The sequence below is a fragment of the Ranitomeya variabilis genome, chromosome 3 (genome assembly GCF_051348905.1).
Source record: "Ranitomeya variabilis isolate aRanVar5 chromosome 3, aRanVar5.hap1, whole genome shotgun sequence".
Taxonomy (NCBI): domain Eukaryota; kingdom Metazoa; phylum Chordata; class Amphibia; order Anura; family Dendrobatidae; genus Ranitomeya; species Ranitomeya variabilis.
The window spans coordinates 457,278,883-457,423,061 of record NC_135234.1 but is presented as its reverse complement, the minus strand read 5'-3'; positions in this window follow the sequence as shown (position 1 = coordinate 457,423,061).

Genomic DNA, 144,179 nt, shown 5'->3' with positions numbered 1-144,179 from the left:
CTGATTTTCAGCCAAAATTTGTTTTTCCACAAATCAAACACGCACTATACCCCCTTTGGGAACTCTTTTGGGATTCTTTACAACATAGTTTTAACCCTCTAGATGTAGAAGTAGGAGAATTATGTGATTTTTCGCAAAACCTGAAAACGTCAAAAAATCTAATACCCGGCCAAGCCAAAAATGGCTGATTTTCAGCCAAAATTTTTTTTTTCCACAAATCAAACACGCACTATACCCCCTCTTTGGGAACTCTTTTGGGGTGCTTTACAACATAGTTTTAACCCTCTAGATGTAGAAGTAGGAGAATTAAGTGATTTTTCGCAAAACCTAAAAAAAACGTCAAAAAATCTAATACCCGGCCAAGCCAAAAATGGCTGATTTTCAGCTAAAAATTTTTTTTCCACAAATCAAACACGCACTATACCCCCTCTTTGGGAACTCTTTTGGGATGCTTTCCAACATAGTTTTAACCCTGTAGATGTAGAAGTAGTTGAATTAAGTGATTTTTCGCAAAACCTGAAAACGACAAAAAATCTAATAACCGGCCAAGCCAAAAATGGCTGATTTTCAGCCAAAATTTTTTTTTCCACAAATCAAACACGCACTATACCCCCTCTTTGGGAACTCTTTTGGGATGTTTTACAACATAGTTTTAACCCTGTAGATGTAGAAGTAGGAGAATTAAGTGATTTTTTGCAAAACCTGAAAACGTCAAAAAATCTAATAACCGGCCAAGCCAAAAATGGCTGATTTTCAGCCAAAATTTTTTTTCCACAAATCAAACACGCACTATACCCCCTCTTTGGGAACTCTTTTGGGATGCTTTACAACATAGTTTTAACCCTGTAGATGTAGAAGTAGGAGAATTAAGTGATTTTTCGCAAAACCTGAAAACGTCAAAAAATCTAATACCCGGCCAAGCCAAAAATGGCTGATTTTCAGCCAAAATTTGTTTTTCCACAAATCAAACACGCACTATACCCCCTTTGGGAACTCTTTTGGGATTCTTTACAACATAGTTTTAACCCTCTAGATGTAGAAGTAGGAGAATTAAGTGATTTTTCGCAAAACCTGAAAACGTCAAAAAATCTAATACCCGGCCAAGCCAAAAATGGCTGATTTTCAGCCAAAATTTTTTTTTCCACAAATCAAACACGCACTATACCCCCTCTTTGGGAACTCTTTTGGGATGCTTTCCAACATAGTTTTAACCCTCTAGATGTAGAAGTAGGAGAATTAAGTGATTTTTCGCAAAACCTGAAAACGTCAAAAAATCTAATACCCGGCCAAGCCAAAAATGGCTGATTTTCAGCCCAAATTTTTTTTTCCACAAATCAAACACGCACTATACCCCCTCTTTGGGAACTCTTTTGGGATTCTTTACAACATAGTTTTAACCCTCTAGATGTAGAAGTAGGAGAATTAAGTGATTTTTCGCAAAACCTGAAAACGTCAAAAAATCTAATACCCGGCCAAGCCAAAAAAGGCTGATTTTCAGCCAAATTTTTTTTTCCATAAATCAAACATGCACTATACCCCCTCTTTGGGAACTGTTTTGGGATGCTTTACAACATAGTTTTAACCCTGTAGATGTAGAAGTAGGAGAATTAAGTGATTTTTCGCAAAACCTGAAAACGTCAAAAAATCTAATACCCGGCCAAGCCAAAAATGGCGGATTTTCAGCCAAAATTTTTTTTTCCACAAATCAAACACGCACTATACCCCCTCTTTGGGAACTCTTTTGGGATGTTTTACAACATAGTTTTAACCCTGTAGATGTAGAAGTAGGAGAATTAAGTGATTTTTTGCAAAACCTGAAAACGTCAAAAAATCTAATAACCGGCCAAGCCAAAAATGGCTGATTTTCAGCCAAAATTTTTTTTCCACAAATCAAACACGCACTATACCCCCTCTTTGGGAACTCTTTTGGGATGCTTTACAACATAGTTTTAACCCTGTAGATGTAGAAGTAGGAGAATTAAGTGATTTTTTGCAAAACCTGAAAACGTCAAAAAATCTAATACCCGGCCAAGCCAAAAATGGCTGATTTTCAGCCAAAATTTGTTTTTCCACAAATCAAACACGCACTATACCCCCTTTGGGAACTCTTTTGGGATTCTTTACAACATAGTTTTAACCCTCTAGATGTAGAAGTAGGAGAATTAAGTGATTTTTCGCAAAACCTGAAAACGTCAAAAAATCTACCCGGCCAAGCCAAAAAAGGCTGATTTTCAGCCAAATTTTTTTTTCCACAAATCAAACACGCACTATACCCCCTCTTTGGGAACTCTTTTGGGATGCTTTACAACATAGTTTTAACCCTGTAGATGTAGAAGTAGGAGAATTAAGTGATTTTTCGCAAAACCTGAAAACGTCAAAAAATCTAATACCCGGCCAAGCCAAAAATGGCTGATTTTCAGCCCAAATTTTTTTTTCCACAAATCAAACACGCACTATACCCCCTCTTTGGGAACTCTTTTGGGATTCTTTACAACATAGTTTTAACCCTCTAGATGTAGAAGTAGGAGAATTAAGTGATTTTTCGCAAAACCTGAAAACGTCAAAAAATCTAATACCCGGCCAAGCCAAAAAAGGCTGATTTTCAGCCAAATTTTTTTTTCCATAAATCAAACATGCACTATACCCCCTCTTTGGGAACTGTTTTGGGATGCTTTACAACATAGTTTTAACCCTGTAGATGTAGAAGTAGGAGAATTAAGTGATTTTTCGCAAAACCTGAAAACGTCAAAAAATCTAATACCCGGCCAAGCCAAAAATGGCGGATTTTCAGCCAAAATTTTTTTTTCCACAAATCAAACACGCACTATACCCCCTCTTTGGGAACTCTTTTGGGATGTTTTACAACATAGTTTTAACCCTGTAGATGTAGAAGTAGGAGAATTAAGTGATTTTTTGCAAAACCTGAAAACGTCAAAAAATCTAATAACCGGCCAAGCCAAAAATGGCTGATTTTCAGCCAAAATTTTTTTTCCACAAATCAAACACGCACTATACCCCCTCTTTGGGAACTCTTTTGGGATGCTTTACAACATAGTTTTAACCCTGTAGATGTAGAAGTAGGAGAATTAAGTGATTTTTCGCAAAACCTGAAAACGTCAAAAAATCTAATACCCGGCCAAGCCAAAAATGGCTGATTTTCAGCCAAAATTTGTTTTTCCACAAATCAAACACGCACTATACCCCCTTTGGGAACTCTTTTGGGATTCTTTACAACATAGTTTTAACCCTCTAGATGTAGAAGTAGGAGAATTAAGTGATTTTTCGCAAAACCTGAAAACGTCAAAAAATCTAATACCCGGCCAAGCCAAAAATGGCTGATTTTCAGCCAAATTTTTTTTTTTCCACAAATCAAACACGCACTATACCCCCTCTTTGGGAACTCTTTTGGGATGCTTTACAACATAGTTTTAACCCTCTAGATGTAGAAGTAGGAGAATTAAGTGATTTTTCGCAAAACCTGAAAACGTCAAAAAATCTAATACCCGGCCAAGCCAAAAATGGCTGATTTTCAGCTAAAAAATTTTTTTCCACAAATCAAACACGCACTATACCCCCTCTTTGGGAACTCTTTTGGGATGCTTTCCAACATAGTTTTAACCCTCTAGATGTAGAAGTAGGAGAATTAAGTGATTTTTCGCAAAACCTGAAAACGTCAAAAAATCTAATACCCGGCCAAGCCAAAAATGGCTGATTTTCAGCCAAATTTTTTTTTCCCATAAATCAAACATGCACTATACCCCCTCTTTGGGAACTCTTTTGGGATGCTTTCCAACATAGTTTTAACCCTCTAGATGTAGAAGTAGGAGAATTAAGTGATTTTTTGCAAAACCTGAAAACTTCAAAAAATCTAATACCCGGCCAAGCCAAAAATGGCGGATTTTCAGCCAAAATTTTTTTTTCCACAAATCAAACACGCACTATACCCCCTCTTTGGGAACTCTTGGATGTTTTACAACATAGTTTTAACCCTGTAGATGTAGAAGTAGGAGAATTAAGTGATTTTTTGCAAAACCTGAAAACGTCAAAAAATCTAATAACCGGCCAAGCCAAAAATGGCTGATTTTCAGCCAAAATTTTTTTTCCACAAATCAAACACGCACTATACCCCCTCTTTGGGAACTCTTTTGGGATGCTTTACAGCATAGTTTTAACCCTGTAGATGTAGAAGTAGGAGAATTAAGTGATTTTTCGCAAAACCTGAAAACGTCAAAAAATCTAATACCCGGCCAAGCCAAAAATGGCTGATTTTCAGCCAAAATTTGTTTTTCCACAAATCAAACACGCACTATACCCCCTTTGGGAACTCTTTTGGGATTCTTTACAACATAGTTTTAACCCTGTAGATGTAGAAGTAGGAGAATTAAGTGATTTTTCGCAAAACCTGAAAACGTCAAAAAATCTAATACCCGGCCAAGCCAAAATTGGCTGATTTTCAGCCAAAATTTTTTTTTCCACAAATCAAACACGCACTATACCCCCTCTTTGGGAACTCTTTTGGGATGCTTTCCAACATAGTTTTAACCCTCTAGATGTAGAAGTAGGAGAATTAAGTGATTTTTCGCAAAACCTGAAAACGTCAAAAAATCTAATAACCGGCCAAGCCAAAAATGGCTGATTTTCAGCCAAAATTTTTTTTCCACAAATCAAACACGCACTATACCCCCTCTTTGGGAACTCTTTTGGGATGCTTTCCAACATAGTTTTAACCCTCTAGATGTAGAAGTAGGAGAATTAAGTGATTTTTCGCAAAACCTGAAAACGTCAAAAAATCTAATACCCGGCCAAGCCAAAAATGGCTGATTTTCAGCCCAAATTTTTTTTTCCACAAATCAAACACACACTATACCCCCTCTTTGGGAACTCTTTTGGGATTCTTTACAACATAGTTTTAACCCTCTAGATGTAGAAGTAGGAGAATTAAGTGATTTTTCGCAAAACCTGAAAACGTCAAAAAATCTAATACCCGGCCAAGCCAAAAAAGGCTGATTTTCAGCCAAATTTTTTTTTCCATAAATCAAACATGCACTATACCCCCTCTTTGGGAACTGTTTTGGGATGCTTTACAACATAGTTTTAACCCTGTAGATGTAGAAGTAGGAGAATTAAGTAATTTTTCGCAAAACCTGAAAACGTCAAAAAATCTAATACCCGGCCAAGCCAAAAATGGCGGATTTTCAGCCAAAATTTTTTTTTCCACAAATCAAACACGCACTATACCCCCTCTTTGGGAACTCTTTTGGGATGTTTTACAACATAGTTTTAACCCTGTAGATGTAGAAGTAGGAGAATTAAGTGATTTTTTGCAAAACCTGAAAACGTCAAAAAATCTAATAACCGGCCAAGCCAAAAATGGCTGATTTTCAGCCAAAATTTTTTTTCCACAAATCAAACACGCACTATACCCCCTCTTTGGGAACTCTTTTGGGATGCTTTACAACATAGTTTTAACCCTGTAGATGTAGAGGTAGGAGAATTAAGTGATTTTTCGCAAAACCTGAAAACGTCAAAAAATCTAATACCAGGCCAAGCCAAAAATGGCTGATTTTCAGCCAAAATTTGTTTTTCCACAAATCAAACACGCACTATACCCCCTTTGGGAACTCTTTTGGGATTCTTTACAACATAGTTTTAACCCTCTAGATGTAGAAGTAGGAGAATTAAGTGATTTTTCGCAAAACCTGAAAACGTCAAAAAATCTAATACCCGGCCAAGCCAAAAATGGCTGATTTTCAGCCAAATTTTTTTTTTTCCACAAATCAAACACGCACTATACCCCCTCTTTGGGAACTCTTTTGGGATGCTTTACAACATAGTTTTAACCCTCTAGATGTAGAAGTAGGAGAATTAAGTGATTTTTCGCAAAACCTGAAAACGTCAAAAAATCTAATACCCGGCCAAGCCAAAAATGGCTGATTTTCAGGTAAAAAATTTTTTTCCACAAATCAAACACGCACTATACCCCCTCTTTGGGAACTCTTTTGGGATGCTTTCCAACATAGTTTTAACCCTCTAGATGTAGAAGTAGGAGAATTAAGTGATTTTTCGCAAAACCTGAAAACGTCAAAAAATCTAATACCCGGCCAAGCCAAAAATGGCTGATTTTCAGCCAAATTTTTTTTTCCCATAAATCAAACATGCACTATACCCCCTCTTTGGGAACTCTTTTGGGATGCTTTCCAACATAGTTTTAACCCTCTAGATGTAGAAGTAGGAGAATTAAGTGATTTTTTGCAAAACCTGAAAACTTCAAAAAATCTAATACCCGGCCAAGCCAAAAATGGCGGATTTTCAGCCAAAATTTTTTTTTCCACAAATCAAACACGCACTATACCCCCTCTTTGGGAACTCTTGGATGTTTTACAACATAGTTTTAACCCTGTAGATGTAGAAGTAGGAGAATTAAGTGATTTTTTGCAAAACCTGAAAACGTCAAAAAATCTAATAACCGGCCAAGCCAAAAATGGCTGATTTTCAGCCAAAATTTTTTTTCCACAAATCAAACACGCACTATACCCCCTCTTTGGGAACTCTTTTGGGATGCTTTACAGCATAGTTTTAACCCTGTAGATGTAGAAGTAGGAGAATTAAGTGATTTTTCGCAAAACCTGAAAACGTCAAAAAATCTAATACCCGGCCAAGCCAAAAATGGCTGATTTTCAGCCAAAATTTGTTTTTCCACAAATCAAACACGCACTATACCCCCTTTGGGAACTCTTTTGGGATTCTTTACAACATAGTTTTAACCCTGTAGATGTAGAAGTAGGAGAATTAAGTGATTTTTCGCAAAACCTGAAAACGTCAAAAAATCTAATACCCGGCCAAGCCAAAAATGGCTGATTTTCAGCCAAAATTTTTTTTTCCACAAATCAAACACGCACTATACCCCCTCTTTGGGAACTCTTTTGGGATGCTTTCCAACATAGTTTTAACCCTCTAGATGTAGAAGTAGGAGAATTAAGTGATTTTTCGCAAAACCTGAAAACGTCAAAAAATCTAATAACCGGCCAAGCCAAAAATGGCTGATTTTCAGCCAAAATTTTTTTTCCACAAATCAAACACGCACTATACCCCCTCTTTGGGAACTCTTTTGGGATGCTTTCCAACATAGTTTTAACCCTCTAGATGTAGAAGTAGGAGAATTAAGTGATTTTTCGCAAAACCTGAAAACGTCAAAAAATCTAATACCCGGCCAAGCCAAAAATGGCTGATTTTCAGCCCAAATTTTTTTTTCCACAAATCAAACACACACTATACCCCCTCTTTGGGAACTCTTTTGGGATTCTTTACAACATAGTTTTAACCCTCTAGATGTAGAAGTAGGAGAATTAAGTGATTTTTCGCAAAACCTGAAAACGTCAAAAAATCTAATACCCGGCCAAGCCAAAAATGGCTGATTTTGAGCTAAAAAATTTTTTTCCACAAATCAAACACGCACTATACCCCCTCTTTGGGAACTCTTTTGGGATGCTTTCCAACATAGTTTTAACCCTCTAGATGTAGAAGTAGGAGAATTAAGTGATTTTTCGCAAAACCTGAAAACGTCAAAAAATCTAATACCCGGCCAAGCCAAAAATGGCTGATTTTCAGCCAAATTTTTTTTTCCCATAAATCAAACATGCACTATACCCCCTCTTTGGGAACTCTTTTGGGATGCTTTACAACATAGTTTTAACCCTGTAGATGTAGAAGTAGGAGAATTAAGTGATTTTTCGCAAAACCTGAAAACGTCAAAAAATCTAATAACGGGCCAAGCCAAAAATGGCTGATTTTCAGCCAAAAATTTTTTTTCCACAAATCAAACACGCACTATACCCCCTCTTTGGGAACTCTTTTGGGATGCTTTCCAACATAGTTTTAACCCTCTAGATGTAGAAGTAGGAGAATTAAGTGATTTTTTGCAAAACCTGAAAACTTCAAAAAATCTAATACCCGGCCAAGCCAAAAATGGCGGATTTTCAGCCAAATTTTTTTTTTCCACAAATCAAACACGCACTATACCCCCTCTTTGGGAACTCTTGGATGTTTTACAACATAGTTTTAACCCTGTAGATGTAGAAGTAGGAGAATTAAGTGATTTTTTGCAAAACCTGAAAACGTCAAAAAATCTAATAACCGGCCAAGCCAAAAATGGCTGATTTTCAGCCAAAATTTTTTTTCCACAAATCAAACACGCACTATACCCCCTCTTTGGGAACTCTTTTGGGATGCTTTACAGCATAGTTTTAACCCTGTAGATGTAGAAGTAGGAGAATTAAGTGATTTTTCGCAAAACCTGAAAACGTCAAAAAATCTAATACCCGGCCAAGCCAAAAATGGCTGATTTTCAGCCAAAATTTGTTTTTCCACAAATCAAACACGCACTATACCCCCTTTGGGAACTCTTTTGGGATTCTTTACAACATAGTTTTAACCCTCTAGATGTAGAAGTAGGAGAATTAAGTGATTTTTCGCAAAACCTGAAAACGTCAAAAAATCTAATACCCGGCCAAGCCAAAAATGGCTGATTTTCAGCCAAAATTTTTTTTCCACAAATCAAACACGCACTATACCCCCTCTTTGGGAACTCTTTTGGGATGCTTTCCAACATAGTTTTAACCCTCTAGATGTAGAAGTAGGAGAATTAAGTGATTTTTCGCAAAACCTGAAAACGTCAAAAAATCTAATACCCGGCCAAGCCAAAAATGGCTGATTTTCAGCCCAAATTTTTTTTTCCACAAATCAAACACGCACTATACCCCCTCTTTGGGAACTCTTTTGGGATTCTTTACAACATAGTTTTAACCCTCTAGATGTAGAAGTAGGAGAATTAAGTGATTTTTCGCAAAACCTGAAAACGTCAAAAAATCTAATACCCGGCCAAGCCAAAAAAGGCTGATTTTCAGCCAAATTTATTTTTCCATAAATCAAACATGCACTATACCCCCTCTTTGGGAAATGTTTTGGGATGCTTTACAACATAGTTTTAACCCTGTAGATGTAGAAGTAGGAGAATTAAGTGATTTTTCGCAAAACCTGAAAACGTCAAAAAATCTAATACCCGGCCAAGCCAAAAATGGCGGATTTTCAGCCAAAATTTTTTTTTCCACAAATCAAACACGCACTATACCCCCTCTTTGGGAACTCTTTTGGGATGTTTTACAACATAGTTTTAACCCTGTAGATGTAGAAGTAGGAGAATTAAGTGATTTTTTGCAAAACCTGAAAACGTCAAAAAATCTAATAACCGGCCAAGCCAAAAATGGCTGATTTTCAGCCAAAATTTTTTTTCCACAAATCAAACACGCACTGTACCCCCTCTTTGGGAACTCTTTTGGGATGCTTTACAACATAGTTTTAACCCTGTAGATGTAGAAGTAGGAGAATTAAGTGATTTTTCGCAAAACCTGAAAACGTCAAAAAATCTAATACCCGGCCAAGCCAAAAATGGCTGATTTTCAGCCAAAATTTTTTTTCCACAAATCAAACACGCACTATACCCCCTCTTTGGGAACTCTTTTGGGATGCTTTACAACATAGTTTTAACCCTGTAGATGTAGAAGTAGGAGAATTAAGTGATTTTTCGCAAAACCTGAAAACGTCAAAAAATCTAATACCCGGCCAAGCCAAAAATGGCTGATTTTCAGCCAAAATTTGTTTTTCCACAAATCAAACACGCACTATACCCCCTTTGGGAACTCTTTTGGGATTCTTTACAACATAGTTTTAACCCTCTAGATGTAGAAGTAGGAGAATTATGTGATTTTTCGCAAAACCTGAAAACGTCAAAAAATCTAATACCCGGCCAAGCCAAAAATGGCTGATTTTCAGCCAAAATTTTTTTTTTCCACAAATCAAACACGCACTATACCCCCTCTTTTGGAACTCTTTTGGGATGCTTTACAACATAGTTTTAACCCTCTAGATGTAGAAGTAGGAGAATTAAGTGATTTTTCGCAAAACCTGAAAACGTCAAAAAATCTAATACCCGGCCAAGCCAAAAATGGCTGATTTTCAGCTAAAAATTTTTTTTCCACAAATCAAACACGCACTATACCCCCTCTTTGGGAACTCTTTTGGGATGCTTTCCAACATAGTTTTAACCCTCTAGATGTAGAAGTAGGAGAATTAAGTGATTTTTCGCAAAACCTGAAAACGTCAAAAAATCTAATACCCGGACAAGCCAAAAATGGCTGATTTTCAGCCAAATTTTTTTTTCCCATAAATCAAACATGCACTGTACCCCCTCTTTGGGAACTCTTTTGGGATGCTTTACAACATAGTTTTAACCCTGTAGATGTAGAAGTAGGAGAATTAAGTGATTTTTCGCAAAACCTGAAAACGTCAAAAAATCTAATACCCGGCCAAGCCAAAAAAGGCTGATTTTCAGCCAAATTTATTTTTCCATAAATCAAACATGCACTATACCCCCTCTTTGGGAAATGTTTTGGGATGCTTTACAACATAGTTTTAACCCTGTAGATGTAGAAGTAGGAGAATTAAGTGATTTTTCGCAAAACCTGAAAACGTCAAAAAATCTAATACCCGGCCAAGCCAAAAATGGCGGATTTTCAGCCAAAATTTTTTTTTCCACAAATCAAACACGCACTATACCCCCTCTTTGGGAACTCTTTTGGGATGTTTTACAACATAGTTTTAACCCTGTAGATGTATAAGTAGGAGAATTAAGTGATTTTTTGCAAAACCTGAAAACGTCAAAAAATCTAATAACCGGCCAAGCCAAAAATGGCTGATTTTCAGCCAAAATTTTTTTTCCACAAATCAAACACGCACTATACCCCCTCTTTGGGAACTCTTTTGGGATGCTTTACAACATAGTTTTAACCCTGTAGATGTAGAAGTAGGAGAATTAAGTGATTTTTCGCAAAACCTGAAAACGTCAAAAAATCTAATACCCGGCCAAGCCAAAAATGGCTGATTTTCAGCCAAAATTTGTTTTTCCACAAATCAAACACGCACTATACCCCCTTTGGGAACTCTTTTGGGATTCTTTACAACATAGTTTTAACCCTCTAGATGTAGAAGTAGGAGAATTATGTGATTTTTCGCAAAACCTGAAAACGTCAAAAAATCTAATACCCGGCCAAGCCAAAAATGGCTGATTTTCAGCCAAAATTTTTTTTTCCACAAATCAAACACGCACTATACCCCCTCTTTGGGAACTCTTTTGGGATGTTTTACAACATAGTTTTAACCCTGTAGATGTAGAAGTAGGAGAATTAAGTGATTTTTTGCAAAACCTGAAAACGTCAAAAAATCTAATAACCGGCCAAGCCAAAAATGGCTGATTTTCAGCCAAAATTTTTTTTCCACAAATCAAACACGCACTATACCCCCTCTTTGGGAACTCTTTTGGGATGCTTTACAACATAGTTTTAACCCTGTAGATGTAGAAGTAGGAGAATTAAGTGATTTTTCGCAAAACCTGAAAACGTCAAAAAATCTAATACCCGGCCAAGCCAAAAATGGCTGATTTTCAGCCAAAATTTGTTTTTCCACAAATCAAACACGCACTATACCCCCTTTGGGAACTCTTTTGGGATTCTTTACAACATAGTTTTAACCCTCGAGATGTAGAAGTAGGAGAATTATGTGATTTTTCGCAAAACCTGAAAACGTCAAAAAATCTAATACCCGGCCAAGCCAAAAATGGCTGATTTTCAGCCAAAATTTTTTTTTTCCACAAATCAAACACGCACTATACCCCCTCTTTGGGAACTCTTTTGGGATGCTTTACAACATAGTTTTAACCCTCTAGATGTAGAAGTAGGAGAATTAAGTGATTTTTCGCAAAACCTAAAAAAAACGTCAAAAAATCTAATACCCGGCCAAGCCAAAAATGGCTGATTTTCAGCTAAAAATTTTTTTTCCACAAATCAAACACGCACTATACCCCCTCTTTGGGAACTCTTTTGGGATGCTTTCCAACATAGTTTTAACCCTCTAGATGTAGAAGTAGGAGAATTAAGTGATTTTTCGCAAAACCTGAAAACGTCAAAAAATCTAATACCCGGCCAAGCCAAAAATGGCTGATTTTCAGCCAAATTTTTTTCCCATAAATCAAACATGCACTGTACCCCCTCTTTGGGAACTCTTTTGGGATGCTTTACAACATAGTTTTAACCCTGTAGATGTAGAAGTAGGAGAATTAAGTGATTTTTCGCAAAACCTGAAAGCGTCAAAAAATCTAATACCCGGCCAAGCCAAAAATGGCTGATTTTCAGCCAAAATTTGTTTTTCCACAAATCAAACACGCACTATACCCCCTTTGGGAACTCTTTTGGGATTCTTTACAACATAGTTTTAACCCTCTAGATGTAGAAGTAGGAGAATTATGTGATTTTTCGCAAAACCTGAAAACGTCAAAAAATCTAATACCCGGCCAAGCCAAAAATGGCTGATTTTCAGCCAAAATTTTTTTTTTCCACAAATCAAACACGCACTGTACCCCCTCTTTGGGAACTCTTTTGGGATGCTTTACAACATAGTTTTAACCCTCTAGATGTAGAAGTAGGAGAATTAAGTGATTTTTCGCAAAACCTAAAAAAAAACGTCAAAAAATCTAATACCCGGCCAAGCCAAAAATGGCTGATTTTCAGCTAAAAAATTTTTTTCCACAAATCAAACACGCACTATACCCCCTCTTTGGGAACTCTTTTGGGATGCTTTCCAACATAGTTTTAACCCTCTAGATGTAGAAGTAGGAGAATTAAGTGATTTTTCGCAAAACCTGAAAACGTCAAAAAATCTAATACCCGGCCAAGCCAAAAATGGCTGATTTTCAGCCAAATTTTTTTTTCCCATAAATCAAACATGCACTGTACCCCCTCTTTGGGAACTCTTTTGGGATGCTTTACAACATAGTTTTAACCCTGTAGATGTAGAAGTAGGAGAATTAAGTGATTTTTCGCAAAACCTGAAAACGTCAAAAAATCTAATAACCGGCCAAGCCAAAAATGGCTGATTTTCAGCCAAATTTTTTTTTTCCACAAATCAAACACGCACTATACCCCCTCTTTGGGAACTCTTTTGGGATGCTTTCCAACATAGTTTTAACCCTCTAGATGTAGAAGTAGGAGAATTAAGTGATTTTTTGCAAAACCTGAAAACTTCAAAAAATCTAATACCCGGCCAAGACAAAAATGGCGGATTTTCAGCCAAAATTTGTTTTTTCCACAAATCAAACACGCACTATACCCCCTCTTTGGGAACTCTTTTGGGATGTTTTACAACATAGTTTTAACCCTGTAGATGTAAAAGTAGGAGAATTAAGTGATTTTTTGCAAAACCTGAAAACGTCAAAAAATCTAATAACCGGCCAAGCCAAAAATGGCTGATTTTCAGCCAAAATTTTTTTTCCATAAATCAAACACGCACTATACCCCCTCTTTGGGAACTCTTTTGGGATGCTTTACAACATAGTTTTAACCCTGTAGATGTAGAAGTAGGAGAATTAAGTGATTTTTCGCAAAACCTGAAAACGTCAAAAAATCTAATACCCGGCCAAGCCAAAAATGGCTGATTTTCAGCCAAAATTTGTTTTTCCACAAATCAAACACGCACTATACCCCCTTTGGGAACTCTTTTGGGATTCTTTACAACATAGTTTTAACCCTCTAGATGTAGAAGTAGGAGAATTAAGTGATTTTTCGCAAAACCTGAAAACGTCAAAAAATCTAATACCTGGCCAAGCCAAAAATGGCTGATTTTCAGCCAAAATTTTTTTTTCCACAAATCAAACACGCACTATACCCCCTCTTTGGGAACTCTTTTGGGATGCTTTCCAACATAGTTTTAACCCTCTAGATGTAGAAGTAGGAGAATTAAGTGATTTTTCGCAAAACCTGAAAACGTCAAAAAATCTAATACCCGGCCAAGCCAAAAATGGCTGATTTTCAGCCAAAATTTTTTTTTCCACAAATCAAACACGCACTATACCCCCTCTTTGGGAACTCTTTTGGGATTCTTTACAACATAGTTTTAACCCTCTAGATGTAGAAGTAGGAGAATTAAGTGATTTTTCGCAAAACCTGAAAACGTCAAAAAATCTAATACCCGGCCATGCCAAAAATGGCCGATTTTCAGCCAAAATTTTTTTTTTCACAAATCATATACGCACTATACCCCCTCTTTGGGAACTCTTTTGGGATGCTTTCCAACATAGTTTTAACCCTCTAGATGTAGAAGTAGGAGAATTAAGTGATTTTTCGCAAAACCTGAAAACGTCAAAAAATCTAATACCCGGCCAAGCCAAAAAAGGCTGATTTTCAGCCAAATTTTTTTTTTCCATAAATCAAACATGCACTATAACCCCTCTTTGGGAACTCTTTTGGGATGTTTTACAACATAGTTTTAACCCTGTAGATGTAGAAGTAGGAGAATTAAGTGATTTTTTGCAAAACCTGAAAACGTCAAAAAATCTAATAACCGGCCAAGCCAAAAATGGCTGATTGTCAGCCAAATTTTTTTTTCCACGAATCAAACACGCACTATACCCCCTCTTTGGGAACTCTTTTGGGATGCTTTACAACATAGTTTTAACCCTCTAGTTGTAGAAGTAGGAGAATTAAGTGATTTTTTGCAAAACCTGAAAACGTCAAAAAATCTAATACCCGGCCAAGCCAAAAATGGCCGATTTTCAGCCAAAATTTTTTTTCACAAATCAACCACGCACTATACCCCCTCTTTGGGAACTCTTTCGGGATGCTTTCCAACATAGTTTTAACCCTCTAGATGTAGAAGTAGGAGAATTAAGTGATTTTTTGCAAAACCTGAAAACGTCAAAAAATCTAATACCCGGCCAAGCCAAAAATAGCTGATTTTCAGCCAAATTTTTTTTTACACAAATCAAACACGCACTATACCTCCTCTTTGGAAACTCTTTTGGGATGCTTTACAACATAGTTTTAACCCTCTAGATGTAGAAGTAGGAGAATTAAGTGATTTTTCGCAAAACCTGAAAACGTCAAAAAATCTAATACCCGGCCAAGCCAAAAATGGCTGATTTTCAGCCAAAATTTGTTTTTCCACAAATCAAACACGCACTATACCCCCTTTGGGAACTCTTTTGGGATTCTTTACAACATAGTTTTAACCCTCTAGATGTAGAAGTAGGAGAATTAAGTGATTTTTCGCAAAACCTGAAAACGTCAAAAAATCTAATACCCGGCCAAGCCAAAAATGGCCGATTTTCAGCCAAAATTTTTTTTTTCACAAATCAAACACGCAATATACCCCCTCTTTGGGAACTCTTTTGGGATGCTTTCCAACATAGTTTTAACCCTCTAGATGTGGAAGTAGGAGAATTAAGTGATTTTTTGCAAAACCTGAAAACGTCAAAAAATCTAATACCCGGCCAAGCCAAAAATAGCTGATTTTCAGCCAAAATTTTTTTTACACAAATCAAACACGCACTATACCTCCTCTTTGGAAACTCTTTTGGGATGCTTTACAACATAGTTTTAACCCTCTAGATGTAGAAGTAGGAGAATTAAGTGATTTTTCGCAAAACCTAAAAAAAACGTCAAAAAATCTAATACCCGGCCAAGCCAAAAATGGCTGATTTTCAGCTAAAAAATTTTTTTCCACAAATCAAACACGCACTATACCCCCTCTTTGGGAACTCTTTTGGGATGCTTTCCAACATAGTTTTAACCCTCTAGATGTAGAAGTAGGAGAATTAAGTGATTTTTCGCAAAACCTGAAAACGTCAAAAAATCTAATACCCGGCCAAGCCAAAAATGGCTGATTTTCAGCCAAATTTTTTTTTCCCATAAATCAAACATGCACTGTACCCCCTCTTTGGGAACTCTTTTGGGATGCTTTACAACATAGTTTTAACCCTGTAGATGTAGAAGTAGGAGAATTAAGTGATTTTTCGCAAAACCTGAAAACGTCAAAAAATCTAATAACCGGCCAAGCCAAAAATGGCTGATTTTCAGCCAAATTTTTTTTTTCCACAAATCAAACACGCACTATACCCCCTCTTTGGGAACTCTTTTGGGATGCTTTCCAACATAGTTTTAACCCTCTAGATGTAGAAGTAGGAGAATTAAGTGATTTTTCGCAAAACCTGAAAACGTCAAAAAATCTAATACCCGGCCAAGCCAAAAATGGCCGATTTTCAGCCAAAATTTTTTTTTTCACAAATCAAACACGCAATATACCCCCTCTTTGGGAACTCTTTTGGGATGCTTTCCAACATAGTTTTAACCCTCTAGATGTGGAAGTAGGAGAATTAAGTGATTTTTTGCAAAACCTGAAAACGTCAAAAAATCTAATACCCGGCCAAGCCAAAAATAGCTGATTTTCAGCCAAAATTTTTTTTACACAAATCAAACACGCACTATACCTCCTCTTTGGAAACTCTTTTGGGATGCTTTACAACATAGTTTTAACCCTCTAGATGTAGAAGTAGGAGAATTAAGTGATTTTTCGCAAAACCTAAAAAAAACGTCAAAAAATCTAATACCCGGCCAAGCCAAAAATGGCTGATTTTCAGCTAAAAAATTTTTTTCCACAAATCAAACACGCACTATACCCCCTCTTTGGGAACTCTTTTGGGATGCTTTCCAACATAGTTTTAACCCTCTAGATGTAGAAGTAGGAGAATTAAGTGATTTTTCGCAAAACCTGAAAACGTCAAAAAATCTAATACCCGGCCAAGCCAAAAATGGCTGATTTTCAGCCAAATTTTTTTTTCCCATAAATCAAACATGCACTGTACCCCCTCTTTGGGAACTCTTTTGGGATGCTTTACAACATAGTTTTAACCCTGTAGATGTAGAAGTAGGAGAATTAAGTGATTTTTCGCAAAACCTGAAAACGTCAAAAAATCTAATAACCGGCCAAGCCAAAAATGGCTGATTTTCAGCCAAATTTTTTTTTTCCACAAATCAAACACGCACTATACCCCCTCTTTGGGAACTCTTTTGGGATGCTTTCCAACATAGTTTTAACCCTCTAGATGTAGAAGTAGGAGAATTAAGTGATTTTTTGCAAAACCTGAAAACTTCAAAAAATCTAATACCCGGCCAAGACAAAAATGGCGGATTTTCAGCCAAAATTTGTTTTTTCCACAAATCAAACACGCACTATACCCCCTCTTTGGGAACTCTTTTGGGATGTTTTACAACATAGTTTTAACCCTGTAGATGTAGAAGTAGGAGAATTAAGTGATTTTTTGCAAAACCTGAAAACGTCAAAAAATCTAATACCGGCCAAGCCAAAAATGGCTGATTTTCAGCCAAAATTTTTTTTCCATAAATCAAACACGCACTATACCCCCTCATTGGGAACTCTTTTGGGATGCTTTACAACATAGTTTTAACCCTGTAGATGTAGAAGTAGGAGAATTAAGTGATTTTTCGCAAAACCTGAAAACGTCAAAAAATCTAATACCCGGCCAAGCCAAAAATGGCTGATTTTCAGCCAAAATTTGTTTTTCCACAAATCAAACACGCACTATACCCCCTTTGGGAACTCTTTTGGGATTCTTTACAACATAGTTTTAACCCTCTAGATGTAGAAGTAGGAGAATTAAGTGATTTTTCGCAAAACCTGAAAACGTCAAAAAATCTAATACCTGGCCAAGCCAAAAATGGCTGATTTTCAGCCAAAATTTTTTTTTCCACAAATCAAACACGCACTATACCCCCTCTTTGGGAACTCTTTTGGGATGCTTTCCAACATAGTTTTAACCCTCTAGATGTAGAAGTAGGAGAATTAAGTGATTTTTCGCAAAACCTGAAAACGTCAAAAAATCTAATACCCGGCCAAGCCAAAAATGGCTGATTTTCAGCCAAAATTTTTTTTTCCACAAATCAAACACGCACTATACCCCCTCTTTGGGAACTCTTTTGGGATTCTTTACAACATAGTTTTAACCCTCTAGATGTAGAAGTAGGAGAATTAAGTGATTTTTCGCAAAACCTGAAAACGTCAAAAAATCTAATACCCGGCCATGCCAAAAATGGCCGATTTTCAGCCAAAATTTTTTTTTTCACAAATCATATACGCACTATACCCCCTCTTTGGGAACTCTTTTGGGATGCTTTCCAACATAGTTTTAACCCTCTAGATGTAGAAGTAGGAGAATTAAGTGATTTTTCGCAAAACCTGAAAACGTCAAAAAATCTAATACCCGGCCAAGCCAAAAAAAGCTGATTTTCAGCCAAATTTTTTTTTTCCATAAATCAAACATGCACTATAACCCCTCTTTGGGAACTCTTTTGGGATGTTTTACAACATAGTTTTAACCCTGTAGATGTAGAAGTAGGAGAATTAAGTGATTTTTTGCAAAACCTGAAAACGTCAAAAAATCTAATAACCGGCCAAGCCAAAAATGGCTGATTGTCAGCCAAAATTTTTTTTCCACGAATCAAACACGCACTATACCCCCTCTTTGGGAACTCTTTTGGGATGCTTTACAACATAGTTTTAACCCTCTAGTTGTAGAAGTAGGAGAATTAAGTGATTTTTTGCAAAACCTGAAAACGTCAAAAAATCTAATACCCGGCCAAGCCAAAAATGGCCGATTTTCAGCCAAAATTTTTTTTCACAAATCAACCACGCACTATACCCCCTCTTTGGGAACTCTTTCGGGATGCTTTCCAACATAGTTTTAACCCTCTAGATGTAGAAGTAGGAGAATTAAGTGATTTTTTGCAAAACCTGAAAACGTCAAAAAATCTAATACCCGGCCAAGCCAAAAATAGCTGATTTTCAGCCAAATTTTTTTTTACACAAATCAAACACGCACTATACCTCCTCTTTGGAAACTCTTTTGGGATGCTTTACAACATAGTTTTAACCCTCTAGATGTAGAAGTAGGAGAATTAAGTGATTTTTCGCAAAACCTGAAAACTTCAAAAAATCTAATACCCGGCCAAGCCAAAAATGGCTGATTTTCAGCCAAAATTTGTTTTTCCACAAATCAAACACGCACTATACCCCCTTTGGGAACTCTTTTGGGATTCTTTACAACATAGTTTTAACCCTCTAGATGTAGAAGTAGGAGAATTAAGTGATTTTTCGCAAAACCTGAAAACGTCAAAAAACTAATACCCGGCCAAGCCAAAAATGGCCGATTTTCAGCCAAAATTTTTTTTTTCACAAATCAAACACGCAATATACCCCCTCTTTGGGAACTCTTTTGGGATGCTTTCCAACATAGTTTTAACCCTCTAGATGTGGAAGTAGGAGAATTAAGTGATTTTTTGCAAAACCTGAAAACGTCAAAAAATCTAATACCCGGCCAAGCCAAAAATAGCTGATTTTCAGCCAAAATTTTTTTTACACAAATCAAACACGCACTATACCTCCTCTTTGGAAACTCTTTTGGGATGCTTTACAACATAGTTTTAACCCTCTAGATGTAGAAGTAGGAGAATTAAGTGATTTTTCGCAAAACCTGAAAACGTCAAAAAATCTAATACCCGGCCAAGCCAAAAATGGCTGATTTTCAGCCAAAATTTGTTTTTCCACAAATCAAACACGCACTATACCCCCTTTGGGAACTCTTTTGGGATTCTTTACAACATAGAACCCTCTAGATGTAGAAGTAGGAGAATTAAGTGATTTTTCGCAAAACCTGAAAACGTCAAAAAATCTAATACCCGGCCAAGCCAAAAATGGCTGATTTTCAGCCAAAATTTTTTTTTCCACAAATCAAACACGCACTATACCTCCTCTTTGGAAACTCTTTTGGGATGCTTTACAACATAGTTTTAACCCTCTAGATGTAGAAGTAGGAGAATTAAGTGATTTTTCGCAAAACCTGAAAACGTCAAAAAATCTAATACCCGGCCAAGCCAAAAATGGCTGATTTTCAGCCAAAATTTGTTTTTCCACAAATCAAACACGCACTATACCCCCTTTGGGAACTCTTTTGGGATTCTTTACAACATAGTTTTAACCCTCTAGATGTAGAAGTAGGAGAATTAAGTGATTTTTCGCAAAACCTGAAAACGTCAAAAAATCTAATACCCGGCCAAGCCAAAAATGGCTGATTTTCAGCCAAAATTTTTTTTTTCCACAAATCAAACACGCTCTATACCCCCTCTTTGGGAACTCTTTTGGGATGCTTTACAACATAGTTTTAACCCTCTAGATGTAGAAGTAGGAGAATTAAGTGATTTTTCGCAAAACCTGAAAACGTCAAAAAATCTAATACCCGGCCAAGCCAAAAATGGCTGATTTTCAGCTAAAAATTTTTTTTCCACAAATCAAACACGCACTATACCCCCTCTTTGGGAACTCTTTTGGGATGCTTTCCAACATAGTTTTAACCCTCTAGATGTAGAAGTAGGAGAATTAAGTGATTTTTCGCAAAACCTGAAAACGTCAAAATATCTAATACCCGGCCAAGCCAAAAATGGAAGATTTTCAGCCAAAATTTTTTTTTTCACAAATCAAACACGCACTATACCCCCTCTTTGGGAACTCTTTTGGGATGCTTTCCAACATAGTTTTAACCCTCTAGATGTGGAAGTAGGAGAATTAAGTGATTTTTTGCAAAACCTGAAAACGTCAAAAAATCTAATACCCGGCCAAGCCAAAAATAGCTGATTTTCAGCCAAAATTTTTTTTACACAAATCAAACACGCACTATACCTCCTCTTTGGAAACTCTTTTGGGATGCTTTACAACATAGTTTTAACCCTCTAGATGTAGAAGTAGGAGAATTAAGTGATTTTTCGCAAAACCTGAAAACGTCAAAAAATCTAATACCCGGCCAAGCCAAAAATGGCTGATTTTCAGCCAAAATTTTTTTTTTCCACAAATCAAACACGCACTATACCCCCTCTTTGGGAACTCTTTTGGGATGCTTTACAACATAGTTTTAACCCTCTAGATGTAGAAGTATGAGAATTAAGTGATTTTTCGCAAAACCTGAAAACGTCAAAAAATCTAATACCCGGCCAAGCCAAAAATGGCTGATTTTCAGCTAAAATTTTTTTTTCCACAAATCAAACACGCACTATACCCCCTCTTTGGGAACTCTTTTGGGATGCTTTCCAACATAGTTTTAACCCTCTAGATGTAGAAGTAGGAGAATTAAGTGATTTTTCGCAAAACCTGAAAACGTCAAAAAATCTAATACCCGGCCAAGCCAAAATTGGCTGATTTTCAGCCAAATTTTTTTTTCCCATAAATCAAACATGCACTATACCCCCTCTTTGGGAAATCTTTTGGGATGCTTTACAACATAGTTTTAACCCTGTAGATGTAGAAGTAGGAGAATTAAGTGATTTTTTGCAAAACCTGAAAACGTCAAAAAATCTAATAACCGGCCAAGCCAAAAATGGCTGATTTTCAGCCAAAATTTTTTTTTCCACAAATCAAACACGCACTATACCCCCTCTTTGGGAACTCTTTTGGGATGCTTTCCAACATAGTTTTAACCCTCTAGATGTAGAAGTAGGAGAATTAAGTGATTTTTTGCAAAACCTGAAAACTTCAAAAAATCTAATACCCGGCCAAGCCAAAAATGGCGGATTTTCAGCCAAAATTTGTTTTTTCCACAAATCAAACACGCACTATACCCCCTCTTTGGGAACTCTTTTGGGATGTTTTACAACATAGTTTTAACCCTGTAGATGTAGAAGTAGGAGAATTAAGTGATTTTTTGCAAAACCTGAAAACGTCAAAAAATCTAATAACCGGCCAAGCCAAAAATGGCTGATTTTCAGCCAAAATTTTTTTTCCACAAATCAAACACGCACTATACCCCCTCTTTGGGAACTCTTTTGGGATGCTTTACAACATAGTTTTAACCCTGTAGATGTAGAAGTAGGAGAATTAAGTGATTTTTCGCAAAACCTGAAAACGTCAAAAAATCTAATACCCGGCCAAGCCAAAAATGGCTGATTTTCAGCCAAAATTTGTTTTTCCACAAATCAAACACGCACTATACCCCCTTTGGGAACTCTTTTGGGATTCTTTACAACATAGTTTTAACCCTCTAGATGTAGAAGTAGGAGAATTAAGTGATTTTTCGCAAAACCTGAAAACGTCAAAAAATCTAATACCCGGCCAAGCCAAAAAAGGCTGATTTTCAGCCAAATTTTTTTTTCCACAAATCAAACACGCACTATACCCCCTCTTTGGGAACTCTTTTGGGATGCTTTACAACATAGTTTTAACCCTGTAGATGTAGAAGTAGGAGAATTAAGTGATTTTTCGCAAAACCTGAAAACGTCAAAAAATCTAATACCCGGCCAAGCCAAAAATGGCTGATTTTCAGCCCAAATTTTTTTTCCACAAATCAAACACGCACTATACCCCCTCTTTGGGAACTCTTTTGGGATTCTTTACAACATAGTTTTAACCCTCTAGATGTAGAAGTAGGAGAATTAAGTGATTTTTCGCAAAACCTGAAAACGTCAAAAAATCTAATACCCGGCCAAGCCAAAAAAGGCTGATTTTCAGCCAAATTTTATTTTCCATAAATCAAACATGCACTATACCCCCTCTTTGGGAACTGTTTTGGGATGCTTTACAACATAGTTTTAACCCTGTAGATGTAGAAGTAGGAGAATTAAGTGATTTTTCGCAAAACCTGAAAACGTCAAAAAATCTAATACCCGGCCAAGCCAAAAATGGCGGATTTTCAGCCAAAATTTTTTTTTCCACAAATCAAACACGCACTATACCCCCTCTTTGGGAACTCTTTTGGGATGTTTTACAACATAGTTTTAACCCTGTAGATGTAGAAGTAGGAGAATTAAGTGATTTTTTGCAAAACCTGAAAACGTCAAAAAATCTAATAACCGGCCAAGCCAAAAATGGCTGATTTTCAGCCAAAATTTTTTTTCCACAAATCAAACACGCACTATACCCCCTCTTTGGGAACTCTTTTGGGATGCTTTACAACATAGTTTTAACCCTGTAGATGTAGAAGTAGGAGAATTAAGTGATTTTTCGCAAAACCTGAAAACGTCAAAAAATCTAATACCCGGCCAAGCCAAAAATGGCTGATTTTCAGCCAAAATTTGTTTTTCCACAAATCAAACACGCACTATACCCCCTTTGGGAACTCTTTTGGGATTCTTTACAACATAGTTTTAACCCTCTAGATGTAGAAGTAGGAGAATTAAGTGATTTTTCGCAAAACCTGAAAACGTCAAAAAATCTAATACCCGGCCAAGCCAAAAATGGCTGATTTTCAGCCAAATTTTTTTTTTTCCACAAATCAAACACGCACTATACCCCCTCTTTGGGAACTCTTTTGGGATGCTTTACAACATAGTTTTAACCCTCTAGATGTAGAAGTAGGAGAATTAAGTGATTTTTCGCAAAACCTGAAAACGTCAAAAAATCTAATACCCGGCCAAGCCAAAAATGGCTGATTTTCAGCTAAAAATTTTTTTTCCACAAATCAAACACGCACTATACCCCCTCTTTGGGAACTCTTTTGGGATGCTTTCCAACATAGTTTTAACCCTCTAGATGTAGAAGTAGGAGAATTAAGTGATTTTTCGCAAAACCTGAAAACGTCAAAAAATCTAATACCCGGCCAAGCCAAAAATGGCTGATTTTCAGCCAAAATTTTTTTTTCCACAAATCAAACACGCACTATACCCCCTCTTTGGGAACTCTTTTGGGATGCTTTCCAACATAGTTTTAACCCTCTAGATGTAGAAGTAGGAGAATTAAGTGATTTTTTGCAAAACCTGAAAACGTCAAAAAATCTAATACCCGGCCAAGCCAAAAATGGCGGATTTTCAGCCAAAAATTTTTTTTCCACAAATCAAACACGCACTATACCCCCTCTTTGGGAACTCTTGGATGTTTTACAACATAGTTTTAACCCTGTAGATGTAGAAGTAGGAGAATTAAGTGATTTTTTGCAAAACCTGAAAACGTCAAAAAATCTAATAACCGGCCAAGCCAAAAATGGCTGATTTTCAGCCAAAATTTTTTTTCCACAAATCAAACACGCACTATACCCCCTCTTTGGGAACTCTTTTGGGATGCTTTACAGCATAGTTTTAACCCTGTAGATGTAGAAGTAGGAGAATTAAGTGATTTTTCGCAAAACCTGAAAACGTCAAAAAATCTAATACCCGGCCAAGCCAAAAATGGCTGATTTTCAGCCAAAATTTGTTTTTCCACAAATCAAACACGCACTATACCCCCTTTGGGAACTCTTTTGGGATTCTTTACAACATAGTTTTAACCCTGTAGATGTAGAAGTAGGAGAATTAAGTGATTTTTCGCAAAACCTGAAAACGTCAAAAAATCTAATAACCGGCCAAGCCAAAAATGGCTGATTTTCAGCCAAATTTTTTTTTCCACAAATCAAACACGCACTATACCCCCTCTTTGGGAACTCTTTTGGGATGCTTTCCAACATAGTTTTAACCCTCTAGATGTAGAAGTAGGAGAATTAAGTGATTTTTCGCAAAACCTGAAAACGTCAAAAAATCTAATACCCGGCCAAGCCAAAAATGGCTGATTTTCAGCCAAAATTTGTTTTTCCACAAATCAAACACGCACTATACCCCCTTTGGGAACTCTTTTGGGATTCTTTACAACATAGTTTTAACCCTGTAGATGTAGAAGTAGGAGAATTAAGTGATTTTTCGCAAAACCTGAAAACGTCAAAAAATCTAATAACCGGCCAAGCCAAAAATGGCTGATTTTCAGCCAAAATTTTTTTTCCACAAATCAAACACGCACTATACCCCCTCTTTGGGAACTCTTTTGGGATGCTTTCCAACATAGTTTTAACCCTCTAGATGTAGAAGTAGGAGAATTAAGTGATTTTTCGCAAAACCTGAAAACGTCAAAAAATCTAATACCCGGCCAAGCCAAAAATGGCTGATTTTCAGCCCAAATTTTTTTTCCACAAATCAAACACGCACTATACCCCCTCTTTGGGAACTCTTTTGGGATTCTTTACAACATAGTTTTAACCCTCTAGATGTAGAAGTAGGAGAATTAAGTGATTTTTCGCAAAACCTGAAAACGTCAAAAAATCTAATACCCGGCCAAGCCAAAAAAGGCTGATTTTCAGCCAAATTTTTTTTTCCATAAATCAAACATGCACTATACCCCCTCTTTGGGAACTGTTTTGGGATGCTTTACAACATAGTTTTAACCCTGTAGATGTAGAAGTAGGAGAATTAAGTGATTTTTCGCAAAACCTGAAAACGTCAAAAAATCTAATACCCGGCCAAGCCAAAAATGGCGGATTTTCAGCCAAAAATTTTTTTTCCACAAATCAAACACGCACTATACCCCCTCTTTGGGAACTCTTTTGGGATGTTTTACAACATAGTTTTAACCCTGTAGATGTAGAAGTAGGAGAATTAAGTGATTTTTTGCAAAACCTGAAAACGTCAAAAAATCTAATAACCGGCCAAGCCAGAAATGGCTGATTTTCAGCCAAATTTTTTTTTCCCATAAATCAAACATGCACTATACCCCCTCTTTGGGAACTCTTTTGGGATGCTTTACAACATAGTTTTAACCCTGTAGATGTAGAAGTAGGAGAATTAAGTGATTTTTCGCAAAACCTGAAAACGTCAAAAAATCTAATACCCGGCCAAGCCAAAAATGGCTGATTTTCAGCCAAAAAATTTTTTTCCACAAATCAAACACGCACTATACCCCCTCTTTGGGAACTCTTTTGGGATGCTTTCCAACATAGTTTTAACCCTCTAGATGTAGAAGTAGGAGAATTAAGTGATTTTTTGCAAAACCTGAAAACTTCAAAAAATCTAATACCCGGCCAAGCCAAAAATGGCGGATTTTCAGCCAAAATTTTTTTTTCCACAAATCAAACACGCACTATACCCCCTCTTTGGGAACTCTTGGATGTTTTACAACATAGTTTTAACCCTGTAGATGTAGAAGTAGGAGAATTAAGTGATTTTTTGCAAAACCTGAAAACGTCAAAAAATCTAATAACCGGCCAAGCCAAAAATGGCTGATTTTCAGCCAAAATTTTTTTTCCACAAATCAAACACGCACTATACCCCCTCTTTGGGAACTCTTTTGGGATGCTTTACAGCATAGTTTTAACCCTGTAGATGTAGAAGTAGGAGAATTAAGTGATTTTTCGCAAAACCTGAAAACGTCAAAAAATCTAATACCCGGCCAAGCCAAAAATGGCTGATTTTCAGCCAAAATTTGTTTTTCCACAAATCAAACACGCACTATACCCCCTTTGGGAACTCTTTTGGGATTCTTTACAACATAGTTTTAACCCTCTAGATGTAGAAGTAGGAGAATTAAGTGATTTTTCGCAAAACCTGAAAACGTCAAAAAATCTAATACCCGGCCAAGCCAAAAATGGCTGATTTTCAGCCAAAATTTGTTTTTCCACAAATCAAACACGCACTATACCCCCTTTGGGAACTCTTTTGGGATTCTTTACAACATAGTTTTAACCCTCTAGATGTAGAAGTAGGAGAATTAAGTGATTTTTCGCAAAACCTGAAAACGTCAAAAAATCTAATACCCGGCCAAGCCAAAAATGGCTGATTTTCAGCCAAAATTTTTTTTTCCACAAATCAAACACGCACTATACCCCCTCTTTGGGAACTCTTTTGGGATGCTTTCCAACATAGTTTTAACCCTCTAGATGTAGAAGTAGGAGAATTAAGTGATTTTTCGCAAAACCTGAAAACGTCAAAAAATCTAATACCCGGCCAAGCCAAAAATGGCTGATTTTCAGCCCAAATTTTTTTTTCCACAAATCAAACACGCACTATACCCCCTCTTTGGGAACTCTTTTGGGATTCTTTACAACATAGTTTTAACCCTCTAGATGTAGAAGTAGGAGAATTAAGTGATTTTTCGCAAAACCTGAAAACGTCAAAAAATCTAATACCCGGCCAAGCCAAAAAAGGCTGATTTTCAGCCAAATTTATTTTTCCATAAATCAAACATGCACTATACCCCCTCTTTGGGAAATGTTTTGGGATGCTTTACAACATAGTTTTAACCCTGTAGATGTAGAAGTAGGAGAATTAAGTGATTTTTCGCAAAACCTGAAAACGTCAAAAAATCTAATACCCGGCCAAGCCAAAAATGGCGGATTTTCAGCCAAAATTTTTTTTTCCACAAATCAAACACGCACTATACCCCCTCTTTGGGAACTCTTTTGGGATGTTTTACAACATAGTTTTAACCCTGTAGATGTAGAAGTAGGAGAATTAAGTGATTTTTTGCAAAACCTGAAAACGTCAAAAAATCTAATAACCGGCCAAGCCAAAAATGGCTGATTTTCAGCCAAAATTTTTTTTCCACAAATCAAACACGCACTATACCCCCTCTTTGGGAACTCTTTTGGGATGCTTTACAACATAGTTTTAACCCTGTAGATGTAGAAGTAGGAGAATTAAGTGATTTTTTGCAAAACCTGAAAACGTCAAAAAATCTAATAACCGGCCAAGCCAAAAATGGCTGATTTTCAGCCAAAATTTTTTTTCCACAAATCAAACACGCACTATACCCCCTCTTTGGGAACTCTTTTGGGATGCTTTCCAACATAGTTTTAACCCTCTAGATGTAGAAGTAGGAGAATTAAGTGATTTTTTGCAAAACCTGAAAACGTCAAAAAATCTAATACCCGGCCAAGCCAAAAATGGCTGATTTTCAGCCCAAATTTTTTTTTCCACAAATCAAACACGCACTATACCCCCTCTTTGGGAACTCTTTTGGGATTCTTTACAACATAGTTTTAACCCTCTAGATGTAGAAGTAGGAGAATTAAGTGATTTTTCGCAAAACCTGAAAACGTCAAAAAATCTAATACCCGGCCAAGCCAAAAATGGCTGATTTTCAGCCAAATTTTTTTTTCCATAAATCAAACATGCACTATACCCCCTCTTTGGGAACTGCTTTGGGATGCTTTACAACATAGTTTTAACCCTGTAGATGTAGAAGTAGGAGAATTAAGTGATTTTTCGCAAAACCTGAAAACGTCAAAAAATCTAATACCCGGCCAAGCCAAAAATGGCTGATTTTCAGCTAAAAAATTTTTTTCCACAAATCAAACACGCACTATACCCCCTCTTTGGGAACTCTTTTGGGATGCTTTCCAACATAGTTTTAACCCTCTAGATGTAGAAGTAGGAGAATTAAGTGATTTTTCGCAAAACCTGAAAACGTCAAAAAATCTAATACCCGGCCAAGCCAAAAATGGCTGATTTTCAGCCAAATTTTTTTTTCCCATAAATCAAACATGCACTATACCCCCTCTTTGGGAACTCTTTTGGGATGCTTTACAACATAGTTTTAACCCTGTAGATGTAGAAGTAGGAGAATTAAGTGATTTTTCGCAAAACCTGAAAACGTCAAAAAATCTAATAACGGGCCAAGCCAAAAATGGCTGATTTTCAGCCAAAAATTTTTTTTTTCCACAAATCAAACACGCACTATACCCCCTCTTTGGGAACTCTTTTGGGATGCTTTCCAACATAGTTTTAACCCTCTAGATGTAGAAGTAGGAGAATTAAGTGATTTTTTGCAAAACCTGAAAACTTCAAAAAATCTAATACCCGGCCAAGCCAAAAATGGCGGATTTTCAGCCAAAATTTTTTTTTCCACAAATCAAACACGCACTATACCCCCTCTTTGGGAACTCTTGGATGTTTTACAACATAGTTTTAACCCTGTAGATGTAGAAGTAGGAGAATTAAGTGATTTTTTGCAAAACCTGAAAACGTCAAAAAATCTAATAACCGGCCAAGCCAAAAATGGCTGATTTTCAGCCAAAAAATTTTTTCCACAAATCAAACACGCACTATACCCCCTCTTTGGGAACTCTTTTGGGATGCTTAACAGCATAGTTTTAACCCTGTAGATGTAGAAGTAGGAGAATTAAGTGATTTTTCGCAAAACCTGAAAACGTCAAAAAATCTAATACCCGGCCAAGCCAAAAATGGCTGATTTTCAGCCAAAATTTGTTTTTCCACAAATCAAACACGCACTATACCCCCTTTGGGAACTCTTTTGGGATTCTTTACAACATAGTTTTAACCCTCTAGATGTAGAAGTAGGAGAATTAAGTGATTTTTCGCAAAACCTGAAAACGTCAAAAAATCTAATACCCGGCCAAGCCAAAAATGGCTGATTTTCAGCCAAATTTTTTTTTTCCACAAATCAAACACGCACTATACCCCCTCTTTGGGAACTCTTTTGGGATGCTTTCCAACATAGTTTTAACCCTCTAGATGTAGAAGTAGGAGAATTAAGTGATTTTTCGCAAAACCTGAAAACGTCAAAAAATCTAATACCCGGCCAAGCCAAAAATGGCTGATTTTCAGCCCAAATTTTTTTTTCCACAAATCAAACACGCACTATACCCCCTCTTTGGGAACTCTTTTGGGATTCTTTACAACATAGTTTTAACCCTCTAGATGTAGAAGTAGGAGAATTAAGTGATTTTTCGCAAAACCTGAAAACGTCAAAAAATCTAATACCCGGCCAAGCCAAAAAAGGCTGATTTTCAGCCAAATTTATTTTTCCATAAATCAAACATGCACTATACCCCCTCTTTGGGAAATGTTTTGGGATGCTTTACAACATAGTTTTAACCCTGTAGATGTAGAAGTAGGAGAATTAAGTGATTTTTCGCAAAACCTGAAAACGTCAAAAAATCTAATACCCGGCCAAGCCAAAAATGGCGGATTTTCAGCCAAAATTTTTTTTCCACAAATCAAACACGCACTATACCCCCTCTTTGGGAACTCTTTTGGGATGTTTTACAACATAGTTTTAACCCTGTAGATGTAGAAGTAGGAGAATTAAGTGATTTTTTGCAAAACCTGAAAACGTCAAAAAATCTAATAACCGGCCAAGCCAAAAATGGCTGATTTTCAGCCAAAATTTTTTTTCCACAAATCAAACACGCACTATACCCCCTCTTTGGGAACTCTTTTGGGATGCTTTACAACATAGTTTTAACCCTGTAGATGTAGAAGTAGGAGAATTAAGTGATTTTTTGCAAAACCTGAAAACGTCAAAAAATCTAATAACCGGCCAAGCCAAAAATGGCTGATTTTCAGCCAAAATTTTTTTTCCACAAATCAAACACGCACTATACCCCCTCTTTGGGAACTCTTTTGGGATGCTTTACAACATAGTTTTAACCCTGTAGATGTAGAAGTAGGAGAATTAAGTGATTTTTCGCAAAACCTGAAAACGTCAAAAAATCTAATACCCGGCCAAGCCAAAAATGGCGGATTTTCAGCCAAAATTTTTTTTTCCACAAATCAAACACGCACTATACCCCCTCTTTGGGAACTCTTTTGGGATGTTTTACAACATAGTTTTAACCCTGTAGATGTAGAAGTAGGAGAATTAAGTGATTTTTTGCAAAACCTGAAAACGTCAAAAAATCTAATAACCGGCCAAGCCAAAAATGGCTGATTTTCAGCCAAAATTTTTTTTCCACAAATCAAACACGCACTATACCCCCTCTTTGAGAACTCTTTTGGGATGCTTTACAACATAGTTTTAACCCTGTAGATGTAGAAGTAGGAGAATTAAGTGATTTTTCGCAAAACCTGAAAACGTCAAAAAATCTAATACCCGGCCAAGCCAAAAATGGCTGATTTTCAGCCAAAATTTGTTTTTCCACAAATCAAACACGCACTATACCCCCTTTGGGAACTCTTTTGGGATTCTTTACAACATAGTTTTAACCCTCTAGATGTAGAAGTAGGAGAATTATGTGATTTTTCGCAAAACCTGAAAACGTCAAAAAATCTAATACCCGGCCAAGCCAAAAATGGCTGATTTTCAGCCAAAAATTTTTTTTTCCACAAATCAAACACGCACTATACCCCCTCTTTGGGAACTCTTTTGGGATGCTTTACAACATAGTTTTAACCCTCTAGATGTAGAAGTAGGAGAATTAAGTGATTTTTCGCAAAACCTGAAAACGTCAAAAAATCTAATACCCGGCCAAGCCAAAAATGGCTGATTTTCAGCTAAAAATTTTTTTTCCACAAATCAAACACGCACTATACCCCCTCTTTGGGAACTCTTTTGGGATGCTTTCCAACATAGTTTTAACCCTCTAGATGTAGAAGTAGGAGAATTAAGTGATTTTTCGCAAAACCTGAAAACGTCAAAAAATCTAATACCCGGCCAAGCCAAAAATGGCTGATTTTCAGCCAAATTTTTTTTTCCCATAAATCAAACATGCACTGTACCCCCTCTTTGGGAACTCTTTTGGGATGCTTTACAACATAGTTTTAACCCTGTAGATGTAGAAGTAGGAGAATTAAGTGATTTTTCGCAAAACCTGAAAACGTCAAAAAATCTAATACCCGGCCAAGCCAAAAATGGCTGATTTTCAGCCCAAATTTTTTTTCCACAAATCAAACACGCACTATACCCCCTCTTTGGGAACTCTTTTGGGATTCTTTACAACATAGTTTTAACCCTCTAGATGTAGAAGTAGGAGAATTAAGTGATTTTTCGCAAAACCTGAAAACGTCAAAAAATCTAATACCCGGCCAAGCCAAAAAAGGCTGATTTTCAGCCAAATTTATTTTTCCATAAATCAAACATGCACTATACCCCCTCTTTGGGAAATGTTTTGGGATGCTTTACAACATAGTTTTAACCCTGTAGATGTAGAAGTAGGAGAATTAAGTGATTTTTCGCAAAACCTGAAAACGTCAAAAAATCTAATACCCGGCCAAGCCAAAAATGGCGGATTTTCAGCCAAATTTTTTTTTTCCACAAATCAAACACGCACTATACCCCCTCTTTGGGAACTCTTTTGGGATGCTTTCCAACATAGTTTTAACCCTCTAGATGTAGAAGTAGGAGAATTAAGTGATTTTTCGCAAAACCTGAAAACGTCAAAAAATCTAATACCCGGCCAAGCCAAAAATGGCTGATTTTCAGCCCAAATTTTTTTTTCCACAAATCAAACACGCACTATACCCCCTCTTTGGGAACTCTTTTGGGATTCTTTACAACATAGTTTTAACCCTCTAGATGTAGAAGTAGGAGAATTAAGTGATTTTTCGCAAAACCTGAAAACGTCAAAAAATCTAATACCCGGCCAAGCCAAAAAAGGCTGATTTTCAGCCAAATTTATTTTTCCATAAATCAAACATGCACTATACCCCCTCTTTGGGAAATGTTTTGGGATGCTTTACAACATAGTTTTAACCCTGTAGATGTAGAAGTAGGAGAATTAAGTGATTTTTCGCAAAACCTGAAAACGTCAAAAAATCTAATACCCGGCCAAGCCAAAAATGGCGGATTTTCAGCCAAAATTTTTTTTCCACAAATCAAACACGCACTATACCCCCTCTTTGGGAACTCTTTTGGGATGTTTTACAACATAGTTTTAACCCTGTAGATGTAGAAGTAGGAGAATTAAGTGATTTTTTGCAAAACCTGAAAACGTCAAAAAATCTAATAACCGGCCAAGCCAAAAATGGCTGATTTTCAGCCAAAATTTTTTTTCCACAAATCAAACACGCACTATACCCCCTCTTTGGGAACTCTTTTGGGATGCTTTACAACATAGTTTTAACCCTGTAGATGTAGAAGTAGGAGAATTAAGTGATTTTTTGCAAAACCTGAAAACGTCAAAAAATCTAATAACCGGCCAAGCCAAAAATGGCTGATTTTCAGCCAAAATTTTTTTTCCACAAATCAAACACGCACTATACCCCCTCTTTGGGAACTCTTTTGGGATGCTTTACAACATAGTTTTAACCCTGTAGATGTAGAAGTAGGAGAATTAAGTGATTTTTCGCAAAACCTGAAAACGTCAAAAAATCTAATACCCGGCCAAGCCAAAAATGGCGGATTTTCAGCCAAAATTTTTTTTTCCACAAATCAAACACGCACTATACCCCCTCTTTGGGAACTCTTTTGGGATGTTTTACAACATAGTTTTAACCCTGTAGATGTAGAAGTAGGAGAATTAAGTGATTTTTTGCAAAACCTGAAAACGTCAAAAAATCTAATAACCGGCCAAGCCAAAAATGGCTGATTTTCAGCCAAAATTTTTTTTCCACAAATCAAACACGCACTATACCCCCTCTTTGAGAACTCTTTTGGGATGCTTTACAACATAGTTTTAACCCTGTAGATGTAGAAGTAGGAGAATTAAGTGATTTTTCGCAAAACCTGAAAACGTCAAAAAATCTAATACCCGGCCAAGCCAAAAATGGCTGATTTTCAGCCAAAATTTGTTTTTCCACAAATCAAACACGCACTATACCCCCTTTGGGAACTCTTTTGGGATTCTTTACAACATAGTTTTAACCCTCTAGATGTAGAAGTAGGAGAATTATGTGATTTTTCGCAAAACCTGAAAACGTCAAAAAATCTAATACCCGGCCAAGCCAAAAATGGCTGATTTTCAGCCAAAAATTTTTTTTTCCACAAATCAAACACGCACTATACCCCCTCTTTGGGAACTCTTTTGGGATGCTTTACAACATAGTTTTAACCCTCTAGATGTAGAAGTAGGAGAATTAAGTGATTTTTCGCAAAACCTGAAAACGTCAAAAAATCTAATACCCGGCCAAGCCAAAAATGGCTGATTTTCAGCTAAAAATTTTTTTTCCACAAATCAAACACGCACTATACCCCCTCTTTGGGAACTCTTTTGGGATGCTTTCCAACATAGTTTTAACCCTCTAGATGTAGAAGTAGGAGAATTAAGTGATTTTTCGCAAAACCTGAAAACGTCAAAAAATCTAATACCCGGCCAAGCCAAAAATGGCTGATTTTCAGCCAAATTTTTTTTTCCCATAAATCAAACATGCACTGTACCCCCTCTTTGGGAACTCTTTTGGGATGCTTTACAACATAGTTTTAACCCTGTAGATGTAGAAGTAGGAGAATTAAGTGATTTTTCGCAAAACCTGAAAACGTCAAAAAATCTAATACCCGGCCAAGCCAAAAATGGCTGATTTTCAGCCCAAATTTTTTTTCCACAAATCAAACACGCACTATACCCCCTCTTTGGGAACTCTTTTGGGATTCTTTACAACATAGTTTTAACCCTCTAGATGTAGAAGTAGGAGAATTAAGTGATTTTTCGCAAAACCTGAAAACGTCAAAAAATCTAATACCCGGCCAAGCCAAAAAAGGCTGATTTTCAGCCAAATTTATTTTTCCATAAATCAAACATGCACTATACCCCCTCTTTGGGAAATGTTTTGGGATGCTTTACAACATAGTTTTAACCCTGTAGATGTAGAAGTAGGAGAATTAAGTGATTTTTCGCAAAACCTGAAAACGTCAAAAAATCTAATACCCGGCCAAGCCAAAAATGGCGGATTTTCAGCCAAAATTTTTTTTTCCACAAATCAAACACGCACTATACCCCCTCTTTGGGAACTCTTTTGGGATGTTTTACAACACAGTTTTAACCCTGTAGATGTAGAAGTAGGAGAATTAAGTGATTTTTTGCAAAACCTGAAAACGTCAAAAAATCTAATAACCGGCCAAGCCAAAAATGGCTGCTTTTCAGCCAAAATTTTTTCTCCACAAATCAAACACGCACTATACCCCCTCTTTGGGAACTCTTTTGGGATGCTTTACAACATAGTTTTAACCCTGTAGATGTAGAAGTAGGAGAATTAAGTGATTTTTCGCAAAACCTGAAAACGTCAAAAAATCTAATACCCGGCCAAGCCAAAAATGGCTGATTTTTAGCCAAAATTTGTTTTTCCACAAATCAAACACGCACTATACCCCCTTTGGGAACTCTTTTGGGATTCTTTACAACATAGTTTTAACCCTCTAGATGTAGAAGTAGGAGAATTATGTGATTTTTCGCAAAACCTGAAAACGTCAAAAAATCTAATACCCGGCCAAGCCAAAAATGGCTGATTTTCAGCCAAAATTTTTTTTTTCCACAAATCAAACACGCACTATACCCCCTCTTTGGGAACTCTTTTGGGATGCTTTACAACATAGTTTTAACCCTCTAGATGTAGAAGTAGGAGAATTAAGTGATTTTTCGCAAAACCTGAAAACGTCAAAAAATCTAATACCCGGCCAAGCCAAAAATGGCTGATTTTCAGCTAAAAAATTTTTTTCCACAAATCAAACACGCACTATACCCCCTCTTTGGGAACTCTTTTGGGATGCTTTCCAACATAGTTTTAACCCTCTAGATGTAGAAGTAGGAGAATTAAGTGATTTTTCGCAAAACCTGAAAACGTCAAAAAATCTAATACCCGGCCAAGCCAAAAATGGCTGATTTTCAGCCAAATTTTTTTTTCCCATAAATCAAACATGCACTGTACCCCCTCTTTGGGAACTCTTTTGGGATGCTTTACAACATAGTTTTAACCCTGTAGATGTAGAAGTAGGAGAATTAAGTGATTTTTCGCAAAACCTGAAAACGTCAAAAAATCTAATAACCGGCGAAGCCAAAAATGGCTGATTTTCAGCCAAAATTTTTTTTTCCACAAATCAAACACGCACTATACCCCCTCTTTGGGAACTCTTTTGGGATGCTTTCCAACATAGTTTTAACCCTCTAGATGTAGAAGTAGGAGAATTAAGTGATTTTTTGCAAAACCTGAAAACTTCAAAAAATCTAATACCCGGCCAAGACAAAAATGGCGGATTTTCAGCCAAAATTTGTTTTTTCCACAAATCAAACACGCACTATACCCCCTCTTTGGGAACTCTTTTGGGATGTTTTACAACATAGTTTTAACCCTGTAGATGTAGAAGTAGGAGAATTAAGTGATTTTTTGCAAAACCTGAAAACGTCAAAAAATCTAATAACCGGCCAAGCCAAAAATGGCTGATTTTCAGCCAAAATTTTTTTTCCATAAATCAAACATGCACTATACCCCCTCTTTGGGAACTCTTTTGGGATGCTTTACAACATAGTTTTAACCCTGTAGATGTAGAAGTAGGAGAATTAAGTGATTTTTCGCAAAACCTGAAAACGTCAAAAAATCTAATACCCGGCCAAGCCAAAAATGGCTGATTTTCAGCCAAAATTTGTTTTTCCACAAATCAAACACGCACTATACCCCCTTTGGGAACTCTTTTGGGATTCTTTACAACATAGTTTTAACCCTCTAGATGTAGAAGTAGGAGAATTAAGTGATTTTTCGCAAAACCTGAAAACGTCAAAAAATCTAATACCTGGCCAAGCCAAAAATGGCTGATTTTCAGCCAAAATTTTTTTTTCCACAAATCAAACACGCACTATACCCCCTCTTTGGGAACTCTTTTGGGATGCTTTCCAACATAGTTTTAACCCTCTAGATGTAGAAGTAGGAGAATTAAGTGATTTTTCGCAAAACCTGAAAACGTCAAAAAATCTAATACCCGGCCAAGCCAAAAATGGCTGATTTTCAGCCAAAATTTTTTTTTCCACAAATCAAACACGCACTATACCCCCTCTTTGGGAACTCTTTTGGGATTCTTTACAACATAGTTTTAACCCTCTAGATGTAGAAGTAGGAGAATTAAGTGATTTTTCGCAAAACCTGAAAACGTCAAAAAATCTAATAACCGGCCAAGCCAAAAAAGGCTGATTTTCAGCCAAATTTTTTTTTTCCATAAATCAAACATGCACTATAACCCCTCTTTGGGAACTCTTTTGGGATGTTTTACAACATAGTTTTAACCCTGTAGATGTAGAAGTAGGAGAATTAAGTGATTTTTTGCAAAACCTGAAAACGTCAAAAAATCTAATAACCGGCCAAGCCAAAAATGGCTGATTGTCAGCCAAAATTTTTTTTCCACGAATCAAACACGCACTATACCCCCTCTTTGGGAACTCTTTTGGGATGCTTTACAACATAGTTTTAACCCTGTAGATGTAGAAGTAGGAGAATTAAGTGATTTTTCGCAAAACCTGAAAATGTCAAAAAATCTAATACCCGGCCAAGCCAAAAATGGCTTATTTTCAGCCAAAATTTTTTTTTTCACAAATCAAACACGCACTATACCCCCTCTTTGGGAACTCTTTTGGGATGCTTTCCAACATAGTTTTAACCCTCTAGATGTGGAAGTAGGAGAATTAAGTGATTTTTTGCAAAACCTGAAAACGTCAAAAAATCTAATACCCGGCCAAGCCAAAAATAGCTGATTTTCAGCCAAATTTTTTTTTACACAAATCAAACACGCACTATACCTCCTCTTTGGAAACTCTTTTGGGATGCTTTACAACATAGTTTTAACCCTCTAGATGTAGAAGTAGGAGAATTAAGTGATTTTTCGCAAAACCTGAAAACGTCAAAAAATCTAATACCCGGCCAAGCCAAAAATGGCTGATTTTCAGCCAAAATTTGTTTTTCCACAAATCAAACACGCACTATACCCCCTTTGGGAACTCTTTTGGGATTCTTTACAACATAGTTTTAACCCTCTAGATGTAGAAGTAGGAGAATTAAGTGATTTTTCGCAAAACCTGAAAACGTCAAAAAATCTAATACACGGCCAAGCCAAAAATGGCCGATTTTCAGCCAAAATTTTTTTTTTCACAAATCAAACACGCAATATACCCCCTCTTTGGGAACTCTTTTGGGATGCTTTCCAACATAGTTTTAACCCTCTAGATGTGGAAGTAGGAGAATTAAGTGATTTTTTGCAAAACCTGAAAACGTCAAAAAATCTAATACCCGGCCAAGCCAAAAATAGCTGATTTTCAGCCAAAATTTTTTTTACACAAATCAAACACGCACTATACCTCCTCTTTGGAAACTCTTTTGGGATGCTTTACAACATAGTTTTAACCCTCTAGATGTAGAAGTAGGAGAATTAAGTGATTTTTCGCAAAACCTGAAAACGTCAAAAAATCTAATACCCGGCCAAGCCAAAAATGGCTGATTTTCAGCCAAAATTTGTTTTTCCACAAATCAAACACGCACTATACCCCCTTTGGGAACTCTTTTGGGATTCTTTACAACATAGAACCCTCTAGATGTAGAAGTAGGAGAATTAAGTGATTTTTCGCAAAACCTGAAAACGTCAAAAAATCTAATACCCGGCCAAGCCAAAAATGGCTGATTTTCAGCCAAAAATTTTTTTTCCACAAATCAAACACGCACTATACCTCCTCTTTGGAAACTCTTTTGGGATGCTTTACAACATAGTTTTAACCCTCTAGATGTAGAAGTAGGAGAATTAAGTGATTTTTCGCAAAACCTGAAAACGTCAAAAAATCTAATACCCGGCCAAGCCAAAAATGGCTGATTTTCAGCCAAAATTTTTTTTTTCCACAAATCAAACACGCTCTATACCCCCTCTTTGGGAACTCTTTTGGGATGCTTTACAACATAGTTTTAACCCTCTAGATGTAGAAGTAGGAGAATTAAGTGATTTTTCGCAAAACCTGAAAACGTCAAAAAATCTAATACCCGGCCAAGCCAAAAATGGCTGATTTTCAGCTAAAATTTTTTTTCCACAAATCAAACACGCACTATACCCCCTCTTTGGGAACTCTTTTGGGATGCTTTCCAACATAGTTTTAACCCTCTAGATGTGGAAGTAGGAGAATTAAGTGATTTTTTGCAAAACCTGAAAACGTCAAAAAATCTAATACCCGGCCAAGCCAAAAATAGCTGATTTTCAGCCAAAATTTTTTTTACACAAATCAAACACGCACTATACCTCCTCTTTGGAAACTCTTTTGGGATGCTTTACAACATAGTTTTAACCCTCTAGATGTAGAAGTAGGAGAATTAAGTGATTTTTCGCAAAACCTGAAAAGGTCAAAAAATCTAATACCCGGCCAAGCCAAAAATGGCTGATTTTCAGCCAAAATTTTTTTTTTCCACAAATCAAACACGCACTATACCCCCTCTTTGGGAACTCTTTTGGGATGCTTTACAACATAGTTTTAACCCTCTAGATGTAGAAGTAGGAGAATTAAGTGATTTTTCGCAAAACCTGAAAACGTCAAAAAATCTAATACCCGGCCAAGCCAAAAATGGCTGATTTTCAGCTAAAAATTTTTTTTCCACAAATCAAACACGCACTATACCCCCTCTTTGGGAACTCTTTTGGGATGCTTTCCAACATAGTTTTAACCCTCTAGATGTAGAAGTAGGAGAATTAAGTGATTTTTCGCAAAACCTGAAAACGTCAAAAAATCTAATACCCGGCCAAGCCAAAAATGGCTGATTTTCAGCCAAATTTTTTTTTCCCATAAATCAAACATGCACTATACCCCCTCTTTGGGAACTCTTTTGGGATGCTTTACAACATAGTTTTAACCCTGTAGATGTAGAAGTAGGAGAATTAAGTGATTTTTCGCAAAACCTGAAAATGTCAAAAAATCTAATAACCGGCCAAGCCAAAAATGGCTGATTTTCAGCCAAAATTTTTTTTTCCACAAATCAAACACGCACTATACCCCCTCTTTGGGAACTCTTTTGGGATGCTTTCCAACATAGTTTTAACCCTCTAGATGTAGAAGTAGGAGAATTAAGTGATTTTTTGCAAAACCTGAAAACTTCAAAAAATCTAATACCCGGCCAAGCCAAAAATGGCGGATTTTCAGCCAAAATTTGTTTTTTCCACAAATCAAACACGCACTATACCCCCTCTTTGGGAACTCTTTTGGGATGTTTTACAACATAGTTTTAACCCTGTAGATGTAGAAGTAGGAGAATTAAGTGATTTTTTGCAAAACCTGAAAACGTCAAAAAATCTAATAACCGGCCAAGCCAAAAATGGCTGATTTTCAGCCAAAATTTTTTTTCCACAAATCAAACACGCACTATACCCCCTCTTTGGGAACTCTTTTGGGATGCTTTACAACATAGTTTTAACCCTGTAGATGTAGAAGTAGGAGAATTAAGTGATTTTTCGCAAAACCTGAAAACGTCAAAAAATCTAATACCCAGCCAAGCCAAAAATGGCTGATTTTCAGCCAAAATTTGTTTTTCCACAAATCAAACACGCACTATACCCCCTTTGGGAACTCTTTTGGGATTCTTTACAACATAGTTTTAACCCTCTAGATGTAGAAGTAGGAGAATTAAGTGATTTTTCGCAAAACCTGAAAACGTCAAAAAATCTAATACCCGGCCAAGCCAAAAATGGCTGATTTTCAGCCAAAAATTTTTTTTCCACAAATCAAACACGCACTATACCCCCTCTTTGGGAACTCTTTTGGGATGCTTTCCAACATAGTTTTAACCCTCTAGATGTAGAAGGAGGAGAATTAAGTGATTTTTCGCAAAACCTGAAAACGTCAAAAAATCTAATACCCGGCCAAGCCAAAAATGGCTGATTTTCAGCCAAAATTTTTTTTTCCACAAATCAAACACGCACTATACCCCCTCTTTGGGAACTCTTTTGGGATGCTTTACAACATAGTTTTAACCCTCTAGATGTAGAAGTAGGAGAATTAAGTGATTTTTCGCAAAACCTGAAAACGTCAAAAAATCTAATACCCGGCCAAGCCAAAAATGGCTGATTTTCAGCCAAAATTTGTTTTTCCACAAATCAAACACGCACTATACCCCCTTTGGGAACTCTTTTGGGATTCTTTACAACATAGAACCCTCTAGATGTAGAAGTAGGAGAATTAAGTGATTTTTCGCAAAACCTGAAAACGTCAAAAAATCTAATACCCGGCCAAGCCAAAAATGGCTGATTTTCAGCCAAAAATTTTTTTTCCACAAATCAAACACGCACTATACCTCCTCTTTGGAAACTCTTTTGGGATGCTTTACAACATAGTTTTAACCCTCTAGATGTAGAAGTAGGAGAATTAAGTGATTTTTCGCAAAACCTGAAAACGTCAAAAAATCTAATACCCGGCCAAGCCAAAAATGGCTGATTTTCAGCCAAAATTTTTTTTTTCCACAAATCAAACACGCTCTATACCCCCTCTTTGGGAACTCTTTTGGGATGCTTTACAACATAGTTTTAACCCTCTAGATGTAGAAGTAGGAGAATTAAGTGATTTTTCGCAAAACCTGAAAACGTCAAAAAATCTAATACCCGGCCAAGCCAAAAATGGCTGATTTTCAGCTAAAATTTTTTTTTCCACAAATCAAACACGCACTATACCCCCTCTTTGGGAACTCTTTTGGGATGCTTTCCAACATAGTTTTAACCCTCTAGATGTGGAAGTAGGAGAATTAAGTGATTTTTTGCAAAACCTGAAAACGTCAAAAAATCTAATACCCGGCCAAGCCAAAAATAGCTGATTTTCAGCCAAAATTTTTTTTACACAAATCAAACACGCACTATACCTCCTCTTTGGAAACTCTTTTGGGATGCTTTACAACATAGTTTTAACCCTCTAGATGTAGAAGTAGGAGAATTAAGTGATTTTTCGCAAAACCTGAAAAGGTCAAAAAATCTAATACCCGGCCAAGCCAAAAATGGCTGATTTTCAGCCAAAATTTTTTTTTTTCCACAAATCAAACACGCACTATACCCCCTCTTTGGGAACTCTTTTGGGATGCTTTACAACATAGTTTTAACCCTCTAGATGTAGAAGTAGGAGAATTAAGTGATTTTTCGCAAAACCTGAAAACGTCAAAAAATCTAATACCCGGCCAAGCCAAAAATGGCTGATTTTCAGCTAAAAATTTTTTTTCCACAAATCAAACACGCACTATACCCCCTCTTTGGGAACTCTTTTGGGATGCTTTCCAACATAGTTTTAACCCTCTAGATGTAGAAGTAGGAGAATTAAGTGATTTTTCGCAAAACCTGAAAACGTCAAAAAATCTAATACCCGGCCAAGCCAAAAATGGCTGATTTTCAGCCAAATTTTTTTTTCCCATAAATCAAACATGCACTATACCCCCTCTTTGGGAACTCTTTTGGGATGCTTTACAACATAGTTTTAACCCTGTAGATGTAGAAGTAGGAGAATTAAGTGATTTTTCGCAAAACCTGAAAATGTCAAAAAATCTAATAACCGGCCAAGCCAAAAATGGCTGATTTTCAGCCAAAATTTTTTTTTCCACAAATCAAACACGCACTATACCCCCTCTTTGGGAACTCTTTTGGGATGCTTTCCAACATAGTTTTAACCCTCTAGATGTAGAAGTAGGAGAATTAAGTGATTTTTTGCAAAACCTGAAAACTTCAAAAAATCTAATACCCGGCCAAGCCAAAAATGGCGGATTTTCAGCCAAAATTTGTTTTTTCCACAAATCAAACACGCACTATACCCCCTCTTTGGGAACTCTTTTGGGATGTTTTACAACATAGTTTTAACCCTGTAGATGTAGAAGTAGGAGAATTAAGTGATTTTTTGCAAAACCTGAAAACGTCAAAAAATCTAATAACCGGCCAAGCCAAAAAATGGCTGATTTTCAGCCAAAATTTTTTTTCCACAAATCAAACACGCACTATACCCCCTCTTTGGGAACTCTTTTGGGATGCTTTACAACATAGTTTTAACCCTGTAGATGTAGAAGTAGGAGAATTAAGTGATTTTTCGCAAAACCTGAAAACGTCAAAAAATCTAATACCCGGCCAAGCCAAAAATGGCTGATTTTCAGCCAAAATTTGTTTTTCCACAAATCAAACACGCACTATACCCCCTTTGGGAACTCTTTTGGGATTCTTTACAACATAGTTTTAACCCTCTAGATGTAGAAGTAGGAGAATTAAGTGATTTTTCGCAAAACCTGAAAACGTCAAAAAATCTAATACCCGGCCAAGCCAAAAATGGCTGATTTTCAGCCAAAAATTTTTTTTCCACAAATCAAACACGCACTATACCCCCTCTTTGGGAACTCTTTTGGGATGCTTTCCAACATAGTTTTAACACTCTAGATGTAGAAGGAGGAGAATTAAGTGATTTTTCGCAAAACCTGAAAACGTCAAAAAATCTAATACCCGGCCAAGCCAAAAATGGCTGATTTTCAGCCAAAATTTTTTTTTCCACAAATCAAACACGCACTATACCCCCTCTTTGGGAACTCTTTTGGGATTCTTTACAACATAGTTTTAACCCTCTAGATGTAGAAGTAGGAGAATTAAGTGATTTTTCGCAAAACCTGAAAACGTCAAAAAATCTAATACCCGGCCAAGCCAAAAATGGCTGATTTTCAGCCAAAAATTTTTTTTCCACAAATCAAACACGCACTATACCCCCTCTTTGGGAACTCTTTTGGGATTCTTTACAACATAGTTTTAACCCTCTAGATGTAGAAGTAGGAGAATTAAGTGATTTTTCGCAAAACCTGAAAACGTCAAAAAATCTAATACACGGCCAAGCCAAAAATGGCCGATTTTCAGCCAAAATTTTTTTTTTCACAAATCAAACACGCAATATACCCCCTCTTTGGGAACTCTTTTGGGATGCTTTCCAACATAGTTTTAACCCTCTAGATGTGGAAGTAGGAGAATTAAGTGATTTTTTGCAAAACCTGAAAACGTCAAAAAATCTAATACCCGGCCAAGCCAAAAATAGCTGATTTTCAGCCAAAATTTTTTTTACACAAATCAAACACGCACTATACCTCCTCTTTGGAAACTCTTTTGGGATGCTTTACAACATAGTTTTAACCCTCTAGATGTAGAAGTAGGAGAATTAAGTGATTTTTCGCAAAACCTGAAAACGTCAAAAAATCTAATACCCGGCCAAGCCAAAAATGGCTGATTTTCAGCCAAAATTTGTTTTTCCACAAATCAAACACGCACTATACCCCCTTTGGGAACTCTTTTGGGATTCTTTACAACATAGAACCCTCTAGATGTAGAAGTAGGAGAATTAAGTGATTTTTCGCAAAACCTGAAAACGTCAAAAAATCTAATACCCGGCCAAGCCAAAAATGGCTGATTTTCAGCCAAAAATTTTTTTTCCACAAATCAAACACGCACTATACCTCCTCTTTGGAAACTCTTTTGGGATGCTTTACAACATAGTTTTAACCCTCTAGATGTAGAAGTAGGAGAATTAAGTGATTTTTCGCAAAACCTGAAAACGTCAAAAAATCTAATACCCGGCCAAGCCAAAAATGGCTGATTTTCAGCCAAAATTTTTTTTTTCCACAAATCAAACACGCTCTATACCCCCTCTTTGGGAACTCTTTTGGGATGCTTTACAACATAGTTTTAACCCTCTAGATGTAGAAGTAGGAGAATTAAGTGATTTTTCGCAAAACCTGAAAACGTCAAAAAATCTAATACCCGGCCAAGCCAAAAATGGCTGATTTTCAGCTAAAATTTTTTTTTCCACAAATCAAACACGCACTATACCCCCTCTTTGGGAACTCTTTTGGGATGCTTTCCAACATAGTTTTAACCCTCTAGATGTGGAAGTAGGAGAATTAAGTGATTTTTTGCAAAACCTGAAAACGTCAAAAAATCTAATACCCGGCCAAGCCAAAAATAGCTGATTTTCAGCCAAAATTTTTTTTACACAAATCAAACACGCACTATACCTCCTCTTTGGAAACTCTTTTGGGATGCTTTACAACATAGTTTTAACCCTCTAGATGTAGAAGTAGGAGAATTAAGTGATTTTTCGCAAAACCTGAAAAGGTCAAAAAATCTAATACCCGGCCAAGCCAAAAATGGCTGATTTTCAGCCAAAATTTTTTTTTTCCACAAATCAAACACGCACTATACCCCCTCTTTGGGAACTCTTTTGGGATGCTTTACAACATAGTTTTAACCCTCTAGATGTAGAAGTAGGAGAATTAAGTGATTTTTCGCAAAACCTGAAAACGTCAAAAAATCTAATACCCGGCCAAGCCAAAAATGGCTGATTTTCAGCTAAAAAAATTTTTTCCACAAATCAAACACGCACTATACCCCCTCTTTGGGAACTCTTTTGGGATGCTTTCCAACATAGTTTTAACCCTCTAGATGTAGAAGTAGGAGAATTAAGTGATTTTTCGCAAAACCTGAAAACGTCAAAAAATCTAATACCCGGCCAAGCCAAAAATGGCTGATTTTCAGCCAAATTTTTTTTTCCCATAAATCAAACATGCACTATACCCCCTCTTTGGGAACTCTTTTGGGATGCTTTACAACATAGTTTTAACCCTGTAGATGTAGAAGTAGGAGAATTAAGTGATTTTTCGCAAAACCTGAAAATGTCAAAAAATCTAATAACCGGCCAAGCCAAAAATGGCTGATTTTCAGCCAAAATTTTTTTTTCCACAAATCAAACACGCACTATACCCCCTCTTTGGGAACTCTTTTGGGATGCTTTCCAACATAGTTTTAACCCTCTAGATGTAGAAGTAGGAGAATTAAGTGATTTTTTGCAAAACCTGAAAACTTCAAAAAATCTAATACCCGGCCAAGCCAAAAATGGCGGATTTTCAGCCAAAATTTGTTTTTTCCACAAATCAAACACGCACTATACCCCCTCTTTGGGAACTCTTTTGGGATGTTTTACAACATAGTTTTAACCCTGTAGATGTAGAAGTAGGAGAATTAAGTGATTTTTTGCAAAACCTGAAAACGTCAAAAAATCTAATAACCGGCCAAGCCAAAAATGGCTGATTTTCAGCCAAAATTTTTTTTCCACAAATCAAACACGCACTATACCCCCTCTTTGGGAACTCTTTTGGGATGCTTTACAACATAGTTTTAACCCTGTAGATGTAGAAGTAGGAGAATTAAGTGATTTTTCGCAAAACCTGAAAACGTCAAAAAATCTAATACCCGGCCAAGCCAAAAATGGCTGATTTTCAGCCAAAATTTGTTTTTCCACAAATCAAACACGCACTATACCCCCTTTGGGAACTCTTTTGGGATTCTTTACAACATAGTTTTAACCCTCTAGATGTAGAAGTAGGAGAATTAAGTGATTTTTCGCAAAACCTGAAAACGTCAAAAAATCTAATACCCGGCCAAGCCAAAAATGGCTGATTTTCAGCCAAAAATTTTTTTTCCACAAATCAAACACGCACTATACCCCCTCTTTGGGAACTCTTTTGGGATGCTTTCCAACATAGTTTTAACCCTCTAGATGTAGAAGGAGGAGAATTAAGTGATTTTTCGCAAAACCTGAAAACGTCAAAAAATCTAATACCCGGCCAAGCCAAAAATGGCTGATTTTCAGCCAAAATTTTTTTTTCCACAAATCAAACACGCACTATACCCCCTCTTTGGGAACTCTTTTGGGATTCTTTACAACATAGTTTTAACCCTCTAGATGTAGAAGTAGGAGAATTAAGTGATTTTTCGCAAAACCTGAAAACGTCAAAAAATCTAATACCCGGCCAAGCCAAAAAAGGCTGATTTTCAGCCAAATTTTTTTTTTCCATAAATCAAACATGCACTATAACCCCTCTTTGGGAACTCTTTTGGGATGTTTTACAACATAGTTTTAACCCTGTAGATGTAGAAGTAGGAGAATTAAGTGATTTTTTGCAAAACCTGAAAACGTCAAAAAATCTAATAACCGGCCAAGCCAAAAATGGCTGATTGTCAGCCAAAATTTTTTTGCCACGAATCAAACACGCACTATACCCCCTCTTTGGGAACTCTTTTGGGATGCTTTACAACATAGTTTTAACCCTCTAGTTGTAGAAGTAGGAGAATTAAGTGATTTTTTGCAAAACCTGAAAACGTCAAAAAATCTAATACCCGGCCAAGCCAAAAATGGCCGATTTTCAGCCAAAATTTTTTTTCACAAATCAACCACGCACTATACCCCCTCTTTGGGAACTCTTTCGGGATGCTTTACAACATAGTTTTAACCCTGTAGATGTAGAAGTAGGAGAATTAAGTGATTTTTCGCAAAACCTGAAAATGTCAAAAAATCTAATACCCGGCCAAGCCAAAAATGGCCGATTTTCAGCCAAAATTTTTTTTTTCACAAATCAAACACGCACTATACCCCCTCTTTGGGAACTCTTTTGGGATGCTTTCCAACATAGTTTTAACCCTCTAGATGTGGAAGTAGGAGAATTAAGTGATTTTTTGCAAAACCTGAAAACGTCAAAAAATCTAATACCCGGCCAAGCCAAAAATAGCTGATTTTCAGCCAAATTTTTTTTTACACAAATCAAACACGCACTATACCTCCTCTTTGGAAACTCTTTTGGGATGCTTTACAACATAGTTTTAACCCTCTAGATGTAGAAGTAGGAGAATTAAGTGATTTTTCGCAAAACCTGAAAACGTCAAAAAATCTAATACCCGGCCAAGCCAAAAATGGCTGATTTTCAGCCAAAATTTGTTTTTCCACAAATCAAACACGCACTATACCCCCTTTGGGAACTCTTTTGGGATTCTTTACAACATAGTTTTAACCCTCTAGATGTAGAAGTAGGAGAATTAAGTGATTTTTCGCAAAACCTGAAAACGTCAAAAAATCTAATACCCGGCCAAGCCAAAAATGGCCGATTTTCAGCCAAAAATTTTTTTTTCACAAATCAAACACGCAATATACCCCCTCTTTGGGAACTCTTTTGGGATGCTTTCCAACATAGTTTTAACCCTCTAGATGTGGAAGTAGGAGAATTAAGTGATTTTTTGCAAAACCTGAAAACGTCAAAAAATCTAATACCCGGCCAAGCCAAAAATAGCTGATTTTCAGCCAAAATTTTTTTTACACAAATCAAACACGCACTATACCTCCTCTTTGGAAACTCTTTTGGGATGCTTTACAACATAGTTTTAACCCTCTAGATGTAGAAGTAGGAGAATTAAGTGATTTTTCGCAAAACCTGAAAACGTCAAAAAATCTAATACCCGGCCAAGCCAAAAATGGCTGATTTTCAGCCAAAATTTGTTTTTCCACAAATCAAACACGCACTATACCCCCTTTGGGAACTCTTTTGGGATTCTTTACAACATAGAACCCTCTAGATGTAGAAGTAGGAGAATTAAGTGATTTTTCGCAAAACCTGAAAACGTCAAAAAATCTAATACCCGGCCAAGCCAAAAATGGCTGATTTTCAGCCAAAAATTTTTTTTCCACAAATCAAACACGCACTATACCTCCTCTTTGGAAACTCTTTTGGGATGCTTTACAACATAGTTTTAACCCTCTAGATGTAGAAGTAGGAGAATTAAGTGATTTTTCGCAAAACCTGAAAACGTCAAAAAATCTAATACCCGGCCAAGCCAAAAATGGCTGATTTTCAGCCAAAATTTGTTTTTCCACAAATCAAACACGCACTATACCCCCTTTGGGAACTCTTTTGGGATTCTTTACAACATAGTTTTAACCCTCTAGATGTAGAAGTAGGAGAATTAAGTGATTTTTCGCAAAACCTGAAAACGTCAAAAAATCTAATACCCGGCCAAGCCAAAAATGGCTGATTTTCAGCCAAAATTTTTTTTTTCCACAAATCAAACACGCTCTATACCCCCTCTTTGGGAACTCTTTTGGGATGCTTTACAACATAGTTTTAACCCTCTAGATGTAGAAGTAGGAGAATTAAGTGATTTTTCGCAAAACCTGAAAACGTCAAAAAATCTAATACCCGGCCAAGCCAAAAATGGCTGATTTTCAGCTAAAACATTTTTTTCCACAAATCAAACACGCACTATACCCCCTCTTTCGGAACTCTTTTGGGATGCTTTCCAACATAGTTTTAACCCTCTAGATGTAGAAGTAGGAGAATTAAGTGATTTTTCGCAAAACCTGAAAACGTCAAAATATCTAATACCCGGCCAAGCCAAAAATGGAAGATTTTCAGCCAAAAATTTTTTTTTCACAAATCAAACACGCACTATACCCCCTCTTTGGGAACTCTTTTGGGATGCTTTCCAACATAGTTTTAACCCTCTAGATGTGGAAGTAGGAGAATTAAGTGATTTTTTGCAAAACCTGAAAACGTCAAAAAATCTAATACCCGGCCAAGCCAAAAATAGCTGATTTTCAGCCAAAATTTTTTTTACACAAATCAAACACGCACTATACCTCCTCTTTGGAAACTCTTTTGGGATGCTTTACAACATAGTTTTAACCCTCTAGATGTAGAAGTAGGAGAATTAAGTGATTTTTCGCAAAACCTGAAAACGTCAAAAAATCTAATACCCGGCCAAGCCAAAAATGGCTGATTTTCAGCCAAAATTTTTTTTTTTCACAAATCAAACACGCACTATACCCCCTCTTTGGGAACTCTTTTGGGATGCTTTACAACATAGTTTTAACCCTCTAGATGTAGAAGTAGGAGAATTAAGTGATTTTTCGCAATACCTGAAAACGTCAAAAAATCTAATAACCGGCCAAGCCAAAAATGGCTGATTTTCAGCTAAAAAATTTTTTTCCACAAATCAAACACGCACTATACCCCCTCTTTGGGAACTCTTTTGGGATGCTTTACAACATAGTTTTAACCCTGTAGATGTAGAAGTAGGAGAATTAAGTGATTTTTCGCAAAACCTGAAAACGTCAAAAAATCTAATAACCGGCCAAGCCAAAAATGGCTGATTTTCAGCCAAAATTTTTTTTTCCACAAATCAAACACGCACTATACCCCCTCTTTGGGAACTCTTTTGGGATGCTTTCCAACATAGTTTTAACCCTCTAGATGTAGAAGTAGGAGAATTAAGTGATTTTTTGCAAAACCTGAAAACTTCAAAAAATCTAATACCCGGCCAAGCCAAAAATGGCGGATTTTCAGCCAAAATTTGTTTTTTCCACAAATCAAACACGCACTATACCCCCTCTTTGGGAACTCTTTTGGGATGTTTTACAACATAGTTTTAACCCTGTAGATGTAGAAGTAGGAGAATTAAGTGATTTTTTGCAAAACCTGAAAACGTCAAAAAATCTAATAACCGGCCAAGCCAAAAATGGCTGATTTTCAGCCAAAATTTTTTTTCCACAAATCAAACACGCACTATACCCCCTCTTTGGGAACTCTTTTGGGATGCTTTACAACATAGTTTTAACCCTGTAGATGTAGAAGTAGGAGAATTAAGTGATTTTTCGCAAAACCTGAAAACGTCAAAAAATCTAATACCCGGCCAAGCCAAAAATGGCTGATTTTCAGCCAAAATTTGTTTTTCCACAAATCAAACACGCACTATACCCCCTTTGGGAACTCTTTTGGGATTCTTTACAACATAGAACCCTCTAGATGTAGAAGTAGGAGAATTAAGTGATTTTTCGCAAAACCTGAAAACGTCAAAAAATCTAATACCCGGCCAAGCCAAAAATGGCTGATTTTCAGCCAAAATTTTTTTTTCCACAAATCAAACACGCACTATACCTCCTCTTTGGAAACTCTTTTGGGATGCTTTACAACATAGTTTTAACCCTCTAGATGTAGAAGTAGGAGAATTAAGTGATTTTTCGCAAAACCTGAAAACGTCAAAAAATCTAATACCCGGCCAAGCCAAAAATGGCTGATTTTCAGCCAAAATTTGTTTTTCCACAAATCAAACACGCACTATACCCCCTTTGGGAACTCTTTTGGGATTCTTTACAACATAGTTTTAACCCTCTAGATGTAGAAGTAGGAGAATTAAGTGATTTTTCGCAAAACCTGAAAACGTCAAAAAATCTAATACCCGGCCAAGCCAAAAATGGCTGATTTTCAGCCAAAATTTTTTTTTTCCACAAATCAAACACGCTCTATACCCCCTCTTTGGGAACTCTTTTGGGATGCTTTACAACATAGTTTTAACCCTCTAGATGTAGAAGTAGGAGAATTAAGTGATTTTTCGCAAAACCTGAAAACGTCAAAAAATCTAATACCCGGCCAAGCCAAAAATGGCTGATTTTCAGCTAAAAATTTTTTTTCCACAAATCAAACACGCACTATACCCCCTCTTTGGGAACTCTTTTGGGATGCTTTCCAACATAGTTTTAACCCTCTAGATGTAGAAGTAGGAGAATTAAGTGATTTTTCGCAAAACCTGAAAACGTCAAAATATCTAATACCCGGCCAAGCCAAAAATGGAAGATTTTCAGCCAAAAATTTTTTTTTCACAAATCAAACACGCACTATACCCCCTCTTTGGGAACTCTTTTGGGATGCTTTCCAACATAGTTTTAACCCTCTAGATGTGGAAGTAGGAGAATTAAGTGATTTTTTGCAAAACCTGAAAACGTCAAAAAATCTAATACCCGGCCAAGCCAAAAATAGCTGATTTTCAGCCAAAAATTTTTTTACACAAATCAAACACGCACTATACCTCCTCTTTGGAAACTCTTTTGGGATGCTTTACAACATAGTTTTAACCCTCTAGATGTAGAAGTAGGAGAATTAAGTGATTTTTCGCAAAACCTGAAAACGTCAAAAAATCTAATACCCGGCCAAGCCAAAAATGGCTGATTTTCAGCCAAAATTTTTTTTTTCCACAAATCAAACACGCACTATACCCCCTCTTTGGGAACTCTTTTGGGATGCTTTACAACATAGTTTTAACCCTCTAGATGTAGAAGTAGGAGAATTAAGTGATTTTTCGCAAAACCTGAAAACGTCAAAAAATCTAATACCCGGCCAAGCCAAAAATGGCTGATTTTCAGCTAAAAAATTTTTTTCCACAAATCAAACACGCACTATACCCCCTCTTTGGGAACTCTTTTGGGATGCTTTCCAACATAGTTTTAACCCTCTAGATGTAGAAGTAGGAGAATTAAGTGATTTTTCGCAAAACCTGAAAACGTCAAAAAATCTAATACCCGGCCAAGCCAAAAATGGCTGATTTTCAGCCAAATTTTTTTTTCCCATAAATCAAACATGCACTATACCCCCTCTTTGGGAACTCTTTTGGGATGCTTTACAACATAGTTTTAACCCTGTAGATGTAGAAGTAGGAGAATTAAGTGATTTTTCGCAAAACCTGAAAACGTCAAAAAATCTAATAACCGGCCAAGCCAAAAATGGCTGATTTTCAGCCAAAATTTTTTTTTCCACAAATCAAACACGCACTATACCCCCTCTTTGGGAACTCTTTTGGGATGCTTTCCAACATAGTTTTAACCCTCTAGATGTAGAAGTAGGAGAATTAAGTGATTTTTTGCAAAACCTGAAAACTTCAAAAAATCTAATACCCGGCCAAGCCAAAAATGGCGGATTTTCAGCCAAAATTTGTTTTTTCCACAAATCAAACACGCACTATACCCCCTCTTTGGGAACTCTTTTGGGATGTTTTACAACATAGTTTTAACCCTGTAGATGTAGAAGTAGGAGAATTAAGTGATTTTTTGCAAAACCTGAAAACGTCAAAAAATCTAATAACCGGCCAAGCCAAAAATGGCTGATTTTCAGCCAAATTTTTTTTTCCACAAATCAAACACGCACTATACCCCCTCTTTGGGAACTCTTTTGGGATGCTTTACAACATAGTTTTAACCCTGTAGATGTAGAAGTAGGAGAATTAAGTGATTTTTCGCAAAACCTGAAAACGTCAAAAAATCTAATACCCGGCCAAGCCAAAAATGGCTGATTTTCAGCCAAAATTTGTTTTTCCACAAATCAAACACGCACTATACCCCCTTTGGGAACTCTTTTGGGATTCTTTACAACATAGTTTTAACCCTCTAGATGTAGAAGTAGGAGAATTAAGTGATTTTTCGCAAAACCTGAAAACGTAAAAAAATCTAATACCCGGCCAAGCCAAAAATGGCTGATTTTCAGCCAAAATTTTTTTTTCCACAAATCAAACACGCACTATACCCCCTCTTTGGGAACTCTTTTGGGATGCTTTCCAACATAGTTTTAACCCTCTAGATGTAGAAGGAGGAGAATTAAGTGATTTTTCGCAAAACCTGAAAACGTCAAAAAATCTAATACCCGGCCAAGCCAAAAATGGCTGATTTTCAGCCAAAATTTTTTTTTCCACAAATCAAACACGCACTATACCCCCTCTTTGGGAACTCTTTTGGGATTCTTTACAACATAGTTTTAACCCTCTAGATGTAGAAGTAGGAGAATTAAGTGATTTTTCGCAAAACCTGAAAACGTCAAAAAATCTAATACCCGGCCAAGCCAAAAAAGGCTGATTTTCAGCCAAAAATTTTTTTTCACAAATCAACCACGCACTATACCCCCTCTTTGGGAACTCTTTCGGGATGCTATACAACATAGTTTTAACCCTGTAGATGTAGAAGTAGGAGAATTAAGTGATTTTTCGCAAAACCTGAAAATGTCAAAAAATCTAATACCCGGCCAAGCCAAAAATGGCCGATTTTCAGCCAAAATTTTTTTTTTCACAAATCAAACATGCACTATACCCCCTCTTTGGGAACTCTTTTGGGATGCTTTCCAACATAGTTTTAACCCTCTAGATGTGGAAGTAGGAGAATTAAGTGATTTTTTGCAAAACCTGAAAACGTCAAAAAATCTAATACCCGGCCAAGCCAAAAATAGTTGATTTTCAGTCAAAATTTTTTTTACACAAATCAAACACGCACTATACCTCCTCTTTGGAAACCCTTTTGGGATGCTTTCCAACATAGTTTTAACCCTCTAGATGTAGAAGTAGGAGAATTAAGTGATTTTTCGCAAAACCTGAAAACGTAAAAAATCTAATACCCGGCCAAGCCAAAAATGGCTGATTTTCAGCCAAAATTTTTTTTTCCACAAATCAAACACGCACTATACCCCCTCTTTGGGAACTCTTTTGGGATGCTTTCCAACATTGTTTTAACCCTCTAGATGTAGAAGTAGGAGAATTAAGTGATTTTTCGCAAAAATGAAAACGTCAAAAAATCTAATACGCGGCCAAGCCAAAAATGGCTGATTTTCAGCCAAAATTTTTTTTTTCCACAAATCAAACACGCACTATACCCCCTCTTTGGGAACTCTTTTGGGATGCTTTACAACATAGTTTTAACCCTCTAGATGTAGAAGTAGGAGAATTAAGTGATTTTTCGCAAAACCTGAAAACGTCAAAAAATCTAATACCCGGCCAAGCCAAAAATGGCTGATTTTCAGCTAAAAATTTTTTTTCCACAAATCAAACACGCACTATACCCCCTCTTTGGGAACTCTTTTGGGATGCTTTCCAACATAGTTTTAACCCTCTAGATGTAGAAGTAGGAGAATTAAGTGATTTTTCGCAAAACCTGAAAACGTCAAAAAATCTAATACCCGGCCAAGCCAAAAATGGCTGATTTTCAGCCAAATTTTTTTTTCCCATAAATCAAACATGCACTATACCCCCTCTTTGGGAACTCTTTTGGGATGCTTTACAACATAGTTTTAACCCTGTAGATGTAGAAGTAGGAGAATTAAGTGATTTTTTGCAAAACCTGAAAACGTCAAAAAATCTAATACCCGGCCAAGCCAAAAATGGCGGATTTTCAGCCAAAATTTTTTTTTCCACAAATCAAACACGCACTATACCCCCTCTTTGGGAACTCTTTTGGGATGTTTTACAACATAGTTTTAACCCTGTAGATGTAGAAGTAGGAGAATTAAGTGATTTTTTGCAAAACCTGAAAACGTCAAAAAATCTAATACCCGGCCAAGCCAAAAATGGCTGATTTTCAGCCAAAATTTTTTTTTTCCACAAATCAAACACGCACTATACCCCCTCTTTGGGAACTCTTTTCGGATGCTTTACAACATAGTTTTAACCCTCTAGATGTAGAAGTAGGAGAATTAAGTGATTTTTCGCAAAACCTGAAAACGTCAAAAAATCTAATACCCGGCCAAGCCAAAAATGGCTGATTTTAAGCTAAAAATTTTTTTTCCACAAATCAAACATGCACTATACCCCCTCTTTGGGAACTCTTTTGGGATGCTTTACAACATAGTTTTAACCCTGTAGATGTAGAAGTAGGAGAATTAAGTGATTTTTCGCAAAACCTGAAAACGTCAAAAAATCTAATAACCGGCCAAGCCAAAAATGGCTGATTTTCAGCCAAAAATTTTTTTTCCACAAATCAAACACGCACTATACCCCCTCTTTGGGAACTCTTTTGGGATGCTTTCCAACATAGTTTTAACCCTCTAGATGTAGAAGTAGGAGAATTAAGTGATTTTTTGCAAAACCTGAAAACTTCAAAAAATCTAATACCCGGCCAAGCCAAAAATGGCGGATTTTCAGCCAAAATTTGTTTTTTCCACAAATCAAACACGCACTATACCCCCTCTTTGGGAACTCTTTTGGGATGTTTTACAACATAGTTTTAACCCTGTAGATGTAGAAGTAGGAGAATTAAGTGATTTTTTGCAAAACCTGAAAACGTCAAAAAATCTAATAACCGGCCAAGCCAAAAATGGCTGATTTTCAGCCAAAATTTTTTTTCCACAAATCAAACACGCACTATACCCCCTCTTTGGGAACTCTTTTGGGATGCTTTACAACATAGTTTTAACCCTGTAGATGTAGAAGTAGGAGAATTAAGTGATTTTTCGCAAAACCTGAAAACGTCAAAAAATCTAATACCCGGCCAAGCCAAAAATGGCTGATTTTCAGCCAAAATTTGTTTTTCCACAAATCAAACACGCACTATACCCCCTTTGGGAACTCTTTTGGGATTCTTTACAACATAGTTTTAACCCTCTAGATGTAGAAGTAGGAGAATTAAGTGATTTTTCGCAAAACCTGAAAACGTCAAAAAATCTAATACCCGGCCAAGCCAAAAATGGCTGATTTTCAGCCAAAAATTTTTTTTTCCACAAATCAAACACGCACTATACCCCCTCTTTGGGAACTCTTTTGGGATGCTTTCCAACATAGTTTTAACCCTCTAGATGTAGAAGGAGGAGAATTAAGTGATTTTTCGCAAAACCTGAAAACGTCAAAAAATCTAATACCCGGCCAAGCCAAAAATGGCTGATTTTCAGCCAAAATTTTTTTTTCCACAAATCAAACACGCACTATACCCCCTCTTTGGGAACTCTTTTGGGATTCTTTACAACATAGTTTTAACCCTCTAGATGTAGAAGTAGGAGAATTAAGTGATTTTTCGCAAAACCTGAAAACGTCAAAAAATCTAATACCCGGCCATGCCAAAAATGGCCGATTTTCAGCCAAAATTTTTTTTTTCACAAATCAAATACGCACTATACCCCCTCTTTGGGAACTCTTTTGGGATGCTTTCCAACATAGTTTTAACCCTCTAGATGTAGAAGTAGGAGAATTAAGTGATTTTTCGCAAAACCTGAAAACGTCAAAAAATCTAATACCCGGCCAAGCCAAAAAAGGCTGATTTTCAGCCAAAAATTTTTTTTCACAAATCAACCACGCACTATACCCCCTCTTTGGGAACTCTTTCGGGATGCTATACAACATAGTTTTAACCCTGTAGATGTAGAAGTAGGAGAATTAAGTGATTTTTCGCAAAACCTGAAAATGTCAAAAAATCTAATACCCGGCCAAGCCAAAAATGGCCGATTTTCAGCCAAAAATTTTTTTTTCACAAATCAAACATGCACTATACCCCCTCTTTGGGAACTCTTTTGGGATGCTTTCCAACATAGTTTTAACCCTCTAGATGTGGAAGTAGGAGAATTAAGTGATTTTTTGCAAAACCTGAAAACGTCAAAAAATCTAATACCCGGCCAAGCCAAAAATAGTTGATTTTCAGTCAAAATTTTTTTTACACAAATCAAACACGCACTATACCTCCTCTTTGGAAACCCTTTTGGGATGCTTTCCAACATAGTTTTAACCCTCTAGATGTAGAAGTAGGAGAATTAAGTGATTTTTCGCAAAACCTGAAAACGTAAAAAATCTAATACCCGGCCAAGCCAAAAATGGCTGATTTTCAGCCAAAAATTTTTTTTCTACAAATCAAACACGCACTATACCCCCTCTTTGGGAACTTTTTTGGGATGCTTTCCAACATAGTTTTAACCCTCTAGATGTAGCAGTAGGAGAATTAAGTGATTTTTCGCAAAACCTGAAAACGTCAAAAAATCTAATAACCGGCCAAGCCAAAAATAGCTGATTTTCAGCCAAAATTTTTTTTTCCACAAATCAACCACGCACTATACCCCCTCTTTGGGAACTCTTTCGGGATGCTATACAACATAGTTTTAACCCTGTAGATGTAGAAGTAGGAGAATTAAGTGATTTTTCGCAAAACCTGAAAATGTCAAAAAATCTAATACCCGGCCAAGCCAAAAATGGCCGATTTTCAGCCAAAATTTTTTTTTTCACAAATCAAACATGCACTATACCCCCTCTTTGGGAACTCTTTTGGGATGCTTTCAAACATAGTTTTAACCCTCTAGATGTGGAAGTAGGAGAATTAAGTGATTTTTTGCAAAACCTGAAAACGTCAAAAAATCTAATACCCGGCCAAGCCAAAAATAGTTGATTTTCAGTCAAAAATTTTTTTACACAAATCAAACACGCACTATACCTCCTCTTTGGAAACCCTTTTGGGATGCTTTCCAACATAGTTTTAACCCTCTAGATGTAGAAGTAGGAGAATTAAGTGATTTTTCGCAAAACCTGAAAACGTCAAAAAATCTAATACCCGGCCAAGCCAAAAATGGCTGATTTTCAGCTAAAAATTTTTTTTCCACAAATCAAACACGCACTATACCCCCTCTTTGGGAACTCTTTTGGGATGCTTTCCAACATAGTTTTAACCCTCTAGATGTAGAAGTAGGAGAATTAAGTGATTTTTCGCAAAACCTGAAAACGTCAAAAAATCTAATAACCGGCCAAGCCAAAAATGGCTGTTTTTTAGCCAAAATTTTTTTTTCCACAAATCAACCACGCACTATACCCCCTCTTTGGGAACTCTTTCGGGATGCTATACAACATAGTTTTAACCCTGTAGATGTAGAAGTAGGAGAATTAAGTGATTTTTCGCAAAACCTGAAAATGTCAAAAAATCTAATACCCGGCCAAGCCAAAAATGGCCGATTTTCAGCCAAAATTTTTTTTTTCACAAATCAAACATGCACTATACCCCCTCTTTGGGAACTCTTTTGGGATGCTTTCCAACATAGTTTTAACCCTCTAGATGTGGAAGTAGGAGAATTAAGTGATTTTTTGCAAAACCTGAAAACGTCAAAAAATCTAATACCCGGCCAAGCCAAAAATAGTTGATTTTCAGTCAAAAATTTTTTTACACAAATCAAACACGCACTATACCTCCTCTTTGGAAACCCTTTTGGGATGCTTTCCAACATAGTTTTAACCCTCTAGATGTAGAAGTAGGAGAATTAAGTGATTTTTCGCAAAACCTGAAAACGTCAAAAAATCTAATACCCGGCCAAGCCAAAAATGGCTGATTTTAAGCTAAAATTTTTTTTTCCACAAATCAAACATGCACTATACCCCCTCTTTGGGAACTCTTTTGGGATGCTTTACAACATAGTTTTAACCCTGTAGATGTAGAAGTAGGAGAATTAAGTGATTTTTCGCAAAACCTGAAAACGTCAAAAAATCTAATAACCGGCCAAGCCAAAAATGGCTGATTTTCAGCCAAAATTTTTTTTTCCACAAATCAAACACGCACTATACCCCCTCTTTGGGAACTCTTTTGGGATGTTTTACAACATAGTTTTAACCCTGTAGATGTAGAAGTAGGAGAATTAAGTGATTTTTTGCAAAACCTGAAAACGTCAAAAAATCTAATAACGGGCCAAGCCAAAAATGGCTGATTTTCAGCCAAAATTTGTTTTTCCACAAATCAAACACGCACTATACCCCCTTTGGGAACTCTTTTGGGATTCTTTACAACATAGTTTTAACCCTCTAGATGTAGAAGTAGGAGAATTAAGTGATTTTTCGCAAAACCTGAAAACGTCAAAAAATCTAATACCCGGCCAAGCCAAAAATGGCTGATTTTCAGTCAAAATTTTTTTTTCCACAAATCAAACACGCACTATACCCCCTCTTTGGGAACTCTTTTGGGATGCTTTCCAACATAGTTTTAACCCTCTAGATGTAGAAGTAGGAGAATTAAGTGATTTTTCGCAAAACCTGAAAACATCAAAAAATCTAATACCCGGCCAAGCCAAAAATGGCTGATTTTCAGCCAAAATTTTTTTTTCCACAAATCAAACACGCACTATACCCCCTCTTTGGGAACTCTTTTGGGATGCTTTCCAACATAGTTTTAACCCTCTAGATGTAGAAGTAGGAGAATTAAGTGATTTTTCGCAAAACCTGAAAACGTCAAAAAATCTAATACCCGGCCAAGCCAAAAATGGCTGATTTTCAGCCAAAAAATTTTTTTCCACAAATCAAACACGCACTATACCCCCTCTTTGGGAACTCTTTTGGGATGCTTTACAACATAGTTTTAACCCTCTAGATGTAGAAGTAGGAGAATTAAGTGATTTTTCGCAAAACCTGAAAACGTCAAAAAATCTAATACCCGGCCAAGCCAAAAATGGCTGATTTTTAGCTAAAAATTTTTTTTCCACAAATCAAACACGCACTATACCCCCTCTTTGGGAACTCTTTTGGGATGCTTTCCAACATAGTTTTAACCCTCTAGATGTAGAAGTAGGAGAATTAAGTGATTTTTCGCAAAACCTGAAAACGTCAAAAAATCTAATAACCGGCCAAGCCAAAAATGGCTGATTTTCAGCCAAAATTTTTTTTCCCATAAATCAAACATGCACTATACCCCCTCTTTGGGAACTCTTTTGGGATGCTTTACAACATAGTTTTAACCCTGTAGATGTAGAAGTAGGAGAATTAAGTGATTTTTCGCAAAAACTGAAAACGTCAAAAAATCTAATAACCGGCCAAGCCAAAAATGGCTGATTTTCAGCCAAATTTTTTTTTTCCACAAAACAAACACGCACTATACCCCCTCTTTGGGAACTCTTTTGGGATGCTTTACAACATAGTTTTAACCCTCTAGTTGTAGAAGTAGGAGAATTAAGTGATTTTTTGCAAAACCTGAAAACGTCAAAAAATCTAATACCCGGCCAAGGCAAAAATGGCCGATTTTCAGCCAAAATTTTTTTTTCACAAATCAACCACGCACTATACCCCCTCTTTGGGAACTCTTTCGGGATGCTTTACAACATAGTTTTAACCCTGTAGATGTAGAAGTAGGAGAATTAAGTGATTTTTCGCAAAACCTGATAACGTCAAAAAATCTAATAACCGGCCAAGCCAAAAATGGCTGATTTTCAGCCAAATTTTTTTTTCCCATAAATCAAACATGCACTATACCCCCTCTTTGGGAACTCTTTTGGGATGCTTTACAACATAGTTTTAACCCTGTAGATGTAGAAGTAGGAGAATTAAGTGATTTTTCGCAAAACCTGAAAACGTCAAAAAATCTAATAACCGGCCAAGCCAAAAATGGCTGATTTTCAGCCAAATTTTTTTTTTCCACAAATCAAACACGCACTATACCCCCTCTTTGGGAACTCTTTTGGGATGCTTTCCAACATAGTTTTAACCCTCTAGATGTAGAAGTAGGAGAATTAAGTGATTTTTTGCAAAACCTGAAAACGTCAAAAAATCTAATACCCGGCCAAGCCAAAAATGGCGGATTTTCAGCCAAAATTTTTTTTTCCACAAATCAAACACGCACTATACCCCCTCTTTGGGAACTCTTTTGGGATGTTTTACAACATAGTTTTAACCCTGTAGATGTAGAAGTAGGAGAATTAAGTGATTTTTCGCAAAACCTGAAAACGTCAAAAAATCTAATACCCGGCCAAGCCAAAAATGGCTGATTTTAAGCTAAAATTTTTTTTTCCACAAATCAAACATGCACTATACCCCCTCTTTGGGAACTCTTTTGGGATGCTTTACAACATAGTTTTAACCCTGTTGATGTAGAAGTAGGAGAATTAAGTGATTTTTCGCAAAACCTGAAAACGTCAAAAAATCTAATAACCGGCCAAGCCAAAAATGGCTGATTTTCAGCCAAAATTTTTTTTTCCACAAATCAAACACGCACTATACCCCCTCTTTGGGAACTCTTTTGGGATGTTTTACAACATAGTTTTAACCCTGTAGATGTAGAAGTAGGAGAATTAAGTGATTTTTTGCAAAACCTGAAAACGTCAAAAAATCTAATAACGGGCCAAGCCAAAAATGGCTGATTTTCAGCCAAAATTTGTTTTTCCACAAATCAAACACGCACTATACCCCCTTTGGGAACTCTTTTGGGATTCTTTACAACATAGTTTTAACCCTCTAGATGTAGAAGTAGGAGAATTAAGTGATTTTTCGCAAAACCTGAAAACGTCAAAAAATCTAATACCCGGCCAAGCCAAAAATGGCTGATTTTCAGCCAAAATTTTTTTTTCCACAAATCAAACACGCACTATACCCCCTCTTTGGGAACTCTTTTGGGATGCTTTCCAACATAGTTTTAACCCTCTAGATGTAGAAGTAGGAGAATTAAGTGATTTTTCGCAAAACCTGAAAACGTCAAAAAATCTAATACCCGGCCAAGCCAAAAATGGCTGATTTTCAGCCAAAATTTTTTTTCCACAAATCAAACACGCACTATACCCCCTCTTTGGGAACTCTTTTGGGATGCTTTCCAACATAGTTTTAACCCTCTAGATGTAGAAGTAGGAGAATTAAGTGATTTTTCGCAAAACCTGAAAACGTCAAAAAATCTAATACCCGGCCAAGCCAAAAAAGGCTGATTTTCAGCCACATTTTTTTTTCCACAAATCAAACACGCACTATACCCCCTCTTTGGGAACTGTTTTGGGATGCTTTACAACATAGTTTTAACCCTGTAGATGTAGAAGTAGGAGAATTAAGTGATTTTTCGCAAAACCTGAAAACGTCAAAAAATCTAATACCCGGCCAAGCCAAAAATGGCGGATTTTCAGCCAAAATTTTTTTTTCCACAAATCAAACACGCACTATACCCCCTCTTTGGGAACCCTTTTGGGATGTTTTACAACATAGTTTTAACCCTGTAGATGTAGAAGTAGGAGAATTAAGTGATTTTTTGCAAAACCTGAAAACGTCAAAAAATCTAATAACCGGCCAAGCCAAAAATGGCTGATTTTCAGCCAAAATTTTTTTTCCACAAATCAAACACGCACTATACCCCCTCTTTGGGAACTCTTTTGGGATGCTTTACAACATAGTTTTAACCCTGTAGATGTAGAAGTAGGAGAATTAAGTGATTTTTCGCAAAACCTGAAAACGTCAAAAAATCTAATACCCGGCCAAGCCAAAAATGGCTGATTTTCAGCCAAAATTTGTTTTTCCACAAATCAAACACGCACTATACCCCCTTTGGGAACTCTTTTGGGATTCTTTACAACATAGTTTTAACCCTCTAGATGTAGAAGTAGGAGAATTAAGTGATTTTTTGCAAAACCTGAAAACGTCAAAAAATCTAATACCCGGCCAAGCCAAAAATGGCTGATTTTCAGCCAAAATTTTTTTTTCCACAAATCAAACACGCACTATACCCCCTCTTTGGGAACTCTTTTGGGATGCTTTACAACATAGTTTTAACCCTCTAGTTGTAGAAGTAGGAGAATTAAGTGATTTTTTTGCAAAACCTGAAAACGTCAAAAAATCTAATACCCGGCCAAGCCAAAAATGGCCGATTTTCAGCCAAAATTTTTTTTTCACAAATCAACCACGCACTATACCCCCTCTTTGGGAACTCTTTCGGGATGCTTTACAACATAGTTTTAACCCTGTAGATGTAGAAGTAGGAGAATTAAGTGATTTTTCGCAAAACCTGAAAATGTCAAAAAATCTAATACCCGGCCAAGCCAAAAATGGCCGATTTTCAGCCAAAATTTTTTTTACACAAATCAAACACGCACTATACCTCCTCTTTGGAAACCCTTTTGGGATGCTTTCCAACATAGTTTTAACCCTCTCGATGTGGAAGTAGGAGAATTAAGTGATTTTTTGCAAAACCTGAAAACGTCAAAAAATCTAATACCCGGCCAAGCCAAAAATAGCTGATTTTCAGCCAAAATTTTTTTTACACAAATCAAACACGCACTATACCTCCTCTTTGGAAACCCTTTTGGGATGCTTTCCAACATAGTTTTAACCCTCTCGATGTAGAAGTAGGAGAATTAAGTGATTTTTCGCAAAACCTGAAAACGTAAAAAATCTAATACCCGGCCAAGCCAAAAATGGCTGATTTTCAGCCAAAAAATTTTTTTCTACAAATCAAACACGCACTATACCCCCTCTTTGGGAACTTTTTTGGGATGCTTTCCAACATAGTTTTAACCCTCTAGATGTAGCAGTAGGAGAATTAAGTGATTTTTCGCAAAACCTGAAAACGTCAAAAAATCTAATAACCGGCCAAGCCAAAAATGGCTGATTTTCAGCCAAAATTTTTTTTTCCACAAATCAAACATGCACTATACCCCCTCTTTGGGAACTCTTTTGGGATGCTTTCCAACATTGTTTTAACCCTCTAGATGTAGAAGTAGGAGAATTAAGTGATTTTTCGCAAAACCTGAAAACGTCAAAAAATCTAATACGCGGCCAAGCCAAAAATGGCTGATTTTCAGTCAAAATTTTTTTTCCACAAATCAAACACGCACTATACCCCCTCTTTGGGAACTCTTTTGGGATGCTTTCCAACATAGTTTTAACCCTCTAGATGTAGAAGTAGGAGAATTAAGTGATTTTTCGCAAAACCTGAAAACGTCAAAAAATCTAATACCCGGCCAAGCCAAAAATGGCTGATTTTCAGCCAAATTTTTTTTCCCCATAAATCAAACATGCACTATACCCCCTCTTTGGGAACTCTTTTGGGATGCTTTACAACATAGTTTTAACCCTGTAGATGTAGAAGTAGGAGAAAAAAGTGATTTTTCGCAAAACCTGAAAACGTCAAAAAATCTAATAACCGGCCAAGCCAAAAATGGCTGATTTTCAGCCAAAATTTTTTTTTCCACAAATCAAACACGCACTATACCCCCTCTTTGGGAACTCTTTTGGGATGCTTTCCAACATAGTTTTAACCCTCTAGATGTAGAAGTAGGAGAATTAAGTGATTTTTTGCAAAACCTGAAAACGTCAAAAAATCTAATACCCGGCCAAGCCAAAAATGGCGGATTTTCAGCCAAAATTTTTTTTTCCACAAATCAAACACGCACTATACCCCCTCTTTGGGAACTCTTTTGGGATGTTTTACAACATAGTTTTAACCCTGTAGATGTAGAAGTAGGAGAATTAAGTGATTTTTTGCAAAACCTGAAAACGTCAAAAAATCTAATACCCGGCCAAGCCAAAAATGGCTGATTTTCAGCCAAAAATTTTTTTTTCCACAAATCAAACACGCACTATACCCCCTCTTTGGGAACTCTTTTGGGATGCTTTACAACATAGTTTTAACCCTCTAGATGTAGAAGTAGGAGAATTAGGTGATTTTTCGCAAAACCTGAAAACGTCAAAAAATCTAATACCCGGCCAAGCCAAAAATAGCTGATTTTCAGCCAAAATTTTTTTTACACAAATCAAACACGCACTATACCTCCTCTTTGGAAACCCTTTTGGGATGCTTTCCAACATAGTTTTAACCCTCTCGATGTAGAAGTAGGAGAATTAAGTGATTTTTCGCAAAACCTGAAAACGTAAAAAATCTAATACCCGGCCAAGCCAAAAATGGCTGATTTTCAGCCAAAAATTTTTTTTCTACAAATCAAACACGCACTATACCCCCTCTTTGGGAACTTTTTTGGGATGCTTTCCAACATAGTTTTAACCCTCTAGATGTAGCAGTAGGAGAATTAAGTGATTTTTCGCAAAACCTGAAAACGTCAAAAAATCTAATAACCGGCCAAGCCAAAAATGGCTGATTTTCAGCCAAAATTTTTTTTTCCACAAATCAAACATGCACTATACCCCCTCTTTGGGAACTCTTTTGGGATGCTTTCCAACATTGTTTTAACCCTCTAGATGTAGAAGTAGGAGAATTAAGTGATTTTTCGCAAAACCTGAAAACGTCAAAAAATCTAATACGCGGCCAAGCCAAAAATGGCTGATTTTCAGTCAAAATTTTTTTTCCACAAATCAAACACGCACTATACCCCCTCTTTGGGAACTCTTTTGGGATGCTTTCCAACATAGTTTTAACCCTCTAGATGTAGAAGTAGGAGAATTAAGTGATTTTTCGCAAAACCTGAAAACGTCAAAAAATCTAATACCCGGCCAAGCCAAAAATGGCTGATTTTCAGCCAAATTTTTTTTCCCCATAAATCAAACATGCACTATACCCCCTCTTTGGGAACTCTTTTGGGATGCTTTACAACATAGTTTTAACCCTGTAGATGTAGAAGTAGGAGAAAAAAGTGATTTTTCGCAAAACCTGAAAACGTCAAAAAATCTAATAACCGGCCAAGCCAAAAATGGCTGATTTTCAGCCAAAATTTTTTTTTCCACAAATCAAACACGCACTATACCCCCTCTTTGGGAACTCTTTTGGGATGCTTTCCAACATAGTTTTAACCCTCTAGATGTAGAAGTAGGAGAATTAAGTGATTTTTTGCAAAACCTGAAAACGTCAAAAAATCTAATACCCGGCCAAGCCAAAAATGGCGGATTTTCAGCCAAAATTTTTTTTTCCACAAATCAAACACGCACTATACCCCCTCTTTGGGAACTCTTTTGGGATGTTTTACAACATAGTTTTAACCCTGTAGATGTAGAAGTAGGAGAATTAAGTGATTTTTTGCAAAACCTGAAAACGTCAAAAAATCTAATACCCGGCCAAGCCAAAAATGGCTGATTTTCAGCCAAAAATTTTTTTTTCCACAAATCAAACACGCACTATACCCCCTCTTTGGGAACTCTTTTGGGATGCTTTACAACATAGTTTTAACCCTCTAGATGTAGAAGTAGGAGAATTAGGTGATTTTTCGCAAAACCTGAAAACGTCAAAAAATCTAATACCCGGCCAAGCCAAAAATGGCTGATTTTAAGCTAAAAAATTTTTTTCCACAAATCAAACATGCACTATACCCCCTCTTTGGGAACTCTTTTGGGATGCTTTACAACATAGTTTTAACCCTGTTGATGTAGAAGTAGGAGAATTAAGTGATTTTTCGCAAAGCCTGAAAACGTCAAAAAATCTAATAAGCGGCCAAGCCAAAAATGGCTGATTTTCAGCCAAATTTTTTTTTTCCACAAATCAAACACGCACTATACCCCCTCTTTGGGAACTCTTTTGGGATGCTTTCCAACATAGTTTTAACCCTCTAGATGTAGAAGTAGGAGAATTAAGTGATTTTTTGCAAAACCTGAAAACTTCAAAAATCTAATACCCGGCCAAGCCAAAAATGGCGGATTTTCAGCCAAAATTTTTTTTTCCACAAATCAAACACGCACTATACCCCCTCTTTGGGAACTCTTTTGGGATGTTTTACAACATAGTTTTAACCCTGTAGATGTAGAAGTAGGAGAATTAAGTGATTTTTTGCAAAACCTGAAAACGTCAAAAAATCTAATAACCGGCCAAGCCAAAAATGGCTGATTTTCAGCCAAAATTTTTTTTCCACAAATCAAACACGCACTATACCCCCTCTTTGGGAACTCTTTTGGGATGCTTTACAACATAGTTTTAACCCTGTAGATGTAGAAGTAGGAGAATTAAGTGATTTTTCGCAAAACCTGAAAACGTCAAAAAATCTAATACCCGGCCAAGCCAAAAATGGCTGATTTTCAGCCAAAATTTTTTTTTCCACAAATCAAACACGCACTATACCCCCTCTTTGGGAACTCTTTTGGGATGCTTTCCAACATAGTTTTAACCCTCTAGATGTAGAAGTAGGAGAATTAAGTGATTTTTCGCAAAACCTGAAAACGTCAAAAAATCTAATACCCGGCCAAGCCAAAAATGGCTGATTTTCAGCCAAAATTTTTTTTTCCACAAATCAAACACGCACTATACCCCCTCTTTGGGAACTCTTTTGGGATGCTTTCCAACATAGTTTTAACCCTCTAGATGTAGAAGTAGGAGAATTAAGTGATTTTTCGCAAAACCTGAAAACGTCAAAAAATCTAATACCCGGCCAAGCCAAAAAAGGCTGATTTTCAGCCAAATTTTTTTTTTTCCACAAATCAAACATGCACTATACCCCCTCTTTGGGAACTGTTTTGGGATGCTTTACAACATAGTTTTAACCCTGTAGATGTAGAAGTAGGAGAATTAAGTGATTTTTCGCAAAACCTGAAAACGTCAAAAAATCTAATACCCGGCCAAGCCAAAAATGGCCGATTTTCAGCCAAAATTTTTTTTTCCACAAATCAAACACGCACTATACCCCCTCTTTGGGAACTCTTTTGGGATGTTTTACAACATAGTTTTAACCCTGTAGATGTAGAAGTAGGAGAATTAAGTGATTTTTTGCAAAACCTGAAAACGTCAAAAAATCTAATAACCGGCCAAGCCAAAAATGGCTGATTTTCAGCCCAAAAATTTTTTCCACAAATCAAACACGCACTATACCCCCTCTTTGGGAACTCTTTTGGGATGCTTTACAACATAGTTTTAACCCTGTAGATGTAGAAGTAGGAGAATTAAGTGATTTTTCGCAAAACCTGAAAACGTCAAAAAATCTAATACCCGGCCAAGCCAAAAATGGCTGATTTTCAGCCAAAATTTGTTTTTCCACAAATCAAACACGCACTATACCCCCTTTGGGAACTCTTTTGGGATTCTTTACAACATAGTTTTAACCCTCTAGATGTAGAAGTAGGAGAATTAAGTGATTTTTCGCAAAACCTGAAAACGTCAAAAAATCTAATACCCGGCCAAGCCAAAAATGGCTGATTTTCAGCCAAAAAATTTTTTTTCCACAAATCAAACACGCACTATACCCCCTCTTTGGGAACTCTTTTGGGATGCTTTACAACATAGTTTTAACCCTCTAGTTGTAGAAGTAGGAGAATTAAGTGATTTTTTGCAAAACCTGAAAACGTCAAAAAATCTAATACCCGGCCAAGCCAAAAATGGCCGATTTTCAGCCAAAATTTTTTTTTCACAAATCAACTACGCACTATACCCCCTCTTTGGGAACTCTTTCGGGATGCTTTACAACATAGTTTTAACCCTGTAGATGTAGAAGTAGGAGAATTAAGTGATTTTTCGCAAAACCTGAAAATGTCAAAAAATCTAATACCCGGCCAAGCCAAAAATGGCCGATTTTCAGCCAAAATTTTTTTTTTCACAAATCAAACATGCACTATACCCCCTCTTTGGGAACTCTTTTGGGATGCTTTCCAACATAGTTTTAACCCTCTAGATGTGGAAGTAGGAGAATTAAGTGATTTTTTGCAAAACCTGAAAACGTCAAAAAATCTAATACCCGGCCAAGCCAAAAATAGCTGTTTTTCAGCCAAAATTTTTTTTACACAAATCAAACACGCACTATACCTCCTCTTTGGAAACCCTTTTGGGATGCTTTCCAACATAGTTTTAACCCTCTCGATGTAGAAGTAGGAGAATTAAGTGATTTTTCGCAAAACCTGAAAACGTAAAAAATCTAATACCCGGCCAAGCCAAAAATGGCTGATTTTCAGCCAAAAATTTTTTTTCTACAAATCAAACACGCACTATACCCCCTCTTTGGGAACTTTTTTGGGATGCTTTCCAACATAGTTTTAACCCTCTAGATGTAGCAGTAGGAGAATTAAGTGATTTTTCGCAAAACCTGAAAACGTCAAAAAATCTAATAACCGGCCAAGCCAAAAATGGCTGATTTTCAGCCAAAAATTTTTTTTCCACAAATCAAACATGCACTATACCCCCTCTTTGGGAACTCTTTTGGGATGCTTTCCAACATTGTTTTAACCCTCTAGATGTAGAAGTAGGAGAATTAAGTGATTTTTCGCAAAACCTGAAAACGTCAAAAAATCTAATACGCGGCCAAGCCAAAAATGGCTGATTTTCAGTCAAAATTTTTTTTCCACAAATCAAACACGCACTATACCCCCTCTTTGGGAACTCTTTTGGGATGCTTTCCAACATAGTTTTAACCCTCTAGATGTAGAAGTAGGAGAATTAAGTGATTTTTCGCAAAACCTGAAAACGTCAAAAAATCTAATACCCGGCCAAGCCAAAAATGGCTGATTTTCAGCCAAATTTTTTTTCCCCATAAATCAAACATGCACTATACCCCCTCTTTGGGAACTCTTTTGGGATGCTTTACAACATAGTTTTAACCCTGTAGATGTAGAAGTAGGAGAAAAAAGTGATTTTTCGCAAAACCTGAAAACGTCAAAAAATCTAATAACCGGCCAAGCCAAAAATGGCTGATTTTCAGCCAAAATTTTTTTTTCCACAAATCAAACACGCACTATACCCCCTCTTTGGGAACTCTTTTGGGATGCTTTCCAACATAGTTTTAACCCTCTAGATGTAGAAGTAGGAGAATTAAGTGATTTTTTGCAAAACCTGAAAACGTCAAAAAATCTAATACCCGGCCAAGCCAAAAATGGCGGATTTTCAGCCAAAATTTTTTTTTCCACAAATCAAACACGCACTATACCCCCTCTTTGGGAACTCTTTTGGGATGTTTTACAACATAGTTTTAACCCTGTAGATGTAGAAGTAGGAGAATTAAGTGATTTTTTGCAAAACCTGAAAACGTCAAAAAATCTAATACCCGGCCAAGCCAAAAATGGCTGATTTTCAGCCAAAAATTTTTTTTTCCACAAATCAAACACGCACTATACCCCCTCTTTGGGAACTCTTTTGGGATGCTTTACAACATAGTTTTAACCCTCTAGATGTAGAAGTAGGAGAATTAGGTGATTTTTCGCAAAACCTGAAAACGTCAAAAAATCTAATACCCGGCCAAGCCAAAAATGGCTGATTTTAAGCTAAAAAATTTTTTTCCACAAATCAAACATGCACTATACCCCCTCTTTGGGAACTCTTTTGGGATGCTTTACAACATAGTTTTAACCCTGTTGATGTAGAAGTAGGAGAATTAAGTGATTTTTCGCAAAGCCTGAAAACGTCAAAAAATCTAATAAGCGGCCAAGCCAAAAATGGCTGATTTTCAGCCAAATTTTTTTTTTCCACAAATCAAACACGCACTATACCCCCTCTTTGGGAACTCTTTTGGGATGCTTTCCAACATAGTTTTAACCCTCTAGATGTAGAAGTAGGAGAATTAAGTGATTTTTTGCAAAACCTGAAAACTTCAAAAAATCTAATACCCGGCCAAGCCAAAAATGGCGGATTTTCAGCCAAAATTTTTTTTTCCACAAATCAAACACGCACTATACCCCCTCTTTGGGAACTCTTTTGGGATGTTTTACAACATAGTTTTAACCCTGTAGATGTAGAAGTAGGAGAATTAAGTGATTTTTTGCAAAACCTGAAAACGTCAAAAAATCTAATAACCGGCCAAGCCAAAAATGGCTGATTTTCAGCCAAAATTTTTTTTCCACAAATCAAACACGCACTATACCCCCTCTTTGGGAACTCTTTTGGGATGCTTTACAACATAGTTTTAACCCTGTAGATGTAGAAGTAGGAGAATTAAGTGATTTTTCGCAAAACCTGAAAACGTCAAAAAATCTAATACCCGGCCAAGCCAAAAATGGCTGATTTTCAGCCAAAATTTTTTTTTCCACAAATCAAACACGCACTATACCCCCTCTTTGGGAACTCTTTTGGGATGCTTTCCAACATAGTTTTAACCCTCTAGATGTAGAAGTAGGAGAATTAAGTGATTTTTCGCAAAACCTGAAAACGTCAAAAAATCTAATACCCGGCCAAGCCAAAAATGGCTGATTTTCAGCCAAAATTTTTTTTTCCACAAATCAAACACGCACTATACCCCCTCTTTGGGAACTCTTTTGGGATGCTTTCCAACATAGTTTTAACCCTCTAGATGTAGAAGTAGGAGAATTAAGTGATTTTTCGCAAAACCTGAAAACGTCAAAAAATCTAATACCCGGCCAAGCCAAAAAAGGCTGATTTTCAGCCAAATTTTTTTTTTTCCACAAATCAAACATGCACTATACCCCCTCTTTGGGAACTGTTTTGGGATGCTTTACAACATAGTTTTAACCCTGTAGATGTAGAAGTAGGAGAATTAAGTGATTTTTCGCAAAACCTGAAAACGTCAAAAAATCTAATACCCGGCCAAGCCAAAAATGGCTGATTTTCAGCCAAAATTTTTTTTTCCACAAATCAAACACGCACTATACCCCCTCTTTGGGAACTCTTTTGGGATGTTTTACAACATAGTTTTAACCCTGTAGATGTAGAAGTAGGAGAATTAAGTGATTTTTTGCAAAACCTGAAAACGTCAAAAAATCTAATAACCGGCCAAGCCAAAAATGGCTGATTTTCAGCCAAAAATTTTTTTCCACAAATCAAACACGCACTATACCCCCTCTTTGGGAACTCTTTTGGGATGCTTTACAACATAGTTTTAACCCTGTAGATGTAGAAGTAGGAGAATTAAGTGATTTTTCGCAAAACCTGAAAACGTCAAAAAATCTAATACCCGGCCAAGCCAAAAATGGCTGATTTTCAGCCAAAATTTGTTTTTCCACAAATCAAACACGCACTATACCCCCTTTGGGAACTCTTTTGGGATTCTTTACAACATAGTTTTAACCCTCTAGATGTAGAAGTAGGAGAATTAAGTGATTTTTCGCAAAACCTGAAAACGTCAAAAAATCTAATACCCGGCCAAGCCAAAAATGGCTGATTTTCAGCCAAAAAATTTTTTTTCCACAAATCAAACACGCACTATACCCCCTCTTTGGGAACTCTTTTGGGATGCTTTACAACATAGTTTTAACCCTCTAGTTGTAGAAGTAGGAGAATTAAGTGATTTTTTGCAAAACCTGAAAACGTCAAAAAATCTAATACCCGGCCAAGCCAAAAATGGCCGATTTTCAGCCAAAATTTTTTTTTCACAAATCAACCACGCACTATACCCCCTCTTTGGGAACTCTTTCGGGATGCTTTACAACATAGTTTTAACCCTGTAGATGTAGAAGTAGGAGAATTAAGTGATTTTTCGCAAAACCTGAAAATGTCAAAAAATCTAATACCCGGCCAAGCCAAAAATGGCTGATTTTCAGCCAAAATTTTTTTTTTCACAAATCAAACATGCACTATACCCCCTCTTTGGGAACTCTTTTGGGATGCTTTCCAACATAGTTTTAACCCTCTAGATGTGGAAGTAGGAGAATTAAGTGATTTTTTGCAAAACCTGAAAACGTCAAAAAATCTAATACCCGGCCAAGCCAAAAATAGCTGATTTTCAGCCAAAATTTTTTTTACACAAATCAAACACGCACTATACCTCCTCTTTGGAAACCCTTTTGGGATGCTTTCCAACATAGTTTTAACCCTCTAGATGTAGAAGTAGGAGAATTAAGTGATTTTTCGCAAAACCTGAAAACGTAAAAAATCTAATACCCGGCCAAGCCAAAAATGGCTGATTTTCAGCCAAATTTTTTTTTTCTACAAATCAAACACGCACTATACCCCCTCTTTGGGAACTTTTTTGGGATGCTTTCCAACATAGTTTTAACCCTCTAGATGTAGCAGTAGGAGAATTAAGTGATTTTTCGCAAAACCTGAAAACGTCAAAAAATCTTATAACCGGCCAAGCCAAAAATGGCTGATTTTCAGCCAAAATTTTTTTTTCCACAAATCAAACACGCACTATACCCCCTCTTTGGGAACTCTTTTGGGATGCTTTCCAACATTGTTTTAACCCTCTAGATGTAGAAGTAGGAGAATTAAGTGATTTTTCGCAAAACCTGAAAACGTCAAAAAATCTAATACGCGGCCAAGCCAAAAATGGCTGATTTTCAGCCAAAATTTTTTTTTCCACAAATCAAACACGCACTATACCCCCTCTTTGGGAACTCTTTTGGGATGCTTTACAACATAGTTTTAACCCTCTAGATGAAGAAGTAGGAGAATTAAGTGATTTTTCGCAAAACCTGAAAACGTCAAAAAATCTAATACCCGGCCAAGCCAAAAATGGCTGATTTTCAGCTAAAATTTTTTTTTCCACAAAACAAACACGCACTATACCCCCTCTTTGGGAACTCTTTTGGGATGCTTTCCAACATAGTTTTAACCCTCTAGATGTAGAAGTAGGAGAATTAAGTGATTTTTCGCAAAACCTGAAAACGTCAAAAAATCTAATACCCGGCCAAGCCAAAAATGGCTGATTTTCAGCCAAATTTTTTTTTCCCATAAATCAAACATGCACTATACCCCCTCTTTGGGAACTCTTTTGGGATGCTTTACAACATAGTTTTAACCCTGTAGATGTAGAAGTAGGAGAATTAAATGATTTTTCGCAAAACCTGAAAACGTCAAAAAATCTAATACCCGGCCAAGCCAAAAATGGCTGATTTTAAGCTAAAAATTTTTTTTCCACAAATCAAACATGCACTATACCCCCTCTTTGGGAACTCTTTTGGGATGCTTTACAACATAGTTTTAACCCTGTTGATGTAGAAGTAGGAGAATTAAGTGATTTTTCGCAAAACCTGAAAACGTCAAAAAATCTAATAACCGGCCAAGCCAAAAATGGCGGATTTTCAGCCAAAAATTTTTTTTCCACAAATCAAACACGCACTATACCCCCTCTTTGGGAACTCTTTTGGGATGTTTTACAACATAGTTTTAACCCTGTAGATGTAGAAGTAGGAGAATTAAGTGATTTTTTGCAAAACCTGAAAACGTCAAAAAATCTAATAACCGGCCAAGCCAAAAATGGCTGATTTTCAGCCAAAATTTTTTTTCCACAAATCAAACACGCACTATACCCCCTCTTTGGGAACTCTTTTGGGATGCTTTACAACATAGTTTTAACCCTGTAGATGTAGAAGTAGGAGAATTAAGTGATTTTTCGCAAAACCTGAAAACGTCAAAAAATCTAATACCCGGCCAAGCCAAAAATGGCTGATTTTCAGCCAAAATTTGTTTTTCCACAAATCAAACACGCACTATACCCCCTTTGGGAACTCTTTTGGGATTCTTTACAACATAGTTTTAACCCTCTAGATGTAGAAGTAGGAGAATTAAGTGATTTTTCGCAAAACCTGAAAACGTCAAAAAATCTAATACCCGGCCAAGCCAAAAATGGCTGATTTTCAGCCAAAATTTGTTTTTCCACAAATCAAACACGCACTATACCCCCTTTGGGAACTCTTTTGGGATTCTTTACAACATAGTTTTAACCCTCTAGATGTAGAAGTAGGAGAATTAAGTGATTTTTCGCAAAACCTGAAAACGTCAAAAAATCTAATACCCGGCCAAGCCAAAAATGGCTGATTTTCAGCCAAAATTTTTTTTTTCCACAAATCAAACACGCACTATACCCCCTCTTTGGGAACTCTTTTGGGATGCTTTACAACATAGTTTTAACCCTCTAGATGTAGAAGTAGGAGAATTAAGTGATTTTTCGCAAAACCTGAAAACGTCAAAAAATCTAATACCCGGCCAAGCCAAAAATGGCTGATTTTCAGCCAAATTTTTTTTCCCCATAAATCAAACATGCACTATACCCCCTCTTTGGGAACTCTTTTGGGATGCTTTACAACATAGTTTTAACCCTGTAGATGTAGAAGTAGGAGAAAAAAGTGATTTTTCGCAAAACCTGAAAACGTCAAAAAATCTAATAACCGGCCAAGCCAAAAATGGCTGATTTTCAGCCAAAATTTTTTTTTCCACAAATCAAACACGCACTATACCCCCTCTTTGGGAACTCTTTTGGGATGCTTTCCAACATAGTTTTAACCCTCTAGATGTAGAAGTAGGAGAATTAAGTGATTTTTTGCAAAACCTGAAAACGTCAAAAAATCTAATACCCGGCCAAGCCAAAAATGGCGGATTTTCAGCCAAAATTTTTTTTTCCACAAATCAAACACGCACTATACCCCCTCTTTGGGAACTCTTTTGGGATGTTTTACAACATAGTTTTAACCCTGTAGATGTAGAAGTAGGAGAATTAAGTGATTTTTTGCAAAACCTGAAAACGTCAAAAAATCTAATACCCGGCCAAGCCAAAAATGGCTGATTTTCAGCCAAAAATTTTTTTTTCCACAAATCAAACACGCACTATACCCCCTCTTTGGGAACTCTTTTGGGATGCTTTACAACATAGTTTTAACCCTCTAGATGTAGAAGTAGGAGAATTAGGTGATTTTTCGCAAAACCTGAAAACGTCAAAAAATCTAATACCCGGCCAAGCCAAAAATGGCTGATTTTAAGCTAAAAAATTTTTTTCCACAAATCAAACATGCACTATACCCCCTCTTTGGGAACTCTTTTGGGATGCTTTACAACATAGTTTTAACCCTGTTGATGTAGAAGTAGGAGAATTAAGTGATTTTTCGCAAAGCCTGAAAACGTCAAAAAATCTAATAAGCGGCCAAGCCAAAAATGGCTGATTTTCAGCCAAATTTTTTTTTTCCACAAATCAAACACGCACTATACCCCCTCTTTGGGAACTCTTTTGGGATGCTTTCCAACATAGTTTTAACCCTCTAGATGTAGAAGTAGGAGAATTAAGTGATTTTTTGCAAAACCTGAAAACTTCAAAAAATCTAATACCCGGCCAAGCCAAAAATGGCGGATTTTCAGCCAAAATTTTTTTTTCCACAAATCAAACACGCACTATACCCCCTCTTTGGGAACTCTTTTGGGATGTTTTACAACATAGTTTTAACCCTGTAGATGTAGAAGTAGGAGAATTAAGTGATTTTTTGCAAAACCTGAAAACGTCAAAAAATCTAATAACCGGCCAAGCCAAAAATGGCTGATTTTCAGCCAAAATTTTTTTTCCACAAATCAAACACGCACTATACCCCCTCTTTGGGAACTCTTTTGGGATGCTTTACAACATAGTTTTAACCCTGTAGATGTAGAAGTAGGAGAATTAAGTGATTTTTCGCAAAACCTGAAAACGTCAAAAAATCTAATACCCGGCCAAGCCAAAAATGGCTGATTTTCAGCCAAAATTTTTTTTTCCACAAATCAAACACGCACTATACCCCCTCTTTGGGAACTCTTTTGGGATGCTTTCCAACATAGTTTTAACCCTCTAGATGTAGAAGTAGGAGAATTAAGTGATTTTTCGCAAAACCTGAAAACGTCAAAAAATCTAATACCCGGCCAAGCCAAAAATGGCTGATTTTCAGCCAAAATTTTTTTTTCCACAAATCAAACACGCACTATACCCCCTCTTTGGGAACTCTTTTGGGATGCTTTCCAACATAGTTTTAACCCTCTAGATGTAGAAGTAGGAGAATTAAGTGATTTTTCGCAAAACCTGAAAACGTCAAAAAATCTAATACCCGGCCAAGCCAAAAAAGGCTGATTTTCAGCCAAATTTTTTTTTTTCCACAAATCAAACATGCACTATACCCCCTCTTTGGGAACTGTTTTGGGATGCTTTACAACATAGTTTTAACCCTGTAGATGTAGAAGTAGGAGAATTAAGTGATTTTTCGCAAAACCTGAAAACGTCAAAAAATCTAATACCCGGCCAAGCCAAAAATGGCTGATTTTCAGCCAAAATTTTTTTTTCCACAAATCAAACACGCACTATACCCCCTCTTTGGGAACTCTTTTGGGATGTTTTACAACATAGTTTTAACCCTGTAGATGTAGAAGTAGGAGAATTAAGTGATTTTTTGCAAAACCTGAAAACGTCAAAAAATCTAATAACCGGCCAAGCCAAAAATGGCTGATTTTCAGCCAAAAATTTTTTTCCACAAATCAAACACGCACTATACCCCCTCTTTGGGAACTCTTTTGGGATGCTTTACAACATAGTTTTAACCCTGTAGATGTAGAAGTAGGAGAATTAAGTGATTTTTCGCAAAACCTGAAAACGTCAAAAAATCTAATACCCGGCCAAGCCAAAAATGGCTGATTTTCAGCCAAAATTTGTTTTTCCACAAATCAAACACGCACTATACCCCCTTTGGGAACTCTTTTGGGATTCTTTACAACATAGTTTTAACCCTCTAGATGTAGAAGTAGGAGAATTAAGTGATTTTTCGCAAAACCTGAAAACGTCAAAAAATCTAATACCCGGCCAAGCCAAAAATGGCTGATTTTCAGCCAAAAAATTTTTTTTCCACAAATCAAACACGCACTATACCCCCTCTTTGGGAACTCTTTTGGGATGCTTTACAACATAGTTTTAACCCTCTAGTTGTAGAAGTAGGAGAATTAAGTGATTTTTTGCAAAACCTGAAAACGTCAAAAAATCTAATACCCGGCCAAGCCAAAAATGGCCGATTTTCAGCCAAAATTTTTTTTTCACAAATCAACCACGCACTATACCCCCTCTTTGGGAACTCTTTCGGGATGCTTTACAACATAGTTTTAACCCTGTAGATGTAGAAGTAGGAGAATTAAGTGATTTTTCGCAAAACCTGAAAATGTCAAAAAATCTAATACCCGGCCAAGCCAAAAATGGCTGATTTTCAGCCAAAATTTTTTTTTTCACAAATCAAACATGCACTATACCCCCTCTTTGGGAACTCTTTTGGGATGCTTTCCAACATAGTTTTAACCCTCTAGATGTGGAAGTAGGAGAATTAAGTGATTTTTTGCAAAACCTGAAAACGTCAAAAAATCTAATACCCGGCCAAGCCAAAAATAGCTGATTTTCAGCCAAAATTTTTTTTACACAAATCAAACACGCACTATACCTCCTCTTTGGAAACCCTTTTGGGATGCTTTCCAACATAGTTTTAACCCTCTAGATGTAGAAGTAGGAGAATTAAGTGATTTTTCGCAAAACCTGAAAACGTAAAAAATCTAATACCCGGCCAAGCCAAAAATGGCTGATTTTCAGCCAAAATTTTTTTTTCTACAAATCAAACACGCACTATACCCCCTCTTTGGGAACTTTTTTGGGATGCTTTCCAACATAGTTTTAACCCTCTAGATGTAGCAGTAGGAGAATTAAGTGATTTTTCGCAAAACCTGAAAACGTCAAAAAATCTTATAACCGGCCAAGCCAAAAATGGCTGATTTTCAGCCAAAATTTTTTTTTCCACAAATCAAACACGCACTATACCCCCTCTTTGGGAACTCTTTTGGGATGCTTTCCAACATTGTTTTAACCCTCTAGATGTAGAAGTAGGAGAATTAAGTGATTTTTCGCAAAACCTGAAAACGTCAAAAAATCTAATACGCGGCCAAGCCAAAAATGGCTGATTTTCAGCCAAAATTTTTTTTTCCACAAATCAAACACGCACTATACCCCCTCTTTGGGAACTCTTTTGGGATGCTTTACAACATAGTTTTAACCCTCTAGATGAAGAAGTAGGAGAATTAAGTGATTTTTCGCAAAACCTGAAAACGTCAAAAAATCTAATACCCGGCCAAGCCAAAAATGGCTGATTTTCAGCTAAAATTTTTTTTTCCACAAAACAAACACGCACTATACCCCCTCTTTGGGAACTCTTTTGGGATGCTTTCCAACATAGTTTTAACCCTCTAGATGTAGAAGTAGGAGAATTAAGTGATTTTTCGCAAAACCTGAAAACGTCAAAAAATCTAATACCCGGCCAAGCCAAAAATGGCTGATTTTCAGCCAAATTTTTTTTTCCCATAAATCAAACATGCACTATACCCCCTCTTTGGGAACTCTTTTGGGATGCTTTACAACATAGTTTTAACCCTGTAGATGTAGAAGTAGGAGAATTAAATGATTTTTCGCAAAACCTGAAAACGTCAAAAAATCTAATACCCGGCCAAGCCAAAAATGGCTGATTTTAAGCTAAAAATTTTTTTTCCACAAATCAAACATGCACTATACCCCCTCTTTGGGAACTCTTTTGGGATGCTTTACAACATAGTTTTAACCCTGTTGATGTAGAAGTAGGAGAATTAAGTGATTTTTCGCAAAACCTGAAAACGTCAAAAAATCTAATAACCGGCCAAGCCAAAAATGGCGGATTTTCAGCCAAAAATTTTTTTTCCACAAATCAAACACGCACTATACCCCCTCTTTGGGAACTCTTTTGGGATGTTTTACAACATAGTTTTAACCCTGTAGATGTAGAAGTAGGAGAATTAAGTGATTTTTTGCAAAACCTGAAAACGTCAAAAAATCTAATAACCGGCCAAGCCAAAAATGGCTGATTTTCAGCCAAAATTTTTTTTCCACAAATCAAACACGCACTATACCCCCTCTTTGGGAACTCTTTTGGGATGCTTTACAACATAGTTTTAACCCTGTAGATGTAGAAGTAGGAGAATTAAGTGATTTTTCGCAAAACCTGAAAACGTCAAAAAATCTAATACCCGGCCAAGCCAAAAATGGCTGATTTTCAGCCAAAATTTGTTTTTCCACAAATCAAACACGCACTATACCCCCTTTGGGAACTCTTTTGGGATTCTTTACAACATAGTTTTAACCCTCTAGATGTAGAAGTAGGAGAATTAAGTGATTTTTCGCAAAACCTGAAAACGTCAAAAAATCTAATACCCGGCCAAGCCAAAAATGGCTGATTTTCAGCCAAAATTTGTTTTTCCACAAATCAAACACGCACTATACCCCCTTTGGGAACTCTTTTGGGATTCTTTACAACATAGTTTTAACCCTCTAGATGTAGAAGTAGGAGAATTAAGTGATTTTTCGCAAAACCTGAAAACGTCAAAAAATCTAATACCCGGCCAAGCCAAAAATGGCTGATTTTCAGCCAAAATTTTTTTTTTCCACAAATCAAACACGCACTATACCCCCTCTTTGGGAACTCTTTTGGGATGCTTTACAACATAGTTTTAACCCTCTAGATGTAGAAGTAGGAGAATTAAGTGATTTTTCGCAAAACCTGAAAACGTCAAAAAATCTAATACCCGGCCAAGCCAAAAATGGCTGATTTTCAGCCAAAATTTTTTTTTTCCACAAATCAAACACGCACTATACCCCCTCTTTGGGAACTCTTTTGGGATGCTTTACAACATAGTTTTAACCCTCTAGATGTAGAAGTAGGAGAATTAAGTGATTTTTCGCAAAACCTGAAAACGTCAAAAAATCTAATACCCGGCCAAGCCAAAAATGGCTGATTTTCAGCTAAAATTTTTTTTTCCACAAATCAAACACGCACTATACCCCCTCTTTGGGAACTCTTTTGGGATGCTTTCCAACATAGTTTTAACCCTCTAGATGTAGAAGTAGGAGAATTAAGTGATTTTTCGCAAAACCTGAAAACGTCAAAAAATCTAATACCCGGCCAAGCCAAAAATGGCTGATTTTCAGCCAAAATTTTTTTTCCCATAAATCAAACATGCACTATACCCCCTCTTTGGGAACTCTTTTGGGATGCTTTACAACATTGTTTTAACCCTGTAGATGTAGAAGTAGGAGAATTAAGTGATTTTTCGCAAAACCTGAAAACGTCAAAAAATCTAATAAGCGGCCAAGCCAAAAATGGCTGATTTTCAGCCAAAATTTTGTTTTCCACAAATCAAACACGCACTATACCCCCTCTTTGGGAACTCTTTTGGGATGTTTTACAACATAGTTTTAACCCTGTAGATGTAGAAGTAGGAGAATTAAGTGATTTTTTGCAAAACCTGAAAACGTCAAAAAATCTAATAACCGGCCAAGCCAAAAATGGCTGATTTTCAGCCAAAATTTTTTTTCCACAAATCAAACACGCACTATACCCCCTCTTTGGGAACTCTTTTGGGATGCTTTACAACATAGTTTTAACCCTGTAGATGTAGAAGTAGGAGAATTAAGTGATTTTTCGCAAAACCTGAAAACGTCAAAAAATCTAATACCCGGCCAAGCCAAAAATGGCTGATTTTCAGCCAAAAAATTTTTTTCCACAAATCAAACACGCACTATACCCCCTCTTTGGGAACTCTTTTGGGATGCTTTCCAACATAGTTTTAACCCTCTAGATGTAGAAGTAGGAGAATTAAGTGATTTTTCGCAAAACCTGAAAACGTCAAAAAATCTAATACCCGGCCAAGCCAAAAATGGCTGATTTTCAGCCAAAATTTTTTTTTCCACAAATCAAACACGCACTATACCCCCTCTTTGGGAACTGTTTTGGGATGCTTTCCAACATAGTTTTAACCCTCTAGATGTAGAAGTAGGAGAATTAAGTGATTTTTCGCAAAACCTGAAAACGTCAAAAAATCTAATACCCGGCCAAGCCAAAAATGGCGGATTTTCAGCCAAAAATTTTTTTGCCACAAATCAAACACGCACTATACCCCCTCTTTGGGAACTCTTTTGGGATGTTTTACAACATAGTTTTAACCCTGTAGATGTAGAAGTAGGAGAATTAAGTGATTTTTTGCAAAACCTGAAAACGTCAAAAAATCTAATAACCGGCCAAGCCAAAAATGGCTGATTTTCAGCCAAAATTTTTTTTCCACAAATCAAACACGCACTATACCCCCTCTTTGGGAACTCTTTTGGGATGCTTTACAACATAGTTTTAACCCTGTAGATGTAGAAGTAGGAGAATTAAGTGATTTTTCGCAAAACCTGAAAACGTCAAAAAATCTAATACCCGGCCAAGCCAAAAATGGCTGATTTTCAGCCAAAATTTGTTTTTCCACAAATCAAACACGCACTATACCCCCTTTGGGAACTCTTTTGGGATTCTTTACAACATAGTTTTAACCCTCTAGATGTAGAAGTAGGAGAATTAAGTGATTTTTCGCAAAACCTGAAAACGTCAAAAAATCTAATACCCGGCCAAGCCAAAAATGGCTGATTTTCAGCCAAAATTTTTTTTTTCCACAAATCAAACACGCACTATACCCCCTCTTTGGGAACTCTTTTGGGATGCTTTACAACATAGTTTTAACCCTCTAGATGTAGAAGTAGGAGAATTAAGTGATTTTTCGCAAAACCTGAAAACGTCAAAAAATCTAATACCCGGCCAAGCCAAAAATGGCTGATTTTCAGCTAAAAAATTTTTTTCCACAAATCAAACACGCACTATACCCCCTCTTTGGGAACTCTTTTGGGATGCTTTCCAACATAGTTTTAACCCTCTAGATGTAGAAGTAGGAGAATTAAGTGATTTTTCGCAAAACCTGAAAACGTCAAAAAATCTAATACCCGGCCAAGCCAAAAATGGCTGATTTTCAGCCAATTTTTTTTTTCCCATAAATCAAACATGCACTATACCCCCTCTTTGGGAACTCTTTTGGGATGCTTTACAACATAGTTTTAACCCTGTATATGTAGAAGTAGGAGAATTAAGTGATTTTTCGCAAAACCTGAAAACGTCAAAAAATCTAATAAGCGGCCAAGCCAAAAATGGCTGATTTTCAGCCAAAATGTTTTTTTTCCACAAATCAAACACGCACTATACCCCCTCTTTGGGAACTCTTTTGGGATGCTTTACAACATTGTTTTAACCCTGTAGATGTAGAAGTAGGAGAATTAAGTGATTTTTCGCAAAACCTGAAAACGTCAAAAAATCTAATAAGCGGCCAAGCCAAAAATGGCTGATTTTCAGCCAAAATTTTGTTTTCCACAAATCAAACACGCACTATACCCCCTCTTTGGGAACTCTTTTGGGATGTTTTACAACATAGTTTTAACCCTGTAGATGTAGAAGTAGGAGAATTAAGTGATTTTTCGCAAAACCTGAAAACGTCAAAAAATCTAATACCCGGCCAAGCCAAAAATGGCTGATTTTCAGCCAAAATTTTTTTTTCCACAAATCAAACACGCACTATACCCCCTCTTTGGGAACTGTTTTGGGATGCTTTCCAACATAGTTTTAACCCTCTAGATGTAGAAGTAGGAGAATTAAGTGATTTTTCGCAAAACCTGAAAACGTCAAAAAATCTAATACCCGGCCAAGCCAAAAATGGCGGATTTTCAGCCAAAAATTTTTTTGCCACAAATCAAACACGCACTATACCCCCTCTTTGGGAACTCTTTTGGGATGTTTTACAACATAGTTTTAACCCTGTAGATGTAGAAGTAGGAGAATTAAGTGATTTTTTGCAAAACCTGAAAACGTCAAAAAATCTAATAACCGGCCAAGCCAAAAATGGCTGATTTTCAGCCAAAATTTTTTTTCCACAAATCAAACACGCACTATACCCCCTCTTTGGGAACTCTTTTGGGATGCTTTACAACATAGTTTTAACCCTGTAGATGTAGAAGTAGGAGAATTAAGTGATTTTTCGCAAAACCTGAAAACGTCAAAAAATCTAATACCCGGCCAAGCCAAAAATGGCTGATTTTCAGCCAAAATTTGTTTTTCCACAAATCAAACACGCACTATACCCCCTTTGGGAACTCTTTTGGGATTCTTTACAACATAGTTTTAACCCTCTAGATGTAGAAGTAGGAGAATTAAGTGATTTTTCGCAAAACCTGAAAACGTCAAAAAATCTAATACCCGGCCAAGCCAAAAATGGCTGATTTTCAGCCAAAATTTTTTTTTTCCACAAATCAAACACGCACTATACCCCCTCTTTGGGAACTCTTTTGGGATGCTTTACAACATAGTTTTAACCCTCTAGATGTAGAAGTAGGAGAATTAAGTGATTTTTCGCAAAACCTGAAAACGTCAAAAAATCTAATACCCGGCCAAGCCAAAAATGGCTGATTTTCAGCTAAAAATTTTTTTTCCACAAATCAAACACGCACTATACCCCCTCTTTGGGAACTCTTTTGGGATGCTTTCCAACATAGTTTTAACCCTCTAGATGTAGAAGTAGGAGAATTAAGTGATTTTTCGCAAAACCTGAAAACGTCAAAAAATCTAATACCCGGCCAAGCCAAAAATGGCTGATTTTCAGCCAATTTTTTTTTTCCCATAAATCAAACATGCACTATACCCCCTCTTTGGGAACTCTTTTGGGATGCTTTACAACATAGTTTTAACCCTGTATATGTAGAAGTAGGAGAATTAAGTGATTTTTCGCAAAACCTGAAAACGTCAAAAAATCTAATAAGCGGCCAAGCCAAAAATGGCTGATTTTCAGCCAAAATGTTTTTTTTCCACAAATCAAACACGCACTATACCCCCTCTTTGGGAACTCTTTTGGGATGCTTTCCAACATAGTTTTAACCCTCTAGATGTAGAAGTAGGAGAATTAAGTGATTTTTTGCAAAACCTGAAAACTTCAAAAAATCTAATACGCGGCCAAGCCAAAAATGGCGGATTTTCAGCCAAAATTTTTTTTTCCACAAATCAAACACGCACTATACCCCCTCTTTGGGAACTCTTTTGGGATGTTTTACAACATAGTTTTAACCCTGTAGATGTAGAAGTAGGAGAATTAAGTGATTTTTTGCAAAACCTGAAAACGTCAAAAAATCTAATAACCGGCCAAGCCAAAAATGGCTGATTTTCAGCCAAAGTTTTTTTTTCCACAAATCAAACATGCACTATACCCCCTCTTTGGGAACTCTTTTGGGATGCTTTACAACATAGTTTTAACCCTGTAGATGTAGAAGTAGGAGAATTAAGTGATTTTTCGCAAAACCTGAAAACGTCAAAAAATCTAATACCCGGCCAAGCCAAAAATGGCTGATTTTCAGCCAAAATTTGTTTTTCCACAAATCAAACACGCACTATACCCCCTTTGGGAACTCTTTTGGGATTCTTTACAACATAGTTTTAACCCTCTAGATGTAGAAGTAGGAGAATTAAGTGATTTTTCGCAAAACCTGAAAACGTCAAAAAATCTAATACCCGGCCAAGCCAAAAATGGCTGATTTTCAGCCAAAAATTTTTTTTCCACAAATCAAACACGCACTATACCCCCTCTTTGGGAACTCTTTTGGGATGCTTTCCAACATAGTTTTAACCCTGTAGATGTAGAAGTAGGAGAATTAAGTGATTTTTCGCAAAACCTGAAAACGTCAAAAAATCTAATACCCGGCCAAGCCAAAAATGGCTGATTTTCAGCCAAAATTTGTTTTTCCACAAATCAAACACGCACTATACCCCCTTTGGGAACTCTTTTGGGATTCTTTACAACATAGTTTTAACCCTCTAGATGTAGAAGTAGGAGAATTAAGTGATTTTTCGCAAAACCTGAAAACGTCAAAAAATCTAATACCCGGCCAAGCCAAAAATGGCTGATTTTCAGCCAAAATTTTTTTTTTCCACAAATCAAACACGCACTATACCCCCTCTTTGGGAACTCTTTTGGGATGCTTTACAACATAGTTTTAACCCTCTAGATGTAGAAGTAGGAGAATTAAGTGATTTTTCGCAAAACCTGAAAACGTCAAAAAATCTAATACCCGGCCAAGCCAAAAATGGCTGATTTTCAGCCAAAATTTGTTTTTCCACAAATCAAACACGCACTATACCCCCTTTGGGAACTCTTTTGGGATTCTTTACAACATAGTTTTAACCCTCTAGATGTAGAAGTAGGAGAATTAAGTGATTTTTCGCAAAACCTGAAAACGTCAAAAAATCTAATACCCGGCCAAGCCAAAAATGGCTGATTTTCAGCCAAAATTTTTTTTTTCCACAAATCAAACACGCACTATACCCCCTCTTTGGGAACTCTTTTGGGATGCTTTACAACATAGTTTTAACCCTCTAGATGTAGAAGTAGGAGAATTAAGTGATTTTTCGCAAAACCTGAAAACGTCAAAAAATCTAATACCCGGCCAAGCCAAAAATGGCTGATTTTCAGCTAAAATTTTTTTTTCCACAAATCAAACACGCACTATACCCCCTCTTTGGGAACTCTTTTGGGATGCTTTCCAACATAGTTTTAACCCTCTAGATGTAGAAGTAGGAGAATTAAGTGATTTTTCGCAAAACCTGAAAACGTCAAAAAATCTAATACCCGGCCAAGCCAAAAATGGCTGATTTTCAGCCAAAATTTTTTTTCCCATAAATCAAACATGCACTATACCCCCTCTTTGGGAACTCTTTTGGGATGCTTTACAACATTGTTTTAACCCTGTAGATGTAGAAGTAGGAGAATTAAGTGATTTTTCGCAAAACCTGAAAACGTCAAAAAATCTAATAAGCGGCCAAGCCAAAAATGGCTGATTTTCAGCCAAAATTTTGTTTTCCACAAATCAAACACGCACTATACCCCCTCTTTGGGAACTCTTTTGGGATGTTTTACAACATAGTTTTAACCCTGTAGATGTAGAAGTAGGAGAATTAAGTGATTTTTTGCAAAACCTGAAAACGTCAAAAAATCTAATAACCGGCCAAGCCAAAAATGGCTGATTTTCAGCCAAAATTTTTTTTCCACAAATCAAACACGCACTATACCCCCTCTTTGGGAACTCTTTTGGGATGCTTTACAACATAGTTTTAACCCTGTAGATGTAGAAGTAGGAGAATTAAGTGATTTTTCGCAAAACCTGAAAACGTCAAAAAATCTAATACCCGGCCAAGCCAAAAATGGCTGATTTTCAGCCAAAAATTTTTTTTACACAAATCAAACACGCACTATACCCCCTCTTTGGGAACTCTTTTGGGATGCTTTCCAACATAGTTTTAACCCTCTAGATGTAGAAGTAGGAGAATTAAGTGATTTTTCGCAAAACCTGAAAACGTCAAAAAATCTAATACCCGGCCAAGCCAAAAATGGCTGATTTTCAGCCAAAATTTTTTTTTCCACAAATCAAACACGCACTATACCCCCTCTTTGGGAACTGTTTTGGGATGCTTTCCAACATAGTTTTAACCCTCTAGATGTAGAAGTAGGAGAATTAAGTGATTTTTCGCAAAACCTGAAAACGCCAAAAAATCTAATACCCGGCCAAGCCAAAAATGGCGGATTTTCAGCCAAAAATTTTTTTGCCACAAATCAAACACGCACTATACCCCCTCTTTGGGAACTCTTTTGGGATGTTTTACAACATAGTTTTAACCCTGTAGATGTAGAAGTAGGAGAATTAAGTGATTTTTTGCAAAACCTGAAAACGTCAAAAAATCTAATAACCGGCCAAGCCAAAAATGGCTGATTTTCAGCCAAAATTTTTTTTCCACAAATCAAACACGCACTATACCCCCTCTTTGGGAACTCTTTTGGGATGCTTTACAACATAGTTTTAACCCTGTAGATGTAGAAGTAGGAGAATTAAGTGATTTTTCGCAAAACCTGAAAACGTCAAAAAATCTAATACCCGGCCAAGCCAAAAATGGCTGATTTTCAGCCAAAATTTGTTTTTCCACAAATCAAACACGCACTATACCCCCTTTGGGAACTCTTTTGGGATTCTTTACAACATAGTTTTAACCCTCTAGATGTAGAAGTAGGAGAATTAAGTGATTTTTCGCAAAACCTGAAAACGTCAAAAAATCTAATACCCGGCCAAGCCAAAAATGGCTGATTTTCAGCCAAAAATTTTTTTTTCCACAAATCAAACACGCACTATACCCCCTCTTTGGGAACTCTTTTGGGATGCTTTACAACATAGTTTTAACCCTCTAGATGTAGAAGTAGGAGAATTAAGTGATTTTTCGCAAAACCTGAAAACGTCAAAAAATCTAATACCCGGCCAAGCCAAAAATGGCTGATTTTCAGCTAAAAAATTTTTTTCCACAAATCAAACACGCACTATACCCCCTCTTTGGGAACTCTTTTGGGATGCTTTCCAACATAGTTTTAACCCTCTAGATGTAGAAGTAGGAGAATTAAGTGATTTTTCGCAAAACCTGAAAACGTCAAAAAATCTAATACCCGGCCAAGCCAAAAATGGCTGATTTTCAGCCAATTTTTTTTTTCCCATAAATCAAACATGCACTATACCCCCTCTTTGGGAACTCTTTTGGGATGCTTTACAACATAGTTTTAACCCTGTATATGTAGAAGTAGGAGAATTAAGTGATTTTTCGCAAAACCTGAAAACGTCAAAAAATCTAATAAGCGGCCAAGCCAAAAATGGCTGATTTTCAGCCAAAATGTTTTTTTTCCACAAATCAAACACGCACTATACCCCCTCTTTGGGAACTCTTTTGGGATGCTTTCCAACATAGTTTTAACCCTCTAGATGTAGAAGTAGGAGAATTAAGTGATTTTTTGCAAAACCTGAAAACTTCAAAAAATCTAATACGCGGCCAAGCCAAAAATGGCGGATTTTCAGCCAAAATTTTTTTTTCCACAAATCAAACACGCACTATACCCCCTCTTTGGGAACTCTTTTGGGATGTTTTACAACATAGTTTTAACCCTGTAGATGTAGAAGTAGGAGAATTAAGTGATTTTTTGCAAAACCTGAAAACGTCAAAAAATCTAATACCCGGCCATGCCAAAAATGGCCGATTTTCAGCCAAAATTTTTTTTTTCACAAATCAAAAACGCACTATACCCCCTCTTTGGGAACTCTTTTGGGATGCTTTCCAACATAGTTTTAACCCTCTAGATGTAGAAGTAGGAGAATTAAGTGATTTTTCGCAAAACCTGAAAACGTCAAAAAATCTAATACCCGGCCAAGCCAAAAAAGGCTGATTTTCAGCCAAATTTTTTTTTCCATAAATCAAACATGCACTATACCCCCTCTTTGGGAACTGTTTTGGGATGCTTTACAACATAGTTTTAACCCTGTAGATGTAGAAGTAGGAGAATTAAGTGATTTTTCGCAAAACCTGAAAACGTCAAAAAATCTAATACCCGGCCAAGCCAAAAATGGCGGATTTTCAGCCAAAATTTTTTTTTCCACAAATCAAACACGCACTATACCCCCTCTTTGGGAACTCTTTTGGGATGTTTTACAACATAGTTTTAACCCTGTAGATGTAGAAGTAGGAGAATTAAGTGATTTTTTGCAAAACCTGAAAACGTCAAAAAATCTAATAACCGGCCAAGCCAAAAATGGCTGATTTTCAGCCAAAATTTTTTTTCCACAAATCAAACACGCACTATACCCCCTCTTTGGGAACTCTTTTGGGATGCTTTACAACATAGTTTTAACCCTGTAGATGTAGAAGTAGGAGAATTAAGTGATTTTTCGCAAAACCTGAAAACGTCAAAAAATCTAATACCCGGCCAAGCCAAAAATGGCTGATTTTCAGCCAAAATTTGTTTTTCCACAAATCAAACACGCACTATACCCCCTTTGGGAACTCTTTTGGGATTCTTTACAACATAGTTTTAACCCTCTAGATGTAGAAGTAGGAGAATTAAGTGATTTTTCGCAAAACCTGAAAACGTCAAAAAATCTAATACCCGGCCAAGCCAAAAATGGCTGATTTTCAGCCAAAAATTTTTTTTTCCACAAATCAAACACGCACTATACCCCCTCTTTGGGAACTCTTTTGGGATGCTTTACAACATAGTTTTAACCCTCTAGATGTAGAAGTAGGAGAATTAAGTGATTTTTCGCAAAACCTGAAAACGTCAAAAAATCTAATACCCGGCCAAGCCAAAAATGGCTGATTTTCAGCTAAAAATTTTTTTCCACAAATCAAACACGCACTATACCCCCTCTTTGGGAACTCTTTTGGGATGCTTTCCAACATAGTTTTAACCCTCTAGATCAGGGGTGGGGAACCTCGGCTCTCCAGCTGTTATAAAACTACAACTCCCAGCATGCCCTAGCAACTTGCAGCAGTTGAGGCATGCTGGGAATTGTAGTTCTCCCACAGCTGGAGGGCCAAGGTTCCTGACCCCTGCTCTAGATGTAGAAGTAGGAGAATTAAGTGATTTTTCGCAAAACCTGAAAACGTCAAAAAATCTAATACCCGGCCAAGCCAAAAATGGCTGATTTTCAGCCAAAATTTGTTTTTCCACAAATCAAACACGCACTATACCCCCTTTGGGAACTCTTTTGGGATTCTTTACAACATAGTTTTAACCCTCTAGATGTAGAAGTAGGAGAATTAAGTGATTTTTCGCAAAACCTGAAAACGTCAAAAAATCTAATACCCGGCCAAGCCAAAAATGGCTGATTTTCAGCCAAAAATTTTTTTTTCCACAAATCAAACACGCACTATACCCCCTCTTTGGGAACTCTTTTGGGATGCTTTACAACATAGTTTTAACCCTCTAGATGTAGAAGTAGGAGAATTAAGTGATTTTTCGCAAAACCTGAAAACGTCAAAAAATCTAATACCCGGCCAAGCCAAAAATGGCTGATTTTCAGCTAAAAAATTTTTTTCCACAAATCAAACACGCACTATACCCCCTCTTTGGGAACTCTTTTGGGATGCTTTCCAACATAGTTTTAACCCTCTAGATCAGGGGTGGGGAACCTCGGCTCTCCAGCTGTTATAAAACTACAACTCCCAGCATGCCCTAGCAACTTGCAGCAGTTGAGGCATGCTGGGAATTGTAGTTCTCCCACAGCTGGAGGGCCAAGGTTCCTGACCCCTGCTCTAGATGTAGAAGTAGGAGAATTAAGTGATTTTTCGCAAAACCTGAAAACGTCAAAAAATCTAATACCCGGCCAAGCCAAAAATGGCTGATTTTCAGCCAAAATTTGTTTTTCCACAAATCAAACACGCACTATACCCCCTTTGGGAACTCTTTTGGGATTCTTTACAACATAGTTTTAACCCTCTAGATGTAGAAGTAGGAGAATTAAGTGATTTTTCGCAAAACCTGAAAACGTCAAAAAATCTAATACCCGGCCAAGCCAAAAATGGCTGATTTTCAGCCAAAAATTTTTTTTTCCACAAATCAAACACGCACTATACCCCCTCTTTGGGAACTCTTTTGGGATGCTTTACAACATAGTTTTAACCCTCTAGATGTAGAAGTAGGAGAATTAAGTGATTTTTCGCAAAACCTGAAAACGTCAAAAAATCTAATACCCGGCCAAGCCAAAAATGGCTGATTTTCAGCTAAAAAATTTTTTTCCACAAATCAAACACGCACTATACCCCCTCTTTGGGAACTCTTTTGGGATGCTTTCCAACATAGTTTTAACCCTCTAGATCAGGGGTGGGGAACCTCGGCTCTCCAGCTGTTATAAAACTACAACTCCCAGCATGCCCTAGCAACTTGCAGCAGTTGAGGCATGCTGGGAATTGTAGTTCTCCCACAGCTGGAGGGCCAAGGTTCCTGACCCCTGCTCTAGATGTAGAAGTAGGAGAATTAAGTGATTTTTCGCAAAACCTGAAAACGTCAAAAAATCTAATACCCGGCCAAGCCAAAAATGGCTGATTTTCAGCCAAAATTTTTTTTTCCACAAATCAAACACGCACTATACCCCCTCTTTGGGAACTCTTTTGGGATGCCTTACAACATTGTTTTAACCCTGTAGATGTAGAAGTAGGAGAATTAAGTGATTTTTCGCAAAACCTGAAAACGTCAAAAAATCTAATAAGCGGCCAAGCCAAAAATGGCTGATTTTCAGCCAAAATTTTTTTTTCCACAAATCAAACACGCACTATACCCCCTCTTTGGGAACTCTTTTGGGATGCTTTCCAACATAGTTTTAACCCTCTAGATGTAGAAGTAGGAGAATTAAGTGATTTTTTGCAAAACCTGAAAACTTCAAAAAATCTAATACCCGGCGAAGCCAAAAATGGCGGATTTTCAGCCAAAATTTTTTTTTCCACAAATCAAACACGCACTATACCCCCTCTTTGGGAACTCTTTTGGGATGTTTTACAACATAGTTTTAACCGTCTAGATGTAGAAGTAGGAGAATTAAGTGATTTTTTGCAAAACCTGAAAACGTCAAAAAATCTAATAACCGGCCAAGCCAAAAATGGCTGATTTTCAGCCAAAATTTTTTTTCCACAAATCAAACACGCACTATACCCCCTCTTTGGGAACTCTTTTGGGATGCTTTACAACATAGTTTTAACCCTGTAGATGTAGAAGTAGGAGAATTAAGTGATTTTTCGCAAAACCTGAAAACGTCAAAAAATCTAATACCCGGCCAAGCCAAAAATGGCTGATTTTCAGCCAAAAATTTTTTTTCCACAAATCAAACACGCACTATACCCCCTCTTTGGGAACTCTTTTGGGATGCTTTCCAACATAGTTTTAACCCTCTAGATGTAGAAGTAGGAGAATTAAGTGATTTTTCGCAAAACCTGAAAACGTCAAAAAATCTAATACCCGGCCAAGCCAAAAATGGCTGATTTTCAGCCAAAAATTTTTTTTCCACAAATCAAACACGCACTATACCCCCTCTTTGGGAACTCTTTTGGGATGCTTTACAACATAGTTTTAACCCTCTAGATGTAGAAGTAGGAGAATTAAGTGATTTTTCGCAAAACCTGAAAACGTCAAAAAATCTAATACCCGGCCAAGCCAAAAAAGGCTGATTTTCAGCCAAATTTTTTTTTTCCACAAATCAAACATGCACTATACCCCCTCTTTGGGAACTGTTTTGGGATGCTTTACAACATAGTTTTAACCCTGTAGATGTAGAAGTAGGAGAATTAAGTGATTTTTCGCAAAACCTGAAAACGTCAAAAAATCTAATACCCGGCCAAGCCAAAAATGGCGGATTTTCAGCCAAAATTTTTTTTTCCACAAATCAAACACGCACTATACCCCCTCTTTGGGAACTCTTTTGGGATGTTTTACAACATAGTTTTAACCCTGTAGATGTAGAAGTAGGAGAATTAAGTGATTTTTTGCAAAACCTGAAAACGTCAAAAAATCTAATAACCGGCCAAGCCAAAAATGGCTGATTTTCAGCCAAAATTTTTTTTCCACAAATCAAACACGCACTATACCCCCTCTTTGGGAACTCTTTTGGGATGCTTTACAACATAGTTTTAACCCTGTAGATGTAGAAGTAGGAGAATTAAGTGATTTTTCGCAAAACCTGAAAACGTCAAAAAATCTAATACCCGGCCAAGCCAAAAATGGCTGATTTTCAGCCAAAATTTGTTTTTCCACAAATCAAACACGCACTATACCCCCTTTGGGAACTCTTTTGGGATTCTTTACAACATAGTTTTAACCCTCTAGATGTAGAAGTAGGAGAATTCAGTGATTTTTCGCAAAACCTGAAAACGTCAAAAAATCTAATACCCGGCCAAGCCAAAAATGGCTGATTTTCAGCCAAAATTTTTTTTTTCCACAAATCAAACACGCACTATACCCCCTCTTTGGGAACTCTTTTGGGATGCTTTACAACATAGTTTTAACCCTCTAGATGTAGAAGTAGGAGAATTAAGTGATTTTTCGCAAAACCTGAAAACGTCAAAAAATCTAATACCCGGCCAAGCCAAAAAAGGCTGATTTTCAGCCAAATTTTTTTTTTCCACAAATCAAACATGCACTATACCCCCTCTTTGGGAACTGTTTTGGGATGTTTTACAACATAGTTTTAACCCTCTAGATGTAGAAGTAGGAGAATTAAGTGATTTTTCGCAAAACCTGAAAACGTCAAAAAATCTAATACCCGGCCAAGCCAAAAATGGCTGATTTTCAGCCAAAAATTTTTTTTCCACAAATCAAACACGCACTATACCCCCTCTTTGGGAACTCTTTTGGGATGCTTTCCAACATAGTTTTAACCCTCTAGATGTAGAAGTAGGAGAATTAAGTGATTTTTCGCAAAACCTGAAAACGTCAAAAAATCTAATACCCGGCCAAGCCAAAAATGGCTGATTTTCAGCCAAAATTTTTTTTCCACAAATCAAACACGCACTATACCCCCTCTTTGGGAACTCTTTTGGGATGCTTTCCAACATAGTTTTAACCCTCTAGATGTAGAAGTAGGAGAATTAAGTGATTTTTCGCAAAACCTGAAAACGTCAAAAAATCTAATACCCGGCCATGCCAAAAATGGCCGATTTTCAGCCAAAATTTTTTTTTTCACAAATCAAAAACGCACTATACCCCCTCTTTGGGAACTCTTTTGGGATGCTTTCCAACATAGTTTTAACCCTCTAGATGTAGAAGTAGGAGAATTAAGTGATTTTTCGCAAAACCTGAAAACGTCAAAAAATCTAATACCCGGCCAAGCCAAAAAAGGCTGATTTTCAGCCAAATTTTTTTTTCCATAAATCAAACATGCACTATACCCCCTCTTTGGGAACTGTTTTGGGATGCTTTACAACATAGTTTTAACCCTGTAGATGTAGAAGTAGGAGAATTAAGTGATTTTTCGCAAAACCTGAAAACGTCAAAAAATCTAATACCCGGCCAAGCCAAAAATGGCGGATTTTCAGCCAAAATTTTTTTTTCCACAAATCAAACACGCACTATACCCCCTCTTTGGGAACTCTTTTGGGATGTTTTACAACATAGTTTTAACCCTGTAGATGTAGAAGTAGGAGAATTAAGTGATTTTTTGCAAAACCTGAAAACGTCAAAAAATCTAATAACCGGCCAAGCCAAAAATGGCTGATTTTCAGCTAAAAAATTTTTTTTCCACAAATCAAACACGCACTATACCCCCTCTTTGGGAACTCTTTTGGGATGCTTTCCAACATAGTTTTAACCCTCTAGATCAGGGGTGGGGAACCTCGGCTCTCCAGCTGTTATAAAACTACAACTCCCAGCATGCCCTAGCAACTTGCAGCAGTTGAGGCATGCTGGGAATTGTAGTTCTCCCACAGCTGGAGGGCCAAGGTTCCTGACCCCTGCTCTAGATGTAGAAGTAGGAGAATTAAGTGATTTTTCGCAAAACCTGAAAACGTCAAAAAATCTAATACCCGGCCAAGCCAAAAATGGCTGATTTTCAGCCAAAATTTGTTTTTCCACAAATCAAACACGCACTATACCCCCTTTGGGAACTCTTTTGGGATTCTTTACAACATAGTTTTAACCCTCTAGATGTAGAAGTAGGAGAATTAAGTGATTTTTCGCAAAACCTGAAAACGTCAAAAAATCTAATACCCGGCCAAGCCAAAAATGGCTGATTTTCAGCCAAAAATTTTTTTTTCCACAAATCAAACACGCACTATACCCCCTCTTTGGGAACTCTTTTGGGATGCTTTACAACATAGTTTTAACCCTCTAGATGTAGAAGTAGGAGAATTAAGTGATTTTTCGCAAAACCTGAAAACGTCAAAAAATCTAATACCCGGCCAAGCCAAAAATGGCTGATTTTCAGCTAAAAATTTTTTTTCCACAAATCAAACACGCACTATACCCCCTCTTTGGGAACTCTTTTGGGATGCTTTCCAACATAGTTTTAACCCTCTAGATCAGGGGTGGGGAACCTCGGCTCTCCAGCTGTTATAAAACTACAACTCCCAGCATGCCCTAGCAACTTGCAGCAGTTGAGGCATGCTGGGAATTGTAGTTCTCCCACAGCTGGAGGGCCAAGGTTCCTGACCCCTGCTCTAGATGTAGAAGTAGGAGAATTAAGTGATTTTTCGCAAAACCTGAAAACGTCAAAAAATCTAATACCCGGCCAAGCCAAAAATGGCTGATTTTCAGCCAAAATTTTTTTTTCCACAAATCAAACACGCACTATACCCCCTCTTTGGGAACTCTTTTGGGATGCCTTACAACATTGTTTTAACCCTGTAGATGTAGAAGTAGGAGAATTAAGTGATTTTTCGCAAAACCTGAAAACGTCAAAAAATCTAATAAGCGGCCAAGCCAAAAATGGCTGATTTTCAGCCAAAATTTTTTTTTCCACAAATCAAACACGCACTATACCCCCTCTTTGGGAACTCTTTTGGGATGCTTTCCAACATAGTTTTAACCCTCTAGATGTAGAAGTAGGAGAATTAAGTGATTTTTTGCAAAACCTGAAAACTTCAAAAAATCTAATACCCGGCGAAGCCAAAAATGGCGGATTTTCAGCCAAAATTTTTTTTTCCACAAATCAAACACGCACTATACCCCCTCTTTGGGAACTCTTTTGGGATGTTTTACAACATAGTTTTAACCGTCTAGATGTAGAAGTAGGAGAATTAAGTGATTTTTTGCAAAACCTGAAAACGTCAAAAAATCTAATAACCGGCCAAGCCAAAAATGGCTGATTTTCAGCCAAAATTTTTTTTCCACAAATCAAACACGCACTATACCCCCTCTTTGGGAACTCTTTTGGGATGCTTTACAACATAGTTTTAACCCTGTAGATGTAGAAGTAGGAGAATTAAGTGATTTTTCGCAAAACCTGAAAACGTCAAAAAATCTAATACCCGGCCAAGCCAAAAATGGCTGATTTTCAGCCAAAAATTTTTTTTCCACAAATCAAACACGCACTATACCCCCTCTTTGGGAACTCTTTTGGGATGCTTTCCAACATAGTTTTAACCCTCTAGATGTAGAAGTAGGAGAATTAAGTGATTTTTCGCAAAACCTGAAAACGTCAAAAAATCTAATACCCGGCCAAGCCAAAAATGGCTGATTTTCAGCCAAAAATTTTTTTTCCACAAATCAAACACGCACTATACCCCCTCTTTGGGAACTCTTTTGGGATGCTTTACAACATAGTTTTAACCCTCTAGATGTAGAAGTAGGAGAATTAAGTGATTTTTCGCAAAACCTGAAAACGTCAAAAAATCTAATACCCGGCCAAGCCAAAAAAGGCTGATTTTCAGCCAAATTTTTTTTTTCCACAAATCAAACATGCACTATACCCCCTCTTTGGGAACTGTTTTGGGATGCTTTACAACATAGTTTTAACCCTGTAGATGTAGAAGTAGGAGAATTAAGTGATTTTTTGCAAAACCTGAAAACGTCAAAAAATCTAATAACCGGCCAAGCCAAAAATGGCTGATTTTCAGCCAAAATTTTTTTTCCACAAATCAAACACGCACTATACCCCCTCTTTGGGAACTCTTTTGGGATGCTTTACAACATAGTTTTAACCCTGTAGATGTAGAAGTAGGAGAATTAAGTGATTTTTCGCAAAACCTGAAAACGTCAAAAAATCTAATACCCGGCCAAGCCAAAAATGGCTGATTTTCAGCCAAAATTTGTTTTTCCACAAATCAAACACGCACTATACCCCCTTTGGGAACTCTTTTGGGATTCTTTACAACATAGTTTTAACCCTCTAGATGTAGAAGTAGGAGAATTCAGTGATTTTTCGCAAAACCTGAAAACGTCAAAAAATCTAATACCCGGCCAAGCCAAAAATGGCTGATTTTCAGCCAAAATTTTTTTTTCCACAAATCAAACACGCACTATACCCCCTCTTTGGGAACTCTTTTGGGATGCTTTACAACATAGTTTTAACCCTCTAGATGTAGAAGTAGGAGAATTAAGTGATTTTTCGCAAAACCTGAAAACGTCAAAAAATCTAATACCCGGCCAAGCCAAAAAAGGCTGATTTTCAGCCAAATTTTTTTTTTCCACAAATCAAACATGCACTATACCCCCTCTTTGGGAACTGTTTTGGGATGTTTTACAACATAGTTTTAACCCTCTAGATGTAGAAGTAGGAGAATTAAGTGATTTTTCGCAAAACCTGAAAACGTCAAAAAATCTAATACCCGGCCATGCCAAAAATGGCCGATTTTCAGCCAAAATTTTTTTTTTCACAAATCAAAAACGCACTATACCCCCTCTTTGGGAACTCTTTTGGGATGCTTTCCAACATAGTTTTAACCCTCTAGATGTAGAAGTAGGAGAATTAAGTGATTTTTCGCAAAACCTGAAAACGTCAAAAAATCTAATACCCGGCCAAGCCAAAAAAGGCTGATTTTCAGCCAAATTTTTTTTTCCATAAATCAAACATGCACTATACCCCCTCTTTGGGAACTGTTTTGGGATGCTTTACAACATAGTTTTAACCCTGTAGATGTAGAAGTAGGAGAATTAAGTGATTTTTCGCAAAACCTGAAAACGTCAAAAAATCTAATACCCGGCCAAGCCAAAAATGGCGGATTTTCAGCCAAAATTTTTTTTTCCACAAATCAAACACGCACTATACCCCCTCTTTGGGAACTCTTTTGGGATGTTTTACAACATAGTTTTAACCCTGTAGATGTAGAAGTAGGAGAATTAAGTGATTTTTCGCAAAACCTGAAAACGTCAAAAAATCTAATACCCGGCCAAGCCAAAAATGGCTGATTTTCAGCCAAAATTTGTTTTTCCACAAATCAAACACGCACTATACCCCCTTTGGGAACTCTTTTGGGATTCTTTACAACATAGTTTTAACCCTCTAGATGTAGAAGTAGGAGAATTAAGTGATTTTTCGCAAAACCTGAAAACGTCAAAAAATCTAATACCCGGCCAAGCCAAAAATGGCTGATTTTCAGCCAAAATTTTTTTTTTCCACAAATCAAACACGCACTATACCCCCTCTTTGGGAACTCTTTTGGGATGCTTTACAACATAGTTTTAACCCTCTAGATGTAGAAGTAGGAGAATTAAGTGATTTTTCGCAAAACCTGAAAACGTCAAAAAATCTAATACCCGGCCAAGCCAAAAAAGGCTGATTTTCAGCCAAATTTTTTTTTTCCACAAATCAAACATGCACTATACCCCCTCTTTGGGAACTGTTTTGGGATGTTTTACAACATAGTTTTAACCCTCTAGATGTAGAAGTAGGAGAATTAAGTGATTTTTCGCAAAACCTGAAAACGTCAAAAAATCTAATACCCGGCCAAGCCAAAAATGGCTGATTTTCAGCCAAAAAAATTTTTTCCACAAATCAAACACGCACTATACCCCCTCTTTGGGAACTCTTTTGGGATGCTTTCCAACATAGTTTTAACCCTCTAGATGTAGAAGTAGGAGAATTAAGTGATTTTTCGCAAAACCTGAAAACGTCAAAAAATCTAATACCCGGCCAAGCCAAAAATGGCTGATTTTCAGCCAAAATTTTTTTTCCACAAATCAAACACGCACTATACCCCCTCTTTGGGAACTCTTTTGGGATGCTTTCCAACATAGTTTTAACCCTCTAGATGTAGAAGTAGGAGAATTAAGTGATTTTTCGCAAAACCTGAAAACGTCAAAAAATCTAATACCCGGCCATGCCAAAAATGGCCGATTTTCAGCCAAAATTTTTTTTTTCACAAATCAAAAACGCACTATACCCCCTCTTTGGGAACTCTTTTGGGATGCTTTCCAACATAGTTTTAACCCTCTAGATGTAGAAGTAGGAGAATTAAGTGATTTTTCGCAAAACCTGAAAACGTCAAAAAATCTAATACCCGGCCAAGCCAAAAAAGGCTGATTTTCAGCCAAATTTTTTTTTCCATAAATCAAACATGCACTATACCCCCTCTTTGGGAACTGTTTTGGGATGCTTTACAACATAGTTTTAACCCTGTAGATGTAGAAGTAGGAGAATTAAGTGATTTTTCGCAAAACCTGAAAACGTCAAAAAATCTAATACCCGGCCAAGCCAAAAATGGCGGATTTTCAGCCAAAAATTTTTTTTCCACAAATCAAACACGCACTATACCCCCTCTTTGGGAACTCTTTTGGGATGTTTTACAACATAGTTTTAACCCTGTAGATGTAGAAGTAGGAGAATTAAGTGATTTTTTGCAAAACCTGAAAACGTCAAAAAATCTAATAACCGGCCAAGCCAAAAATGGCTGATTTTCAGCCAAAATTTGTTTTTCCACAAATCAAACACGCACTATACCCCCTTTGGGAACTCTTTTGGGATTCTTTACAACATAGTTTTAACCCTCTAGATGTAGAAGTAGGAGAATTAAGTGATTTTTCGCAAAACCTGAAAACGTCAAAAAATCTAATACCCGGCCAAGCCAAAAATGGCTGATTTTCAGCCAAATTTTTTTTTCCCATAAATCAAACATGCACTATACCCCCTCTTTGGGAACTCTTTTGGGATGCTTTACAACATTGTTTTAACCCTGTAGATGTAGAAGTAGGAGAATTAAGTGATTTTTCGCAAAACCTGAAAACGTCAAAAAATCTAATAAGCGGCCAAGCCAAAAATGGCTGATTTTCAGCCAAAATTTTTTTTTCCACAAATCAAACACGCACTATACCCCCTCTTTGGGAACTCTTTTGGGATGCTTTCCAACATAGTTTTAACCCTCTAGATGTAGAAGTAGGAGAATTAAGTGATTTTTTGCAAAACCTGAAAACTTCAAAAAATCTAATACCCGGCGAAGCCAAAAATGGCGGATTTTCAGCCAAAATTTTTTTTTCCACAAATCAAACACGCACTATACCCCCTCTTTGGGAACTCTTTTGGGATGTTTTACAACATAGTTTTAACCGTCTAGATGTAGAAGTAGGAGAATTAAGTGATTTTTTGCAAAACCTGAAAACGTCAAAAAATCTAATAACCGGCCAAGCCAAAAATGGCTGATTTTCAGCCAAAAATTTTTTTCCACAAATCAAACACGCACTATACCCCCTCTTTGGGAACTCTTTTGGGATGCTTTACAACATAGTTTTAACCCTGTAGATGTAGAAGTAGGAGAATTAAGTGATTTTTCGCAAAACCTGAAAACGTCAAAAAATCTAATACCCGGCCAAGCCAAAAATGGCTGATTTTCAGCCAAAAATTTTTTTTCCACAAATCAAACACGCACTATACCCCCTCTTTGGGAACTCTTTTGGGATGCTTTCCAACATAGTTTTAACCCTCTAGATGTAGAAGTAGGAGAATTAAGTGATTTTTCGCAAAACCTGAAAACGTCAAAAAATCTAATACCCGGCCAAGCCAAAAATGGCTGATTTTCAGCCAAAAATTTTTTTTCCACAAATCAAACACGCACTATACCCCCTCTTTGGGAACTCTTTTGGGATGCTTTCCAACATAGTTTTAACCCTCTAGATGTAGAAGTAGGAGAATTAAGTGATTTTTCGCAAAACCTGAAAACGTCAAAAAATCTAATACCCGGCCAAGCCAAAAAAGGCTGATTTTCAGCCAAATTTTTTTTTTCCACAAATCAAACATGCACTATACCCCCTCTTTGGGAACTGTTTTGGGATGCTTTACAACATAGTTTTAACCCTGTAGATGTAGAAGTAGGAGAATTAAGTGATTTTTCGCAAAACCTGAAAACGTCAAAAAATCTAATACCCGGCCAAGCCAAAAATGGCGGATTTTCAGCCAAAATTTTTTTTTCCACAAATCAAACACGCACTATACCCCCTCTTTGGGAACTCTTTTGGGATGTTTTACAACATAGTTTTAACCCTGTAGATGTAGAAGTAGGAGAATTAAGTGATTTTTTGCAAAACCTGAAAACGTCAAAAAATCTAATAACCGGCCAAGCCAAAAATGGCTGATTTTCAGCCAAAATTTTTTTTCCACAAATCAAACACGCACTATACCCCCTCTTTGGGAACTCTTTTGGGATGCTTTACAACATAGTTTTAACCCTGTAGATGTAGAAGTAGGAGAATTAAGTGATTTTTCGCAAAACCTGAAAACGTCAAAAAATCTAATACCCGGCCAAGCCAAAAATGGCTGATTTTCAGCCAAAATTTGTTTTTCCACAAATCAAACACGCACTATACCCCCTTTGGGAACTCTTTTGGGATTCTTTACAACATAGTTTTAACCCTCTAGATGTAGAAGTAGGAGAATTAAGTGATTTTTCGCAAAACCTGAAAACGTCAAAAAATCTAATACCCGGCCAAGCCAAAAATGGCTGATTTTCAGCCAAAATTTTTTTTTTCCACAAATCAAACACGCACTATACCCCCTCTTTGGGAACTCTTTTGGGATGCTTTACAACATAGTTTTAACCCTCTAGATGTAGAAGTAGGAGAATTAAGTGATTTTTCGCAAAACCTGAAAACGTCAAAAAATCTAATACCCGGCCAAGCCAAAAAAGGCTGATTTTCAGCCAAATTTTTTTTTTTCCACAAATCAAACATGCACTATACCCCCTCTTTGGGAACTGTTTTGGGATGTTTTACAACATAGTTTTAACCCTCTAGATGTAGAAGTAGGAGAATTAAGTGATTTTTCGCAAAACCTGAAAACGTCAAAAAATCTAATACCCGGCCAAGCCAAAAATGGCTGATTTTCAGCCAAAATTTTTTTTTCCACAAATCAAACACGCACTATACCCCCTCTTTGGGAACTCTTTTGGGATGCTTTCCAACATAGTTTTAACCCTCTAGATGTAGAAGTAGGAGAATTAAGTGATTTTTCGCAAAACCTGAAAACGTCAAAAAATCTAATACCCGGCCAAGCCAAAAATGGCTGATTTTCAGCCAAAATTTTTTTTCCACAAATCAAACACGCACTATACCCCCTCTTTGGGAACTCTTTTGGGATGCTTTCCAACATAGTTTTAACCCTCTAGATGTAGAAGTAGGAGAATTAAGTGATTTTTCGCAAAACCTGAAAACGTCAAAAAATCTAATACCCGGCCATGCCAAAAATGGCCGATTTTCAGCCAAAATTTTTTTTTTCACAAATCAAAAACGCACTATACCCCCTCTTTGGGAACTCTTTTGGGATGCTTTCCAACATAGTTTTAACCCTCTAGATGTAGAAGTAGGAGAATTAAGTGATTTTTCGCAAAACCTGAAAACGTCAAAAAATCTAATACCCGGCCAAGCCAAAAAAGGCTGATTTTCAGCCAAATTTTTTTTTCCATAAATCAAACATGCACTATACCCCCTCTTTGGGAACTGTTTTGGGATGCTTTACAACATAGTTTTAACCCTGTAGATGTAGAAGTAGGAGAATTAAGTGATTTTTCGCAAAACCTGAAAACGTAAAAAAATCTAATACCCGGCCAAGCCAAAAATGGCGGATTTTCAGCCAAAAATTTTTTTTCCACAAATCAAACACGCACTATACCCCCTCTTTGGGAACTCTTTTGGGATGTTTTACAACATAGTTTTAACCCTGTAGATGTAGAAGTAGGAGAATTAAGTGATTTTTTGCAAAACCTGAAAACGTCAAAAAATCTAATAACCGGCCAAGCCAAAAATGGCTGATTTTCAGCCAAAATTTTTTTTCCACAAATCAAACACGCACTATACCCCCTCTTTGGGAACTCTTTTGGGATGCTTTACAACATAGTTTTAACCCTGTAGATGTAGAAGTAGGAGAATTAAGTGATTTTTCGCAAAACCTGAAAACGTCAAAAAATCTAATACCCGGCCAAGCCAAAAATGGCTGATTTTCAGCCAAAATTTGTTTTTCCACAAATCAAACACGCACTATACCCCCTTTGGGAACTCTTTTGGGATTCTTTACAACATAGTTTTAACCCTCTAGATGTAGAAGTAGGAGAATTAAGTGATTTTTCGCAAAACCTGAAAACGTCAAAAAATCTAATACCCGGCCAAGCCAAAAATGGCTGATTTTCAGCCAAAATTTTTTTTTTCCACAAATCAAACACGCACTATACCCCCTCTTTGGGAACTCTTTTGGGATGCTTTACAACATAGTTTTAACCCTCTAGATGTAGAAGTAGGAGAATTAAGTGATTTTTCGCAAAACCTGAAAACGTCAAAAAATCTAATACCCGGCCTAGCCAAAAAAGGCTGATTTTCAGCCAAATTTTTTTTTTCCACAAATCAAACATGCACTATACCCCCTCTTTGGGAACTGTTTTGGGATGTTTTACAACATAGTTTTAACCCTCTAGATGTAGAAGTAGGAGAATTAAGTGATTTTTCGCAAAACCTGAAAACGTCAAAAAATCTAATACCCGGCCAAGCCAAAAATGGCTGATTTTCAGCCAAAAATTTTTTTTCCACAAATCAAACACGCACTATACCCCCTCTTTGGGAACTCTTTTGGGATGCTTTCCAACATAGTTTTAACCCTCTAGATGTAGAAGTAGGAGAATTAAGTGATTTTTCGCAAAACCTGAAAACGTCAAAAAATCTAATACCCGGCCAAGCCAAAAATGGCTGATTTTCAGCCAAAATTTTTTTTCCACAAATCAAACACGCACTATACCCCCTCTTTGGGAACTCTTTTGGGATGCTTTCCAACATAGTTTTAACCCTCTAGATGTAGAAGTAGGAGAATTAAGTGATTTTTCGCAAAACCTGAAAACGTCAAAAAATCTAATACCCGGCCATGCCAAAAATGGCCGATTTTCAGCCAAAATTTTTTTTTTCACAAATCAAAAACGCACTATACCCCCTCTTTGGGAACTCTTTTGGGATGCTTTCCAACATAGTTTTAACCCTCTAGATGTAGAAGTAGGAGAATTAAGTGATTTTTCGCAAAACCTGAAAACGTCAAAAAATCTAATACCCGGCCAAGCCAAAAAAGGCTGATTTTCAGCCAAATTTTTTTTTCCATAAATCAAACATGCACTATACCCCCTCTTTGGGAACTGTTTTGGGATGCTTTACAACATAGTTTTAACCCTGTAGATGTAGAAGTAGGAAAATTAAGTGATTTTTCGCAAAACCTGAAAACGTCAAAAAATCTAATACCCGGCCAAGCCAAAAATGGCGGATTTTCAGCCAAAAATTTTTTTTCCACAAATCAAACACGCACTATACCCCCTCTTTGGGAACTCTTTTGGGATGTTTTACAACATAGTTTTAACCCTGTAGATGTAGAAGTAGGAGAATTAAGTGATTTTTTGCAAAACCTGAAAACGTCAAAAAATCTAATAACCGGCCAAGCCAAAAATGGCTGATTTTCAGCCAAAATTTGTTTTTCCACAAATCAAACACGCACTATACCCCCTTTGGGAACTCTTTTGGGATTCTTTACAACATAGTTTTAACCCTCTAGATGTAGAAGTAGGAGAATTAAGTGATTTTTCGCAAAACCTGAAAACGTCAAAAAATCTAATACCCGGCCAAGCCAAAAATGGCTGATTTTCAGCCAAAAATTTTTTTTTCCACAAATCAAACACGCACTATACCCCCTCTTTGGGAACTCTTTTGGGATGCTTTACAACATAGTTTTAACCCTCTAGATGTAGAAGTAGGAGAATTAAGTGATTTTTCGCAAAACCTGAAAACGTCAAAAAATCTAATACCCGGCCAAGCCAAAAATGGCTGATTTTCAGCTAAAAAATTTTTTTCCACAAATCAAACACGCACTATACCCCCTCTTTGGGAACTCTTTTGGGATGCTTTCCAACATAGTTTTAACCCTCTAGATCAGGGGTGGGGAACCTCGGCTCTCCAGCTGTTATAAAACTACAACTCCCAGCATGCCCTAGCAACTTGCAGCAGTTGAGGCATGCTGGGAATTGTAGTTCTCCCACAGCTGGAGGGCCAAGGTTCCTGACCCCTGCTCTAGATGTAGAAGTAGGAGAATTAAGTGATTTTTCGCAAAACCTGAAAACGTCAAAAAATCTAATACCCGGCCAAGCCAAAAATGGCTGATTTTCAGCCAAATTTTTTTTTCCCATAAATCAAACATGCACTATACCCCCTCTTTGGGAACTCTTTTGGGATGCTTTACAACATTGTTTTAACCCTGTAGATGTAGAAGTAGGAGAATTAAGTGATTTTTCGCAAAACCTGAAAACGTCAAAAAATCTAATAAGCGGCCAAGCCAAAAATGGCTGATTTTCAGCCAAAATTTTTTTTTCCACAAATCAAACACGCACTATACCCCCTCTTTGGGAACTCTTTTGGGATGCTTTCCAACATAGTTTTAACCCTCTAGATGTAGAAGTAGGAGAATTAAGTGATTTTTTGCAAAACCTGAAAACTTCAAAAAATCTAATACCCGGCCAAGCCAAAAATGGCGGATTTTCAGCCAAAATTTTTTTTTCCACAAATCAAACACGCACTATACCCCCTCTTTGGGAACTCTTTTGGGATGTTTTACAACATAGTTTTAACCGTCTAGATGTAGAAGTAGGAGAATTAAGTGATTTTTTGCAAAACCTGAAAACGTCAAAAAATCTAATAACCGGCCAAGCCAAAAATGGCTGATTTTCAGCCAAAATTTTTTTTTCCACAAATCAAACACGCACTATACCCCCTCTTTGGGAACTCTTTTGGGATGCTTTCCAACATTGTTTTAACCCTCTAGATGTAGAAGTAGGAGAATTAAGTGATTTTTCGCAAAACCTGAAAACGTCAAAAAATCTAATACCCGGCCAAGCCAAAAATGGCTGATTTTCAGCCAAATTTTTTTTTCCCATAAATCAAACATGCACTATACCCCCTCTTTGGGAACTCTTTTGGGATGCTTTACAACATAGTTTTAACCCTGTAGATGTAGAAGTAGGAGAATTAAGTGATTTTTCGCAAAACCTGAAAACGTCAAAAAATCTAATAACCGGCCAAGCCAAAAATGGCTGATTTTCAGCCAAAATTTTTTTTTCCACAAATCAAACACGCACTATACCCCCTCTTTGGGAACTCTTTTGGGATGCTTTCCAACATAGTTTTAACCCTCTAGATGTAGAAGTAGGAGAATTAAGTGATTTTTTGCAAAACCTGAAAACGTCAAAAAATCTAATACCCGGCCAAGCCAAAAATGGCGGATTTTCAGCCAAAATTTTTTTTTCCACAAATCAAACACGCACTATACCCCCTCTTTGGGAACTCTTTTGGGATGTTTTACAACATAGTTTTAACCCTGTAGATGTAGAAGTAGGAGAATTAAGTGATTTTTTGCAAAACCTGAAAACGTCAAAAAATCTAATACCCGGCCAAGCCAAAAATGGCTGATTTTCAGCCAAAAAATTTTTTTTCCACAAATCAAACACGCACTATACCCCCTCTTTGGGAACTCTTTTGGGATGCTTTACAACATAGTTTTAACCCTCTAGATGTAGAAGTAGGAGAATTAAGTGATTTTTCGCAAAACCTGAAAACGTCAAAAAATCTAATACCCGGCCAAGCCAAAAATGGCTGATTTTAAGCTAAAAAATTTTTTTCCACAAATCAAACATGCACTATACCCCCTCTTTGGGAACTCTTTTGGGATGCTTTACAACATAGTTTTAACCCTGTTGATGTAGAAGTAGGAGAATTAAGTGATTTTTCGCAAAACCTGAAAACGTCAAAAAATCTAATAACCGGCCAAGCCAAAAATGGCTGATTTTCAGCCAAAATTTTTTTTTCCACAAATCAAACACGCACTATACCCCCTCTTTGGGAACTCTTTTGGGATGCTTTACAACATAGTTTTAACCCTGTAGATGTAGAAGTAGGAGAATTAAGTGATTTTTCGCAAAACCTGAAAACGTCAAAAAATCTAATACCCGGCCAAGCCAAAAATGGCGGATTTTCAGCCAAAAATTTTTTTTCCACAAATCAAACACGCACTATACCCCCTCTTTGGGAACTCTTTTGGGATGTTTTACAACATAGTTTTAACCCTGTAGATGTAGAAGTAGGAGAATTAAGTGATTTTTTGCAAAACCTGAAAACGTCAAAAAATCTAATAACCGGCCAAGCCAAAAATGGCTGATTTTCAGCCAAAATTTTTTTTCCACAAATCAAACACGCACTATACCCCCTCTTTGGGAACTCTTTTGGGATGCTTTACAACATAGTTTTAACCCTGTAGATGTAGAAGTAGGAGAATTAAGTGATTTTTCGCAAAACCTGAAAACGTCAAAAAATCTAATACCCGGCCTAGCCAAAAATGGCTGATTTTCAGCCAAAATTTGTTTTTCCACAAATCAAACACGCACTATACCCCCTTTGGGAACTCTTTTGGGATTCTTTACAACATAGTTTTAACCCTCTAGATGTAGAAGTAGGAGAATTAAGTGATTTTTCGCAAAACCTGAAAACGTCAAAAAATCTAATACCCGGCCAAGCCAAAAATGGCTGATTTTCAGCCAAAAATTTTTTTTTCCACAAATCAAACACGCACTATACCCCCTCTTTGGGAACTCTTTTGGGATGCTTTACAACATAGTTTTAACCCTCTAGATGTAGAAGTAGGAGAATTAAGTGATTTTTCGCAAAACCTGAAAACGTCAAAAAATCTAATACCCGGCCAAGCCAAAAATGGCTGATTTTCAGCTAAAAAATTTTTTTCCACAAATCAAACACGCACTATACCCCCTCTTTGGGAACTCTTTTGGGATGCTTTCCAACATAGTTTTAACCCTCTAGATGTAGAAGTAGGAGAATTAAGTGATTTTTCGCAAAACCTGAAAACGTCAAAAAATCTAATACCCGGCCAAGCCAAAAATGGCTGATTTTCAGCCAAAATTTTTTTTCCCATAAATCAAACATGCACTATACCCCCTCTTTGGGAACTCTTTTGGGATGCTTTACAACATTGTTTTAACCCTGTAGATGTAGAAGTAGGAGAATTAAGTGATTTTTCGCAAAACCTGAAAACGTCAAAAAATCTAATAAGCGGCCAAGCCAAAAATGGCTGATTTTCAGCCAAAATTTTTTTTTCCACAAATCAAACACGCACTATACCCCCTCTTTGGGAACTCTTTTGGGATGTTTTACAACATAGTTTTAACCCTGTAGATGTAGAAGTAGGAGAATTAAGTGATTTTTTGCAAAACCTGAAAACGTCAAAAAATCTAATACCCGGCCAAGCCAAAAATGGCTGATTTTCAGCCAAAATTTTTTTTCCACAAATCAAACACGCACTATACCCCCTCTTTGGGAACTCTTTTGGGATGCTTTACAACATAGTTTTAACCCTGTAGATGTAGAAGTAGGAGAATTAAGTGATTTTTCGCAAAACCTGAAAACGTCAAAAAATCTAATACCCGGCCAAGCCAAAAATGGCTGATTTTCAGCCAAAAATTTTTTTTCCACAAATCAAACACGCACTATACCCCCTCTTTGGGAACTCTTTTGGGATGCTTTCCAACATAGTTTTAACCCTCTAGATGTAGAAGTAGGAGAATTAAGTGATTTTTCGCAAAACCTGAAAACGTCAAAAAATCTAATACCCGGCCAAGCCAAAAATGGCTGATTTTCAGCCAAAATTTTTTTTTCCACAAATCAAACACGCACTATACCCCCTCTTTGGGAACTGTTTTGGGATGCTTTCCAACATAGTTTTAACCCTCTAGATGTAGAAGTAGGAGAATTAAGTGATTTTTCGCAAAACCTGAAAACGTCAAAAAATCTAATACCCGGCCAAGCCAAAAATGGCTGATTTTCAGCCAAATTTTTTTTTCCCATAAATCAAACATGCACTATACCCCCTCTTTGGGAACTCTTTTGGGATGCTTTACAACATAGTTTTAACCCTGTAGATGTAGAAGTAGGAGAATTAAGTGATTTTTCGCAAAACCTGAAAACGTCAAAAAATCTAATAACCGGCCAAGCCAAAAATGGCTGATTTTCAGCCAAAATTTTTTTTTCCACAAATCAAACACGCACTATACCCCCTCTTTGGGAACTCTTTTGGGATGCTTTCCAACATAGTTTTAACCCTCTAGATGTAGAAGTAGGAGAATTAAGTGATTTTTTGCAAAACCTGAAAACGTCAAAAAATCTAATACCCGGCCAAGCCAAAAATGGCGGATTTTCAGCCAAAATTTTTTTTTCCACAAATCAAACACGCACTATACCCCCTCTTTGGGAACTCTTTTGGGATGTTTTACAACATAGTTTTAACCCTGTAGATGTAGAAGTAGGAGAATTAAGTGATTTTTTGCAAAACCTGAAAACGTCAAAAAATCTAATACCCGGCCAAGCCAAAAATGGCTGATTTTCAGCCAAAAAATTTTTTTTCCACAAATCAAACACGCACTATACCCCCTCTTTGGGAACTCTTTTGGGATGCTTTACAACATAGTTTTAACCCTCTAGATGTAGAAGTAGGAGAATTAAGTGATTTTTCGCAAAACCTGAAAACGTCAAAAAATCTAATACCCGGCCAAGCCAAAAATGGCTGATTTTAAGCTAAAAAATTTTTTTCCACAAATCAAACATGCACTATACCCCCTCTTTGGGAACTCTTTTGGGATGCTTTACAACATAGTTTTAACCCTGTTGATGTAGAAGTAGGAGAATTAAGTGATTTTTCGCAAAACCTGAAAACGTCAAAAAATCTAATAACCGGCCAAGCCAAAAATGGCTGATTTTCAGCCAAAATTTTTTTTTCCACAAATCAAACACGCACTATACCCCCTCTTTGGGAACTCTTTTGGGATGCTTTACAACATAGTTTTAACCCTGTAGATGTAGAAGTAGGAGAATTAAGTGATTTTTCGCAAAACCTGAAAACGTCAAAAAATCTAATACCCGGCCAAGCCAAAAATGGCGGATTTTCAGCCAAAAATTTTTTTTCCACAAATCAAACACGCACTATACCCCCTCTTTGGGAACTCTTTTGGGATGTTTTACAACATAGTTTTAACCCTGTAGATGTAGAAGTAGGAGAATTAAGTGATTTTTTGCAAAACCTGAAAACGTCAAAAAATCTAATAACCGGCCAAGCCAAAAATGGCTGATTTTCAGCCAAAATTTTTTTTCCACAAATCAAACACGCACTATACCCCCTCTTTGGGAACTCTTTTGGGATGCTTTACAACATAGTTTTAACCCTGTAGATGTAGAAGTAGGAGAATTAAGTGATTTTTCGCAAAACCTGAAAACGTCAAAAAATCTAATACCCGGCCTAGCCAAAAATGGCTGATTTTCAGCCAAAATTTGTTTTTCCACAAATCAAACACGCACTATACCCCCTTTGGGAACTCTTTTGGGATTCTTTACAACATAGTTTTAACCCTCTAGATGTAGAAGTAGGAGAATTAAGTGATTTTTCGCAAAACCTGAAAACGTCAAAAAATCTAATACCCGGCCAAGCCAAAAATGGCTGATTTTCAGCCAAAAATTTTTTTTTCCACAAATCAAACACGCACTATACCCCCTCTTTGGGAACTCTTTTGGGATGCTTTACAACATAGTTTTAACCCTCTAGATGTAGAAGTAGGAGAATTAAGTGATTTTTCGCAAAACCTGAAAACGTCAAAAAATCTAATACCCGGCCAAGCCAAAAATGGCTGATTTTCAGCTAAAAAAATTTTTTCCACAAATCAAACACGCACTATACCCCCTCTTTGGGAACTCTTTTGGGATGCTTTCCAACATAGTTTTAACCCTCTAGATGTAGAAGTAGGAGAATTAAGTGATTTTTCGCAAAACCTGAAAACGTCAAAAAATCTAATACCCGGCCAAGCCAAAAATGGCTGATTTTCAGCCAAAATTTTTTTTCCCATAAATCAAACATGCACTATACCCCCTCTTTGGGAACTCTTTTGGGATGCTTTACAACATTGTTTTAACCCTGTAGATGTAGAAGTAGGAGAATTAAGTGATTTTTCGCAAAACCTGAAAACGTCAAAAAATCTAATAAGCGGCCAAGCCAAAAATGGCTGATTTTCAGCCAAATTTTTTTTTCCATAAATCAAACATGCACTATACCCCCTCTTTGGGAACTGTTTTGGGATGCTTTACAACATAGTTTTAACCCTGTAGATGTAGAAGTAGGAGAATTAAGTGATTTTTCGCAAAACCTGAAAACGTCAAAAAATCTAATACCCGGCCAAGCCAAAAATGGCGGATTTTCAGCCAAAAATTTTTTTTCCACAAATCAAACACGCACTATACCCCCTCTTTGGGAACTCTTTTGGGATGTTTTACAACATAGTTTTAACCCTGTAGATGTAGAAGTAGGAGAATTAAGTGATTTTTTGCAAAACCTGAAAACGTCAAAAAATCTAATAACCGGCCAAGCCAAAAATGGCTGATTTTCAGCCAAAATTTGTTTTTCCACAAATCAAACACGCACTATACCCCCTTTGGGAACTCTTTTGGGATTCTTTACAACATAGTTTTAACCCTCTAGATGTAGAAGTAGGAGAATTAAGTGATTTTTCGCAAAACCTGAAAACGTCAAAAAATCTAATACCCGGCCAAGCCAAAAATGGCTGATTTTCAGCCAAATTTTTTTTTCCCATAAATCAAACATGCACTATACCCCCTCTTTGGGAACTCTTTTGGGATGCTTTACAACATTGTTTTAACCCTGTAGATGTAGAAGTAGGAGAATTAAGTGATTTTTCGCAAAACCTGAAAACGTCAAAAAATCTAATAAGCGGCCAAGCCAAAAATGGCTGATTTTCAGCCAAAATTTTTTTTTCCACAAATCAAACACGCACTATACCCCCTCTTTGGGAACTCTTTTGGGATGCTTTCCAACATAGTTTTAACCCTCTAGATGTAGAAGTAGGAGAATTAAGTGATTTTTTGCAAAACCTGAAAACTTCAAAAAATCTAATACCCGGCGAAGCCAAAAATGGCGGATTTTCAGCCAAAATTTTTTTTTCCACAAATCAAACACGCACTATACCCCCTCTTTGGGAACTCTTTTGGGATGTTTTACAACATAGTTTTAACCGTCTAGATGTAGAAGTAGGAGAATTAAGTGATTTTTTGCAAAACCTGAAAACGTCAAAAAATCTAATAACCGGCCAAGCCAAAAATGGCTGATTTTCAGCCAAAAATTTTTTTCCACAAATCAAACACGCACTATACCCCCTCTTTGGGAACTCTTTTGGGATGCTTTACAACATAGTTTTAACCCTGTAGATGTAGAAGTAGGAGAATTAAGTGATTTTTCGCAAAACCTGAAAACGTCAAAAAATCTAATACCCGGCCAAGCCAAAAATGGCTGATTTTCAGCCAAAAATTTTTTTTCCACAAATCAAACACGCACTATACCCCCTCTTTGGGAACTCTTTTGGGATGCTTTCCAACATAGTTTTAACCCTCTAGATGTAGAAGTAGGAGAATTAAGTGATTTTTCGCAAAACCTGAAAACGTCAAAAAATCTAATACCCGGCCAAGCCAAAAATGGCTGATTTTCAGCCAAAAATTTTTTTTCCACAAATCAAACACGCACTATACCCCCTCTTTGGGAACTCTTTTGGGATGCTTTCCAACATAGTTTTAACCCTCTAGATGTAGAAGTAGGAGAATTAAGTGATTTTTCGCAAAACCTGAAAACGTCAAAAAATCTAATACCCGGCCAAGCCAAAAAAGGCTGATTTTCAGCCAAATTTTTTTTTTCCACAAATCAAACATGCACTATACCCCCTCTTTGGGAACTGTTTTGGGATGCTTTACAACATAGTTTTAACCCTGTAGATGTAGAAGTAGGAGAATTAAGTGATTTTTCGCAAAACCTGAAAACGTCAAAAAATCTAATACCCGGCCAAGCCAAAAATGGCGGATTTTCAGCCAAAATTTTTTTTTCCACAAATCAAACACGCACTATACCCCCTCTTTGGGAACTCTTTTGGGATGTTTTACAACATAGTTTTAACCCTGTAGATGTAGAAGTAGGAGAATTAAGTGATTTTTTGCAAAACCTGAAAACGTCAAAAAATCTAATAACCGGCCAAGCCAAAAATGGCTGATTTTCAGCCAAAATTTTTTTTCCACAAATCAAACACGCACTATACCCCCTCTTTGGGAACTCTTTTGGGATGCTTTACAACATAGTTTTAACCCTGTAGATGTAGAAGTAGGAGAATTAAGTGATTTTTCGCAAAACCTGAAAACGTCAAAAAATCTAATACCCGGCCAAGCCAAAAATGGCTGATTTTCAGCCAAAATTTGTTTTTCCACAAATCAAACACGCACTATACCCCCTTTGGGAACTCTTTTGGGATTCTTTACAACATAGTTTTAACCCTCTAGATGTAGAAGTAGGAGAATTAAGTGATTTTTCGCAAAACCTGAAAACGTCAAAAAATCTAATACCCGGCCAAGCCAAAAATGGCTGATTTTCAGCCAAAATTTTTTTTTTCCACAAATCAAACACGCACTATACCCCCTCTTTGGGAACTCTTTTGGGATGCTTTACAACATAGTTTTAACCCTCTAGATGTAGAAGTAGGAGAATTAAGTGATTTTTCGCAAAACCTGAAAACGTCAAAAAATCTAATACCCGGCCAAGCCAAAAAAGGCTGATTTTCAGCCAAATTTTTTTTTTTCCACAAATCAAACATGCACTATACCCCCTCTTTGGGAACTGTTTTGGGATGTTTTACAACATAGTTTTAACCCTCTAGATGTAGAAGTAGGAGAATTAAGTGATTTTTCGCAAAACCTGAAAACGTCAAAAAATCTAATACCCGGCCAAGCCAAAAATGGCTGATTTTCAGCCAAAATTTTTTTTTCCACAAATCAAACACGCACTATACCCCCTCTTTGGGAACTCTTTTGGGATGCTTTCCAACATAGTTTTAACCCTCTAGATGTAGAAGTAGGAGAATTAAGTGATTTTTCGCAAAACCTGAAAACGTCAAAAAATCTAATACCCGGCCAAGCCAAAAATGGCTGATTTTCAGCCAAAATTTTTTTTCCACAAATCAAACACGCACTATACCCCCTCTTTGGGAACTCTTTTGGGATGCTTTCCAACATAGTTTTAACCCTCTAGATGTAGAAGTAGGAGAATTAAGTGATTTTTCGCAAAACCTGAAAACGTCAAAAAATCTAATACCCGGCCATGCCAAAAATGGCCGATTTTCAGCCAAAATTTTTTTTTTCACAAATCAAAAACGCACTATACCCCCTCTTTGGGAACTCTTTTGGGATGCTTTCCAACATAGTTTTAACCCTCTAGATGTAGAAGTAGGAGAATTAAGTGATTTTTCGCAAAACCTGAAAACGTCAAAAAATCTAATACCCGGCCAAGCCAAAAAAGGCTGATTTTCAGCCAAATTTTTTTTTCCATAAATCAAACATGCACTATACCCCCTCTTTGGGAACTGTTTTGGGATGCTTTACAACATAGTTTTAACCCTGTAGATGTAGAAGTAGGAGAATTAAGTGATTTTTCGCAAAACCTGAAAACGTAAAAAAATCTAATACCCGGCCAAGCCAAAAATGGCGGATTTTCAGCCAAAAATTTTTTTTCCACAAATCAAACACGCACTATACCCCCTCTTTGGGAACTCTTTTGGGATGTTTTACAACATAGTTTTAACCCTGTAGATGTAGAAGTAGGAGAATTAAGTGATTTTTTGCAAAACCTGAAAACGTCAAAAAATCTAATAACCGGCCAAGCCAAAAATGGCTGATTTTCAGCCAAAATTTTTTTTCCACAAATCAAACACGCACTATACCCCCTCTTTGGGAACTCTTTTGGGATGCTTTACAACATAGTTTTAACCCTGTAGATGTAGAAGTAGGAGAATTAAGTGATTTTTCGCAAAACCTGAAAACGTCAAAAAATCTAATACCCGGCCAAGCCAAAAATGGCTGATTTTCAGCCAAAATTTGTTTTTCCACAAATCAAACACGCACTATACCCCCTTTGGGAACTCTTTTGGGATTCTTTACAACATAGTTTTAACCCTCTAGATGTAGAAGTAGGAGAATTAAGTGATTTTTCGCAAAACCTGAAAACGTCAAAAAATCTAATACCCGGCCAAGCCAAAAATGGCTGATTTTCAGCCAAAATTTTTTTTTTCCACAAATCAAACACGCACTATACCCCCTCTTTGGGAACTCTTTTGGGATGCTTTACAACATAGTTTTAACCCTCTAGATGTAGAAGTAGGAGAATTAAGTGATTTTTCGCAAAACCTGAAAACGTCAAAAAATCTAATACCCGGCCTAGCCAAAAAAGGCTGATTTTCAGCCAAATTTTTTTTTTCCACAAATCAAACATGCACTATACCCCCTCTTTGGGAACTGTTTTGGGATGTTTTACAACATAGTTTTAACCCTCTAGATGTAGAAGTAGGAGAATTAAGTGATTTTTCGCAAAACCTGAAAACGTCAAAAAATCTAATACCCGGCCAAGCCAAAAATGGCTGATTTTCAGCCAAAATTTTTTTTTCCACAAATCAAACACGCACTATACCCCCTCTTTGGGAACTCTTTTGGGATGCTTTCCAACATAGTTTTAACCCTCTAGATGTAGAAGTAGGAGAATTAAGTGATTTTTCGCAAAACCTGAAAACGTCAAAAAATCTAATACCCGGCCAAGCCAAAAATGGCTGATTTTCAGCCAAAATTTTTTTTCCACAAATCAAACACGCACTATACCCCCTCTTTGGGAACTCTTTTGGGATGCTTTCCAACATAGTTTTAACCCTCTAGATGTAGAAGTAGGAGAATTAAGTGATTTTTCGCAAAACCTGAAAACGTCAAAAAATCTAATACCCGGCCATGCCAAAAATGGCCGATTTTCAGCCAAAATTTTTTTTTTCACAAATCAAAAACGCACTATACCCCCTCTTTGGGAACTCTTTTGGGATGCTTTCCAACATAGTTTTAACCCTCTAGATGTAGAAGTAGGAGAATTAAGTGATTTTTCGCAAAACCTGAAAACGTCAAAAAATCTAATACCCGGCCAAGCCAAAAAAGGCTGATTTTCAGCCAAATTTTTTTTTCCATAAATCAAACATGCACTATACCCCCTCTTTGGGAACTGTTTTGGGATGCTTTACAACATAGTTTTAACCCTGTAGATGTAGAAGTAGGAAAATTAAGTGATTTTTCGCAAAACCTGAAAACGTCAAAAAATCTAATACCCGGCCAAGCCAAAAATGGCGGATTTTCAGCCAAAAATTTTTTTTCCACAAATCAAACACGCACTATACCCCCTCTTTGGGAACTCTTTTGGGATGTTTTACAACATAGTTTTAACCCTGTAGATGTAGAAGTAGGAGAATTAAGTGATTTTTTGCAAAACCTGAAAACGTCAAAAAATCTAATAACCGGCCAAGCCAAAAATGGCTGATTTTCAGCCAAAATTTGTTTTTCCACAAATCAAACACGCACTATACCCCCTTTGGGAACTCTTTTGGGATTCTTTACAACATAGTTTTAACCCTCTAGATGTAGAAGTAGGAGAATTAAGTGATTTTTCGCAAAACCTGAAAACGTCAAAAAATCTAATACCCGGCCAAGCCAAAAATGGCTGATTTTCAGCCAAAAATTTTTTTTTCCACAAATCAAACACGCACTATACCCCCTCTTTGGGAACTCTTTTGGGATGCTTTACAACATAGTTTTAACCCTCTAGATGTAGAAGTAGGAGAATTAAGTGATTTTTCGCAAAACCTGAAAACGTCAAAAAATCTAATACCCGGCCAAGCCAAAAATGGCTGATTTTCAGCTAAAAAATTTTTTTCCACAAATCAAACACGCACTATACCCCCTCTTTGGGAACTCTTTTGGGATGCTTTCCAACATAGTTTTAACCCTCTAGATCAGGGGTGGGGAACCTCGGCTCTCCAGCTGTTATAAAACTACAACTCCCAGCATGCCCTAGCAACTTGCAGCAGTTGAGGCATGCTGGGAATTGTAGTTCTCCCACAGCTGGAGGGCCAAGGTTCCTGACCCCTGCTCTAGATGTAGAAGTAGGAGAATTAAGTGATTTTTCGCAAAACCTGAAAACGTCAAAAAATCTAATACCCGGCCAAGCCAAAAATGGCTGATTTTCAGCCAAATTTTTTTTTCCCATAAATCAAACATGCACTATACCCCCTCTTTGGGAACTCTTTTGGGATGCTTTACAACATTGTTTTAACCCTGTAGATGTAGAAGTAGGAGAATTAAGTGATTTTTCGCAAAACCTGAAAACGTCAAAAAATCTAATAAGCGGCCAAGCCAAAAATGGCTGATTTTCAGCCAAAATTTTTTTTTCCACAAATCAAACACGCACTATACCCCCTCTTTGGGAACTCTTTTGGGATGCTTTCCAACATAGTTTTAACCCTCTAGATGTAGAAGTAGGAGAATTAAGTGATTTTTTGCAAAACCTGAAAACTTCAAAAAATCTAATACCCGGCCAAGCCAAAAATGGCGGATTTTCAGCCAAAATTTTTTTTTCCACAAATCAAACACGCACTATACCCCCTCTTTGGGAACTCTTTTGGGATGTTTTACAACATAGTTTTAACCGTCTAGATGTAGAAGTAGGAGAATTAAGTGATTTTTTGCAAAACCTGAAAACGTCAAAAAATCTAATAACCGGCCAAGCCAAAAATGGCTGATTTTCAGCCAAAATTTTTTTTTCCACAAATCAAACACGCACTATACCCCCTCTTTGGGAACTCTTTTGGGATGCTTTCCAACATTGTTTTAACCCTCTAGATGTAGAAGTAGGAGAATTAAGTGATTTTTCGCAAAACCTGAAAACGTCAAAAAATCTAATACCCGGCCAAGCCAAAAATGGCTGATTTTCAGCCAAATTTTTTTTTCCCATAAATCAAACATGCACTATACCCCCTCTTTGGGAACTCTTTTGGGATGCTTTACAACATAGTTTTAACCCTGTAGATGTAGAAGTAGGAGAATTAAGTGATTTTTCGCAAAACCTGAAAACGTCAAAAAATCTAATAACCGGCCAAGCCAAAAATGGCTGATTTTCAGCCAAAATTTTTTTTTCCACAAATCAAACACGCACTATACCCCCTCTTTGGGAACTCTTTTGGGATGCTTTCCAACATAGTTTTAACCCTCTAGATGTAGAAGTAGGAGAATTAAGTGATTTTTTGCAAAACCTGAAAACGTCAAAAAATCTAATACCCGGCCAAGCCAAAAATGGCGGATTTTCAGCCAAAATTTTTTTTTCCACAAATCAAACACGCACTATACCCCCTCTTTGGGAACTCTTTTGGGATGTTTTACAACATAGTTTTAACCCTGTAGATGTAGAAGTAGGAGAATTAAGTGATTTTTTGCAAAACCTGAAAACGTCAAAAAATCTAATACCCGGCCAAGCCAAAAATGGCTGATTTTCAGCCAAAAAATTTTTTTTCCACAAATCAAACACGCACTATACCCCCTCTTTGGGAACTCTTTTGGGATGCTTTACAACATAGTTTTAACCCTCTAGATGTAGAAGTAGGAGAATTAAGTGATTTTTCGCAAAACCTGAAAACGTCAAAAAATCTAATACCCGGCCAAGCCAAAAATGGCTGATTTTAAGCTAAAAAATTTTTTTCCACAAATCAAACATGCACTATACCCCCTCTTTGGGAACTCTTTTGGGATGCTTTACAACATAGTTTTAACCCTGTTGATGTAGAAGTAGGAGAATTAAGTGATTTTTCGCAAAACCTGAAAACGTCAAAAAATCTAATAACCGGCCAAGCCAAAAATGGCTGATTTTCAGCCAAAATTTTTTTTTCCACAAATCAAACACGCACTATACCCCCTCTTTGGGAACTCTTTTGGGATGCTTTACAACATAGTTTTAACCCTGTAGATGTAGAAGTAGGAGAATTAAGTGATTTTTCGCAAAACCTGAAAACGTCAAAAAATCTAATACCCGGCCAAGCCAAAAATGGCGGATTTTCAGCCAAAAATTTTTTTTCCACAAATCAAACACGCACTATACCCCCTCTTTGGGAACTCTTTTGGGATGTTTTACAACATAGTTTTAACCCTGTAGATGTAGAAGTAGGAGAATTAAGTGATTTTTTGCAAAACCTGAAAACGTCAAAAAATCTAATAACCGGCCAAGCCAAAAATGGCTGATTTTCAGCCAAAATTTTTTTTCCACAAATCAAACACGCACTATACCCCCTCTTTGGGAACTCTTTTGGGATGCTTTACAACATAGTTTTAACCCTGTAGATGTAGAAGTAGGAGAATTAAGTGATTTTTCGCAAAACCTGAAAACGTCAAAAAATCTAATACCCGGCCTAGCCAAAAATGGCTGATTTTCAGCCAAAATTTGTTTTTCCACAAATCAAACACGCACTATACCCCCTTTGGGAACTCTTTTGGGATTCTTTACAACATAGTTTTAACCCTCTAGATGTAGAAGTAGGAGAATTAAGTGATTTTTCGCAAAACCTGAAAACGTCAAAAAATCTAATACCCGGCCAAGCCAAAAATGGCTGATTTTCAGCCAAAAATTTTTTTTTCCACAAATCAAACACGCACTATACCCCCTCTTTGGGAACTCTTTTGGGATGCTTTACAACATAGTTTTAACCCTCTAGATGTAGAAGTAGGAGAATTAAGTGATTTTTCGCAAAACCTGAAAACGTCAAAAAATCTAATACCCGGCCAAGCCAAAAATGGCTGATTTTCAGCTAAAAAATTTTTTTCCACAAATCAAACACGCACTATACCCCCTCTTTGGGAACTCTTTTGGGATGCTTTCCAACATAGTTTTAACCCTCTAGATGTAGAAGTAGGAGAATTAAGTGATTTTTCGCAAAACCTGAAAACGTCAAAAAATCTAATACCCGGCCAAGCCAAAAATGGCTGATTTTCAGCCAAAATTTTTTTTCCCATAAATCAAACATGCACTATACCCCCTCTTTGGGAACTCTTTTGGGATGCTTTACAACATTGTTTTAACCCTGTAGATGTAGAAGTAGGAGAATTAAGTGATTTTTCGCAAAACCTGAAAACGTCAAAAAATCTAATAAGCGGCCAAGCCAAAAATGGCTGATTTTCAGCCAAAATTTTTTTTTCCACAAATCAAACACGCACTATACCCCCTCTTTGGGAACTCTTTTGGGATGTTTTACAACATAGTTTTAACCCTGTAGATGTAGAAGTAGGAGAATTAAGTGATTTTTTGCAAAACCTGAAAACGTCAAAAAATCTAATACCCGGCCAAGCCAAAAATGGCTGATTTTCAGCCAAAATTTTTTTTCCACAAATCAAACACGCACTATACCCCCTCTTTGGGAACTCTTTTGGGATGCTTTACAACATAGTTTTAACCCTGTAGATGTAGAAGTAGGAGAATTAAGTGATTTTTCGCAAAACCTGAAAACGTCAAAAAATCTAATACCCGGCCAAGCCAAAAATGGCTGATTTTCAGCCAAAAATTTTTTTTCCACAAATCAAACACGCACTATACCCCCTCTTTGGGAACTCTTTTGGGATGCTTTCCAACATAGTTTTAACCCTCTAGATGTAGAAGTAGGAGAATTAAGTGATTTTTCGCAAAACCTGAAAACGTCAAAAAATCTAATACCCGGCCAAGCCAAAAATGGCTGATTTTCAGCCAAAATTTTTTTTTCCACAAATCAAACACGCACTATACCCCCTCTTTGGGAACTGTTTTGGGATGCTTTCCAACATAGTTTTAACCCTCTAGATGTAGAAGTAGGAGAATTAAGTGATTTTTCGCAAAACCTGAAAACGTCAAAAAATCTAATACCCGGCCAAGCCAAAAATGGCTGATTTTCAGCCAAATTTTTTTTTCCCATAAATCAAACATGCACTATACCCCCTCTTTGGGAACTCTTTTGGGATGCTTTACAACATAGTTTTAACCCTGTAGATGTAGAAGTAGGAGAATTAAGTGATTTTTCGCAAAACCTGAAAACGTCAAAAAATCTAATAACCGGCCAAGCCAAAAATGGCTGATTTTCAGCCAAAATTTTTTTTTCCACAAATCAAACACGCACTATACCCCCTCTTTGGGAACTCTTTTGGGATGCTTTCCAACATAGTTTTAACCCTCTAGATGTAGAAGTAGGAGAATTAAGTGATTTTTTGCAAAACCTGAAAACGTCAAAAAATCTAATACCCGGCCAAGCCAAAAATGGCGGATTTTCAGCCAAAATTTTTTTTTCCACAAATCAAACACGCACTATACCCCCTCTTTGGGAACTCTTTTGGGATGTTTTACAACATAGTTTTAACCCTGTAGATGTAGAAGTAGGAGAATTAAGTGATTTTTTGCAAAACCTGAAAACGTCAAAAAATCTAATACCCGGCCAAGCCAAAAATGGCTGATTTTCAGCCAAAAAATTTTTTTTCCACAAATCAAACACGCACTATACCCCCTCTTTGGGAACTCTTTTGGGATGCTTTACAACATAGTTTTAACCCTCTAGATGTAGAAGTAGGAGAATTAAGTGATTTTTCGCAAAACCTGAAAACGTCAAAAAATCTAATACCCGGCCAAGCCAAAAATGGCTGATTTTAAGCTAAAAAATTTTTTTCCACAAATCAAACATGCACTATACCCCCTCTTTGGGAACTCTTTTGGGATGCTTTACAACATAGTTTTAACCCTGTTGATGTAGAAGTAGGAGAATTAAGTGATTTTTCGCAAAACCTGAAAACGTCAAAAAATCTAATAACCGGCCAAGCCAAAAATGGCTGATTTTCAGCCAAAATTTTTTTTTCCACAAATCAAACACGCACTATACCCCCTCTTTGGGAACTCTTTTGGGATGCTTTACAACATAGTTTTAACCCTGTAGATGTAGAAGTAGGAGAATTAAGTGATTTTTCGCAAAACCTGAAAACGTCAAAAAATCTAATACCCGGCCAAGCCAAAAATGGCGGATTTTCAGCCAAAAATTTTTTTTCCACAAATCAAACACGCACTATACCCCCTCTTTGGGAACTCTTTTGGGATGTTTTACAACATAGTTTTAACCCTGTAGATGTAGAAGTAGGAGAATTAAGTGATTTTTTGCAAAACCTGAAAACGTCAAAAAATCTAATAACCGGCCAAGCCAAAAATGGCTGATTTTCAGCCAAAATTTTTTTTCCACAAATCAAACACGCACTATACCCCCTCTTTGGGAACTCTTTTGGGATGCTTTACAACATAGTTTTAACCCTGTAGATGTAGAAGTAGGAGAATTAAGTGATTTTTCGCAAAACCTGAAAACGTCAAAAAATCTAATACCCGGCCTAGCCAAAAATGGCTGATTTTCAGCCAAAATTTGTTTTTCCACAAATCAAACACGCACTATACCCCCTTTGGGAACTCTTTTGGGATTCTTTACAACATAGTTTTAACCCTCTAGATGTAGAAGTAGGAGAATTAAGTGATTTTTCGCAAAACCTGAAAACGTCAAAAAATCTAATACCCGGCCAAGCCAAAAATGGCTGATTTTCAGCCAAAAATTTTTTTTTCCACAAATCAAACACGCACTATACCCCCTCTTTGGGAACTCTTTTGGGATGCTTTACAACATAGTTTTAACCCTCTAGATGTAGAAGTAGGAGAATTAAGTGATTTTTCGCAAAACCTGAAAACGTCAAAAAATCTAATACCCGGCCAAGCCAAAAATGGCTGATTTTCAGCTAAAAAAATTTTTTCCACAAATCAAACACGCACTATACCCCCTCTTTGGGAACTCTTTTGGGATGCTTTCCAACATAGTTTTAACCCTCTAGATGTAGAAGTAGGAGAATTAAGTGATTTTTCGCAAAACCTGAAAACGTCAAAAAATCTAATACCCGGCCAAGCCAAAAATGGCTGATTTTCAGCCAAAATTTTTTTTCCCATAAATCAAACATGCACTATACCCCCTCTTTGGGAACTCTTTTGGGATGCTTTACAACATTGTTTTAACCCTGTAGATGTAGAAGTAGGAGAATTAAGTGATTTTTCGCAAAACCTGAAAACGTCAAAAAATCTAATAAGCGGCCAAGCCAAAAATGGCTGATTTTCAGCCAAAATTTTTTTTTCCACAAATCAAACACGCACTATACCCCCTCTTTGGGAACTCTTTTGGGATGTTTTACAACATAGTTTTAACCCTGTAGATGTAGAAGTAGGAGAATTAAGTGATTTTTTGCAAAACCTGAAAACGTCAAAAAATCTAATACCCGGCCAAGCCAAAAATGGCTGATTTTCAGCCAAAAATTTTTTTTCCACAAATCAAACACGCACTATACCCCCTCTTTGGGAACTCTTTTGGGATGCTTTCCAACATAGTTTTAACCCTCTAGATGTAGAAGTAGGAGAATTAAGTGATTTTTCGCAAAACCTGAAAACGTCAAAAAATCTAATACCCGGCCAAGCCAAAAATGGCTGATTTTCAGCCAAAATTTTTTTTTCCACAAATCAAACACGCACTATACCCCCTCTTTGGGAACTCTTTTGGGATATTTTACAACATAGTTTTAACCCTGTAGATGTAGAAGTAGGAGAATTAAGTGATTTTTTGCAAAACCTGAAAACGTCAAAAAATCTAATAACCGGCCAAGCCAAAAATGGCTGATTTTCAGCCAAAAATTTTTTTTCCACAAATCAAACACGCACTATACCCCCTCTTTGGGAACTCTTTTGGGATGCTTTACAACATAGTTTTAACCCTCTAGATGTAGAAGTAGGAGAATTAAGTGATTTTTCGCAAAACCTGAAAACGTCAAAAAATCTAATACCCGGCCAAGCCAAAAATGGCTGATTTTCAGCCAAAATTTGTTTTTCCACAAATCAAACACGCACTATACCCCCTTTGGGAACTCTTTTGGGATTCTTTACAACATAGTTTTAACCCTCCAGATGTAGAAGTAGGAGAATTAAGTGATTTTTCGCAAAACCTGAAAACGTCAAAAAATCTAATACCCGGCCAAGCCAAAAATGGCTGATTTTCAGCCAAAATTTTTTTTTTCCACAAATCAAACACGCACTATACCCCCTCTTTGGGAACTCTTTTGGGATTCTTTACAACATAGTTTTAACCCTCTAGATGTAGAAGTAGGAGAATTAAGTGATTTTTCGCAAAACCTGAAAACGTCAAAAAATCTAATACCCGGCCAAGCCAAAAATGGCTGATTTTCAGCCAAAATTTTTTTTTCCACAAATCAAACACGCACTATACCCCCTCTTTGGGAACTCTTTTGGGATGCTTTCCAACATAGTTTTAACCCTCTAGATGTAGAAGTAGGAGAATTAAGTGATTTTTCGCAAAACCTGAAAACGTCAAAAAATCTAATACCCGGCCAAGCCAAAAAAGGCTGATTTTCAGCCAAATTTTTTTTTCCACAAATCAAACATGCACTATACCCCCTCTTTGGGAACTGTTTTGGGATGCTTTACAACATAGTTTTAACCCTGTAGATGTAGAAGTAGGAGAATTAAGTGATTTTTCGCAAAACCTGAAAACGTCAAAAAATCTAATACCCGGCCAAGCCAAAAATGGCGGATTTTCAGCCAAAATTTTTTTTTCCACAAATCAAACACGCACTATACCCCCTCTTTGGGAACTCTTTTGGGATGTTTTACAACATAGTTTTAACCCTGTAGATGTAGAAGTAGGAGAATTAAGTGATTTTTTGCAAAACCTGAAAACGTCAAAAAATCTAATAACCGGCCAAGCCAAAAATGGCTGATTTTCAGCCAAAATTTTTTTTCCACAAATCAAACACGCACTATACCCCCTCTTTGGGAAATCTTTTGGGATGCTTTACAACATAGTTTTAACCCTGTAGATGTAGAAGTAGGAGAATTAAGTGATTTTTCGCAAAACCTGAAAACGTCAAAAAATCTAATACCCGGCCAAGCCAAAAATGGCTGATTTTCAGCCAAAATTTGTTTTTCCACAAATCAAACACGCACTATACCCCCTTTGGGAACTCTTTTGGGATACTTTACAACATAGTTTTAACCCTCTAGATGTAGAAGTAGGAGAATTAAGTGATTTTTCGCAAAACCTGAAAACGTCAAAAAATCTAATACCCGGCCAAGCCAAAAATGGCTGATTTTCAGCCAAAATTTTTTTTTTCCACAAATCAAACACGCACTATACCCCCTCTTTGGGAACTCTTTTGGGATGCTTTACAACATAGTTTTAACCCTCTAGATGTAGAAGTAGGAGAATTAAGTGATTTTTCGCAAAACCTGAAAACGTCAAAAAATCTAATACCCGGCCAAGCCAAAAAAGGCTGATTTTCAGCCAAATTTTTTTATTTTCCACAAATCAAACATGCACTATACCCCCTCTTTGGGAACTGTTTTGGGATGTTTTACAACATAGTTTTAACCCTCTAGATGTAGAAGTAGGAGAATTAAGTGATTTTTCGCAAAACCTGAAAACGTCAAAAAATCTAATACCCGGCCAAGCCAAAAAAGGCTGATTTTCAGCCAAATTTTTTTTTCCATAAATCAAACATGCACTATACCCCCTCTTTGGGAACTGTTTTGGGATGCTTTACAACATAGTTTTAACCCTGTAGATGTAGAAGTAGGAGAATTAAGTGATTTTTTGCAAAACCTGAAAACGTCAAAAAATCTAATAACCGGCCAAGCCAAAAATGGCTGATTTTCAGCCAAAATTTTTTTTCCACAAATCAAACACGCACTATACCCCCTCTTTGGGAACTCTTTTGGGATGCTTTACAACATAGTTTTAACCCTGTAGATGTAGAAGTAGGAGAATTAAGTGATTTTTCGCAAAACCTGAAAACGTCAAAAAATCTAATACCCGGCCTAGCCAAAAATGGCTGATTTTCAGCCAAAATTTGTTTTTCCACAAATCAAACACGCACTATACCCCCTTTGGGAACTCTTTTGGGATTCTTTACAACATAGTTTTAACCCTCCAGATGTAGAAGTAGGAGAATTAAGTGATTTTTCGCAAAACCTGAAAACGTCAAAAAATCTAATACCCGGCCAAGCCAAAAATGGCTGATTTTCAGCCAAAATTTTTTTTTTCCACAAATCAAACACGCACTATACCCCCTCTTTGGGAACTCTTTTGGGATTCTTTACAACATAGTTTTAACCCTCTAGATGTAGAAGTAGGAGAATTAAGTGATTTTTCGCAAAACCTGAAAACGTCAAAAAATCTAATACCCGGCCAAGCCAAAAATGGCTGATTTTCAGCCAAAATTTTTTTTTCCACAAATCAAACACGCACTATACCCCCTCTTTGGGAACTCTTTTGGGATGCTTTCCAACATAGTTTTAACCCTCTAGATGTAGAAGTAGGAGAATTAAGTGATTTTTCGCAAAACCTGAAAACGTCAAAAAATCTAATACCCGGCCAAGCCAAAAAAGGCTGATTTTCAGCCAAATTTTTTTTTCCACAAATCAAACATGCACTATACCCCCTCTTTGGGAACTGTTTTGGGATGCTTTACAACATAGTTTTAACCCTGTAGATGTAGAAGTAGGAGAATTAAGTGATTTTTCGCAAAACCTGAAAACGTCAAAAAATCTAATACCCGGCCAAGCCAAAAATGGCGGATTTTCAGCCAAAATTTTTTTTTCCACAAATCAAACACGCACTATACCCCCTCTTTGGGAACTCTTTTGGGATGTTTTACAACATAGTTTTAACCCTGTAGATGTAGAAGTAGGAGAATTAAGTGATTTTTTGCAAAACCTGAAAACGTCAAAAAATCTAATAACCGGCCAAGCCAAAAATGGCTGATTTTCAGCCAAAATTTTTTTTCCACAAATCAAACACGCACTATACCCCCTCTTTGGGAAATCTTTTGGGATGCTTTACAACATAGTTTTAACCCTGTAGATGTAGAAGTAGGAGAATTAAGTGATTTTTCGCAAAACCTGAAAACGTCAAAAAATCTAATACCCGGCCAAGCCAAAAATGGCTGATTTTCAGCCAAAATTTGTTTTTCCACAAATCAAACACGCACTATACCCCCTTTGGGAACTCTTTTGGGATACTTTACAACATAGTTTTAACCCTCTAGATGTAGAAGTAGGAGAATTAAGTGATTTTTCGCAAAACCTGAAAACGTCAAAAAATCTAATACCCGGCCAAGCCAAAAATGGCTGATTTTCAGCCAAAATTTTTTTTTTCCACAAATCAAACACGCACTATACCCCCTCTTTGGGAACTCTTTTGGGATGCTTTACAACATAGTTTTAACCCTCTAGATGTAGAAGTAGGAGAATTAAGTGATTTTTCGCAAAACCTGAAAACGTCAAAAAATCTAATACCCGGCCAAGCCAAAAAAGGCTGATTTTCAGCCAAATTTTTTTATTTTCCACAAATCAAACATGCACTATACCCCCTCTTTGGGAACTGTTTTGGGATGTTTTACAACATAGTTTTAACCCTCTAGATGTAGAAGTAGGAGAATTAAGTGATTTTTCGCAAAACCTGAAAACGTCAAAAAATCTAATACCCGGCCAAGCCAAAAAAGGCTGATTTTCAGCCAAATTTTTTTTTCCATAAATCAAACATGCACTATACCCCCTCTTTGGGAACTGTTTTGGGATGCTTTACAACATAGTTTTAACCCTGTAGATGTAGAAGTAGGAGAATTAAGTGATTTTTTGCAAAACCTGAAAACGTCAAAAAATCTAATAACCGGCCAAGCCAAAAATGGCTGATTTTCAGCCAAAATTTTTTTTCCACAAATCAAACACGCACTATACCCCCTCTTTGGGAACTCTTTTGGGATGCTTTACAACATAGTTTTAACCCTGTAGATGTAGAAGTAGGAGAATTAAGTGATTTTTCGCAAAACCTGAAAACGTCAAAAAATCTAATACCCGGCCTAGCCAAAAATGGCTGATTTTCAGCCAAAATTTGTTTTTCCACAAATCAAACACGCACTATACCCCCTTTGGGAACTCTTTTGGGATTCTTTACAACATAGTTTTAACCCTCTAGATGTAGAAGTAGGAGAATTAAGTGATTTTTCGCAAAACCTGAAAACGTCAAAAAATCTAATACCCGGCCAAGCCAAAAATGGCTGATTTTCAGCCAAAAATTTTTTTTTCCACAAATCAAACACGCACTATACCCCCTCTTTGGGAACTCTTTTGGGATGCTTTCCAACATAGTTTTAACCCTCTAGATGTAGAAGTAGGAGAATTAAGTGATTTTTCGCAAAACCTGAAAACGTCAAAAAATCTAATACCCGGCCAAGCCAAAAATGGCTGATTTTCAGCCAAAATTTTTTTTCCCATAAATCAAACATGCACTATACCCCCTCTTTGGGAACTCTTTTGGGATGCTTTACAACATTGTTTTAACCCTGTAGATGTAGAAGTAGGAGAATTAAGTGATTTTTCGCAAAACCTGAAAACGTCAAAAAATCTAATAAGCGGCCAAGCCAAAAATGGCTGATTTTCAGCCAAAATTTGTTTTTCCACAAATCAAACACGCACTATACCCCCTTTGGGAACTCTTTTGGGATTCTTTACAACATAGTTTTAACCCTCCAGATGTAGAAGTAGGAGAATTAAGTGATTTTTCGCAAAACCTGAAAACGTCAAAAAATCTAATACCCGGCCAAGCCAAAAATGGCGGATTTTCAGCCAAAATTTTTTTTTCCACAAATCAAACACGCACTATACCCCCTCTTTGGGAACTCTTTTGGGATGTTTTACAACATAGTTTTAACCCTGTAGATGTAGAAGTAGGAGAATTAAGTGATTTTTTGCAAAACCTGAAAACGTCAAAAAATCTAATAACCGGCCAAGCCAAAAATGGCTGATTTTCAGCCAAAATTTTTTTTCCACAAATCAAACACGCACTATACCCCCTCTTTGGGAACTCTTTTGGGATGCTTTACAACATAGTTTTAACCCTGTAGATGTAGAAGTAGGAGAATTAAGTGATTTTTCGCAAAACCTGAAAACGTCAAAAAATCTAATACCCGGCCAAGCCAAAAATGGCTGATTTTCAGCCAAAATTTGTTTTTCCACAAATCAAACACGCACTATACCCCCTTTGGGAACTCTTTTGGGATACTTTACAACATAGTTTTAACCCTCTAGATGTAGAAGTAGGAGAATTAAGTGATTTTTCGCAAAACCTGAAAACGTCAAAAAATCTAATACCCGGCCAAGCCAAAAATGGCTGATTTTCAGCCAAAATTTTTTTTTTCCACAAATCAAACACGCACTATACCCCCTCTTTGGGAACTCTTTTGGGATGCTTTACAACATAGTTTTAACCCTCTAGATGTAGAAGTAGGAGAATTAAGTGATTTTTCGCAAAACCTGAAAACGTCAAAAAATCTAATACCCGGCCAAGCCAAAAAAGGCTGATTTTCAGCCAAATTTTTTTTTTTTCCACAAATCAAACATGCACTATACCCCCTCTTTGGGAACTGTTTTGGGATGTTTTACAACATAGTTTTAACCCTCTAGATGTAGAAGTAGGAGAATTAAGTGATTTTTCGCAAAACCTGAAAACGTCAAAAAATCTAATACCCGGCCAAGCCAAAAAAGGCTGATTTTCAGCCAAATTTTTTTTTCCATAAATCAAACATGCACTATACCCCCTCTTTGGGAACTGTTTTGGGATGCTTTACAACATAGTTTTAACCCTGTAGATGTAGAAGTAGGAGAATTAAGTGATTTTTTGCAAAACCTGAAAACGTCAAAAAATCTAATAACCGGCCAAGCCAAAAATGGCTGATTTTCAGCCAAAATTTTTTTTCCACAAATCAAACACGCACTATACCCCCTCTTTGGGAACTCTTTTGGGATGCTTTACAACATAGTTTTAACCCTGTAGATGTAGAAGTAGGAGAATTAAGTGATTTTTCGCAAAACCTGAAAACGTCAAAAAATCTAATACCCGGCCTAGCCAAAAATGGCTGATTTTCAGCCAAAATTTGTTTTTCCACAAATCAAACACGCACTATACCCCCTTTGGGAACTCTTTTGGGATTCTTTACAACATAGTTTTAACCCTCTAGATGTAGAAGTAGGAGAATTAAGTGATTTTTTGCAAAACCTGAAAACGTCAAAAAATCTAATACCCGGCCAAGCCAAAAATGGCTGATTTTCAGCCAAAAATTTTTTTTTCCACAAATCAAACACGCACTATACCCCCTCTTTGGGAACTCTTTTGGGATGCTTTCCAACATAGTTTTAACCCTCTAGATGTAGAAGTAGGAGAATTAAGTGATTTTTCGCAAAACCTGAAAACGTCAAAAAATCTAATACCCGGCCAAGCCAAAAATGGCTGATTTTCAGCCAAAATTTTTTTTCCCATAAATCAAACATGCACTATACCCCCTCTTTGGGAACTCTTTTGGGATGTTTTACAACATAGTTTTAACCCTGTAGATGTAGAAGTAGGAGAATTAAGTGATTTTTTGCAAAACCTGAAAACGTCAAAAAATCTAATAACCGGCCAAGCCAAAAATGGCTGATTTTCAGCCAAAATTTTTTTTCCACAAATCAAACACGCACTATACCCCCTCTTTGGGAACTCTTTTGGGATGCTTTACAACATAGTTTTAACCCTGTAGATGTAGAAGTAGGAGAATTAAGTGATTTTTCGCAAAACCTGAAAACGTCAAAAAATCTAATACCCGGCCAAGCCAAAAATGGCTGATTTTCAGCCAAAAATTTTTTTTCCACAAATCAAACACGCACTATACCCCCTCTTTGGGAACTCTTTTGGGATGCTTTCCAACATAGTTTTAACCCTCTAGATGTAGAAGTAGGAGAATTAAGTGATTTTTCGCAAAACCTGAAAACGTCAAAAAATATAATACCCGGCCAAGCCAAAAATGGCTGATTTTCAGCCAAAATTTTTTTTTCCACAAATCAAACACGCACTATACCCCCTCTTTGGGAACTGTTTTGGGATGCTTTCCAACATAGTTTTAACCCTCTAGATGTAGAAGTAGGAGAATTAAGTGATTTTTCGCAAAACCTGAAAACGTCAAAAAATCTAATACCCGGCCAAGCCAAAAATGGCGGATTTTCAGCCAAAAATTTTTTTTCCACAAATCAAACACGCACTATACCCCCTCTTTGGGAACTCTTTTGGGATGTTTTACAACATAGTTTTAACCCTGTAGATGTAGAAGTAGGAGAATTAAGTGATTTTTTGCAAAACCTGAAAACGTCAAAAAATCTAATAACCGGCCAAGCCAAAAATGGCTGATTTTCAGCCAAAAATTTTTTTTCCACAAATCAAACACGCACTATACCCCCTCTTTGGGAACTCTTTTGGGATGCTTTACAACATAGTTTTAACCCTCTAGATGTAGAAGTAGGAGAATTAAGTGATTTTTCGCAAAACCTGAAAACGTCAAAAAATCTAATACCCGGCCAAGCCAAAAATGGCTGATTTTCAGCCAAAATTTGTTTTTCCACAAATCAAACACGCACTATACCCCCTTTGGGAACTCTTTTGGGATTCTTTACAACATAGTTTTAACCCTCCAGATGTAGAAGTAGGAGAATTAAGTGATTTTTCGCAAAACCTGAAAACGTCAAAAAATCTAATACCCGGCCAAGCCAAAAATGGCTGATTTTCAGCCAAAATTTTTTTTTTCCACAAATCAAACACGCACTATACCCCCTCTTTGGGAACTCTTTTGGGATGCTTTACAACATAGTTTTAACCCTCTAGATGTAGAAGTAGGAGAATTAAGTGATTTTTCGCAAAACCTGAAAACGTCAAAAAATCTAATACCCGGCCAAGCCAAAAATGGCTGATTTTCAGCTAAAATTTTTTTTTCCACAAATCAAACACGCACTATACCCCCTCTTTGGGAACTCTTTTGGGATGCTTTCCAACATAGTTTTAACCCTCTAGATGTAGAAGTAGGAGAATTAAGTGATTTTTCGCAAAACCAGAAAACGTCAAAAAATCTAATACCCGGCCAAGCCAAAAATGGCTGATTTTCAGCCAATTTTTTTTTTCCCATAAATCAAACATGCACTATACCCCCTCTTTGGGAACTCTTTTGGGATGCTTTACAACATAGTTTTAACCCTGTAGATGTAGAAGTAGGAGAATTAAGTGATTTTTCGCAAAACCTGAAAACGTCAAAAAATCTAATAAGCGGCCAAGCCAAAAATGGCTGATTTTCAGCCAAAATTTTTTTTTCCACAAATCAAACACGCACTATACCCCCTCTTTGGGAACTCTTTTGGGATGCTTTCCAACATAGTTTTAACCCTCTAGATGTAGAAGTAGGAGAATTAAGTGATTTTTTGCAAAACCTGAAAACTTCAAAAAATCTAATACGCGGCCAAGCCAAAAATGGCGGATTTTCAGCCAAAATTTTTTTTTCCACAAATCAAACACGCACTATACCCCCTCTTTGGGAACTCTTTTGGGATGTTTTACAACATAGTTTTAACCCTGTAGATGTAGAAGTAGGAGAATTAAGTGATTTTTTGCAAAACCTGAAAACGTCAAAAAATCTAATAACCGGCCAAGCCAAAAATGGCTGATTTTCAGCCAAAATTTTTTTTCCACAAATCAAACATGCACTGTACCCCCTCTTTGGGAACTCTTTTGGGATGCTTTACAACATAGTTTTAACCCTGTAGATGTAGAAGTAGGAGAATTAAGTGATTTTTCGCAAAACCTGAAAACGTCAAAAAATCTAATACCCGGCCAAGCCAAAAATGGCTGATTTTCAGCCAAAATTTGTTTTTCCACAAATCAAACACGCACTATACCCCCTTTGGGAACTCTTTTGGGATTCTTTACAACATAGTTTTAACCCTCTAGATGTAGAAGTAGGAGAATTAAGTGATTTTTCGCAAAACCTGAAAACGTCAAAAAATCTAATACCCGGCCAAGCCAAAAATGGCTGATTTTCAGCCAAAATTTTTTTTTCCACAAATCAAACACGCACTATACCCCCTCTTTGGGAACTCTTTTGGGATGCTTTCCAACATAGTTTTAACCCTCTAGATGTAGAAGTAGGAGAATTAAGTGATTTTTCGCAAAACCTGAAAACGTCAAAAAATCTAATACCCGGCCAAGCCAAAAATGGCTGATTTTCAGCCAAAATTTTTTTTCCACAAATCAAACACGCACTATACCCCCTCTTTGGGAACTCTTTTGGGATGCTTTCCAACATAGTTTTAACCCTCTAGATGTAGAAGTAGGAGAATTAAGTGATTTTTCGCAAAACCTGAAAACGTCAAAAAATCTAATACCCGGCCATGCCAAAAATGGCCGATTTTCAGCCAAAATATTTTTTCACAAATCAAAAACGCACTATACCCCCTCTTTGGGAACTCTTTTGGGATGCTTTCCAACATAGTTTTAACCCTCTAGATGTAGAAGTAGGAGAATTAAGTGATTTTTCGCAAAACCTGAAAACGTCAAAAAATCTAATACCCGGCCAAGCCAAAAAAGGCTGATTTTCAGCCAAATTTTTTTTTCCATAAATCAAACATGCACTATACCCCCTCTTTGGGAACTGTTTTGGGATGCTTTACAACATAGTTTTAACCCTGTAGATGTAGAAGTAGGAGAATTAAGTGATTTTTCGCAAAACCTGAAAACGTCAAAAAATCTAATACCCGGCCAAGCCAAAAATGGCGGATTTTCAGCCAAAAATTTTTTTTCCACAAATCAAACACGCACTATACCCCCTCTTTGGGAACTCTTTTGGGATGTTTTACAACATAGTTTTAACCCTGTAGATGTAGAAGTAGGAGAATTAAGTGATTTTTTGCAAAACCTGAAAACGTCAAAAAATCTAATAACCGGCCAAGCCAAAAATGGCTGATTTTCAGCCAAAATTTTTTTTCCACAAATCAAACACGCACTATACCCCCTCTTTGGGAACTCTTTTGGGATGCTTTACAACATAGTTTTAACCCTGTAGATGTAGAAGTAGGAGAATTAAGTGATTTTTCGCAAAACCTGAAAACGTCAAAAAATCTAATACCCGGCCAAGCCAAAAATGGCTGATTTTCAGCCAAAATTTGTTTTTCCACAAATCAAACACGCACTATACCCCCTTTGGGAACTCTTTTGGGATTCTTTACAACATAGTTTTAACCCTCTAGATGTAGAAGTAGGAGAATTAAGTGATTTTTCGCAAAACCTGAAAACGTCAAAAAATCTAATACCCGGCCAAGCCAAAAATGGCTGATTTTCAGCCAAAAATTTTTTTTTCCACAAATCAAACACGCACTATACCCCCTCTTTGGGAACTCTTTTGGGATGCTTTACAACATAGTTTTAACCCTCTAGATGTAGAAGTAGGAGAATTAAGTGATTTTTCGCAAAACCTGAAAACGTCAAAAAATCTAATACCCGGCCAAGCCAAAAATGGCTGATTTTCAGCTAAAAAATTTTTTTCCACAAATCAAACACGCACTATACCCCCTCTTTGGGAACTCTTTTGGGATGTTTTACAACATAGTTTTAACCGTCTAGATGTAGAAGTAGGAGAATTAAGTGATTTTTTGCAAAACCTGAAAACGTCAAAAAATCTAATAACCGGCCAAGCCAAAAATGGCTGATTTTCAGCCAAAATTTTTTTTCCACAAATCAAACACGCACTATACCCCCTCTTTGGGAACTCTTTTGGGATGCTTTACAACATAGTTTTAACCCTGTAGATGTAGAAGTAGGAGAATTAAGTGATTTTTCGCAAAACCTGAAAACGTCAAAAAATCTAATACCCGGCCAAGCCAAAAATGGCTGATTTTCAGCCAAAAATTTTTTTTCCACAAATCAAACACGCACTATACCCCCTCTTTGGGAACTCTTTTGGGATGCTTTCCAACATAGTTTTAACCCTCTAGATGTAGAAGTAGGAGAATTAAGTGATTTTTCGCAAAACCTGAAAACGTCAAAAAATCTAATACCCGGCCAAGCCAAAAATGGCTGATTTTCAGCCAAAATTTTTTTTTCCACAAATCAAACACGCACTATACCCCCTCTTTGGGAACTCTTTTGGGATGCTTTCCAACATAGTTTTAACCCTCTAGATGTAGAAGTAGGAGAATTAAGTGATTTTTCGCAAAACCTGAAAACGTCAAAAAATCTAATACCCGGCCAAGCCAAAAAAGGCTGATTTTCAGCCAAATTTTTTTTTCCACAAATCAAACACGCACTATACCCCCTCTTTGGGAACTCTTTTGGGATGTTTTACAACATAGTTTTAACCCTGTAGATGTAGAAGTAGGAGAATTAAGTGATTTTTCGCAAAACCTGAAAACGTCAAAAAATCTAATACCCGGCCAAGCCAAAAATGGCGGATTTTCAGCCAAAATTTTTTTTTCCACAAATCAAACACGCACTATACCCCCTCTTTGGGAACTCTTTTGGGATGTTTTACAACATAGTTTTAACCCTGTAGATGTAGAAGTAGGAGAATTAAGTGATTTTTTGCAAAACCTGAAAACGTCAAAAAATCTAATAACCGGCCAAGCCAAAAATGGCTGATTTTCAGCCAAAATTTTTTTTCCACAAATCAAACACGCACTATACCCCCTCTTTGGGAACTCTTTTGGGATGCTTTACAACATAGTTTTAACCCTGTAGATGTAGAAGTAGGAGAATTAAGTGATTTTTCGCAAAACCTGAAAACGTCAAAAAATCTAATACCCGGCCAAGCCAAAAATGGCTGATTTTCAGCCAAAATTTGTTTTTCCACAAATCAAACACGCACTATACCCCCTTTGGGAACTCTTTTGGGATACTTTACAACATAGTTTTAACCCTCTAGATGTAGAAGTAGGAGAATTAAGTGATTTTTCGCAAAACCTGAAAACGTCAAAAAATCTAATACCCGGCCAAGCCAAAAATGGCTGATTTTCAGCCAAAAATTTTTTTTCCACAAATCAAACACGCACTATACCCCCTCTTTGGGAACTCTTTTGGGATGCTTTCCAACATAGTTTTAACCCTCTAGATGTAGAAGTAGGAGAATTAAGTGATTTTTCGCAAAACCTGAAAACGTCAAAAAATCTAATACCCGGCCAAGCCAAAAATGGCTGATTTTCAGCCAAAATTTTTTTTTCCACAAATCAAACACGCACTATACCCCCTCTTTGGGAACTCTTTTGGGATGCTTTCCAACATAGTTTTAACCCTCTAGATGTAGAAGTAGGAGAATTAAGTGATTTTTCGCAAAACCTGAAAACGTCAAAAAATCTAATACCCGGCCAAGCCAAAAAAGGCTGATTTTCAGCCAAATTTTTTTTTCCACAAATCAAACACGCACTATACCCCCTCTTTGGGAACTCTTTTGGGATGTTTTACAACATAGTTTTAACCCTGTAGATGTAGAAGTAGGAGAATTAAGTGATTTTTCGCAAAACCTGAAAACGTCAAAAAATCTAATACCCGGCCAAGCCAAAAATGGCGGATTTTCAGCCAAAATTTTTTTTTCCACAAATCAAACACGCACTATACCCCCTCTTTGGGAACTCTTTTGGGATGTTTTACAACATAGTTTTAACCCTGTAGATGTAGAAGTAGGAGAATTAAGTGATTTTTTGCAAAACCTGAAAACGTCAAAAAATCTAATAACCGGCCAAGCCAAAAATGGCTGATTTTCAGCCAAAATTTTTTTTCCACAAATCAAACACGCACTATACCCCCTCTTTGGGAACTCTTTTGGGATGCTTTACAACATAGTTTTAACCCTGTAGATGTAGAAGTAGGAGAATTAAGTGATTTTTCGCAAAACCTGAAAACGTCAAAAAATCTAATACCCGGCCAAGCCAAAAATGGCTGATTTTCAGCCAAAATTTGTTTTTCCACAAATCAAACACGCACTATACCCCCTTTGGGAACTCTTTTGGGATACTTTACAACATAGTTTTAACCCTCTAGATGTAGAAGTAGGAGAATTAAGTGATTTTTCGCAAAACCTGAAAACGTCAAAAAATCTAATACCCGGCCAAGCCAAAAATGGCTGATTTTCAGCCAAAATTTTTTTTTTCCACAAATCAAACACGCACTATACCCCCTCTTTGGGAACTCTTTTGGGATGCTTTACAACATAGTTTTAACCCTCTAGATGTAGAAGTAGGAGAATTAAGTGATTTTTCGCAAAACCTGAAAACGTCAAAAAATCTAATACCCGGCCAAGCCAAAAAAGGCTGATTTTCAGCCAAATTTTTTTTTTTTCCACAAATCAAACATGCACTATACCCCCTCTTTGGGAACTGTTTTGGGATGTTTTACAACATAGTTTTAACCCTCTAGATGTAGAAGTAGGAGAATTAAGTGATTTTTCGCAAAACCTGAAAACGTCAAAAAATCTAATACCCGGCCAAGCCAAAAAAGGCTGATTTTCAGCCAAATTTTTTTTTCCATAAATCAAACATGCACTATACCCCCTCTTTGGGAACTGTTTTGGGATGCTTTACAACATAGTTTTAACCCTGTAGATGTAGAAGTAGGAGAATTAAGTGATTTTTCGCAAAACCTGAAAACGTCAAAAAATCTAATACCCGGCCAAGCCAAAAATGGCGGATTTTCAGCCAAAAATTTTTTTTCCACAAATCAAACACGCACTATACCCCCTCTTTGGGAACTCTTTTGGGATGTTTTACAACATAGTTTTAACCCTGTAGATGTAGAAGTAGGAGAATTAAGTGATTTTTTGCAAAACCTGAAAACGTCAAAAAATCTAATAACCGGCCAAGCCAAAAATGGCTGATTTTCAGCCAAAAATTTTTTTCCACAAATCAAACACGCACTATACCCCCTCTTTGGGAACTCTTTTGGGATGCTTTACAACATAGTTTTAACCCTGTAGATGTAGAAGTAGGAGAATTAAGTGATTTTTCGCAAAACCTGAAAACGTCAAAAAATCTAATACCCGGCCAAGCCAAAAATGGCTGATTTTCAGCCAAAATTTGTTTTTCCACAAATCAAACACGCACTATACCCCCTTTGGGAACTCTTTTGGGATTCTTTACAACATAGTTTTAACCCTCTAGATGTAGAAGTAGGAGAATTAAGTGATTTTTCGCAAAACCTGAAAACGTCAAAAAATCTAATACCCGGCCAAGCCAAAAATGGCTGATTTTCAGCCAAAAATTTTTTTTTCCACAAATCAAACACGCACTATACCCCCTCTTTGGGAACTCTTTTGGGATGCTTTACAACATAGTTTTAACCCTCTAGATGTAGAAGTAGGAGAATTAAGTGATTTTTCGCAAAACCTGAAAACGTCAAAAAATCTAATACCCGGCCAAGCCAAAAATGGCTGATTTTCAGCTAAAAATTTTTTTTCCACAAATCAAACACGCACTATACCCCCTCTTTGGGAACTCTTTTGGGATGCTTTACAACATAGTTTTAACCCTCTAGATGTAGAAGTAGGAGAATTAAGTGATTTTTCGCAAAACCTGAAAACGTCAAAAAATCTAATACCCGGCCAAGCCAAAAATGGCTGATTTTCAGCTAAAAAATTTTTTTCCACAAATCAAACACGCACTATACCCCCTCTTTGGGAACTCTTTTGGGATGCTTTCCAACATAGTTTTAACCCTCTAGATGTAGAAGTAGGAGAATTAAGTGATTTTTCGCAAAACCTGAAAACGTCAAAAAATCTAATACCCGGCCAAGCCAAAAATGGCTGATTTTCAGCCAAAATTTTTTTTCCCATAAATCAAACATGCACTATACCCCCTCTTTGGGAACTCTTTTGGGATGCTTTACAACATTGTTTTAACCCTGTAGATGTAGAAGTAGGAGAATTAAGTGATTTTTCGCAAAACCTGAAAACGTCAAAAAATCTAATAAGCGGCCAAGCCAAAAATGGCTGATTTTCAGCCAAAATTTTTTTTTCCACAAATCAAACACGCACTATACCCCCTCTTTGGGAACTCTTTTGGGATGTTTTACAACATAGTTTTAACCCTGTAGATGTAGAAGTAGGAGAATTAAGTGATTTTTTGCAAAACCTGAAAACGTCAAAAAATCTAATAACCGGCCAAGCCAAAAATGGCTGATTTTCAGCCAAAATTTTTTTTCCACAAATCAAACACGCACTATACCCCCTTTGGGAACTCTTTTGGGATTCTTTACAACATAGTTTTAACCCTCCAGATGTAGAAGTAGGAGAATTAAGTGATTTTTCGCAAAACCTGAAAACGTCAAAAAATCTAATACCCGGCCAAGCCAAAAATGGCTGATTTTCAGCCAAAATTTTTTTTTCCACAAATCAAACACGCACTATACCCCCTCTTTGGGAACTGTTTTGGGATGCTTTCCAACATAGTTTTAACCCTCTAGATGTAGAAGTAGGAGAATTAAGTGATTTTTCGCAAAACCTGAAAACGTCAAAAAATCTAATACCCGGCCAAGCCAAAAATGGCGGATTTTCAGCCAAAAATTTTTTTTCCACAAATCAAACACGCACTATACCCCCTCTTTGGGAACTCTTTTGGGATGTTTTACAACATAGTTTTAACCCTGTAGATGTAGAAGTAGGAGAATTAAGTGATTTTTTGCAAAACCTGAAAACGTCAAAAAATCTAATAACCGGCCAAGCCAAAAATGGCTGATTTTCAGCCAAAAATTTTTTTCCACAAATCAAACACGCACTATACCCCCTCTTTGGGAACTCTTTTGGGATGCTTTACAACATAGTTTTAACCCTCTAGATGTAGAAGTAGGAGAATTAAGTGATTTTTCGCAAAACCTGAAAACGTCAAAAAATCTAATACCCGGCCAAGCCAAAAATGGCTGATTTTCAGCCAAAATTTGTTTTTCCACAAATCAAACACGCACTATACCCCCTTTGGGAACTCTTTTGGGATTCTTTACAACATAGTTTTAACCCTCCAGATGTAGAAGTAGGAGAATTAAGTGATTTTTCGCAAAACCTGAAAACGTCAAAAAATCTAATACCCGGCCAAGCCAAAAATGGCTGATTTTCAGCCAAAATTTTTTTTTTCCACAAATCAAACACGCACTATACCCCCTCTTTGGAAACTCTTTTGGGATGCTTTACAACATAGTTTTAACCCTCTAGATGTAGAAGTAGGAGAATTAAGTGATTTTTCGCAAAACCTGAAAACGTCAAAAAATCTAATACCCGGCCAAGCCAAAAATGGCTGATTTTCAGCCAAGTTTTTTTTTCCCATAAATCAAACATGCACTATACCCCCTCTTTGGGAACTCTTTTGGGATGCTTTACAACATAGTTTTAACCCTGTAGATGTAGAAGTAGGAGAATTAAGTGATTTTTTGCAAAACCTGAAAACGTCAAAAAATCTAATAAGCGGCCAAGCCAAAAATGGCTGATTTTCAGCCAAAATTTTTTTTTCCACAAATCAAACACGCACTATACCCCCTCTTTGGGAACTCTTTTGGGATGCTTTCCAACATAGTTTTAACCCTCTAGATGTAGAAGTAGGAGAATTAAGTGATTTTTTGCAAAACCTGAAAACTTCAAAAAATCTAATACGCGGCCAAGCCAAAAATGGCGGATTTTCAGCCAAAATTTTTTTTTCCACAAATCAAACACGCACTATACCCCCTCTTTGGGAACTCTTTTGGGATGTTTTACAACATAGTTTTAACCCTGTAGATGTAGAAGTAGGAGAATTAAGTGATTTTTTGCAAAACCTGAAAACGTCAAAAAATCTAATAACCGGCCAAGCCAAAAATGGCTGATTTTCAGCCAAAATTTTTTTTCCACAAATCAAACATGCACTGTACCCCCTCTTTGGGAACTCTTTTGGGATGCTTTACAACATAGTTTTAACCCTGTAGATGTAGACGTAGGAGAATTAAGTGATTTTTCGCAAAACCTGAAAACGTCAAAAAATCTAATACCCGGCCAAGCCAAAAATGGCTGATTTTCAGCCAAAATTTGTTTTTCCACAAATCAAACACGCACTATACCCCCTTTGGGAACTCTTTTGGGATTCTTTACAACATAGTTTTAACCCTCTAGATGTAGAAGTAGGAGAATTAAGTGATTTTTCGCAAAACCTGAAAACGTCAAAAAATCTAATACCCGGCCAAGCCAAAAATGGCTGATTTTCAGCCAAAATTTTTTTTTCCACAAATCAAACACGCACTATACCCCCTCTTTGGGAACTCTTTTGGGATGCTTTCCAACATAGTTTTAACCCTCTAGATGTAGAAGTAGGAGAATTAAGTGATTTTTCGCAAAACCTGAAAACGTCAAAAAATCTAATACCCGGCCAAGCCAAAAATGGCTGATTTTCAGCCAAAATTTTTTTTCCACAAATCAAACACGCACTATACCCCCTCTTTGGGAACTCTTTTGGGATGCTTTCCAACATAGTTTTAACCCTCTAGATGTAGAAGTAGGAGAATTAAGTGATTTTTCGCAAAACCTGAAAACGTCAAAAAATCTAATACCCGGCCATGCCAAAAATGGCCGATTTTCAGCCAAAATATTTTTTCACAAATCAAAAACGCACTATACCCCCTCTTTGGGAACTCTTTTGGGATGCTTTCCAACATAGTTTTAACCCTCTAGATGTAGAAGTAGGAGAATTAAGTGATTTTTCGCAAAACCTGAAAACGTCAAAAAATCTAATACCCGGCCAAGCCAAAAAAGGCTGATTTTCAGCCAAATTTTTTTTTCCATAAATCAAACATGCACTATACCCCCTCTTTGGGAACTGTTTTGGGATGCTTTACAACATAGTTTTAACCCTGTAGATGTAGAAGTAGGAGAATTAAGTGATTTTTCGCAAAACCTGAAAACGTCAAAAAATCTAATACCCGGCCAAGCCAAAAATGGCGGATTTTCAGCCAAAAATTTTTTTTCCACAAATCAAACACGCACTATACCCCCTCTTTGGGAACTCTTTTGGGATGTTTTACAACATAGTTTTAACCCTGTAGATGTAGAAGTAGGAGAATTAAGTGATTTTTTGCAAAACCTGAAAACGTCAAAAAATCTAATAACCGGCCAAGCCAAAAATGGCTGATTTTCAGCCAAAATTTTTTTTCCACAAATCAAACACGCACTATACCCCCTCTTTGGGAACTCTTTTGGGATGCTTTACAACATAGTTTTAACCCTGTAGATGTAGAAGTAGGAGAATTAAGTGATTTTTCGCAAAACCTGAAAACGTCAAAAAATCTAATACCCGGCCAAGCCAAAAATGGCTGATTTTCAGCCAAAATTTGTTTTTCCACAAATCAAACACGCACTATACCCCCTTTGGGAACTCTTTTGGGATTCTTTACAACATAGTTTTAACCCTCTAGATGTAGAAGTAGGAGAATTAAGTGATTTTTCGCAAAACCTGAAAACGTCAAAAAATCTAATACCCGGCCAAGCCAAAAATGGCTGATTTTCAGCCAAAAATTTTTTTTTCCACAAATCAAACACGCACTATACCCCCTCTTTGGGAACTCTTTTGGGATGCTTTACAACATAGTTTTAACCCTCTAGATGTAGAAGTAGGAGAATTAAGTGATTTTTCGCAAAACCTGAAAACGTCAAAAAATCTAATACCCGGCCAAGCCAAAAATGGCTGATTTTCAGCTAAAAATTTTTTTTCCACAAATCAAACACGCACTATACCCCCTCTTTGGGAACTCTTTTGGGATGTTTTACAACATAGTTTTAACCGTCTAGATGTAGAAGTAGGAGAATTAAGTGATTTTTTGCAAAACCTGAAAACGTCAAAAAATCTAATAACCGGCCAAGCCAAAAATGGCTGATTTTCAGCCAAAATTTTTTTTCCACAAATCAAACACGCACTATACCCCCTCTTTGGGAACTCTTTTGGGATGCTTTACAACATAGTTTTAACCCTCTAGATGTAGAAGTAGGAGAATTAAGTGATTTTTCGCAAAACCTGAAAACGTCAAAAAATCTAATACCCGGCCAAGCCAAAAAAGGCTGATTTTCAGCCAAATTTTTTTTTCCACAAATCAAACATGCACTATACCCCCTCTTTGGGAACTGTTTTGGGATGCTTTACAACATAGTTTTAACCCTGTAGATGTAGAAGTAGGAGAATTAAGTGATTTTTCGCAAAACCTGAAAACGTCAAAAAATCTAATACCCGGCCAAGCCAAAAATGGCGGATTTTCAGCCAAAATTTTTTTTTCCACAAATCAAACACGCACTATACCCCCTCTTTGGGAACTCTTTTGGGATGTTTTACAACATAGTTTTAACCCTGTAGATGTAGAAGTAGGAGAATTAAGTGATTTTTTGCAAAACCTGAAAACGTCAAAAAATCTAATAACCGGCCTAGCCAAAAATGGCTGATTTTCAGCCAAAAATTTTTTTCCACAAATCAAACACGCACTATACCCCCTCTTTGGGAACTCTTTTGGGATGCTTTACAACATAGTTTTAACCCTGTAGATGTAGAAGTAGGAGAATTAAGTGATTTTTCGCAAAACCTGAAAACGTCAAAAAATCTAATACCCGGCCAAGCCAAAAATGGCTGATTTTCAGCCAAAATTTGTTTTTCCACAAATCAAACACGCACTATACCCCCTTTGGGAACTCTTTTGGGATACTTTACAACATAGTTTTAACCCTCTAGATGTAGAAGTAGGAGAATTAAGTGATTTTTCGCAAAACCTGAAAACGTCAAAAAATCTAATACCCGGCCAAGCCAAAAATGGCTGATTTTCAGCCAAAATTTTTTTTTTCCACAAATCAAACACGCACTATACCCCCTCTTTGGGAACTCTTTTGGGATGCTTTACAACATAGTTTTAACCCTCTAGATGTAGAAGTAGGAGAATTAAGTGATTTTTCGCAAAACCTGAAAACGTCAAAAAATCTAATACCCGGCCAAGCCAAAAAAGGCTGATTTTCAGCCAAATTTTTTTTTTTTCCACAAATCAAACATGCACTATACCCCCTCTTTGGGAACTGTTTTGGGATGTTTTACAACATAGTTTTAACCCTCTAGATGTAGAAGTAGGAGAATTAAGTGATTTTTCGCAAAACCTGAAAACGTCAAAAAATCTAATACCCGGCCAAGCCAAAAAAGGCTGATTTTCAGCCAAATTTTTTTTTCCATAAATCAAACATGCACTATACCCCCTCTTTGGGAACTGTTTTGGGATGCTTTACAACATAGTTTTAACCCTGTAGATGTAGAAGTAGGAGAATTAAGTGATTTTTCGCAAAACCTGAAAACGTCAAAAAATCTAATACCCGGCCAAGCCAAAAATGGCGGATTTTCAGCCAAAAATTTTTTTTCCACAAATCAAACACGCACTATACCCCCTCTTTGGGAACTCTTTTGGGATGTTTTACAACATAGTTTTAACCCTGTAGATGTAGAAGTAGGAGAATTAAGTGATTTTTTGCAAAACCTGAAAACGTCAAAAAATCTAATAACCGGCCAAGCCAAAAATGGCTGATTTTCAGCCAAAATTTTTTTTCCACAAATCAAACACGCACTATACCCCCTCTTTGGGAACTCTTTTGGGATGCTTTACAACATAGTTTT